The sequence below is a fragment of the Gopherus flavomarginatus genome, chromosome 4 (assembly GCF_025201925.1).
Source record: "Gopherus flavomarginatus isolate rGopFla2 chromosome 4, rGopFla2.mat.asm, whole genome shotgun sequence".
NCBI classification, from domain to species: domain Eukaryota; kingdom Metazoa; phylum Chordata; order Testudines; family Testudinidae; genus Gopherus; species Gopherus flavomarginatus.
Genome location: NC_066620.1, coordinates 46689864 through 46810301, shown reverse-complemented (window position 1 = coordinate 46810301; position 120438 = coordinate 46689864). Strand labels below are relative to the sequence as shown.

At 43.7% G+C, this 120438-nt stretch overlaps 1 protein-coding gene across 1 annotated transcript; it reads right to left on the bottom strand.

Moving 5' to 3' along the window:
* Positions 1 to 1180: 1180 nt before the first annotated feature.
* Positions 1181 to 110415, bottom strand: PPP2R5A (protein phosphatase 2 regulatory subunit B'alpha). The gene is made up of 13 exons (XM_050951896.1): positions 110025 to 110415; positions 62869 to 63065; positions 38116 to 38217; positions 28850 to 28942; positions 26601 to 26731; positions 26189 to 26248; positions 24714 to 24822; positions 17935 to 17988; positions 8073 to 8123; positions 6790 to 6909; positions 6565 to 6692; positions 3052 to 3153; positions 1181 to 2482 (listed from the first exon to the last, which is right to left on the bottom strand). The coding sequence occupies exons 1-13, from the start codon at positions 110173 to 110175 to the stop codon at positions 2347 to 2349; spliced, it is 1434 nt and encodes a 477-aa protein (XP_050807853.1). The 5' UTR covers positions 110176 to 110415; the 3' UTR covers positions 1181 to 2346.
* Between the last annotated feature and the right edge of the window lie 10023 nt (positions 110416 to 120438).

Sequence of the window (120438 nt, the reverse complement as noted above, 5' to 3'; positions counted from 1 at the left end):
TCTCGTGGGGGTGTTTTTTTTTTTTAAACCTGCTGCCACAACTACACAGCCACGGCAGCGCTTTAATGTTGCTAGTGAAGACATACCCTTAAGTCAGAACTACATTGCTATGCTCTGCCTCAGTGTAGTCCTGGTTCCCAAGGAAAACACTACTCACATATTTTTGAACTTCAAGTCCACCAAATCAGCAGTCATTCTAAGGGAACCCAGACAGTGCACAAACGCTTATCCAGAACCAGGCTGTTCAAGGAGAGCATTCTTTGGTAGATCCTGCATCCCACTGAGTCCTTCCCCATGCAATTAGAGGTGACGGTCATGTCAGTCAGTTTTAGACATCTTGAAGCTGCTGCACAGGCCCATTTCCTTTCTGAAATACAACAATCCAAGACAAAGAAAGGAGTTAGGAAAAAAAGTGTTTCTCTACAGAAAAGCAGCACTCCTAATTCAAATATTGTACAGACTTGCCCACTGAAGCCTGCATGCACCTTCTTCTTTCTTCTTCAAACTGGAACTTGCAAGCAGCAAAGAAATCTCTTTAGAACTAATCAAGGAAAACAAGTCATTATCTTCTCTAGATAGCAAGCAGTTCTCACACCTAAGCAGATACATTCCTAAAAGTATCTGCCTCATTTATGTATCACCTGCTGATGAGGTAGTTCAGCAGCTAAGAATAGGGCATTGAATGTTTAATACTTGATCAACTGCAGGGCCTGGACACAAATGAGCTGTAGAAACGTACCATTGGTCAACAACCTTTATGCTTTGTCAGCCAAGATTTAACTCTACTCCAGAACTGGAGTTTAAATAGCTGAAGGCACATCTTCACTGCCAATGTTAGAGCACTGCTGCGGCAGCGCTTTAACATGGCTTGTGTAGTCACGTTACAGTGCTGGGAGAGAGCTCTCCCAGCATCCTAAAAAAAATCCCACCCCCACGAGGGCGTAGCTCCCAGCACTGGTGCATTGTCTGTACTGGCACGTTACAGCGCTGAAACTTGCAGCACTCAAGGGTGTGTTTTTTCACACCCAAGAGAGAAAGTTATAGTGCTGTAAAGTGGCAGTGTAGACAAGGCCTTAAGCTTTTCATTCAGGCTGAATATTGCACACATTTCTGCATAACTCACTTAACATAAGCCTTCTGGTCATCATGGAGAGACACAAAAAGAAGGTGATATACAGCATTAAATACAAACAAAGACTTTATTGAATGCTGCTCAATCCCCTAGTGAAGATTATTACAAAAGTTTTCACACAACTGCAATTTAAGAGATTGGAATGGTACGTCTGATAAAAGATGTGAGCAAGACTTGATTAAGTAAAACAAACAACTTCTATAGTCAGCTTTTTTCATATTTAAGCAGCATACTGCATTTTCACTAAATAAAACAAGGCATTTGTGGTTAGTGCTCTGCACTGCCATAGAGAAACCTTGTTTGGAATGCCAGATTTTGTCTCACTCTCCAGGCCAGCAGAAGCTGAAAGTGCTGCAGAAACAGCTCAATCAGCCTCTGAAGGAGGGAACTGCATTGTTCCACAGAGATTCCTTGGGTTGACATAAGAGCTTCATTGATGGGCTGTAAAGGAAGCTCCATCCTCAGCTGCAGGATACGAAAAACTTAAACAGACCCAGCAGAGAGAAGCATGGAGGGGGCAGTGAACAGCAAGGCATTTATCAAAGTGGAAGGTCAGACACAAGATATACAGTTATCTGTTCAAACTAGAGTTTTATTTTTTGTTTTCATACTTCATCTTATTTCTAACTTGTGCTTTTCATAATTAAAAATTTAAACCCACTGCATAGGCATCTTCACTCAGTGGAATTCTATACAACAGTATCTTTGAGATCTCTAACAATAAAGGGCACACACAGTATCTCATCAAGTTACAGGTAAAAAATAATGTACCTTAGTTTTATTTGAGAAAATACAGCAGAACGAGAAGCCTTTTCTAGAATCTCAACCAAGGTTTGCAGCAATGTAAAAAGCATGTATAAAACAAAGGAAAAATGTACATAGACTACACCACCTATGTGCAACACAATCAAAAAGAAAATTCAAGTCATAAGTCTCACCACTCCCATAATTCTCACTCATATTATGAATAAAATTCATTTTTGTGAAACTTCAGAAGTGACGTATCAATGATTAGACAAATTTACAATATGCTATGGTAATGATATCATTCAACTCTTGTATTTAAAGTCATAGATCTTTTTTTCTCCATTTACATTTTGTCAGAAAATAAGTTGGCCATTTCTACTATATTGATGAAGTTTCTGTTTTGCAATTTTTACATATTCCAAAAATGTGTACAAAAGTATGTCTATCAAGCAGAGGTCATCGTTTCTTTATTTGGCACTTGTACTGTTGTGTGCATTTAGCACGTTGTGAGTACTATTTTGCTTTTCAACCAGAGTCTTCTTTAGCTTTAGCTCTTCTAACTTTCTCCACAACTCTTCACGTTCCAATTCCTTCTTTTTTTCTCTACAGAACAAGTAAAAGATTAGACATGTCTAGGTTTCATATACAATGTGCATTATAATTACTTTGATGAAACAGCATATGCTATTCTTATTTACAGACGCTCCCCGAGTTGCATAAACCTAATGTATGCAAATCCAAGCATATGGAAAAAGTTCCGTAAGCTAGAAATAGGAGTTGTTTTGGGGTTGTTGTGGTTTTTTTTTTGCATAATGGTCGGAGATACGTTTCTGACTTATGCAAAATTTGAGTTACGCACTGGGAGTGTCTGTATAATAAATTCCTCTTGGAAATTTTTTTTTTTACCACTTTTTTTACTCCTATAAGGAGTCAGGATTTTCCCCATGCCAAATATCAAAGCTCAACTTATTGATTCTCAGTGGCAGAATATGACATCTTTTTTAGAGATTATACCATCCTTTGACAAACCATATCAGTCAACTGCAAGTCTTCTATGAGCAACTAATTTCATTATAAATACTGCAGTTTTATTCACATTAATAAATTCAGTACATAATATTTTGTGTTTCAGAAATACATTACCTAAAAAAACAACCTAAGAAAATGATTACCTTTGTCTTTCTGCTTTGTATGAGCTTGTAAGTTCATCAAATAGCTTGCCATTCATTTCCATCAGTGTTTTCAGCACATTATACACCAGTGCTACAATGGTCCTAAAACAAAAGGAAGGCACTGTAAATTATTGGATATAAGATTTGTTTACTAGCATCTGTTTTAAGTGTTTGACTTCCTCTTCCTGTTCCAGCCCTACTGCATTTAGACAGTATTGTAACTAAGTTTTAAATGCAGATGATGTTTACTCTAGTCTCCTGTATGCATGAATGTGAGGATTTATTAAACATGCATTTAGTACATTTGGTTCATTGCCTTAGTTTATAAAACATTAACGCTTGAAGGCTTCACATAAACCAGCCATAGTGAATGATTTTTTAAATGTTAATATCGCCAAGGCTGAAAGGCTGGAATCTGATTAAGGTAACAGTCACAGCGTTTTAATAGAATAGTATTATGTTACCCATTTTACTTTTTAATGTAATTTAATGTCCCAAAAGAGAAAGATGGCATAGATAAAATCCTCAAACTATAGACTGATGAGCCTCAAGCAAGGGAAAGGGTTTGACACAGCTGCTGATTACACTACAGAAAATGCTTCCTGGAGAGGGGAAGTTATTTTGGGGTGATCTGTGCCACTCTCTCTGTTAGAAAATTGTTCTAATGTATAATCATGGCACCAAGACACCAGCTTCATGTCTGATTTTGTAGGTAACAAGGTAAAAAACAGAGCTCAGAGATGTGGGTTTAGGCTTTTCATTTATTTTCTTGTATGTCTATCAATAATCCGTTTTAGGATTATGCTCCTCTACCAGTACCAGGGAGAAAGATGCTATTCAGATATATTAAGACCCATCTCCCTTAATTCTCCTTCAGCAAGTTTAAAGTAAGTACTACACTTGAGAGTTAACTAATAATCCTTCAAAAGAAATACTGAAACATTTTCAGGGTAGAATCAGATATATTTTAATTTATGGTACATATATTACTAATTCAAGCAGCTTTATAACCCTTATCCTGCCCCTTTCACTTTCTCCACTAACATTCATCTTTGCTTGTCAAGTTACGTCTCAATTTAAACTACAACCAAATAATAGTCCCAGCTTTGAAGAGCTTAGAGTGTTATATACACTTATGACACTGTATATACAATTAAATAATTTCAAATATTTACAAATTAGTTTCAAAGGAAATAAAAAGGTATGACAGGTTTTCTGTTTTCATCACATTATGTCTAGTTATCCTTCACCGTTAGAAAGTGCAAACAGCAAGTGTATCATACTAAACAGACAGGAAGCCAAAATTCACCGTATTTCGCTTGCTTACCCCTGACCCTCCCAAAGTACCAGAATGGAAACGTGTCCCAAACACAACACCAGCAGAAACTTTAAAATCCAATATAAATACTTAGTATGTTTACTGACTGCATCCCCACAAAAGTTTCCTCACAGCATAAACTTTCTCCTTCAAGATCACATTAAAGCTGAGTAAGCTCTTATTTTCTGTTAACAGAAAAAATCATTTTGAAGTATATAATTCTGAAACATCTGTATCCAGGCATATCAGGGAAAGGTTTCCATTTTATCTGTATTAGCTGGATGGAAACAGAATAAAAGAAACCCTTCTGAAACTTACTAGTCCTCTAAGTATACTTTAGGTATTTGACATCTAGTTTATGGAATAATTTATGAGAAAAATTGAGGCAAAATAGTGACTTCTCCTGTGACTGATGAAAAGGGGGATTCACTTCAGGTCTGAATTTTGATGCGGTCCCAAGAAACACAAAGGACATAGAACTAGTCTTCTGTCTAACACTGATAATTCAGTCTCACAAGCTGATGTGCTTGCAGCTAGAGATACAGTCCTAATAAAACGTGGAAAGATCCATTTCATAAGCTCAAATATTGGTCTCAATAGCCCATATAGTCTGGTTCAAAGTTTATACTGGGCATCTGTGATGATTTAAAATGTTGTCTACCCGCACAGACTTTGTATTATGTGGGTGAACTAATACATTCATCAACTCCTCATACTGCTCACTTGTACCTTTGACATACCAATGCAGAAGCCCAAAAAGTAAATTAGTTTCTTCTATAAAATTAATTTCACCTCAGTGTTAGAAAAGGGACCTATCAGTTTTGAGTAAAATGGATCCTCCAACTCACACACTATTAGAACTAGATATACTTTTGTTTCTCTTTAATACCAGAGTATGTTGGGTAGCTCCAGTTTTTACTATCTGCTTGAATATGTGTAGGTGAAGACACATTCTCCTTGAAGCATTAATGGTTCAATCCATTAGCTCTGATTTAGTAATTCTGTTTTTCATATTAAATCAAACTAAAGCTATAACTTTTCAAGTGAGTTCTTTGTAACTCCTGCATCTCTAGCAATAAAGTTTCTGCATTTAGAACTTAACAGTTCTGGCTTATGCTTAATCAATAGAACAGAATTCAGCTCATTCTCCTACAATTGTACAATTCTGTAGTGGCCAACAGAATAAAGATATATACAACCAACCCTCTGAGCAGCTTCCTGTGTTTATTTGGTGTCAGTTGCTTATGCTATGATTAAAATAAAGGTTTTACTAGTCAACACTGAGGGGAGGGTATCACTTAAAGACAGTAGTATACTGAAAAGCCCCAAATCTGTTATTTCTAAGTCATCTAATATGTAATCTTCTCATTCTTTCATTCCAAAACTTTTCACTAACTGGAAAAAAAACCCAACCCTTTGGTATCTTAACACTTATGTGCATTAGTGATTTTACTTTTTAAGTGAAACTTCACACAATAGGCCTCATTGTTTAACATTTAGGAGTTATATATTAATGACAGCATTCAGCAGTCATTTCTCTCACCTCCTTTTGTATAACCAGATGGTGGGCATCATTTTATATGCAAAATATCTCCCCTCGCCCCCCCCACTTAGAGTTTAAAATTTTCCTTCATTACCCTGGACGACAATAAACTTATTGATATAGATGTTGCATCTACATCACCGCTTCATGGTCCTTTCTTTGGATCTTGATGCATCAGAAGTTTCCTAATGTGCTATATGTTACTATATGTCATGTTACAAATGATACACAAAGTCAAATCTGTGTAACTTCCACACCACCATACAATTTCCTTGGACATTTTTTCATTAAATTCCAACTTTTCACCATAAAGGTACAAATCAATGAAAGATGTAGACATGAATGAAATCCAATATCTTAATTCAAATTATGGGAAAACATCTTACTTCAGCTAAGTAATCATTTCTATCTATGGTAACTGGGAGAACATAAATTCCTCTAGACATGATATCTCAAAGTATGCTTATTAATATAAAGGCCATTCTTTTAGCACTTCATCTCATTTTGAAGTCAATGGGATTACTCACCTCTGTCAAGTTAAACATCTGCATAAGTGTCTGCATGATCACAGTCTAAGACGGGAACGAAGGCTAATACAATTTATTTCTGGTAATACTTTTTAAAAAATGACATCAGAATAAGCAATACATACGGATTCCAGTGTTCTTTGGAGATCTTGTATAAACTACCAAACATAATTGGTAGAATTTTGTTAATGTTCTCCTCAATCAGACTAAGAATGTACTCATTATTCCAGAAATACAAAGCCCTTTCTGCAACCTGAAATACACATTTCAGAATCAGAACCACAAAACATGATAGTACTAATTAATGTAGAAGTCAAATGTGCAACACTATTGAAAATACTATTTAATACCTGAAAATGGGAACTTGACACACACTTGGATATCTGCTTAAATAGAGGTTCTTCTATTTTTTTGAACTGGGTTGGTTCTATTACATCTAAGATTTCTTCAATTTCACCTAAAAACATCACCTGTTTTATAAAGAAAAGTTTGTATATTTATGCATGCCATTCAGAAGGTATACAGAAAGTTTATATAATCTATCACATAGCTAGACTGAGGATACCAACTGAATAATCAGTAAAATAGGGTACACACTGACAAATATGCTCCAAGAAACATGGCACATTACTGCTGTTGCACATTATCACCTTGTGCCAGATTCCTTATTGCAATTTACTATTTTTCTTTTTAATTTTTGTAAGGGGGCTTACTTGTTGGTTTCAGTTACCAGAATATAACCACCATCTTTTATTACCTCTTCTTGCTTGCTTGCTTTTAAAATCATTTGATTTTAAATGATGCTTTGAAGAAAACCAGAAGAAATTTTATTTCTTCAGCTTTGGCTGCAGAGACTTATTCTTCTCCATTCTGGATTATTTTTACAAATGCTTCATTTCAGTTTTAAAATGCCAGGAGTATAACAGTATGTAGGTAACCCAGAAAATTGAAGAAATCTGATGCATACAAGAGTCTTAAAGGACGCTGCTTTCATATAGAATTAAGAGGTTTCTTTGACAAATGAAGCCACCAAGCTGCCAACTACTTACTTTTAATGACACGGGACAGAGCCAATCAGAAAAATGGATTTCACGAGACCATTTAAAAAGTACATTTTAAGAATTAGACATATTGTACCAACACATGAAATTACAATGTATAACATTTTTTGTAATAAAGTAATGAACGTTTTATTTAATGCTTTAGCCATTGACAAAGACCTGGTCAAACTTTCATAGTCGGCACTCACTGCAGATGGACTGCACTCACTGTAACTACTAAAATGCTTTTTTAAAAAAGCTTTAACGTTTCTTTCGAAAAATCATACTAATGCCTACCAAAGAACAGGGGGCTTAACTAGAACATTCCTCTCAATGATAATACATTATCCTAGGAATCTTTAGTGCTGAACATATATACGAGCATTTACTATTAGTAGTGCTGTCAGATTTAAAATAAAGTAGTAAGTTTGCACAATTTCTACAAAGAACTTCAGTGCCCTACGAAATCGAGAACCACAAAATGAATCATGCAAGATCCCAGAAACAGCGCAACAGGTGTAAAACACTTCTGAGCCTGCAGCACTTTTTTATATCAGTTACAAGAGAATAATTTATTAAAACATAAGACCAACCTCTTTCTGACTGCAAGTTTTTGGCCAAAATTTGAGCAATCCTCTGATAACCTATTATAAAAATAAAAATAATAAAAAATTAAAATCAGAATAAGTTTCCAGTATGTATTCAACTAGATTTTTAATATTAACAACATTAAAATATCAGAATAATATTAATATTATATGACTTATCCAAAACTGTAGTTCAAAGGGGATTGAACCATTTTGGGTCATCTCACGTGTTTTGCCTTGTGTTCAGAATACTTCAACGACTTTACTCTCAAATTCACACTGCTTCAAAAAGTTTCTTGAGCATCCAAACAGCCCCAATACTGCATGTAGCTAGATCTCCCTCTAAAGATCCATTCTTTGGGGAGCACTTGCCCCAGCAACTCAAGACCTGGAACCATTTAAAAAGTTGCAGCTGTGGGTCATGCATGCTCTCTCAGCTCCAAACAGTCTTATAAGGCTAGATAGAGGAATCCGAGCCCCAAACACCTTTGATTCCTTTCTATTATCTGAGATGCAAAAGACCAGGGCCGGTGCAAGGATGTTTTGCGCCCTAGGCGAAACTTCCACCTTGCGCCTCCCACCCCTCGCGCCCCCTCCGAGGCAGCTCCCCCCCTCCACCATGAGGTGCCCCCCTTGCAGCAGCTCCACCCTGAGGCACACCCCCCCGGCTCCAGCTCACCCCTGCTCCGCGCATGAGTACCCCGAGCATGCCGTCGCTGCTTCACCTCTCCCGCCTCCCAGGCTTGTGGCACCTAAGCTGATTGGCGCTGCAAGCCTGGGAGGTGGGAGAAGTGAAGCAGCTCACCCCTGCCCCCAGCATGCACGGGGAGGAGGTGGGACAGGGGTGAGTTGGGGTGGAGGGTTCCCCTGCATGCCGCCCTCTCCTTACTTGCTGCAGGCGGCCTGCCCCGCACTACCCTGCCCCAGCTCCCTCCGCCTAAATGCCGGTGGCAACTGGGGCGGCGGAAGATCCGGCCACCACGGTCGCTGCCGAAGAAAATGGCGCCCCCCCAAATCCCAGTGCCCTAGGAGACCGCCTAGATCGCCTAAATGGTTGCACTGGCCCTGCAAAAGACCCAAACTGGAAAAGGATAACTATGTAGAGAAAATATATTCAGATAACTCTATTGGGACTTACCGTTCTGAGATTGGTAGAGACCCTAGGAAGACTTAATTAGAAGTTACATCCTGTTTCAGATGGTTGAACAATAAATTAAAAATTGAAGGCCTACTCTCTGAAAACAAACATCTGACTTTGCCTCTTAATTGAGAAAGTAGTGATGACTAAAAAAGTGTAAACAGGAGTTCCATGTGGCAATTTTACATATTTCAGAGATGGAGACGTATCAGGCATGACAGACTCTGACCTCAAGGAAAGGGCCCCCCAATCTTCTGCTATGGTCAGACCAGGTTGATCAAAACATGACTGAAATGAGAGCTTGATCTACTTGGACAATCTTTGAACAGAGACTGATTTCCCCCACTGGATTTATCCTCAGTAGCAGCCAGCTTGGAGGCTTCATGATTTTTTTGTTTTGTTTTACTTAGATAATAGCGCAAATCTTTTGTAATCTACTATATTGTCCGTATCTTGGGTTCTCCAAGTAAACTGAGTTTTAGAAAAGACTGATGAACTGTTTGAAATAGAAATTCAGAGAATATCTTCTTAGGAGGCGTAATTCTTCCTGAGGTCGTCTATGGGCACATTATTTTATTTTTAATAGAACACTGAGGATTTTCCATTAGCAGATTAACCTCACCTTCCTTCTCAATGCAATGCTCATGCAGAGGTAGTACAGAGAAAACTGTCCTATGGGCTCAATGGGAAAGTTAGTAATTTTAAGTCCCTAAAATAGACAGTACCACAGAAAACAGATGTGGACCAGATCAGTGAGAAATAAGTATTTTGGGTAAATACAAGCAGAGGTTTTTGCATGGAAGGATAAGTTGCAGCAGCAGCAAGAGCTAGTTTAGATTGTAACATATAAAGAAAAACAAGCATTCCAAGATGTGTGAAAAGGGACTAACGGAGACAGATGTAAGAGGCCTTAAACCCAGTGCTCTGGTCTGGCCAAACTAAGGGGCTTTTGTGGCAGAGGGATTGTCAGAGCACGGGATGTTCCACAGCACGTTCCTTCTTCTCTTCTCATAAGGGAAGAGGATGGCATATAACTAAAAAGGCTAACTTCCAAGTTATCTTGGAAAAATGTCAGATTCGGCAACCACTCAGGCTGTAGGACCTTGTTGGAGATGAAACAGGGCATGTCACATCTCTTAGAACTATTCAGGTAGTCTGGTGTGTATCACTGCACTGGTTCATATTTTCAACATTACCATAGTCTCCAACTTTGAAGGTCTATTAAAGTCCTCATTCTAGAAGAGAAGCACCTGCTGCTGTTGCAGAACTGAGTATCACTTCAATGAAAAGTGAATAGAGTGAACATGATCACAGTATCAACCAGGAAAGTCCCAAGCTCAGATTCATGAAAAGGAAGCAAGTTATATGCAGAGAACAACAGTTCCCTTGTGAAGACCAGTCTTCATGGGAAGCTTAGGGAATGGGGGTGGGCTTCAGAACCTGAGCTCCACCCCAACCTGCAACTTCAACGCACTGTCTATCTAAAAGCTATTTTTAGAGCACTAGCACAAGCCCTGCCAGCCCAAGTCTATCAACCCAGGCTAGGAGGCTCACTTCTGTGGGCTGTGTAAACTTACCCAATAAGTCAGATATCTAGAAAGGGCAAACATGGACAACATGACTCCTGAAACAAGCTGTCACCACTGTTGGATACTTGGTAAAAAAGGTAAGGATAGCTCAGTGGTTTGAGCCTTGCCCCCCCTAAACCCAGGGTTGTGAGTTCAATCCTTGAGGAGGGCCATTTAGGGATCTGGGGCAAAAATCTGTCTGGGGATGGGTTGTGCTTTAAGCAGGAGGCTGGACTAGATGACTTCCTGAGGTCTGTTTCCGATTGTATGAAAAGAGGGTCTTAGCCAAACCAAATGGGGTTACAATCTTGCAACCTGAAATGAACTAAGGGCTATCTTGCAAGGTACTAGTCCAAATAGCATTACTTTTTAGAGGCTTCTGAGCTCATCCACTACTTTTCCAGAGTCGGAACAGTAAAGACAATACCAAAAAAAAAGGAGGGGGGCACGGGGGATTTAAACTCTTACATTTTACTGAGACTAACCTCTGTTTTTCCTTCACACAGATCTTTATTGGTTACCATTTATCTGCTTCCCCACCACACTCGAGGTGTGGAAAGTGAGTCACTCTTATTTAAATTAGCTGTCCTAGTTTTGCTGGATTTACAATGTTAAGCAGTTTATTTACATAAATACATTTTTCAATGAAATCTTGGTAATTTTTCTGTTGCTTAATTAGCTTACAGCTTAATTACTTAATTATGCTGAGACTTTGGTTCCTTGGTTACATAACAGAAAATTTACAAGCCTAATAGCTTATTCTCTTGCCTGCCTGCCTCCCCAGGCACAAAACAACCTGAGCAATGCAAGAGAAAAACAGATAATACACTTCTACCCCACTATAACGCGACCCAATATAACACAAGTTTGCGTATAGCGTGGTAGCAGCAGGGCTCCGGCGGCACTTTAACGGGCCTGGGGCTCCCCGCAGTGGCTGGAACCTGGAGCTCTTTAAATCACCGCCGGAGCCCTGCCGCCCCTACTTCGATATAACGGGGTTTCAGCTATACTGCGGTAGGGACTTTTGGCTCCCCACAACCGCTTTATAGTGGGGTAGAGGTGTATTTTCAGACAGTTAACATTTGCCATACAAAACAGAATAGGGAGAAATTACTATGTACACCTCTACTTGGAGTATGAATTCTTTATGCTCAAGTCCTCACATGCATGAAACTAAGGGTTAACTAAAAAGTCTAAAGTTTTCATCATTTCCTGGAGTCAAAATGTCCAGGACACTTAATTGTGTCATTTAGTATCTTTAAATGTCTTCTTTCTCAGCTGGAATGAGTAAATATGTCATGCCTAGGCTTAAGAAGTTAGGTGTGTCCCTATGGGGATATTACTTTCAGAGAAAGCTGCATAAAAAAATAGCTTTTTTTATTTTTCAAGTATGCATCAGCTAGATACCCATGCCTGGAAATTACAATGCTAAGGAAGCCTACAAAGAACAGGGATCAGGTACTTAACATATACTGAATATTTTAAAGGGCTGCTTAAGCATTACTGTTTAAGTGTTTTCTCCAAAACATACTAAAACCCCAAAAGTCTATTTACTAAGGCTAGCATACAAACATTTGCCTAGTGCTCATGTTAGACAAACCATTTATAAAATTTGGATACTCCAATCTTAACAGCTGCTTTTGGCTGCTTTAGACTTCACAGGGGTTCAACTACAGTCATATGTACCTGTTGGACAATCCCCATTATTTACAGGAATTGTGTATCAAGCTTGCTGCTCACAGAAGCAAACATTCCTGAAGTGTCAAGACTACAGTGCAGTGACACTCAAAGTGTCTCCTATGACTCTTTGAAGCACATGATATGAAAACACTGTGATTTAATTAACAACCAATCAGGGTGCTTTTACTATACTAAGTTCCCTCTAAATTCCCTCGCTGCAGTGCCCTTCCCCGCTGGCCCCAGCACAGATCTGCCCCGGACTTGCTACAGCCAGGAGAGAGGAGCCCCTCCCACGGCCTGGAGCTGCTGCGATGAGAGAGGCCTGGGGGAGAGTCCTCTGTCCCCACCGCAGCCCCAGGGCAGCCTGCACCCCACAACCCCTCATCCCTTGCCCCACCACAGAGCCTGCACCCCCATCCAGAGCTCTCAAACCCCCACACTTCCCAAACTTCTGCCCCAGCCCTGAGCCCCTTCTCACACTAGAACTTTAACCACATTTGAGGAGCTGACCTGGGGAGCAAGCTGGAATAAAAGGTTTAATTTATAAGAAAACTACAATTTTGATTGCAAAAAAGATATTGCTAGGAAAACAATCCAGATGAAAAGATCTAGATGAGTGGGTCTCTGCATGGGAAAGGGGACATGCATCTTCAATTTGTGTAGCTCACAAAGAAAATATTTATAAATTACTGTATAGATGGCATTTGACTCCAGTTAGCCCCATCATATTTTTGCTACTCAGGACATACTCTGTTGGAGGGGATGCACAGAAAAGGGAGCATACTTGCACATGTGGCAGTTGTATTAAAGTAAAGACAGTTTTGGGTTGAAATTATTAGAGATTCATTTTATAAGAAAAATTCCAGCTTCCTAGACATCCCCTGAACTGCGTACAAAATGGTCCAGTAAAAGAGCTTCACTTCAAACAAAATGACTAATTTTTTTTTTTTTATGGTTAGCAGTAAGATTTTGTATTGCATATTACTGGAAAAATGTGATTTCACCTATGATTTGTGGTATAGTAAAATATTGACTGTCTTTGTAATGAAAAAAGTTTCACACCAAGTACGTACACATGAGAAGCACCAAACAGAGGATAGGTATTTCGAAATTTAGTCACCTTTTTAGTGTACTCAGGAGAGGAAGGGGCCCCAGCCAGCAAGCCAGAATCTTCAGCTAGGTGCTTTGAATATTAACTTGATCATAAGTAATAACTAACGTATGACGCAGTATGTTAATGGAGAAGGATAGCATAGTGGTTTAAGCATCGGCCAGCTAAACCTAGGGTTGAGAGCTCAATCCTTGAGGGATTTATGGATCTGGGGCAAAAATCTGTCTGGGGATTAATCCTGCTTTGAGCAGGGGTTGGACTAGATGACCTCCTGAGGTCCCTTCCAACCCTGATATTCTATGAATGTTTTATTATAACTTTGCCTTAATTGTTTTTTGGGTTTTTTTTGTTTTTTTTAAAAGAAAATGACAGTACTTTGTTTAGGAAAGTAGAAGTTGTGCATATGCAGTTATTTAATTTAAAATACAGTTTTATGCAAAAATAGGGTCTTCTCACTTAATGTATCTGTTCCACATGTTCAGTCAAAATCATATTTGTGTATTTAAAACAGTAAATTTTTACTACATTTTATTCTTGCTAACAGATTGAGCTGGATTCTGTTCAGACTCGCACATCTTTAAAGTCAAGTTAAAATTCTTTTGATCACTGGATTAAATTCTGCCCTATGTTACACATGTGCACATTCTTTGACAATGGCAGGACATGAATTGAAAACAACAGTATAACATGATGGAAGTTACAGGGTTTTTGTGCTGCTTTATCTACTGTGGAGCTTTGTAATCTTTTGAAGTTGCTTTACATTTCTGATCTCTTTCTCCTTTAAGCTGTTGCACAATTCTGTCATCTACATCTGGGACTTTGTGATCCCACTTCTTAAAAACTGTACTCCAGAATCTCAGCCTTTTTAAAAAAAAATATATTATATATATATATATATATATAGTCCTTATGGCTGCAAAAGTGTAAGCCAATGTTGTCTCGTCAAAAATACAAAAAACATGAAATAAATATTCAAAAGGAATAAAATGCTCCATTTATCTCACAGTATTTCTACACTGAAATTCAACAGTGGCCTATGTCAGCTGACTCAGGCTCATGGGGCTATCTGATTGTGGAATAGATACTCAGGCTGGACTGCTCCAAGCCCAAACATCACCAAGTGTTGAATTCCAGTGTAGACATACACTCAGAGCTCTGTGGATTGTCTGGCCACGGAATTTAACATTTTTGCCACTGAAATTTGACATTATGTTGAAGCCAGGTGCCTGATACTTCATTTTCAATCTCTTTGTCCTGCTTGCTTCTTCTTGCTTTAAAACTTTTCCCACAATGGGGAGTTAATTGGATTATAGTGCATGTTCTCTGCACTGTTCTGTGGAGACAGACAGAAGAGAGTTGGGGAACCAGAACTGGAATGTGGCTTGCACCTGTGGCATCTGGCTAGCAGGGCTATCTGGAGCCTATGGCTGCAGTCAGGGCCTGCTGCAAGCCCTCTCTTCCATGACATATATGGGACAGGGATGAGGGGACTCTGAGCCATGGTAAGGACCTGCTTCAAGAACATAAAAATCCCATTTTCAGAAAATAATCTGACAAATTTTGTGTTAAGAGTAAACAATTATAAATCATAATTGTGTGTTTCTGTAGGGGTGAAGAGGATTGGAATTAAGTTTATTTCAAAGAGACAGAATAAGTTAACACTGCAGCACAATTTGGTGTTCTTGTTTGATAATTTAGCTCGATTGTGTTGTGTCCCCCTCACTGAACATAACATACTGCTACCGGGACCTAAAATCTGTGACAAGATCACTAAGTAAATTCTGCAGCACACTGCTAAAGCAGGGTTGAAATTTTACAGTTGTTTCATTTATCCCTTTAAAAACAACTTTTTAAATATTTTAAAAATACAATCAGCATAGTATCCTATTTTTATATTAAATATTATGCTGTCTCCACATTTTTAGTCTCTTTGTTTTGATGATGTATAATCGCAATGTTGAAGTTGTTAAGGACCGGTTGGAAGATTTAACAGTTGAGGGAAGGGACATTTGGGGCTCTTGACACTTGGGACAGTGTCAGAGGCAGCCTGTGGTTATGGAAAATTTGCTGAATGTTTCTGCAAAAACGATCAGTGAAATAATTAGCGTTGATATTTAAATTCATCTTTAAAATTTCAGACTTAATCCATTGATCTGAATAAGGCAGTTCACACCTCTTCTTGAGTTACTGTTTCAGACTAACTGAAGTCTCAGGAAGACAACACTGCATTGATTTGCAATCTGTTCATTTTTTCAAGGTTTTCTTCAACCATAAGATCAGACAACTGTTTTTTAAAAGTATGGATTCTGGATTACAGTTTGTGTCCATAGATTCTTATATGCCGAGAAGCTCTAACTTTTGTCATTTGCTCCAACTTTAAGTACCTACACAACTATATCTAAAAAATATTTGCTGTGCACATATCAATATTACTGTCTAAACACGATTCATTTTTCTTTTATTGAGAAGAAGCAAGCCTAACTGACCAAGTGAACAACAATCCTGCACTGTAAATAGAGCTTGTCAGTAATTTTCTGCTTTAAAAAACATGTGGTTTCAACAACATTCACATTTTTTTGTTGGAAAATTTCAGTTTTATACAAAAAAAAATATCAATTTTCCATTGGGGAAAAACAAGATGAAAATTTTGTTTTGGATCAGATCATCCCAAATTGAAACATTTCAGAGTGTTGGCTGACCTGCTGCTGTGCATCATGGGAGAGGGAGTCTGGCCAGGCCCATAGAGGAGAATGGGGGCCCAAGGCACCTGAACTACAGCTCTCATGAGGTACTCTGGCAGCTCAGAAAGTTAAATGTTGAACTGACTTCAAAACAAAACATTTTGATTTTGGAATAGGAGAGGGTACTAGCCCCTTGGGGACCGCCCGTAAGATGGAATATTTTTGCTCCCCCCCCCAGTACTAAAATAGGCAAGTTCTAATCACCTTTTATTATAAGGGGACCCTCTTGAGGTGCTCAAGGCACTATGCAATTGCTTTGTTTATGCCTAGTGCCTGCTCTATTGAGAATGTCTCAAGATAGGGTTGCCAACTTAGTTGCACAAAACTGAGCACCCTTGCCCCGTCCCACCCTTCCTCTAAGGCCACGACCTTTCTCACACCATGCCCCCCTCCCTCTGATCCCTTGCTCTCCCCACCCTCCCTCACTCACTCATTTTCACTGGGCTGGCTGAGGGGGCTGCAGTGGGGGTGTGAGTTCCAGGATTGGGCCAGAAATGAGGGGTTCAGGGTGCGGGAGGGAGCTCTGAGCTGGGATGCAGGGTGGGAGTGGGTGAGGGGTCTGGCTGGGGGTGCAGACTTTGGGGTGGGGCTGAGGCGCTTGGGGTATGGAAGGGTACTCCAGCCTGGGACTGAGGGCAGGAGAGGGATCAGGGCTGGGGCAGGTTGGGGCACAGGGCAGGGGAGTGGGGGGGGAAGAAGAGGAGTGAGGGCTCCGGGCAGTGCTTACCTCAAGCAGCTCCCGGAAGCAGTCACCATGTTCCCCCTCCAGCTCTTACACAGAGGCACGGCCAGGCAGCACTTCCCCATTCGCAGGCGACACCCCCGCAGCTCCCACTGGCAGTGGTTCCTGGCCAATGGGAGCTGCAAGGGCAGCACTTGGGGCAGGGGCAGGGTGCAGAGCCCCTGGGCTGCCCCATGCATAGGAGCTGGAGGGGGGACATGCCAGCTGCTTCCCAGGAGCCGCATGATGCAGAGGCTAGCAGGGAGCCTGCCAGCCCCGCTGTGTGGCACTGCCAACTGGACAGTCAACGACCCGGTCACAGGTGCTGACTGCAGCCACCAGGATCTCTTTTTAACCGGGTGTTGTGGTCAAAAAAAAATCAGACACCTGGTCACCCTATCACCGGATTTCATTTTGCTGAAATAAAGATGTCAACATTTTGCGTATCAAAGTTTTTCAGGATCTTTCATTGCATGAAACATTTCAATATTTTGACTTTGTCCCAGTTAAGGATGAAAACAAATGTTAAAATATCAGAATTTCCAGTTGGACAGAAAAATCCAATTTCTGATAAACTAACTGGGAAGGCATGGCCAAGAACACTGAGGATCTTTTCCCTATACTGAGATCAGACACATGATCTCAGCAATTTAACTATTTTCTAGTCTATATTCCCATTTTTGTCACAAGTTATTACCAATAGATATAGCTGTGCTTTCAAAATCAAAAAATATTTCTCTTTTTTGGCACGTGTCCTGGATTTACAAACCCTAATTTTTCCCAGAACTGACTACAGTTAATTACTCAAAATAGTATTGGCAAATAACTCTATCACTGATGAGAGAGTTGCATTGACATTAATTCAGATGAGAAATACAAAAATAAAATACTCAGTTGAAAAACACTTACTGGTTCTGTTAATGTTGTATCTTTTTCCAGGAACTGTACAACACAATAGGCCAGCTAAAATGTAAGTAATACAGTTATTGAACTATTTTAAATTAACACTGACTATTAAGACAACACAACATAACTAAATATCACAAATGATAATGGGAACACTTTAATCAGCAAAATATCTTAGCCTTATCAGATGTAGGTCTTTTTAATTTTTCTTCCTAAGAGAAGGATAAAGCTCAGGGGTAGGCAACCAATGGCATGAGTGCCCAAGGCAGCACGCAAGCTGATTTTCAGTGGCACTCAGACTGCCCGGGTCCTGGCTACCGGTCCGGGGGGCTCTGCATTTTAAATTTACTTTTAAATAAAGCTTCTTAAGCATTTCAAAACCTTATTTACTTTACATACAACAATAGTTTTGTTATATATTAAAGACTTATAGAAAGAGACTTCCTAAAAACGTTAAAATGTATTACTGGCATGCGAAACCTTAAATTAGAGTGAATAAATGATGATTTGGCACACCACTTCTGAAAGGTTGCTGACCCCTGATATAGCTAAATTTAACTAGAAAAAAGCTAAATATATTTTAGACTATTGTATCTTTTAAAAGCCTTCAGTATGTCTGGATGCTTAGTTTCTTACCCTAGAAAAGGCTTCATTTTTTATTAACTAGGAGATTCGATTGCTGTAATGCAGATCCAGCATTTAGACAAAGTCTTTTCTAGACATCAGCTCCTCAATTAGGAAGTATGTACCAATAAGCTGCGTTTCAACGTCATGCACATTCAAAACTATTGCTAGCCCAAAAGCTATGTTAACACTGAGTTCAGGTTGGGAATATAGATCACCAATTTAAAGGCAAAATCTAGGAAACTGGAAATCTAGGAAATGGGATGGGTGAGGTAATATCTTTTAACAGACAAACTTCTGTTGGTGAGAAAGACAAGTTTTTGAGCTTAATACACAGAGCTCTTTTTCAGTTCTGGGAAAAGAACTCAACTTCACAGCTAAATACAAGGTGGAACAGATTGTTTAACATAAGTAGTTAACACATATTTCAAGGGACCATTCAAGTTGAAGTGGCCCATTAACACCATTCAGAGCAGCGGTGGGGAGGTAGCTGGGCAGGAGGGGGAAGGAGGTTGTTAATTATAGATTGTTGTAATAAACCGTCAATCCAGTGTGTCTACTCAGTCCATGTGGTGTACCTCATCTAGTGCACTAAATGCCCCAACAACAACTACGTGGGTGAAACCAGACAGACAATCACTATGCACTTGAATGAACTCACACAGGAAAATTACAAAAGACTACAACACCACATCACCTATGAGTGAACACTTTTCACAAAGCGAACATGCTATATCTGACCTATCAGTCCTCATCAGGAAACCTGCAGCATACTTTCAAAAGATGAGCCTGTGAACTTAACTTCATAACTTCGCTAGAAACTAAAAAATCATGCACTGAATAAAGACTCTGGATTTTTGTCTTATTACAACAATCTGTAACCCTCTAACGCCCCACTCCCAGCTATTTGCTCCTCCCCCACATCTTTCCTTTGAGGGAGACCCAATTTCATGGTCCATGACGTGTTTTTCATGGCTGTGAATTTGGTACGCCCCTAAACACAAGGCAGCCAGAGTGCACTAGGTAGTTAACCCAGATCTGCAGCTACTTTGCATTTCCAGAACAGTACAAAGCAGCCAAAGTGTACTGGTGAATCTGCCCCTTAATTTGCAAGTGATTTATTGGTTTAGAGGGTTATATTACAAAGACTGGGACTATATGAAAGGACAGACAGGAGAGCCCAGTCTGAGAGTCCCAATGTCCCTGTACTTTTAAGAGCTTTGCCTATGCTCCTGCCTCACTTCCCCAGCAGTGCTACTTCAGTGTGCATCACAGCTGAGGCACTAGTACCACAGAGAGTCTTTAAGGCACTGATGTCCAAATAGCTGGCAGCCATAGAACCTTTAAAAATAGGGACAGTTTGGCACAGTAGTCTACTATCTTGACATGTATCTTGTCCCCCTCCTTACAACCAACAGAACTGTTGCATGCCAATCAGCTATTGAGGAATGGTGATTGGTTAAATTACTTCTGATGCCACAATGACCCAATTAAAGGGTTACTTTAGCGGTTGAGCTGCCCTTACCTGTAGCCTGAATAAACAATCTGATTCAACAACTATTAACAATTTAGCTTAATTACAACCTAAGGTCTTCAGGTATAATCTAAGCCCAAGATTTCAGGAAATTAAATAATAGGAACTTCAAATTTCCTGTGTATTTTCATATCATTCAGGACAAAGGAAAGACTAACAGATACTAACTTAAAGGAGCCAGTTTTTTAATAGTTATAAACTAATTATTAGATTTATTTGTAAATTCACAAAGTGCTATAAGTTTCGGGAAGATAACCTCTTTGTTATATTTGAAAAATACAGTGTGAATCCCTACAAAAACAGAACTCAACCTTAACTATGCAATTGAAACTGGTACTCCTTAATTAACATTAGAACTACATAACTTGTAACAGAACCAAAAAGCTATTATTATATATCACTGCTTTAATATATTTTTAAAATGTACAATATTCACTAGGCAGAGTAGAGCAGCTTTATCTTAATTGTTTAAGCCCATACAAAAAACAGGGTTACTCACTTTCTTGTAACTGTTGTTCTTCGAGATGTGTTGTTCATGTCCATTCCAATCAGGTGTGTGTACATGCACGTGCACAGAAGTCAGAAGATTTTTCCCGTAGCAGCATCCATGGGGTCAGTCTGGGTGCCCCCTGGAGTTGTGGCGCCCAATAAAGGGCCTTGCAGACCCGCCACCCACTCAGTTCCTTCTTGCCGGCTACTCCAACAGAGGGGTAGGAGTGTGGGTATGGAATGGACATGAACAACACATCTCGAAGAACAATAGTTACAATAAGGTGAGTAACTGTTTTTTCTTCTTCGAGTGCTTGTTCACATCAATTCCAATCAGGCGACTCATAAGTCCAAGTTCAGAAGGTGAGGTCAGAGTTGTCCACTGATTAGAGCACTGCTCGTCCGAAGGCCGCATCGTCTCTGGCCTGCTGGGTAATCACATAGTGCATGGTGAAAGTATGAATGGAGGACCACATTGCCACTCTGCAGATTTCCTTAGTGGGAACCTGAGTCAGGAACACTGTTGATGAAGCCTGCACCCTGGTGGAGTGCGCAGTGATTGGAGGTGCAGGAACCCCTGCCAAGATGTAGCATTCACAATACAGGACATGATCCACGACGAAATGCATTGCGACGACACAGGCAGACCTTTCATTCTGTCCACCACTGCCACGAGTAACTGGACCAATTTTCTGAATGGCTTCATTCTCTCAATGTAAAAGGCTAGCGCCCTATGGACATCCAGTGAGTGAAGTCTCTGCTCCCTGCTGCTAGAATGCAGCTTAGGGTAGAATACTAGGAGAAAGATGTCCTAGTTAATGTGAAACTGTGATACAACCTTCGGTAGGAAAGCAGGATGAGGTATGAGCTGAACATGGTGTAAAGGGGCTCTGATGTTAAGGCCTTAAGTTCAGACACCCTCCTGGCCGAGCTTATCGCTACCAGGAACATGACCTTGTAAGAGTGGTAGGGCAGGGAGCACGATGCCAAGGGTTCAAAGGGTGGTCCCATGAGTCTAGAAAGAACCAGATTGAGGTCCCAAGCCGAGACAGGATGCCGGACATGAGGGTATAGGTTGTCAAGACTTTTTGCTAACCTGACGGTCAGCCAGTTTCTAAAGACAGAGCAGCCCTCCACGTCTGAGTGGAAGGCTAAGATGGCCAAGTGAACCCTTACTGATGACAATGAAAACCCCTGCTGCTTCAGATGGAAGAGGTAGTCCAAAATAAGTGGCACTGAGGCTAGCATTGGGAACGAATGGTGCTGTGCTGACCAGATCGAAAATCTCTTCCACTTGGCAAGGTAGGTAGCTCTCGTAGAGGGTTTCCTGCTGCAAAGGAGGACTTCTCTAACCTAGTCTGAACAGGAAACCTCCACCAGGTTCAACCATGGAGCTTCCATGCCGTGAGGTGCAGCAATCCAAGGTTTGTACATTGGAGACGACCGTGATCTTGTGTCATAAGGTCCGAGAAGAGCAGCAGGGAGACTGGAGCTTCCACAGACATAGCTAGGAGAAATGTGTACCAGTGCTAGTAGGGCCAGGTTGGAGCTATCAATTTGACCTAAGCTCGTTCCCTCCGAATCTTGAGGAGTATCTTATGAATGAGTAGTATGGGCAGAAAGGCTTATCGAAGACAACCTGCCTATGGGAGGAGGAACGCATCAGCGCTAGAGCTCGGGCTGTGATTTTGGAAGGAGCAGAACTGCTGGCACTTCCTGTTGTGTCATGTGGCGAATAAGTCTATGTGGGGAAATCCTCACCTCTGGAAGATTGAATTCATGACATCTGGGCGAAGGGATGACTTGTGACCATGAAAGGACCTGCTGAGGTGGTCCGCCAGCTCATTCTGTACCCTGGGAAAATATGACGCTTGTAGGTGTATTGAATGTTCTATATAGAACTCTGACAGCATGAGGGCTTCTGACACAGGGGAGAAGACTGTGCACCCGTTTGTTGATACAGAACGTTGCCATGGTGTTGTCCAACATAACTGATACACATTGTCCAGTTAAGTATGCCCGGAAGGTCTGGCATGCCAGGTATACTGCTCTCAGCATTCTGACGTTGATCCACCAGATCCACCTGAGACCAGACACCCTGAGTCCTGAGGTCTTCTAGATGTGCTCCCCAGCCCAACTCTGACGTGTCCGTCACTAGCGAAAGAGATGGCTGTGGATTGGTGAAGGGGACCCCATAGCACATCTCCTGAGAGTCGAGCCACCACAGAAGGGAATCAAGGACCGGACAAGGCAGAGTCACAATCCTGTCCAAGCTGTCCTGGGCTGGTCGATACACTGATGCTAACCATGACTGGAGCAGTCGGAGCCTGAGTCTGGCATGCTGCATCACGTAGGTACAGACAGCCATGTGTCCTAGAAACTTTAGGCATTTTCTTGCTGTGGTGATGGGAAACTGTCTGAGACCACAAATGATACCAGCTAGGGTCGGAAATTCGCTTCCAGCAGGTATGCCCTGGCTTGGGTCAAGTCCAGTACTGCCACTATAAACTCTATTCTCTGAACAGGGGACAAAGTCAATTTTGCTTCCTTTAGAAGGAGACCCAGGTTGTCGAAGGTGGCCCTGATGAATTTGATTTGAGCTTCCACTTGGGTCCTGGAGTGGCCCTTGATCAGCCTGTCATTGAGGTACAGAAACACCAATAACTGGTGCCTGCACAGGAACACAGCGATGACTGCTATGCACTTGGTGAAGACTCAAGGTGCTGCCAACAGGCCAAATGGAAGAACTGTAAATTGGTAGAGGGTATTGTTCACCACAAACCTGAGGCATTTCCTATGGGGCTGAGTGATTGCAATATGAAAGTAAGCGTCCTTCAAGTCGAGGGCGGCATACCAGTCTACTAGATCCAGCGAGGGGATGATGGAGGCCAACGAGACCATGTGGAACTTGAGTTTCTTCACAAACTTGCTGAGTTCTCGCAAGTCCAGGATGAGCCTCGGAGCCATGGCCCAACTGAGGTGCCACTGACAGCTGGTCCCTGGACCTTACCAAGGAGGATTGGCCTCTTTCTGTCTTCTTCTTCTGCACCAGCGACTGGGACTGGTGCCAAAGGCTGGAGTGCTCTCAAGAGGCTTCATGACAGTGCCAAGCCTCCTTGGCAGCATCTTTCTTCAACGCTGGACCTCTCAAAGACGGCACTGGAGTGCTCTGCACCAAAGATGACGTACTGGGACCGGGATCCTCAGTGCCTGGGTCCAACTGAGGTTGGAGATCTGCCTCCATGAGGATTTTAAGCCACTGCTCCCTCTCTAAGAATTCTCGGTCAGAATCTGCAACAGATCTAGCAGTTGTTTTTTTGGTGACCCTCGCCCAGGTGTGGGGGTCACTTTTAGGCATGTGCTTTGTGCAGTCTTGGCAAGTTTTGAAGCCCAGGGATCATGGCATGCCCTGGTATCAAATAAGGGGAGAAGAAAAATGAGGGGGGAGGACTCCCCCATAACTGAAACTTTTAAGTGAACTAACTATGCTATATTATCCAACTAGAACTAACTACCTACAGCAAAAACCTAAAGTACTGCTAAGCTGCTTGCCAAAGCAAGAGCAAGGGTAAATTCCAGCTACTGTCACTGGCGGTAAAATGGAACTGTGGGGGTGGTAGGTCGGTAGGCCCTTCATTGGGCGCCAGGAAGGTGCGACTCTAGGGGGCGCCCAGGTTGACCCCACAGATGCTGCTAGGGGAAAAATCTTCCAGCTACTGTGCACGAGCGAACACACACACCTGATTGGAACTGACATGAAGAAGCACTCGAAGAAGAAAAAAATATACTTCTCAAAGAAAGACATTCAAGATTCCTCTATTCTTTTGTAAACAGTATTTGTAACAGTATTTGTTTACATGAAGATGACAATATAAAAACGTACCAAGCTTAAATCAATGTCTGAGTTGTGATAAACCAGTAAAAACCATGAAGTTTTCAAATGCAGGCCATGACTAAGCCACATTGTTGTGCTCTTCTACTCTTAACAGCGTATGTTAAACAACTTTATGTCAAAGAACATTTAAAACTTCTCAATTTCTTTTTCTCTCTCAAGTATGGAAAAAATTGTAAAGTTTATATATACTTATATATTAATAAAATATATTCTGTTCCAATAATTTTTCAAAAAACCTACCTGTGCATGAAACAAAGCTAATCCCTTAGCAGTATGCATAGGAATCAACACCTTCATAAGAAACTGTTTGTGTTCTGCTTTCAATGGCAGTGCAAAACCATTAATAATGCTGAAAAACATGAATAAGCACAATTATTTCATCTTTAAAAAATGGGGGAAACTTTCACTTTTTCTTGGTAGACTGAGAACTACTGTATTCAAAGCTGACTATTTTTTATATGTGCCTATTACTTTAGGGACTGGGAAGTGGGCAGGAAGCCCATCCTCCGCTATTATCAATAGGTATAAGGCCGTACCTCAATGTCTGTAGTAGACAAGTTCAGTCCTTTTGTGATCTCTGATGATAATCTAGACTCAACTTTCTAAGATTTTTCCATCTTGAAATCACTGTAAAGCTTAGCGAGGCACATTAACCATAGAGCTTAGTGAGGATAACACACTGTCCACCCACAATAATTAAAAGGTGACCTTGAAAGAGAAGAGATAGACTTGTGTCCTATTTTACTACTATGACACATAAATACGGCCTGAAAGTTTATTTGTTTTGGTGGCTTTTTTTAAAATGGGGGCTGGAGAGGAGGTAGTAGTATGCTTTTTACCTTACAAATTCAGGTCCTGCTTCTTAAGGGTAGACGACATTGCCATGTGTACACCAGTGAAATTTACCAAAAAATCCTCAATGACACAGCTAATCCTGTATATGGGAGCCCTACTGTAGACATGCTCTTGCAGGAAGAATCAGTGTTTTAGTTAAACCTGCTAAAAGGCAAGTCTAATTGAAGCAGTAATAAAAATGTTTCTGATCATTGAAGTTCAGTCTCCCTCCAGCTCTCATTAACTTTAACAAGTATTCAGCTGAACCGGTAGGAATTTTTTTGGTAAATTTCACCAATTCAGAATAGATCTATGTCAACTGTGGAGTACTATCACAAAAATCTCAGAGGGGGAAATATGAGCAACTGTGAGGGGAAAGGATATTCAGTCAGACTGTTCTAACACCTACAAAGCTTTAATGACTAACATGATAGAGAAGGAAAAACCTGTTAAAGATTTAATATCTTCAGTTTAGGTGTAAGAGCTAACAATACACTCCTCTGAAACACACAACTAGTCTCTTAGCAAAGCCAAGATTGAGAAATGTCGATATTTTAAAGATAAAGCATAAGCAAGGGAAAACAAAGCCCTTTCTAAGGAGAAAGCTACCTTTCATTCTTTTCATGCATCATGCCAAAGCCAAAAAGAGACGCCCAATTTAAAAAGAAATCTTTTGCAGATCATCTTTAAGATTTACAGAAAAGTACACTTTTCTAATTCTATATTTGCATAGCAACACGGAAATATAAAAATATATCAATGACCTCAGTTCATCACTATAAGCATCAGAACAATTCTTTCACCCCACCCCCGAAATAATTGGATAGGAACACAAAAAACAATGTTCAACTGTTCATTTTATATTATTGAACCAAACTTACCTTCCCAATATCTCAAGCAGTTCAGCAACACCATTAAAATGTTCTGTTTCATATATAAACCTGTTAAAAATAAGATGTAATAGCAATCAATACACTAATAAAATGAAACTAAGAGGAGAGAAATAATTTCTAAATGTGAAACTCCTTATCAAATGTATTTTATTTTATTTCTAACATTTGTTTTTCTTCAAAGTCAGTTGGCTCTTTTGGGGTTTATGGTATGTCTTCACAGCAAAAGCTAGGCTAGCCTACCCAAGCTAGTTTGAATCCAGCTAGTGTGGGTACCAACAGCAGTGAAGTCAGAATGAACTAGCAAGCCGAATACCTACCCAGCATCTGTGCCAGGCTTGTAATATCCACACTGAATCCCGCATCATGCTAGGCTATATAAAGAACTAAATCTATAATGTACCTGAGGAAAATGTTGTTAATTTGTTTTCTGATGAATGCCCTTAATCCAAGGAATTTTCCATAAATTCGATGAAGGACTGTCTTTAGGAAATCACGCTCTCGTGGGTCTTCACTATCAAAAAGCTCCAACAGCTTTAAAAAAAAAAATCTGAGATATTACCTTTTAAAAAGAATTAATCTATCATGGTTAATTCTAATTCACAAATCATTAAAGTATTATTAGAAGCAAACATTGTTACTTACAATTCTGTTCAAATATTCAATATTAAATAAATTAATGTAACTTGATAACTCAGAAGTTTTATTTTACTGTCCCTTGGCATTTAATCTTCTAAAAATTACACCCAAACCCAACATGAAGCTTCTTATACAACTCACTTCAGTTAAGTCATTTCAACTAGGATTAAATGTCCTTAGATAAATCATTCTGATTACAGTTTTGTATAGTTTTATCTAATAACTCAACATTTAGAAAGTATTGCACTTTATAGCTTCAAAAATGTGTAAACAAGTCTCACAAATGGTGGTGAGGTATTTATTTAAGGCTCCTATCCTCAAAGACATACACATGCTTAAATAGGCACAAGTAGCCTGCTGATTTCAACAAAACTATTCATGTGTTTAAAGTTAAGCACATATATATGTGTTTGCAGGATCAGGGCCTACATTCTGTAAAATGAAAAGATAATCATGTACATTTTCTCAGGAGAAAGGAAAGAGTGAGGTTCTGACAGAATTATGGTGCTTTTATAAAGAAAGCTGTAGAACAAAAAAAAGCTCACTGCCATCACAACTACAAGTACTTTCTGTCTGGATTGGATATTGGTAGGTAACAGAAAATATACCTAAATGATTTTGTTTATACTAACTGGTTTCTTGTTCATAACTTGTCAAGATTCATAATCCTGTGAGATGCAAGTACAGGTAATATTTAGAGAATAATGTATTTATACTGGAAGTATGCTTTAGGGACTTGGGAGTAAACGTTAGTCAAACGGGGATTACACACATCTCAGTGATGGCCCACTCAATCAAGCAAGCAAGAGTTGTCACCCTGTGTTGGTTAGCCAGTGAGGGAATGCAAGGCTCAACTGTCCAGCCTTGCTCCATTCCAAGACTTTCAATGGAAAACCATCAGAGACAACTGCAAGTAATCGAAGCCACTTGAAGGTAAAAAAGGAACATTACAACAAACAGAGAATCACCCTGCCTATGAATAAAGACAAAAGACTGTTTTCAACATAACGCAGTGAGGAAAGGCACTTTGGATCTTTTTACTGAGGAGACATCGTGAGGAGCAGGGGTATTCTCATGAAAAACTGGATCCTAGTTCCTGTGAAGGCAGCCAGCTCTGCAACAGACTGAACTTTGGGAGGAAAACCTATTTTTAGATAGGAAAGATAAATATAAAGAGTTGACCCAGGTTTGAGTTTTATTATTTTGTTATGTACTATAACTATGTGTTTCCATCACTGCCTCTTGTTTGCAGCATAATTCTCTCCTTTCTTAAATAAAGCTTCTGTTTTATTATGAGTGCTGTGTGTTATACAGGAGTGGTGCTTTAAGGTAAAACTAGTAAACTTGGGGTACTTTTGAGGCAGAGGACCTGGGATTTCTGTGACTAACTGGTGTCAGGGCTGGATATCACAACAGAATGTTTCAAAAGGGACTTGGGGACTGGGATGCATCTATTGTTAATATGCAACGCAAAGACAAGGCTGGCAGAGCGCAGAAGAGTGCTTCAGTGGCTGAAAGGCTGGTAGTGTTACGGAGCAGACAACCAGCTAGGCACAGACAAGTCCCCCTCATGCTGGGGGTAATTTACAGTCCTGGGTGCCCTGAGAACCATCACAAAAATATTAGCTTATATAGTGAGAGTCACAAAGCTATTACAATAGCACAGCACTGAGGATTATCTGTTTCATGGGAAAACAGTACAGTATATATCACTAAGAAACTTCAATTTGTTCCACAAATTGAAACTATTGTATGTTAAGAAAAAAAATTCTCAGATTACATGTAGTCCATATAGATGTTCCTCTGCTAACATAATAGTTGGCAAACAAAGGATTCTCATGTTACAATACAAAAAAATTCCATTTTAATAAAGCTGGTTATTTTATGACCTACACAAGTGAAATTATGCTGTATTATTTAGATATTCAGCTGTGCAATACAAACGAACACCACAACAGCATCCCTTTCAGTTAAGAGTTGATTGACTATTAAATATAAAAATGTTACACTCACCTGCTGTACAAATTTCTGATCAATGTATCGCTTTGCAATACTAGGCTGGAAATCTGGGCTCTCCAAAAATCTCAGGAAAAATTCATACACCAACTAGAAACAAACATTAAAATGAAAACTTTGTAGAAGTTACCACTACTCTTTACTAAACTAGTAAAGGTCCAAACTACCAAATATATTCTTATTTCTAGTTATTTTAAACAGGGAAATAGGATATTGAACATATTATAGCATCAAGAAGGGTACAATTAAGAGCCTGTATAACTTAAGAGGTGAGGACTCAAATATGAATACAAACAGACCTGAGTGCATCATTAGAATACATTTTTTAAAAAAGGGAAGTAATGAAAGTTTGCTTCCCAGAGATAGATATAAACTATAATTTTTAAAAATTAATCCGTATTTAAAAAACCTGGACAAATGCACTGAAGTTTAATCTTTACTATGAATTAGGCTTCTCTATGCCTGATACCCCAATCCAAAGAGCAGAGTTTTGTTGCAGACTTCAGACCCAACATGATACAGCGTATATAGAGTTTTACCCCTAAAGTGTTCAGAAGTGCTGGTCCCCTTCCCATGGGCCTTGGCAGATCCACAGGAAAGAAGGAACTGAGGGGAGCAAAAGACTTGTAACAGACCAGAAAGGTATTGAGGGTCCAGAGTTCATGCCTCACCCTTGAGATCCTTAGAAGCTCAATATAGAAAACAGCACGCTTCAAGTCATAGTAGAAGGGGAGGGAAATGCAGGGTGCCAACTACTATCTGTTTCTCCTCTCCCAACCCACTAGATGCACAAGAGTGGGGACTCTTTATGCAGTGAGAGCTGGAGGTGGAAATGTGTTTCATAGAGGTAGAGTGTGGCACACAAATTTAGGTATACGGTATCATCAGAGATATGAGGCCTTGGTTGTAACCAACTACCATTTTAGTGCTGCTGTGTGTATTAAAACCTTGTTGAAATGCTATTGTATGGCCACTATTGAGTGGGCCTTAGAAACCTATGAGGAGTAATACTTCTATTCACATATTTAAACTACAGCCCTTAGAACATCTGGTGATACATGGATGGAATTCTACTGAAGGCTAGTCAAATCCTTTTAAAGAACCAATACCTAAAAAATTAACTAGACTTCCTAAATAAAGAACAAATAAGGTAGTAGAAAAATGCTTGTGATGCACCATCATGAAACACACGATAAATGCATAAGTGTCTGTATCTGTGTTTGTGATTATCATAGCAATTCTCAATTAAGGGGTTTTGAATCAATTAGTGCACCTGATAGGCCCAAGAAAGGAAATTTGTAGTATTTCTCCCAATATTTCTCCTCTTTCCCCCCCCACAACAAATTCCTAGATTCCGACAAAAGGAATTTAGCAGTAGCCATTTACGAGGGATTTGAAACTATATACATTACATAAAACAAAATTATATTAAAAAAAGAGAAAAACATTGCAAAATCAAGCATGCAAAAGTTAGGAAATGCCAGAATAAAGTTTGCCCATGCAATTCTAATTCTACTCCCCTGTGTATATGCATTATGAGACAGTTATTACATGGTCACATAATATTTTTGTGATGGAGGCTCTAGAGCTGCTCAAAGAACCTTACAACAAATTTGTCAACATGGTTAGAAGAATATAATTTTCCCTAACATTCTCGTAAACAGCTGAATTATTTTTGCTGAAATTCCCACCCATCCTTCACCTTAAAAAAAAAAAAAGCCCCAGGCAGATACCTAGCATGAAAAATTCCAGTCAGAACTGTTCAAGTGTGACAAAGTTATATGGTTTTGCAATGGATAGTAGTAGGCAACCTGAACTATAGGTGTCATTACATGTGCTGCCCATAAAACAAGACTGATGCCAATGGAAGATTCCTGATGCGCTACAGCATGGCACACCCCTCTGCATGTCTGACTTCTACTAATTGCATCAATGACCATGTGGCTGCTTTACATATTTCCTCATATACTACACAGTTCTGGACCCAACGTTACTGCTATTGTTCTCAAGGAATGCACTTTTCAAAGTGAAAAAACTATTTCAGCATTCCAAAAATCAGACTTCTGATATATGCCAGATGAGAATCCTGAACACTTGAAGAGAATTTAGGTAGCTCTGCTGGCTCTTCTTCTGATATCTAGGCAGACTTACCATTTGCTGTTTCTGGGACACAAAACTGGTAACTTGAGCTTTCTAGAATGCTTTCTTTGGAAGCCCTTGGAAGAGGATTATTCTGTAGAAATTCTAGAGATCTACTGCTTTTGTGCCTTTATGTTTTTTCCTGGGAGACCACTATTATATTGCCATTGTGCTTTTATGCAAATAACTCCACTGTTAGCAAGTCCCACAATTTCGTATATTGAGAAATAGTTATTGGTGTCATCTTAAACCTTCTTGGTCTAGATCCTAGCAGTTCAACCAAACTATCTCAGAATTGCTTTTGACTTGTTGCACTATTTTAACAGCTGTGCCACATCTGGGGCAATTGTGTCTTTAATACTGATTATTTTATTTAAAGATTACAGCCCTTTGGACTGTGTGCTAGCAGACTGGTGGTACAAATTATTACACCATTACTGCATTGCTCTGTAGATAACTGCAAACAGGCACAATAAAATGACAACTTGGGACAGGTTGCTGTGGCTCACACAGAAGAATCGGTGAGGAGACAAGAAAAATTCAGGCTTCCTTTTTTTCTGCAGAGCCCAGCTATTTGAAATGTCTGCTGGTAGAGAAACTGCAACTATGGACTAGAACTCTGCTATATTGTTGAAGGAAGCCAGTCATGGGTGGGGACAGGATGCACTGACACAAAAAACACAAGAAACCAGATCCTCAGGCTATTCTACAAGCAACAACAGGTTCCAATTACTGAAAATCCAATTCATTTGATTCTCTTAGCAGTCAGAGTTTCTTCGACTTGAAAGCACTCAATTTTAAAGAACAGCAATCCTAAAACTGCGCTCTCGATGAAAGGCAGTTTAAACTGGTGTTAGGGCTCAGAGCTGCTGCAGTCCAGCCATAGACATCTGAACTGCTTCCATTATGGTGGAATGAACAATTCTAACGAAAAAGCAGCATCCAAATCTAATTAATGACCATGTACAGGAAAAATAATGAATCAATAATTAAGTTGCCTGGCCAAAACCTGTTCATCAGGATGCGTAACTCAGTATAAGGGTGAAGAGCTGGCAACAATTTCAAACAGTATCTGTGGAATTCAGACTTTTCGACTGATTCCTACTAGACAAATATACAGCACAGAAGGAGAAGTTACTCACCTAGTAACTTGAGATTTTTTTTAGATGTTTTGTCCCTGTGGGTGCATCATCATAGCATGCATGCATGTCTGTGTGCTCTCAACTAGAGAATGCAAAGCAGTATCTGCAGGCCTATGCAGATCAGCACCTCATGCTTCCAACCTTGGGAGTATAAGCAGATGTGGAACCATCACCACTCAGTTCCTGTTTGACTACAGCCAAGGGGAAAGGAGGGTGGGAAGTGGAGCACTCATAGAGACAAAACATTTCAGAGAACTCAAGTTACTGTAAGTAACCTCTCCATGTTTTTCGAGTATGTGTCCCTATCAATGCTACATTGTAGGAGACTCCCAAGCAGTAAACTCAGTGAGAAGGTGGGTGCTGAGAAGGGAAGTCCAAGGTGGTTAGGAGGACTGTGTCACCAAAGGTGATATCTCTGGAAACAGGTAAGTTGGTGTAATGCTTGGCAAAAGTGCGAATGGAAGACCAAGTTGCAGTCCTATAGATTTCTGCTACAGGAACATCTTTCAGTAGAGATCCAGGTGTAGACTGAGCCTTAGTGAAGTGTGCTATCAACTCTGAGGGGGCTACGTCCCAGTAGATTCACAACAGGTTAAAATTAGGGCTGTCAATTAATCATGATTAACTCATGCGATTAACTCAAAAAATTTAATCGCGATTAACTCAAAAAATTTAATCGCGATTAATCGTACTGTTAACAATAGAATACCAATTGAAATGTATTAAATATTTTTGGAAATTTTTGTACATTTTCAAATATATTGATTTCTATTACAACAGAATAGGAAATGTACAGCACTCACTTAATATTTTTTATTACAAATATTTGCCCTGTAAAAATGATATACAAAAGAAACAGTATTTTTCAATTCACCTCATACAAGTACTGTAGTGCAATCTCCATTGTGAAAGTGTAACTTAAAAATGTAGATTCTTGTTACATATTTGCACTCAAAACCAAAACAATGTAAAACTTTAGAGCTAACAAGTCCACTCACTCCTACTTCTTGTTCAGCCAATAGCTAAGACAAACAAGTTGGTTTACCTTTACAGGAGATATTGCTGCCTGCTTCTTATTTACAATGTCACCTGAATGTGAGAACAGGCATACGCATGGCACTTTTGTAGCAGGAACTGCAAGATATTTACATGCCAGATCTGCTAAAGATTCATATGTCCCTTCATGTTTCAACCATCATTCCAGAGAACATGCTTCCAAGCTGATGGCGCTCATTAAAAAAAATAATGCGTTAATTAAATTTGGGACTGAACTCGTTGGGGAAGAATTGTCTGTCCTCTGCTCGGTTTTACCCGCATTCTGCCATATATTTCAAGTTATAGCAGTCTCAGATGATGACCCAGCACATGTTGTTCATTTTCAGAACACTTTCACTGCAGATTTGACAAAAACACAAAAGGTACCAATGTGAGATTTCTAAAAACAGCTACAGCATTTGACCCAAGGTTAAGAATCTGAAGTGCCTTCCAAAATCTGAGAGGGACGAGGTGTGGAGCATGCTTTCAGAAGTCTTAAAACAGCAACACTCAGGTGCAAAAACTACAGAACATGAACCATCAAAAAAGAAAATCAACCTTCTGCTGGTGGCATCTGGCTCAGATGATGTAAACGAACATGCGTTGGTCCACTCTGCTTTGGATCATTATCAAGCAGAACCCATCATCAGCATGGATGCATGTTTCTGGAATGGTGGTTGAAACATGAGGGGACATAACGAATCTTTAGCAGATCTGGAATGTAAATATCTTGTGATGCCGGCTACAACAGTGCCATGCGAACACTTGTTCTCACTTTCAGGTGACATTGTAAACAAGAAGCGGGCAGCATTCTCTCCTGCAAACTGTAACCAAACGCGTTTGTCTGAGTGACTGACTGAAGTAGGACTGAGTGGATTTGTAGGGTTTAAAGTTTCACATTGTTTTATTTTTGAATGCAGTTTTTTTTTTTTACATAATTCTACTTTTGTAAGTTCAACTTTCATGATAAAGAGATTGCACTACAGTACTTGTATTTGAATTGAAAAAATACTATTTCTTTTGTATTTTACAGTGCAAATATTTGTATTAAAAAATAAATATAAAGTGAGCACTGTATACTTTGTATTCTGTGTTGTAATCGAAATCAATATATTTGAAAATGTAGAAAACATCACAAAATATTTAAATAAATGGCTTTCTATTATTGTTTAACAGCATGATTAATCGCAATTATTTTTAATCATGCTATTAATCCTAATTAATTTTTTTAATTGCTTGACAGCCCTAGTTAAAATGCATCCTGAAACCCACTTCGACAGTCTGCGTGGAAATAGGCTGTCCTTTCACCATCTCTGCAAATCATACAAATAATCTGGATGTCCTGAATATCGTAGTCCTGTCAAGGTAGAAGGCAGGAGTCCTTCTGACATCTAGGTATGTAGGTTAGTTTCCTCTCTGGAGGCATGAGGCTCTGGGTAGAATGCTGGTATATTGATTTCTTGATTAATATGGTATTTCAAAGAGACCTCAGGGAGGAAATAAGGATGCACACATAGTATAACTATCTTTATTGAAGGTAGTAAATGGTGGGTCTGCCATGTGAGCACCAAGCTTTTCCATTTGTCTAGTCAAAATGATAGCTATAAGGAATAAGATTGTGAGAGAGAGAGCGGTGAAGGAGGGAACAGGTAGCCACTGGTAAAAGGGGGGTTTCCTCAGAGTACTGAGAACCAAATTAAGGTCCCACTGGTGGGCCGGGTTCTGTACAGAGAGAAGCAAGTTATACATGCCCTTGAGGAATCTGGCTGTAGTACTGTGGGCAAAAATTGAGAAGCCCTCAATGAGTGAGTGGAAGGCTATTATAGCAACCAAATGTGCTCTGACAGAGCTCACTGATCAACCTTGAATCTTTAAATCAAACAGGTAATCTAGGATTTTAGACAGCGGAACTTCTGATGCTTAAGAAAAGTGAAGAGAACACCGGGAATGGATGTGTAAGGTAAGTTTGGCAAAACTAAAGTTTCCTGCTAGATAGGAGAACTGACTGGACTTATCTTAACAGCTTAGCCCCAGGCTCAAGAACCATCCTCTCAGGTTCAGGGAGGAGGAGTTTAGATGGATATGGGTCACGGAATTCCATGACAAGAGATCCTTCCGGAGAGAGGAAGACAGAGAGGCACTGCTACAGACAGACGAAGGAGGTTAGAGTACCACTCTTGTCTTGAATAGGGCAGCGCTATGAGGATAGCTCTTGCTCTTTCCTGTTGCAGTTTGAGTAATGTCTTGAGAATGAGGGGTAGCGATGGGTAAGCATACAGCAGGATACGGGACCATATTATTCTCAGGAGATCTCCCAATGAATTGCAGCCATGTGCTCCCTAGGAGCAGAAAAGGTGACATTTCATGTTCTTTGGGGTGACCAAAAGGTCTGCTTCTGGGAGATCCCAGGTCTGGCATCTGCTGTGGAAGACAGAATAATTGAACTCCCATTCATGGTCGTGAAGGAATTTTCTGCTCAGGAAATCTGCAATTGTATTCTGTAGGCCTGAAAGATAAAATGCTGAGATTTCCATCTGATGGAAAATGCACCAGTTCCACAGTTTTAGTGAATCTGCAAGTAAGGACTTGGCTTTTGGCTTCACCCTGGTGGTTGCTATATTATACTGCTTCCTTGTTGTCCAGCATTATTCTGATGAACTAGCCCTGTATGGTGAGTAGGAAGTGTTGATAAGCATACTGAACAGGATACTGGGGTGGCATGAGACCTCTGATGTAGACCACTTGCCATGGGCTGTGGCTTCTTGGAGGTGAGCTCCTCCTGCATCTCAAAAGAGAAGAGATATTTAGTTATTGGGAGGATTTTTGAGGGTGGGGGGGGGGTCTGATGAAGGGGTTCCTATGGAGACCTTCAGTGGGTCCTTCCACTACCTGAGAGAGACCAAAACTTTGAGGTACTGTGATGAGTTTGGAGTCACTGTTTGGGATGTACACAGTGTTAAGTCACATGAAGGCACCTGAAGTGCAATCTCATTTGAGGCGTGACGAACGTGGAGGCCAACATGTGATCCGAGTTGTAGGCAGGTTCTTGCAGTTTGCAGGCTGTGCTGTATTGCTGAGAGAAGACTAGACAGAGTAGAAAATCTCTTTGGGGAAATAGGCAGTAAGGAAGTCTACAGTGGCTCTGAAAAAGTCTACTCTTTGGACTGGGGTCAATGCAGACTTATGCTGATTGATACAAAGGCCCAGAGACTGAAATAGGGTTAAAGCCTCAGAAGTTGCCAACTGGACCACTAGAGCTGATTGACCCCTGAGGAGCCAAATGTCCAGGTACGGGAATACTGCTAAGCCCCACTGATGTAAATGAGCCCCCTTCTAAACAGAACAGGAGTGAAGAAATAAAATAACTGAACTAAAGGAAAAAAAAAAGAAAATGTCTATGGTTAAGAAAAGTGGGAAGCCGAGAACAGTGGACATGCAACTGCTCTATCTCAAGCCAGAGGTGGTTGAGAAGGTGGTGAGTGGCCGCAGCTTCGTGACTGTTTATATGTCCTTATTTGGAAGCACGAGGTGCTGCTCTGCACAGACCCACAGACACTGCTTTGCAGGCTCTGGCAGAGAGCACACAGGCGCGCGTACACATACACACAAATCATAGGGTGGAGCACACACAGAAATATATACTCTAAGAAGAGCTGAGCATGTCAAGAGAACCATATCACTTCTACAGGGAGAGGTAGATGTCTGTCTTATGCCTGCAAGTGAACTTCAAAAGGCATTTCTCAGTTCTTACTCCTGATCGACCAAAGTCCTTTGATATAGCTGATCTATGTGTTGACTGTACATAGGAGCAATCTGCTCTAATCTCCTTCCTTTCATCAAACCTCTAACCGATTGCAATTATAGCTATTTCTCATGCAGGTAAAATTCAGTCAAAGACATTTTCTTTTCCTCCAGGGGGTTAATCGCTGTTAGGAACTAAGGCTGAATGGTCAGGCTTCAGGGAAATTTGTATCTTTAACTTGACTAAGCGTCCAAATACTGCCTTGAACAGGTACTTTTTGTAGGGAATATTCATGGCACCATTTTCTTTTATTTAACTAATGTAGCACAATTGTTGGATTATATAGTCAAAAAGTGGCATTTGAAATCACCAAATGATACGTAGTGTTGTGCACCAAGTAGTATAATTATCTGCTCCCTATTGATTTACTGCAAGAGGATACCTCCCACAAACCCAGGCTTTAAATACTAGATACTTTATTGCTGAAGCTACTGTATGGTCACTACATGCGATCAAAACCCTTCTGACTACAACCTATGTTTGCTTGTTCAAATGAACAGTTATGTGAAAGAAAACGGTACCACAAATCAATCCTGATAAATAGAGCACTGCTACAAAGTCACGAGGTTGGTACAGGAGTGAAACAATGAAATAACTTGCCAACTGTTATCCAGCTACAATGCCTGTATTGTAGGGTTTTGGGCGGTGGGGGTGAAAAGAAGAAGAAAATTTTTCTTTTGAGCAAGACAAGTGAATCTATTGCTCCTTTTCCTTTACTGTCAAAAGGAAAACTAATTTGTTGATATACATCTGTACCTTAGTTAAACTATACAGAAAACCCGCTATTAGGTATACAGAATGTGCAACGTTTGAGTATGATTGTGATAAAAGTGAAGCCAAAATACTGCTATACTGTATTTACATGAAACACATGCGCCAGGTTTTCAGCTATGACAGGATAATAAAAATATAGGGGCTTGGTTTCAAGAATCAAAAGACACCTAACTCCTTTCTGAGGGGCTCATGTGTGCAAGTGTGGCAGAAAGATGCATTTAAACTTTTTCAAAAAATAATCCAAACGTTTCTAAATTTAGAAGGGAAAATGATAAAAAGATGCAATAAATTGTACTTTCCAAGAAATATCCATAGGAATACAGCACCATTTAGTTTCTATATTTCAAATGGTTGAAAAAGTAATCCCATACCTGTATGTGAGGCCAGGAGGCTTCAAGAGTAGGTTCATCTTCTTCTGGATCAAAATCTGGATTATCACTTGGTGGAAGTGTTCTGAAAATATTAGAACTAATCTGCAAAGAAAAAAAAGTTCATTACTTGTAGTGTTGCTCATCAAATTTCAAAAGCCCAAACTAAACAATTGCCTTTATCTATCATCAAGATGAACTGAAACAAGAATGTTTTTAAACAACTGTTTTGCCCTTTTCTTTTCATCTTTGCATTATTATCAGTCCCAAATATTCAAAAGTCATGAGTCAGGCCCCAGAAAATCACAAGACTTTTTAAAAATTAGGTTAATTTTGTCTTCAGGTTTTCAGTTTTCTGGGCATTTAGGCTGCATTTTCAAGCTGTTATTTGCAAACACGAGGTCTAGAAACTTTTCTTCTTAATGAAAAGCTGAAATTTTCACATAATTACATGACTGCAAGAACCTGAGCTTTCAGTAAAACACCAAACATACATGACTTGCAATAAAAATTGTGAGTTAGCAGCACTACATTTGAATGTAAGGGAGACCCTTCCACAAATATTTCTATTTGTTATTACATTAGAAATATCAGATCCTCACTGTCTCTTTGCTTGAAGATCTTACGAAGTTTGAAGAATGCCAAAAATTAGGTTACACATAGCTGTAAGTCTTAGTTTTAGGACAGACTACAATTTAGAAAAATTAAAAATGCAGTTTTACAAGCACATTTTCAGATCTAAGCCAGTCATCTTACAGAAGGGATAGTGCAAGAACCTTTCCAGAAATGCAAGGAGTCTTGAAATTTTCTCAAGCCCATTGAAGTTTAGACAAGAGAACAAAAATGTTTTGGTGGTCAAAAAGGAAACAGATATCTTTGTTTTCCTGAGGGAATCTGCTTCACACTGTTCATGTTAAATAGTACTTTTGAAAATCTGCTAGAGAATCCCCAAATTGATTTTGTATTTTGCTCTTTCCATTATTGCTTCAAAAAACATTTGGCTCAATTTTTCCAGGTATAACTTTCAAATTTCTTTAGCCTATTGGTTCCACGAAAAGAGAGATTTTCAAAACGGACAAATGGCAGTCAGGCACCAAAAGCTGCCACTTGTGCCTTTGAAGCCCAGAGTACCTTTGTGCCCAGAGTGATCAGACAGATTAATCTCTACAGTTGAACACCATGCCAAAATCAAATTCTCCCTCTTTTCAGTGACCCTTCTTTCAAGACATGACTGTGGAACAAGCAAATCCCCTTTTAGAAATTGGAGTTATACAACTCATTACAGAGTCTTACCCAGAAAAAAGATTTATAATACATTGAGAATTAAAAAAAAATTGCAGAAAGTTGGAGGAAAATGATGTCCAAATTTGATTTCACTGCTTTTAAAGCTGAAAAAAATCTCAAAGATTAGTTAGTACATGAGAAGTACTCTTAGGCATATTATACGAACCCTAAATTCTCATGCTTGGTTCAGGGTCCACAATAGCATTTAACTTCAAAAAGGGGAACTACATAAAAATGAGGAAGATAACTGAACAGAAATTACAAGGAACAGTCACAGGAGTGAAATGCCTGCAAGCTGCATGGAAACTATTTAAAAACACCATAAGAAAGGCTCAAACTAAACGTATACCCCAAATTTAAAAAAACAAAACAAAACAGAGAACCAAAAATGTGCCACCATAACATAATCTGCCAGTAGAATATATTTTCCTTGTCTGCAAAGTGGAGAGCTGTAAGATAAGTTTGCTATACTATGCACCTTTCCCACAGTTTCTTTGTATCCTCACCTAAGTACGTTCATGTAAAATACTGCTGCGACGTTATTGATAGCTACCTGAAACACTCTCCATGTCGAGGGTGAAAGGACTTGAGATATCAATATATTGGTCTTAATTCTAGAACACGGATATGGATTTTTCCTCCCAGAAATTCCACTGACCATGAATGATCAAATTCTTGTAATGAGTTCTCCAGCCAAAATTGGAAACATCCAAGATGACTGTGGCCAATGGAGCCAGGGAGTTAATGCTGAAATGTCTTAAAATAAATTGCATTCAAATCCATCATGTCTTGCTAGCCAGTATTGTAGAGGCCTCACCTTCAGATATGCATATGCAGATATGTACATCAAGGTCATAAGGCCCATCAGCTTGAGGAACATCACTGTTTAAAATGAGTTCTCCTGAGTATTACTATTACTCTAAACATCTTTCCTCTGGAAGAAAAAAAAAAGCTGCCCCAATAAAATTAACATTTGGGTTATAGCTGTGTATGACATCTTCCAATATATCTTGAACTCTGGTGTTTGGAAATGTGTTGTCTGTATCATAGTTTTTGCTTGATTCTCCTAGGAGAACCCCTCAGTCAATCATCCAAATAAAGGTAGACATGAATACTTTGACATCTCCTATGTGCTGCTGCAAGGTACTTTATGAATACTCAAGATGCTTTAGATAGGCAAAAGGGAAGCCACTTTGTAATGATCTCCTCTATCTTAGTCACAACAGTAATTAACCTTTTCAATAAGAAAGTCTGAGATGTGAAAATATGTATCCTGCTATTCAAATGCCTCAAACCAGTGCTCTGTAGATATGACAGATATGAGAGAGACTAGGGTAAGCATGTGGAATGTGAGCTGATGAGTAAATTGAGCTTCTCTGAAGGTCCAGAATGGGTAGGAAGCCTCTATCTCAGGGGACAGAAATTATCTGAAAAAAATTCATTCCGCTGAAATTCCTCAGGACATTTCTTCTATGGCACTTGACTCAAGCAGCAAAACTTTTGATCATAGTAAATTCTCATGAAGAGGATCCCTGAAGAGAGATAAGGAATGAACAAGGGGTGATGGAGAAAAAGATGGTGTTTAACTGAATGGAGCAGCACTATTGATGATCTCCAAGATCACTGGATGTGGTGATAGTCATCTAAGAAAGTTTCCAGATTTTAAGGGGAGACAGACAAGTTTAAAACTGGTCTGGGATTCTCATTCATATTGTCAAACCTGAGGCTAGTGCAGAGGAAGATTACACAGCAAATCTCTTTAGCTTGTTGTTTGTAGGGTCTGCATGTCTGCTGATGCTGAACATGAGCATCTTACAATTGTTTCTTTTTAAATGAACAGGTAATAGAGAGACAGTTATCTCAAATCTTTTCCTAGTCAACTGAGAAATCCTATAGATCTTGCAAATAGGCCGGATGTCTTTCTCAGTTTCTCTAGAACTTCATCTGATCTACAGCTGAACAGTTAGACACCATTAAATGCTGTCAAGTATCACAGGGGTAGCCGTGTTAGTCTGGATCTCCAAAAACATCTGAAGAAGTGGTTTTTTACCCATGAAGGCTTATGCCCAAATAAATCTGTTACTCTTTAAGGTGCCACCTGACTCCTCATTTTTACCATTAAATGGAGATCTATTTGAGGTTCTTGTTTTTGGAGCAACTGCAGGAGTATTCACAAACATGGCAAGGAGAAGCCCCTCAAAGTAATTGTGAATGGTGCATCAAACGCACAGAAGGATGCTCTGAATATGTGCTAAGCAAGTAATTGACCTTTGATGATAAGGGCTTTGGCCAGTTTTCTCTGGTCTTCCAGCAATGACTTCCAGCAAAACAGTACTATTTCCTCCTATTGGTAATACTGATATCTGGACACTACCGCTTCATAGTTTGCCACTCTAATGGTGCCTGGTGTGGCACAGAACACTTTTCTACACAGAGTATCTACCACCTTCTTACTCTGTCTGAAAGGGTACAGTGGACCCAGCTCCCTTTTGCTCTTAGAATGGCAGTTGCCACTACCAAGTAATTTGAAGCTGAGTAGGTCTGGAAGAACAAGAAGCCCTGAAGATGGAAATGTGTCTGATTTCTTAGATGATGGATTTAACCAGGTTTATTTAGGTATACTTTGTGTCAAGAAGCAGTAAGGTATCTTACTTCTGGAAGGCGAACCCAGAATATCCAGAACCAGGTGTGTCATTTTCTCTGATGTTACTGAAGGGATCTTTAAGATACTAGTTATCATTTCTAAGCTTTCCAGGAAAGGGAGATGATGCACCCCCACACATTTGAATATGTTTTTATCATCAAGATCTGTATCGATGTACAGATGTTTGACAGACACCTCTAGTTCTTTAGATAGAGTACCTGGGACAAGTAAAAGGAGAGACTGTTTTCTTGGTACGAGCAAGAGTGACTGATCTGGGCAGGACGATTCTGGGGAGGGCCATTTTCCTTGAAGCACTTTTGGGAGAAGGCTCCCTTTCTTCAGATCTTCTAAATTCAGGGGAACACACAGGGAAAGGCCAATATGGCCACAATAGCTATGACGATATCTCCTCAGACTTGCCAGTATTCAGAAGGGAATTCCTTAATATACTCCACATAGGAAGGAGGGTAATCTCAGTCAGAACATAGTACCTCGATAACACTCATAACACCATCTAGGTTCCCTGATCTACTCCCTGGAAAGGGAACAGTACCTACTACCCTGCTTTAACTACTAGTTCACTCTCCTTCCTACAATGCCGTGCATATTAATAAAGATGTTGAAAGTGAGGGGCGTAAGAGAGAAGCTCAAATGGACAGTCAATTCATCTATCAAGAAAAAGTTTCTATAGCATCATTAATATCTTTATGAGGCAGTGGGGGAAAAAAAAGAGAAAGCTCATTTACTAGCAATATACGGTTCAAACAAAATGAAACTATGAACAATTTTAAATAGCCTCCAAAATCCACTTGTCCATTGCAATCTTTTTCCATTATTAAATAAAGTATTGAAGACTTCTTTCTCAAACTGAGTTCTTCAGGCAGGCAAGCTGTAACTTATTATTGCAGGAAGAGAAAATACGGCTTGTTGGCATTTTCCCGCTGAATATTCTCTCTACCAAATCCATTGCCATTCCCTTTTTTTGTGTTTACTCCCCCTTGTAAGGTCTCAGAGCTTGGGCTCCAGTCTGAGCCTAAATATCTACACTGCAATTTTACAGCCATGCAGCCTGAGCCCCATGAACCCAAGTTAGCTGACCTGGCCCGAAGCAGGTGTTTAATTCCTGTGTAGACATACCTTAAGGGAGCACTTAACAAAAGAGGACATTACTCACCTGGTGCAGCAACAGTGGTTCTTTGAGAGGTTTGTCCCTGAGGGTGCTCCACTGTAGATATATCTGTATCCCTGCGTCTCTAATCAGAGATTTTTGGTAGCAGCGTCCATTGAGCCCACACATGTGCTTTCCCTCACTTGTGGTCTGCTTCAAAGCTATCTAGCACTGCGTGGGCGAACTCCCCTCAATTCCTTCTCTACTACAGACCCCTTATGGAGAACTCTGAAGAAGAGGAGAGGCGGGGAGGTTGTGGAACACCCATAGGGAGACACATCTTAAAGAACCATTGTTACTGCACAAAGTGTGCAACTTCATCTTCTTCTTTGAGTATGTATCCCTATGTGTGCTCCACTGTAGGTGACTCCCGAGCAGTACCCACCACTGGAGGTTGGGACTTTGGAATGAAGTCTGTTACTGCAGGGAGTACTGTGGAGCCAAAGATGGCATCAGAGGCTGAATTTCCAGGGATTGCATAATGTTCTGCGAAAGTGTGGGCAGAGGCCCAAGTTGCTGCTCTGCAGATTTCCAAGATAGGGACATCTTAAAGGAATGTGATCAAGGTAGAAATTGACCTTGTGGAGTGTGTGAGGACTCTGGATGGAAGCAGCAAGTTTCACTCGATAACAGCAATTAAAGCAACCAGACACCCATTTGGATAGTCTAGGAGCCGATATTGTGGAGCATCTGGATTTTTCCACGAGCGAAAGGAATAGTTATGGGGACTTAGATATGTCCAAGTAGAATGCTGGCGCTCTTCTAACATCTAGAATATGCAGAATCGCCTCCCTGATGTTACAATGTGGATTCAGGGAAAAAATAGGAAGATGGATCTATTGATACATATGAAAAGCAGAGGCAACTTTAGGGAGAAACTTGGGATGCAGCCTCAGAGTACTGTCTCTTCAAAAAAGACTGTGCATGTTGGGTGTGCCATCACGACTGTTATTTCTCTTATGTGCCTAGGTGAGGTGATGGCAATTTGAAATGGACAGGTGTAGGAGAGGGCAAGTTGCCATGGGCTCAAAGGGAGGTCTAGTAAAAACTCTGAGGACTAGGTTAAGATCCCAGGCTGGAGCAGGTGGTCTCACATGCGGGAAGAGATGCTGAATACCCTTAAGGTGACCACACACAGAATATCCATCTAACTGGCAGTGGAAAGCTGTTTTCGGCACAAGATGTACCTTAAGGGAACTGAGTGAGAGTTTTGATCTCTTGCGGTCTAAAATGTAGTGTAAAATCAGAGGGAGGGAAGATGAAGTTGGGTCTGTGCACTTAGAATGACAACAAATTTGGAATGGTTTCCATTTTGTGAATAAGTAAACTGAGTGGTCAACTTTTGGCTGTGTAGCAACACATCTTTCACCTTGTCAGGGCATTCTGCCTCTAAGCCTTGGAACCAAGAAGGAGCTACACCTGGAGGCGGAGGACCTGGGGTGAAGGATCAGCCCGTTGTTTTGAGAGAGCAGGTGACGAATGGGCCGAAGAGAAACCAGAGGACATACTGCCATCTGTGTCAGGTAAGGGAATCAGACTTGTCTTGGCCAGGAGGTAGCAATCAGAATAACTCTCGCTTTGTCTTGCTGAATTTTCAACATGACCTTGGATAGAAGAGGAAAGGCATACAAGAGGTCCCAGTCCCACGGGAGGATGAGGACATCTCGCAGTGAATGTTTCTCCAGGCAAGCCCTGGAGCTGTAATGAGGACATTTCTTATTCTGGTAAGTAGCGAAGAGATCTGTACTCAGGGTTCCTCAAAGGGTGAATATATCAAAGAGTTAAGTTCCCATTCATGGTCATGAGAAAAATTCCGACAGACTATCAGCTGTCATAATCTGTATCCCTGGCAGACAGATAACTGAGATAAGCACATTGTGACAGATGCACCAATTCCAAAGTTTGAGTGCTGCTGTGCAGCAGGAGGAAAATCTGGCACCGCCCTGACGATTTGTGTAAAACATAAAGGTCATATTGTCTGTCATGACCTTTGTGTGGATGTTCTTGCTGAAAGGCAGAAAGTGTGCACAGGCGTTCTTGACAGCCCTTAGCTCCAAAAGATTGACATAGAGGGCCATTTCTGTGGAAGGCCACTTGCACAGAACCTTGTGGTTGTGTCAGTGAGCTCCCCAGCCTGTTAAGGAGGCATCCGTCCCCTTTGAGGAGAAAGGCATCTGTTAGGGTCAGTGTCAGTGTCAGATACATGAATGGAACACCTGCTTGGACACTGGATAGCTCTTTTCACCAATCCAGGAAGTGCTTCACTGTGAAGGGCAGCGATAGCAGTTTGGTTAGTCTGTCCCTATTCAGGGAATACATAGAAGTAAGCCGCATTTGAAGACACCTCATGAACATCCAGGCATTTGGGGTGACAAAGGTGTATGATGCCATATGACCTAGCAGCTGCAGGAAATTCCTGGCCCCCGTTTGGGGCTGGTCTGAATTGTCTCTAGGAGACTTGTAAGGGTGGTGAATCTGTGTAGTGGGAGGAACGCTCTCACTTGTATTGCATCGAGGTTGGCGCTGATAAACTCCAGTCACTGTACCAGGGTTAGTGCACTGCTATGATGGAGAGAACCTCGGAGAATACCCTGGATGAAGCAGCCTGTACTGATAATGGTCCTGTACAAAGGTAAACCAGAGTAATTTCTGGTATGACAGTTGTATCAAGATATGGAAGAAGGTATCTTGTAGGTTGAGGCCTGGAAATCAATCTCCTCGCTCTAGAGCTGGAATAATGGCTATTAGCATGACCATCTTGAACTTCTGCACCTTCTCATATTTGTTTAATGCCCTTAGATCTGGAATGGGCCTCCAATCTCCCTTCACCTTGGAGATCAGGAAATAATACAGTAACTCCTCGCTTAACGTTGTAGTTATGTTCCTGAAAAATGCTACTTTAAGCGAAATGATGTTATGCGAATCCAATTTCCCCATAAGAATTAATATAAATAGGGGAGGTTAGGTTCCAGGGAATTTTTTTTCCACCAAACAAGACAGACAGACCGACACACACACACATACGTATATATAAAACACACACAGTATAAGTTTTAAACAACTTAATACTGCAGACTGTAATGACGATTGTGAAGCTTGGTTGTGGTGGCGGAATCAGAGGGTGGGATATTTCCCAGGGAATGCCTTACTGCTAAATGATGAACTAGCACTCAGCTGAGCCCTCATGGGTTAACATATTGTTAATGTAGCCTCACACTCTACAAGGCAGCACAAATGGAGGGAGGAGACACAGCATGGCAGAGAGAGAGAGAGAGAGAGAGAGACAGACAGACAGACAGACACCATGTGTATGAGTGTGAGAGAGAGAGAGACAGACAGACAGACACCATGTGTATGAGTGTGAGAGAGAGAGAGAGAGAGACCCATGCATTGCCCCTTTTAAAAGTACACTGCCTCAAGTTGAGAGAGCAGATGCTGCCAGCAAGCTCCCTCCATCCTGAGCCCTGTCGTGTCCCCGCCACACTCTGTGGTGATGGGGTGCAGGAGTAGCAGGAGAGGGACACCCTGACATTAGCACTCCTCTCCCCCACCACTCTTGCACAGCAAGCAGGAGGCTCCCAGGAGCAGCTCCAAGGCAGAGGGCAGGAGCAGCACACGACAGTTTAGGGAGGGACAGCTGAACTGCCCGGCAACTGATAGCCTGCTGGGCAGCTGCTGCACAGGAAACTTAGGGGAGCTGCGGGTCCACTGTGGTTCCAAGCCCACACCAGCTAGCTTCAATGGGCTACTCTTTCTGTAAGCAATGGACAAAGCAGGCAGCTGCCAAACAATGTTATAAGGGAGCAATGCGCAACTATAAATGAGCATGTTCTCTAATTGATCAACAATGTAACAACAAAACGAGATGACGTTAAGTGCAGAGTTACTGTAGGAGTAAAACCTGTTGCTCCTGAGTTGTGCTGGGACTGGTTCTATGCCCCTAGGCACAACAAATTATCCATTTTCTGATGAAGTAGGTTTTCATGAGAAGGGTCCGGAAGAGGGACAGGAAGGAGGGTAAGGATGGGGGATGTACATGAATTAAATGACGTAACCCTTTGAAATAAGCTGTCAGAGGTGATATTCTCCCAACTGCCGTGAAAGAGGGCCAGGCGACTGCTGAAGGGGCATGACAAGCGTGTACATGGCAGCTGATGTTGCAAGGTATAATTATTCAGGCCCTCAACCAACCTGCCAAAAGTGCTTAGAGGATGCGATCTGAGAGGTCATTGATTGGAGTGCTGACTGCTTCTGCTTTTGAGCCCTGGTCCTCTTACGCTTCGGCTCATAACAGCACTGGGATGGTGCGTATTAAGGAGGTTGTGATCTGTGCTGTGGTTGAAAGCTATATATCTTCTCTTCTGTCCCATAGTGTAGATTCCCAGGGAGCCTAATGTGGCCCAGGAATCCTTCAAGGTGTAGCGAGAAGAATCTGTATTCTCCACAAAGAGCTTGGGCCCTTCAAACTGAAGATCTTCTGAAGTTTTTGGGAAACCCAGAAAGGTGTAGCCAAGAAGCCTGCCCAGTTACCACTATCATGGAGACCAGGTGGGCCACTGAATTGGCTACGTCTAGTGCCATCTGTAGCACCATTCTGGCGATTAACTGACCCTCTCTGACACTGGCCTGAAAACTTCTCCTTCTGCATCTTCAGTAAATGTTCCAGAAATGCATTGAGTTTCCCATAATTAATAAAGTCTTATTTGGCCACGACAGCTTGGTAATTCAAGACTTTAAACAGTAACATCACCGACATATATGCCATCCTCTCAATCCCAATTGTATGGAGTCAACTTTGTTTGATGCTGCTTGCCTTGTGCATTAACTGTATCCACTACAATAGAGCTGGATTGCAGATGTTGAAACAAGAAGTCTGCCTCTGGGAGGGATGTAGTATTTTTTGTTGGCTCTCTTGCTGGTTGGTGCAATGGAGGCTGGTGTCTGCTAGATGACTTTGGCAGGAACTGGAATCGCCTTATTAATTGGGAGGGCAATTCTGGATGATGACGAGGTGTGCAGAATATCCACCAGGCTGTGATGTGTATCTGCCACCTCTTGTACGAGAATCTGCAGATCATCTGCCACCCTCTTGATAAGATCCAGAAAGCTCTTAAAATTATCACCTAGTGACGGGTGTGAGGGGCATTATAGCCTCATCTGGTGGAGATGAGAAGTTTGCTTGAAGGGTAGCTTCCCCTTCAAGACCTTCTTCCTGTAGGTGGCTTCCACTCCTATTGCATCACTTAAGCAGCGCAATGGTGAGCAAGACTGAGCAACATAACATAAGAATGGCCATATGGGGTCAGGCCAATAGTCCACCTAGCCCAATATCCTGTCTTCTGTCAGTGACCAATGCCAGATGCTTCAGAGGGAATGAACAGAACACGCAATCATCAAGCAATCCATCCCCTGTCGTCCACTCCCAGCTTCTGGCAAACAGAGGGAAGGAAAACTTAGAACATGGGGTTGCATCCCTGACCATCTTGGCTAAAAGCCACTGATGCACCTAGGCTACATGAACTTACCTAGTTTTTTTGAACCCTGTGATAGTTTTGGCCTTCACAACATCACCTGGCAAAAAGTTCCATAGATTGACTGTGCGTTGTGTGTTTTTTGTTCTAAACCTGCCGCCTCTTAATTTCATTGGGTGACCCCAGTATTCCCTCTAACTTTTTATGTCCATGTGCAGAATGAATTTTGTTATGTGCTCCGATATGGAGACGATGTGTGGCGGGGGTAGGGTCGAGGGGTTTGGAGTATGGGAGGGGGCTCAAGACTGGGGCAGGGGGTCAGGGAGTGCTGGGGGTGAAGGCTCTGGGGATGAGGGGTTTGGGGTGCAGGAGAGGGCTCAGGGCCAGGGCAGAGGATTGGGGTGCCGGGGGTGAGTGCTCAGCTGGGATGAAGGCTTGCAGGTGGGGCGGGGATGAGGAGTTTGGGGTACAGGCTGCCCTGGGGCTGCGGCTGAGAGAGGGGTCTCCCCGAAGCCCCTTCTCGCCACAGCAGCTAAGGGCCGAGGGAGGGGTACCTCATCCCAGCCGTGGAAGCTCTGGCGGGGCTGGGCCAACACAGCGACACTCTCCCCGCTTGTGCCACCCTTGATAGCCTGCTGCGTGGCCGTGCAGCTTAGAGGAACTTAGGTGACCCCTGTTTTTTTGGGTTATGTGAAAGAGTAAATAACACTTCTTTATTCACTTTCTCCACACCAGTGAAGATATCATACACCTCTATCATATCTGCTCTTAGTTGTCTCTTTTCCAAGCTGAAAAGTCTGTATGAGGAGATATTAAAAAGACTGGGATGCTATTCTATACCTCTAATTATTTTTGTTGCCCTTCTCTGCACCTTTTCCAATTCTAATATATATTTTTTGAGATTGGGTGACCAGAACTGCACACAGTATTCAAGTATTTCTGTGTATTATCAATTTATACAGAAGTATTATGACAGTCTGTCTTTTTATCTATCCCTTTCCTAATGCTTCCTAACATTGGTAGCATTTTTTTTTTTTTTTTTGGGACTGCTGCTGCACATTGAGTGGATGTTTTCAGAGAACTATTCACAATGACTCCAAGAGCTCTTTTTTGAGTGGTAACAGCTAATTTAGACCCCATAATTTTGAAAGTATAGTTGGCCATGTAATTACTTTGCATTTATCAGCACTGAATTTCATCTGCCATTTTGTTGCCCAGTCACCCAGTATTATGAGATCCTTTTGTTACTCTTGCAGTCTCCTTTGGAATTATCTTGAGAAAAAGATTGAGCATCTGCCACCAAAAGTACTGACCTTGGCCCCTGAACCTCTCAATCACTGTGGACATTACCACCATCCTGCTTGTCATTCAGGCCTATAACATGTGCATCATCTTCAACTCAGGCTTCTCGCTAGATCCTCACATCCAAGCTATGTCTAAATCTTGCTGATTCTTTCTGAACTGCTCAAAAATAAGATCTCTCTCATCCATCCAGTTAAAACTCATCCAAGCTCTCATCTTGTGTCTTGATGACTGTAGCTTCCTTGTTTCTGGCCTTGACAAATGCAACCTTGCCCCACTCATATCCATTCAGAGTGCTGCTGCAAACATCATTTTCTTAGTCTGTTTTAATCATTTCACCTCTTTCTGTGATTTCTTACACTGGCTCCTGCATTTCTATCATATCAAACATAAGCTGCTTGTATTCACTCTATAGTCAATCCCCACCCTACTTGTCATCTCTTATTCACTATTGAGCTGTGGATGCTTACCTCTGATCGGCCCATGATACCAGCCTCTATCATTCACTTGTTAAATTTTCCAACAACCAAGCATCTTTGTGCTTTCTCACATGATTTGCCACGTGCATGGAGGTGCTCCCTGTAAACAGCTGCAAAGCTACCTCATTAACCAAATTCAGAACCTTCCTCAAAAACACTCCTTTGTCTACAAAAATACTTGATAAAGGTTAGGCTGTTGGTCTGCAGAGCCCACTGCCTCTATTACTGGCCAATTTTGCCTCATTGTTCACTTGTACTCCTCCATGTGTGTCTATTGATTAAATATAAAGCAAGAGACAGTCAACTGACCAGTCAAATAATGTCAACAGACCACTTATTATTTGATCACAGTCAAATATTTCAGCAACAATGCTGATGCAAGCCATGGCCTGCCATTTTGACTGCATCATGGTGCTATCTGTTGCTAGCTGACCTAAACATCTTGATCACTCATTTTATTACATGCTAGTGCTACCTGTATTGAAAATAATTGAACATCTTGATTGACTGCAATCTTCTACAATAAGCACCATATATATGTATATCTTTATTTGTATACCAGGCCATTAATGTACATAGTGGTTTACAAAGCTCATTAAACACGTTAAAAGACATGGTTCCTATCCTGAAGAGCATAGGATCTAAAATGACTAGATAAACATGTTGTAATTAACTCAGAAAGGAATGGGGGAGGGAGAAGAGGGTTCAGTTATTAAGCCTCCTTCCTCTAACACATAACAAAAAGATGAAAAGCCATTAAGCTGTCTGTAGAGCTGGCCTGCTGCCTACCTCATACAAATACATTTTAAAATTACTTTTCTTTAATACTTCCTCTGTGCTTAGTTTATTTCTGTTTAATTTAATTTTATTTTTGTAACTGTTCAGTCTTGAATAATGTTAACACTTAAATGACAACCTAACATTGCTAAAAAAAGTAGCAATTATTTGTTCATTTTTAGAACATAATTTCATTGTGTTTCGCAGTTTTCTGAGTTTACAAAAACTAAATTACTTACCTTAGTTATTTTATTAGGCTAAGGCTAAGCCTACTGGAGATCATAAAGTCTTACTCTTTGTTACTATTCTAATAAATTAGTGCTTTAAAATAGTTGACTGTTTTCAACATTCAACAATATCTGACCAATGTCTGACTTGCCAACTGACTGATTATTTTTGGACCAGTCAAATGCCCAACCTACACTGAGTACACTTAGATGGTTAAATTACTAGTAGCCACCTGAAATCTCATCTACACAAACATTGCTATTGTTTACTGCAACCAGCGAGACTGAAATGGCAGTGGTAACAGTAGGACGTTATTGGCACAAAAGCCTAATGCATAAACACTCCTGATATCACTAAATGTTAAGGTCACTGGAATACAATACACTCCCAGCTCTTTCTGCTGACAAAAAACAAACAGTACAGATAATGCCAGCCAACGACATATACTGTGAATTCAGTCTTCTGTCTGAAGCTTCATCTGGACTATTTACATCAGGTTTTATCAAACTATGTGGCAATTCTCACTGATGGGACATGATGGATAATAAAATCTAATACAGTTAGAAGTTCATTTACACAACCTTTAGGAGGAAATGGCTTTTGACTCTTAATACTATCTGCAAAGGCTACAGACAGCGTTATGGGAGCTTCTGAATGATTTCGTCTTGTCCAGGTAGCATGAAAAGCCCTAACTACAACAACTGTGTTTGCCCCTTGTTTCGGTGGGGCTTGGGGAAGAAAACTGTGAAATTAATCAACTGATTAAAATGAAAATCTGACACCGTCATCAGCAGGAACTTGAGTGAGACTTAAGAGTCACCTTACCTTTATGGAACACTGTAAAATGGAGCTGCCATAAGGGTGTGAATTTCCCCTACCCTGTAACAGATGTCAGTTATGGATACTAAAAAGTCAGTGTTCACAGACCAATGGAGAGAAGGAGAGGGGAATAAAAGCAGTTTGCTAAGGGTTCAAAACAGGTCTCCATTAAGCCAGATAACAGTATGTTAAGGTTTTAGGAAAGAACAGGCTCTCAGATTGAAGGAAAAACAAAATCATAGAAATGTACGGCTAGAAGGGACCTCAGAAGGTCATCTAGTCCAGACTTCTGTGCTGAGGCAGGACCATATATACCTTGGCCATTCCCTACAGCTGTTTGTCTAACTTGTTCTTAAAAACCTCCAGTGACAGGGATTCCACAACATCCTTAGGAAGCCTATTCTAGTGCTTAACTATCCCTAAAGTTAGAAAGTTTTTCCTAATATCTAACCTACACTCTCTTACTACAGATTAAGACTATTACTCCTTGTCCTACCCTCCAGTGGACATGGAAAATGAATTATCACAGTACTCTTTAGAACTGCCCTTAGCATATTTCAAGATTTAGCAGGTTCTCCTCTCAGTTTTCTTTTCTCAGATTAAACTTGCCTCGTGTTTTTAACTCTTCCTCATGAATTGGATTTTCTAAATCTTATCACATTTATTGCTCTCCCCTGGACTCTACAATTTTCCCACATCTAAAAGTGTGGCATCCAAAACTGGACAATACTCCAGCTGAGGCCTCACCAGTGCCAGGAGGAGTGGGAAAACTACCTCCTGTACCAGGGGTCAGCAACCTTTCAGAAGTGATATGCCAAGTCTTCATTTATTCACGCTAATTTAAGGTTTCACGTGCTGGTAATACATTTTAACATTTTTAGAAGGTCTCTTTCTATAAGTCTATGTTATATAACTAAATTATTGTTTATGTAAAGTAAACAAGGTTTTCAAAATGTTTAAGAAGCTACATTTAAAATTAAATTAAAATGCTGATCTTAAGCAGCCAGCCTGCTCAGCTCGCTGCCAGCCTGGGGCTCTGTTCACCTAGGCCGGCAGCGGGCTGAGAGGGGTCTGCAACCGGGACTCCAGATCTTGGGGGGAGGTTCAGGGGTCAAGGCAGAGGGGGTGGGGAGTGCAGGGCAGAAGGCTGGGTGTGTGGGAGGGTTCAGGGAAGAGGGCTGGGGGGTGCAGGGCAGAAGGCTGGGTGTTTGGGGGCTCAAGGGTCAGGGCAGAGGGCTGAGTGTGTGTGTGGGAGGGTCAAGACAGAGGGCTGGGGTGCTTGGCTTGTAGGGGTGCTCCCAGCCCATGCCCTGTTCCACCCTTTTCCCCAAGGCCCTGTCCCTACATCTTCTCTGTTTCCTCTATGGAGCCACGAGCACGCTGCCACTCTTTCCCCTCCCCATCGCTAGGGCCATCAGCTGACTGGCGCAGGGAAGAAGAGGGGGAGGAGCAGGAAAACATCACGCTGGGGGAAGAAGGGGGGGGGGAAGCTTGGCTGCCGCAGGACCAAGCTTCTGCCTCCTGCCCCCGCAGGGGAGAGCGGGGGGGGGGGGGTGCTGAGTGGAGCTGGGGGCCGGGACCGTGGCAGCGTGCCACTCAAAATCAGCTTGCGTGCCGTGTTTGGCAAGTGTGCCGTAGGTTGCCAACCGTCGTCCTATACCTTATATACAACACTCGTGTTAATATACCCCAAAATACTATCCGTTTTTGCCACTGTGACATTGTTGGCTCATATTCAATTTGTGATCCACTATAACTCCCAGATCCTTTTCTGCAGTACTAGTGCCTATCCTGTTATTCTCCATTTTGCACAAGTGCATTTGCTTTGCCTTCTTAAGTTCACTACTTTGCACTTGTCTTCATTGAATTTCATCTTGTTAATTTCAGACCAATTCTCCAAAATGCTTCCAGTCCCTCCCAGTTGGTGTCATTCGCAAATTTTACAATCAGACTCTCCACTCCACTTTCCAAGTCATTATTGAAAATGTCTGTCCTGGGTCTAGCCATTGACTCTGGACCTACTAAATATGTCCTCCCAGTTAGACTGTAAATCACTGATAACTACTCTGATTATGATCTTTCAACCAGTTATGTACCCTCCTTCGAATAATTTCATCTAGACCACATTTCTGTAGTTTATGAGATTTCATGTGGGACTGTGTCAAAAGCCTTACTAAAATAAAATCTATCAAATTTACTGCTCTCCCCCATCAACTAGACCAGTAACCCTGTCAAAGAAGAATATTAGGTTGGTTGGAATAATTTGTTCCTGACAAATCCATGTTGGCTATTACGTTATCTTATGTTATCTCTAGGTGCTTACAAATTGATTGCTAAATGATATATTTCAGTCTCTTTCTGAGTATCAAAGATAGGGTGACTGACTTATCATTCCACAGTTCTTTTTTCCCCCCTTTGCTAGATATATGTACTATGTTTGCCCTTTTCCAGTCCTCCGGGACCTCACCAGTCCTCCATGAGTTCTCAAAGATAATTGCTAACAGTTCCAAGAGTTCTTCAGCTAGTTCCTAAGTACCCTAGGTTGATTCCATTACGCCCTGTGCCAACTTGAATATATCTAACTTATCTAAATATTATTTAACCTGTTCTTTCCTTGTTTTCGCTTGTATTCTTTCCCCCTTGTTAATATTAACTGTGTTAAGCATCTAGTCACAATTAATCTTTTTAGTGAAGAGTGAAGCAAAACAGGCATTAAACACCTCTGCCTTCCTGATTTCATTATTAGCTCTCCTTCCCACTAAGTAGTGGACTACACTTTCCTTCATCTTTCTCTTGCTTCTAGCATATTTAAGAACTTCTTACTGCTTTTTATGTCTCTTGCTACATGTAAAAGACGGTTACTCACCGTTGTAACTGTTGTTCTTCGAGATGTGTTGCTCATATCCATTCCAGGTAGGTGTGCGCGCCGCGCGTGCACGTTTGCCAGAAACTTTTTACCCTAGCAACTCCAGTGGGCCGGCAGGTTGCCCCCTAGAGTGGCGCCACTATGGCACTAGATATATACCCCTGCCGGCCCGCCCACTCCTCAGTTCCTTCTTGCCGGCTACTCCGACAGTGGGGAAGGAGGGCGGGTGTGGAATGGATATCAGCAACACAACTCGAAGAACAACAGTTACAACGGTGAGTAACCGTCTTTTCTTCTTCGAGTGATTGCTCATATCCATTCCAGGTAGGTGAATCCCAAGCCTTACCTAGGCGGTGGGGTCGGAGTGAGAAGTCGCGGCCTGGAGCACTGCAGAGCCAAAGGCCGCATCACCTCTGGACTGCTGAACCAGGGCGTAACAGGAAGCGAATGTGTGGACCAATGACCAGGTCGCCGCCCTACAAATCTCTTGGATTGGCACGCGGGCAAGGAAAGCCAGTGATGATGCCTGTGTTCTGGTGGAGTGAGCAGTCACACGGCCCGTCGGAACGTGGGCCAGGTCATAACAGGTCCTGATACAGGAGGTAACCCAGGAAGATATCCTCTGCGAGGAAATCGGTAGCCCCTTGACTCGGTCCGCTACCGCCACGAATAACTGGGGGGACTTGTGGAACGGTTTGGTTCTGTCCACATAAAATGCTAGCGCCCTACGGACATCTAGCGAGTGGAGCTGTTGCTCCCTGCGGGACAAATGGGGCTTTGGGAAGAAGACGGGGACGAAGATCTCCTGGTTAATGTGGAAAGCTGAGACCACCTTGGGAAGGAAGGCCGGGTGTAGTCTCAGCTGCACCTTGTCTTTATGGAAGACCGTATACAGGGGAATCTACTGTGAGGGCCCGTAGTTCTGACACCCGTCTAGCTGAGGTGATGGCCACTAGGAAGGCGGTCTTCCATGAGAGATAGAGCAGGGAGCAAGTAGCTAACGGCTCGAATGGAGGACCCATGAGCCGAGTTAGGACCAGGCTGAGATCCCATGAAGGGGCAGGAGGGCGGATCTGTGGATAGAGACGCTCCAGTCCCTTCAGGAATCTCACCACCATGGGGTGGGAGAAGACGGAACACCCGTCCACTCCAGGATGAAACGCGGAGATAGCCGCTAGGTGGACCGGGAGGGACGACAACGCCAGACCCTGGGCCTTGAGGGACCAGATGTAGTCTAGAATAGTGGTGATGGGAATCTCCATAGGGAGAAGACCTTTCTCCGAATACCAACAGGAGAAACGCTTCCACTTAGCCGAGTAAGTAGCCCTGGTGGAAGGCTTTCTACTGCCCAGGAGAACCTCTCGAACTGGGGTAGAGCAGCGTAACTCTGAGCCTGTTAACCATGCAGGAGCCATGCCGTAAGGTGCAGAGACGGAAGGTCCGGGTGACAGAGCCTGCCATAGTCCAGGGTGATCAGGTCTGGATGCAGGGGCAGGGCAACTGGGTTGGCTACTGAGAGGTCCAGCAACATGGGGTACCAATGTTGTCTGGCCCAAGCTGGGGCTATGAGAATCACCCGAGCTCTGTCTCTGCACACCTTGAGGAGAACCCTGTGTATCAGCAGAACGGGAGGGAACGCGTAAAACAGGTGGGTCGTCCATGGGATCAGGAAGGCATCCGCTATAGACCCGGGCTCCCGACCCTGAAAGGAGCAGAATGCTCGACATTTCCTGTTCTCCCTGGACGCGAAGAGGTCCATCCGGGGACGACCCCACCTCTGGAAGAGTGAGAGAGCGACGTCTGGACGGAGGGACCACTCGTGCGAGCGGAAGGACCTGCTCAGTCGATCCGCTAGAGTGTTTCATACTCCCGGGAAATAGGATGCGGAAAGGTGAACGGCATGGGCTATGCAAAACTCCCAGAGACGCATCGCCTCGAGACATAGGGGAGAGGACCTGGTGCTGCCCTGCTTGTTGATGTAGAACATGGTCGTCGTGTTGTCGGTGAACACCGCGACACAACGACCTTGAAGGTGATGGACGAATGCTTGACAAGCAAGACAGACCGCTCTCAACTCCCGTATATTGATGTGGAGGTCCAGCTCCTGAGGGGTCCGCAAGCCCTGAGTTCTTTGGGCGCCACACTGCGCCCCCCAACCCAGATCTGAGGCGTCCGTAGTCAGGGATGCCGAGGGCTGGGGCGGATGAAACGGGAGCCCCGCACAGACTACGGACTGGTCCAGCCACCACCGAAGGGAGTCCAGTACCCTTTGGGGAACGGTGACAACAGTGTCCAATGAATGTCTGGCCGGCCGGTACTGCGCGATGAGCCAAGATTGAAGAGGCCTCATGCGGAGTCGGGCATACGCTGTCACGAACGTACAGGCCGCCATATGGCCCAGGAGGGCCAGACATGTTCTTAGAGAGGTCAGCGGGGCCGTCTGCAAGTGCAGAATGATGGCCGACAGCGACTGGAACCTGGGCAAGGGTAGCAAGGCCCTGGCTAGGGTAGAGTCCAGAATGGCCCCGATGAACTCTATTCTCTGCGTGGGGAGCAGAGTAGACTTGTCCACGTTGATCACGAGGCCGAGGGCAGCAAAGAGGCTGCTGATCCTGCGGACGTGGTCGCGGACCTGCAGCTCCGATGTGCCCCGGATCAGCCAGTCGTCGAGGTAGGGGAACACGTGAATGCAGCAGCGCCGAAGGTGTGCGACGACGACTGCCATGCATTTCGTGAACACCCTCGGGGCCGTAGAGAGGCCAAACGGGAGGACCGCAAATTGGTAATGCTGGCGGTCAACCACAAAGCGGAGGAAACGCCTGTGCTGGGGGAATATGGCGACATGGAAGTAAGCGTCCTGCATGTCGAGGGCGGCGTACCAGTCTCCGGGATCCAGGGATGGGATGATGGTTCCAGGGGATACCATACGGAACTTCAACTTCACCATATACTTGTTGAGTCCCTGCAGGTTGAGGATAGGCCTGAGGCCCCCCCTTGGACTTGGGGATTAGAAAGTAGCGGGAATAAAACCCCTTGCCCTTCTCGCTCTCTGGAACCTCCTCTATGGCTCCCTTGACGAGGAGCGTGTGCACCTCCTGACGGAGGAATTGCTCGTGAGAGGGGTCCCCGAAGAGGGACGAGGATGGTGGGTGGGGCGATGAAAACTGCAGGCGATAACCGGCCTGCACAGTATGCAAGACCCAACGGTCCGATGTTATTTGGGTCCATGCCGGGAGGAAAAATGAAAGACGGTTGGAAAACTGCGGGGAAGGATCCGGAGGGAAACTGGTACTGCGCCCTCGGGCGCATCTTCAAAATGAAGGCTTGGGTCCCGGAGGGGCCTTGGCGGAGCCTTGGTTTTGCCCCGTTTGGCCACCCACCTGTCTGCGTCGGTTGTTCCTACCGCGGCGCCTAGTGAGGTCCTGCCGCGGACGGAACTGAGGATACGGTCGACGCTGCTGTTGTTGGTTCTGCTGCCGGAATGGCCTGCGCTGTGTCGCAGGCATATGCATCCCCAAAGACCGTATTATGACCCTATTGTCTTTAAGGTCCTTTAGTCTGGGGTCTGTTTTAGCGGAAAACAGGCCCTGGCCTTCGAAGGGGAGGTCCTGGATCGTATGCTGGAGCTCTGGCGGAAGGCCAGAGACCTGAAGCCAGGAAATTCGGCGCATCGTAAGCCCTGAGGCAAGGGTCCGAGCGGCCGAGTCCGCAGCATCTAAGGAGGCCTGTAGCGAGGTCCTCGCTACCCTTTTGCCCTCATCCAGGATGGTGGTAAACTCCTGGCGGGCGTCCTGTGGTAACAGCTCTGCAAATTTTCCTGCCGCTACCCAAGAGTTAAAGGAGTAGCGGCTAAGGAGGGCCTGCTGGTTCGAGACCCTGAGCTGTAGCGCCCCCGCTGAATAGACCTTGCGGCCCAGGAGGTCCATCCGTCTCGCCTCCTTCGACTTGGGCGCCGGGGCCTCTTGACCGTGGCGCTCCCTGTCGTTCACCGACTGGACCACAAGGGAGCAGGGTGTCAGGTGAACGTGCAGGTATTCATAGCCCTTCGAGGGGGCCATGTACTTCCTTTCCACTCCTCGAGCGGTCGGAGGGATGGAGGCCGGTGACTGCCAGAGAGTAGCGGCGTTGGCCTGAATAGTCTTGATAAAAGGCAGGGCCACTCTGGTGGGCGCATCGGTTGAGAGGATGCTCACCACCGGGTCCTCGATTTCAGAGACCTCCTCTGCTTGAATGTCCAGGTTTTGTGCCACTCGTCGGAGGAGGTCCTGGTGTGCCCTAAGATCTAGAGGGAGAGGGCTGGAGGATGAGGTACCCGCCACTGCCTCATCCGGGGAAGATGACGAGGAAACCCCCGGCAACAGAGTGTCCATGGGGGGTTCTGTCTGGGGCTGCACCTCCGTCACTGGAGGGAGCTCCGGGTCCTGGTGGCTGGACTTGTCTTCTGCTTCTGGGGAGGGAGGGGGTCTAGACACCGTTGCCTCTGGTGGCCTGCATTCCGCCGCAGGGCGGGGAGTAATATGTTGTGGACCCTGGGCTTGGCGGTACGCCCATGGGGTCCAAAACCCCCACTGGTGAGGCCCTCGTTCCTGAGGTGGAGGGTCCTAAAACAGGGCCGAGTGTCTGTCCTGGCCCAACGCATAGGCGCTCTCTGCCTGAGAGGACACGGATGGTTCCCTTGAAGGCCACAGAGGTGCTGAGCCAGTTTGATAGACCTCTCTATATGCCGACTCCGACGCTCTCCTCGGTGCCGAGGATCGGTGCCGCGACCCGTATCAGTGCCGGGATCGGGACCGGGACCGGTGTGGTAGTCGGTGCCGGGATCCGGATCAGGATCTGCCTCGAGGCCGGTGCCGAGAGCGGGACCGCGACCTTTGATCAGCGCGGTGCTGGGATGGCAGTGGGGACCGGGACCTGCCACTGACGTGGTGCCGGGAGATCGACCGGGATCGGGACCTACCACCGGCTCGGTGCCAGGAGGTCGACCGAGGAGCTGAATGCCGAGGCGAACGGCTCCTAGAGTCTCGGTGCCGGTGGTAAGAGGAGCCAGACCGGGACCGTGCAGATGCTGATCGGCGCTGCGAGTGCGACCGGTACCGCCGGGGAGAATGGTGCCGGGACTGCGAGCGGCGCCCCGAGCGCGAGCGTTCACGTCTCCGGGGCGATCAGTGCCGGGACTCCGGAGACAGCGCTCTCAGCATCGGTTTGCCTCTGGAGGTTACCCGTCCTGGGGGTGCCGTGGTCTGAGGCTGCGATGGCTCCGTGAGCGCTATCAAGTCCCGTGCCGAGGCAAAGGTCTCCGGCTTAGATGGGACTAACAGCTCGACCCCTGATCTCAAGGGGGAGCTAGGAGGGGCTGGACTCGACGGACCTTCCGGACCCGGAGTCAACAGCAGCCCTGCAGGCGGTGCCGCAGCCAAGATAGATGCCGGGCGTTCCACTCGAGCCTGCCGAGATGGTGTTGCAGACGTCGAGGGTCTTGGATCTGCTCCCGGTGCCGGGGATGGACGATGCCGGGGAGTCTTGCCAGTGCCGGCGCGGTCCGGTGCCGGAGTAGAAGTGGCCGGTTGCTCCGCCGGTGCCGGAGTCAGTGCCGCTTCCATTAGGAGAGCGCGGAGTCTTTGATCCTTCTTCTTTGTGCGAGGCTTAAAGGCCTTGCATATACGACACTTCTCACTGATGTGTGATTCCCCTAGGCACTTGAGGCACGCGTCGTGGGGATCGCTAGTCGGCATCGGCTTCTTGCATGCCGAGCACTGCTTGAAGCCCGGCGAACCAGGCATGAGCCCGGTGCCGGGCACCGGCCCACCCGCGAACAAGCTAAACAACTATATATAAACAACTAACTAATACACTACTTCAAACTATGTATAAAACTATTTACAACTACGACTACGAACAGAGTACAGGAGAGCTAGGTACGTGGAGGACAGCAAGCCGCACTCCACAGTTCCAGCAACCGACACAGCGGTAAGAAGGAACTGAGGAGCGGGCGGGCCGGCAGGGGTATATATCTAGTGCCATAGTGGCGCCACTATAGGGGGCGACATGCCGGCCCACTGGAGTTGCTAGGGTAAAAAGTTTCTGGCAAACGTGCACGCGCAGCGCGCACACCTACCTGGAATGGATATGAGCAATCACTCGAAGAAGAACTCATTTTATGCCTTAGCCTTTCTGATTTTGTCCCTACATGCTTGTGCTATTCTTCTGCATTCAAAAAACATTTTTTTGAGGAAGGTTTCCTATCTGGTTGTCCCCAAGGAGCCCAAAAAGGCCAAGACAGTATGTTTTAAGGATAAGTGGCTAGGGGCTATATCGGTGGAAACCAGGGTAGATGTTTCTCATGAGATCCAAAAAGGGTGGAGGAGATACTCTATTGAAGATGCTTCTTGTTGTATTTCTGGGTGACTCTCCCAGATCATATCTTCAGTAGATCTCCAGGAGTTTGATTCATCATGCTATCTTCTGTCTCAACTTTCTGAGCTCAATACCTTTTTCCCTTTGACTACTTTTCAATCAACTTTTCATTCCATTCCCCTATATGCCTGTCCTCCATCCAGTCTTCCTAATGGCCTCTTCACTATACTTGACCCTCTTCTACTGCCTAATGTCAGTTTTCTTCACCTTAAACACCCAGCTAGAATCTCTCAAACATTGAGGAGAGAAAGGAAAATTTAGCTAGTTTTACAACAGGAAAGTGGAAAAAAATAGGTTCAACAAGGTATGGGGAAGAATTATTCTAAAACTAGACAGTAGACCATACTTATGAAGTTGTCAATCCATCAGAATTACTACTACATTTCAAGTCACAATGACAGACTGAGGTTTTACAGATCCCTGTATTTGAGAGAGCGCTAAGAACAAATTTTTTTCTCCTATATTAAAAGTATTCAAACTGTTGCTTAGAAGACTATAGATTGATAAATTAAAAGAGCTATCAGTCAATCAAGATTTAAATACATGGAATATATATGTCAAAAACTGAATGAGACACACAGATTGCTTTGAAACACAAACATCTCTCGCTTACATAAGAGAAGAACATCAAATAGAAAAAACAGAGACGTTACTGTGGATAACAATTGTAAATAATTCCTTGTTTGTTCTATAACCACAGTAATTTACAGAAAGAGCTCTGCAGTACTCATCAGTTTATGCTGACTCTAGACTATACAGTTACACCTAAATGATTTAAGGTAGTTGTAAGTGCATTTACTCTCAGTAGGACAAGTTCCTTCCTCCTTGTAGAGAAACTTCCTTTCTATTGATTCTAACTTCAATGAGAATCTCTCCCGGAGTTTTAGCTCCGATACTCACCCTTAAGAGTCCAAACACCTATTGCAATTCTCAAGTGAGGAAGCACTGGCAGAACAACTCAGAATGTTCTAATTTTCTCAACCTTGTGGGATAATTTTTCAGTTTATCCAGAAGCTACCTTTCTTCATATGTCACATCTAAAAATGCAGCTATACTACATTTACTGTGCTATATCAAATAAAGCAACTTCTCAGATTTGACAAATTCAAAGCTTTCTAAATAATTTTTTTGGCTGTTTGAGTTGATTACTAATGAACTATACTAAATTTACAGGCAGTGTCAGCCACAGCAATGCTCTACAACTACTGTAACACTATAAACTCAGACAGAAGCTAATGATCACTAAGAAATATTTTGTTTAAAATATATCAAATAAATACTGTTCAACTTCAGTTTTTACTTACCATTTTCACTATGTCAGCATATGCTGACTCAATAATCACCCCACGAGTTGTTGAAACGTATTCAACCAGTTCATTCAATGTGGCTCTCTTAATTTCTTTGCTCTTCAGGTCTGAAACAGAGTCCATGAAGTCAAACAGTATACAACATTGCTGCAACTTCTGACAAAAGAGATCTTGCTGTTCATTTGAGGTGGCATCTATAAACAGAGAAAAGAAAAAAGCCACTTAAGATTTTAGAAACTGAAGCATTGATTTCTAAATATCATATCAGCCATAACTCAGTATTAATAAGGAAGATTAGTTTTGAGTGGCAAGCACGAGAGATCAATGTTCAATACTGTTACATCTTAAATCAAAATTGTTTGTGCCACTAACATGAAAGTTAACTGAGGTTTTGGTAATATATCCACAATGAGTAAGAGATTTTAAAGGGGAAATATATAAAATGTAATTAATGAATAGAGAAATTATACTTTTTAAAAAACTAATGTATTCTACACAAAAAACTTAAAACAAGTACCAACACCTCCCACCACTATCATGAAACTAACCACTAACCATGGATTTGTTGCATTCCATCCACTAATTCTTTATTATATTGTTGATTTAAAAATTAAAAAATCTGCAGAGCAGATACATATGTCTTAAAAAAAAACAAGGTAAAGCTCTTGCCATCACAGGATCAATGTGTCAGTGGAGAATTGACCCTGGTATTTCACAGAAACTATTTTATCCTGGATTTTCACATCTTAGACTAGAGAAATTTAATGAATTAATTTATTTTACTATTTAAATTCTACAGTTTGAACAATTTGTGATCACTTAAGACCATATGTTTGTCATGACTATGATAGCATTTTCATAAAGCATCACTCTTTGCACATCCTCCCAGCCTGCTACTGAGCAAAATTCTTCCATTAATGCTACAATTTGGATCTGTGGCAGAGTGATTTTAATAGTTTCAGAGTACCAGTTACTTACTAAACCATATTAAACTTACTGGAAAATAAATATTTTTTGCTCAAAATATTGTGACCCTCTGACTTTTGCATACAAAGTCACAACAAAAGCAGGCAGAGTTGTTATGGTTAATGACAAATCAATTCAATTTCACACCACTTAACTGAATTCAAGCCTGGGGGGGGGGGGGGGGGTCAGGTCCCTTTTCTCACTAATTGTTGTTTGTATTCTGGCAGCACCAGTATGGAAGAGTCCCCTCACCTGTCAGTCTTTTAAAATACTATGTGCCACGCTGCAGAATTTTCACTCCCATTTCTCTCTCTGGGCACACAGGCAGGCTTACCCAATTGAGAGTTTTCAGAAATGAAAAGCAGCTGAAGTTAGCCTACACTACCTTGACTATCTGATCAATATTGGCATTCCCGTGGAGTGTCCAAATTGGTATTGCCATATCATAAAATATAAGCAAATCAAGAGAAGGAAAAACTACTTTAGTAACTGCTTCGCTGAAGATATACAGAATTCTTACTCTTGTGACACATGCTACCAGAGTGGGCCATGCAGGAAACTCCCCTTGCTCTTAAGATTTTTGGCCCTCTACAGTTAAGCCAGCTGAAGGGCTTTGGTGTATGCTCAGAAGGAAGAGTTTAGATATCTCAAAAGCCCCAAAATATTTCCTTCTTTTTTAAAAGGGAGAAATAAGAGTTCTCAAACTCCAGTTACACACAAATAAGTTTGTACAGACACCATCATTGCAAAATTCACTCTTGAAAAGTAAACAGTGATATCCCAATAATGTGAAATAATAAAAGCTGTAGAGTGAAAATACTTAAATCCAGTGAGGGACAAGAGTGCAAACAACTTGTTCCCCACCCTACCCCCACACTCGGCTCAGTTCAGTAGGAGTCATCCTGAAAGATAACCCCTGAAGGTGGCAGAAGAAGAATTCAAGCTCCACATTCTTCAGAAATAGATTCTATCAGAAGAAAATGAAGTGGGATTCCTTCCTACAGGTCATGTCTGAATAAAAATGGTTGAAAATGTATTTAGCACGGATAATGTGGCTGACTGAAATCTTCTTGTGACAAGGAATCGGAGCTCTCCTGTTTAGGATTACCATTGACCTCCAGACCCAGACCCAACTATATCAGATCGGGGGAGTGGGGGGGAGAAATCAACCTAAGATACGCAACTTCAGCTACAAGAATAGTGTAGCTGAAGTTGATGCATCTTAGGTTGACTTACCTCGCGTCTTCACGGCATGGGGTCGACTGCTGCCACTCCCCCATCGACTCCGCTTCTGACTCTCGCCACAGTGGAGTACAGGAGTCAACGGTAGAGCAATCGGGGATTGATTTATCGCATCTAGCTGGTAGTGTAGATGTACCCTGGGGATACCATATCTACTGTTCTGTACCCTATTTGGAATTAATTGCATTCATGCACTGAGACAGAGTGAAGCACTCTAATTGTCCAAAGCAACATTCTCAGGATATCAGGACGGGACTCTGCCATTCTAAGGAGAATCATCCATCTGGGACTCTAGAATAATAAAATCATGCCCCACGACCTTGACCAAGACTTTGATACCAGAAGTACAGGTGAATTGCCACACATGCCTTCTTTCCCTGTGGATGGCGAAAGCATCCCTCACTAGCAGAGTTTTCCCTCAAAGAGAAACAAAGATCAGTGATGGTGTCTTTTTATGTGAGTGGCAAGCCTCTAGTCACTAAGACCAAGAAACCATCAGCACGGGTCTACCACAGATCTACTCATTCTGTGAGATTTCTTGTCCATCTTGCTGAGTAAGTACTCACCAGAAGAGTTTTGTGAGAGAGTCCATTCTCACTCCTGAGGGTAATCTACATAGGTGGACAGACCAGTATCTTTGAATGATATAGAAGACAGAAGTCTAATGACTCAATGATTCTCTTGTTTTGTGATAAAACATATCCCCTTTGTGTATTCCCGGCTGCCTCATTTTCAGAGCCTTGATGTACAGTTACAGTTTCTGGAAACCCCAGGTGACTCCAGAAAAAAGAAAATCCTTTCTGTCTGAGCCTCCCTCCTCAATTGAATGCATATAAGGTAAAATAGTCTGAATGAATGGGTATGAAAGTGCACATGATATACTGTGGTAAAAGCACTGGTGGCCATCTGAACCTGTCTAAATTAGTATTTCCACCACTGCCACCACATATTAAATCATGGGGAGAATTTTTTCAGAAAAGACAACGCCTTACATAAAAAGGGAAAAACAGATCAATATTTATTTTAAGGTAGAGACTGCCAACCAAAAAAAAATTTCAATTTAAATGTGGGGGTTAAAAAATTGAAATACAGTAATTGGGGAAGATGCTTCTAAAAAGTGAAAGAAAAGCAAAAAGTAAAACACACCACATTGCTGCACTCTATTTTTACTGTCAAATTATTTTGGTAGTAGACTACAAATATCTGTTTACTTCAATGTATTTTGTATGATAGCAAGATACTAAAATGATATGAGCTTCCTAAATATTTTCAATACACAGAAGAATTAAATTACTTTACTCACTATTAAAATAATTTGTATTTACAGTGGGTTTTAAGGGTTTTTAAAGTAAAAATTCACTATACAAACTTTTCACCTGACTTATTTCCTGATATGAGGCTAAAGTAACTAGCTAGTTTAAATAAAAAGCTTACATTAGTTTTTAAAGCCTTTCCTTTCTAGAAGAGTATTTACCAAATCAGACCTATAATTTTTATTATTTGCCCAGAGCTTCTGTTTAAATATGTTTTCAGGCAGGTAATTAAAAGTTCGCTCTGCTGCAGAAGTAATGGAGTAACCACCCATTAGCTTCAGTTAACAGTTGATCCATAAAGGTAGACTGACTGGAAGTATTACACTAGGCAAGTACAGTGTAAGCTACCCTGCATGTTTGAAAGATAAGGTTGACAAGCCTCCTGGTTTTGCCAGGAGTCTCCCAGAATCAGGCTATCTCCATCTCCCAGAGGCTACTGAAGCCAAACCGGGAGATTTTAAGCGCTAAAAGTCCGGCGGCACAGCGGTGCTAAAGCAGACTCCCTGCCACTCCCAGAAGCACCTGGCACGTCCCTGGGAGTCTCCCCGCACTGGCCCCACCCCAAGTCTCCAACTCCACAGCACCCATTGGCCAGGAACTGCCTAGGAGCCATTGCCAGAGGGATATGCTGGTTGCTTTCAGGAACTGCCTGAGATAAGCGCTGCCTGCCTGGAGCCTGCACACTTCATCCCCTCCCACACCCCTGTCACAGTCCAGAGAACACACCCCACATCCTCTCTTGCACTCAAACTCCCTCCCAGAGCCTGCACGCAACCCTCTGCCCTAGTCCAGAGTGGGCACCCTCTCCCACACCCAAACTCCCTCCCACACCCCCTCCCACAGCCTGCATCCAACCCCCTGCCACTGCCTGGTGAAAGTGAGTGAGGGTGGGGGATGGAATGAGCGTGGTGCAGGGCCTCAGAGAAGGGGTGGGGCAGGGGCGTTTCAGTTTGTGCCATTAGACAGTTGGCAACTATATTGAGAGAGGATGACTTAACATCTTGAACACTACTGTGCACAAGAAAAAAATTCTTCTTAGATCTTTACTGAAGATCACAGTTCAAACAAAACTATCACTCAATCTGAAAACCTCAACAGTTCTCAGAATAAGAGGCAATTCTGAGAGTAATTAGAATGCGTTTTTCATAGCATATGCATTAAAATGAGAGTCAAAACGAAAGTTTATTATTTCTATTATCGAGTTGCAAAATATTATAAACTCAATTTTTCAATAATGCCCAAGTCACTGTTAAATTTATCTGCAAGCAAAATGCAAATCTGATTTTAAGTCACACATCTTAAAATATGTAGAACATTTATTTTTAGTTCTAGAATAGCACAAAGTCTGTCCACCCTTATGGTTTTCGTGATTTCCCACATCTTCCAATAGAATGTTTCTATTGATAGAAAGCTTCTATACATAATATTTGAACAATTTATCAGACATGTATTAGCTAGATGCAGATACAAAAAGATTTGGGGGCATGGGGAGCCACCACCAAGACCTAGAAACAGGGTCTTGGAGAAGGCTAGTTTAGTCCTTCTCCAGGTGCTGGAAAGGGAAAAGGGCTGGCATCTTACCAAGAATCCTGGAATCTCCGCTTGGGAGTTAAATCTTTCTATCAGACTCTGGCAAAACTACATATAATAAAGCTGAATTACAAATCTAATCTGCTTCTTAAAAACAGTGAAATGAACAAACCCACTCATGATTTGTCAGCCACATGACAGTGGAAAAATGTATAATAGATTTAGAAAATTAGATTACAATTTGCTTCAGAAATAAACAGAATTTGTACAGAGAAAAGATGACTACAGGGAATAACTGCATTTCGTCTTCCGAGTCTTCAAGTAAAGAAATGGAAAGTGAAAGTTACTGAATTTTAGAAAATGAGAGTTATGATTAGTTTATGATGTACTTGGATTCTATAGTGATAATGCTGTACAACTGCCTGTAAGTAAAAAACAGGCATGTGCCCTTTCAAGCTTTTGACTCTCCTTGCTACCATGTCCCTCATACCATTATTGATTTAATGTATTTGTCATTCACAGAATCTCTTATTTCTGTGTACACTCTATCACAAAATCCTCATTTCTATCCTTCTAATTTCTCACTCCTTCATTTTTACTTATTCACATTTCCTTTCCTATCCCACACCATGTGATATCGCTACCTCCAACACACTTGTGAATGCTCCAGAAAGAACCAGTAAGTAAATGGAATTTGTTCTCCTAAAGTAACAGACACTTTGAAAATCCTCCCCTAAAACCTTCAAGTTTTTTGTTGCTTCAACAACCTTGCAAAACTCTGAAAAAGACAAGTTTCAGAGAGATGGTGAATCAAATGCACAATTCTTAACTTTTCAAGAAACAGCTATTCACCTCTGCTTGTTCATAGACTGAAGTAATCTTGGTAGAAAAAATGTCAATGTTGACTTGGTGTTGCTGATTGGATCAGTCAAGCATAACTTGAATCTTGTATAGAAATTTTTGCCAAGCACAGCATAAGGTACAAAACCCCATAGTTAAATAAGAGTATTCAGTTGAGTAATCTGATATAAACTTGAAAAAAAATGGTAAATACCATTCCCTTCACTGTTTTGTTTTGTTCTAAAGTAACTTTCCAACTTCAATCGTTTTTAAAACAGCAACATGACGCCAACCGTTTGATATTAATTCAAAGAAGGAACGTGTTGCCTCTGTTAGAATGCTCTCTGTTACTATTTAAGCAAAAAGGATAAAATGCATACTAAGTTTGTGGACTGAAATGCCTCTGTTCTCTTTTTGCCATCTACCACACTTAAGACCTATTAATTCATCATAAGCAGCAGATTGCACTACAGTACTTGTATGAGGTGAACTGAAAAATACTTTATCATGTTTACAATGAAAATATTTGTAATAAAAAATATACACTTTGTATTCTGTGTTGTAATTGGAATATATATTAAAATATAGAAAAAACATTCAAAATATTTATCAATTTCAATTGGTATTCTATTGTTTAACAGTGCGATTAAAACTCCGATTAAATTGAGATAAAAAATGTAATCGCGATTAAAAAATTAGAGAGTTAATCGCGTGAGTTAACTGCGATTAATTGACAGCCCTAGTAATAAGAGATCCAGGCTTTGGCTTGGTATGTCACCCCAGGCACATCTTCAAAAGGCCTGCCGAGGGCCCAGGGGTTGTCTCAATGACCCTGACCCCCGGTTACTACGGGGTTGAGACTGGCAATGCTGATTCTGGTTTCTGCCCCTTTTCCTATTGTAATCCTGCGTAGAATTCCCTAGATACAGTTGGGACATAGGCTTGGACTTCAAAGTGTTTATGCTGGGTGTCTGGTGTATGCAGCCCCAGAGATTTCAGAGTGGCTCAGGAGATACTCAAGCTATTCAGCTTTGAGTCCCTTTTCTCTGAAAACAAAGTGGAGTCCTCGAAAGGGAGGTCCTGAATAGTTTGTTGAATCTCCCTCAGGAGGCCAGAGGCCTGCAGCTAGGAGCAATGGCGCATTGCAATCCCTGAGGACATGGTGCAGGTTGCTGAGTCCACCAAGTTCATTGTGGCCTGCAGTGAGGTCCTTGCCCTCATCCACCAAGGCTGAAAATTCGAACTTGGAGCCTGCTGGGACAAGCTCATAAATTTAGACATTGCATCCCAGGATTTAAAACTGTAGCAACTGAGAATCACCTGCTGGTTTGCAATACAAAGCTGAAGCCCTCTGGTGGAGTATACCTTCCTCCCAAAGAGATCCAGCTTCTTTGCGTCCTTTGCCCAGGGAGTGAGCCCCTGCTGCCCTTATGTCTCCCGCTCGTTGACCACACCGCTACCACTGAGTCTGGTGGGGAATGTGTAAAGAGATATTCGTACACTTTGGAAGGCACAAAATATTTCCTTTTGACCCCTTTCACTGCAGGGGTCAGAGAGGCCAGTGTTTGCCATAGGGTCTTAGTAGTTTCCTGAATGGTCTTAATCAGAGGAGCGCCACACCCTGGTGGGGCCCATGGGGGCTAAGATGTCCACCACAGGGTCCAATACCTCAGTGACCTCATCCATCTGGATACCTAGATTCTGTGTCCAAAGTTCCAGGTGGGCTGTACTGTCCAGTGAGGGAGGCCCCAAAAAGGTTCCTGCCACTGCCTCATCCAGCAAAGAAGATGAGGAGGCCTGGGCCAGAGTGGGACTTTTCTGCCCATCCAGCTCATTGAAACAGTCCCAGTCATCTGTGGCTATGCCCAACTTGATGCTGTATGCAGCGCCGGCTGTGCTGCTGACTGCAGTACTGGCCGTGATGCCTGCCATGGTGATGCACTACTGGCGGCACCGGCAGTGGTAGCCATGGCGGTGCCACGAGAGTGCTCCCTGGTCCTGGATGCAGCTCATCCATCAGATGTGGCTGAGAAGGATCACCTGGAAACGGACCCCTGGGTTTGATAGTATGCCCATGGGGTCCAGAAGGGCAACTGCACTGGCATGTGCCACTGCACTGGCCATGGCACGGGTGGAGAGGTCTGTACCATTTCCAGTCTCTGGGATTGTCACTGTTCCTGGTGCCAGCTCCTCCTTGACATGTAGGAGTCCGCCTCAGAGTCAGACGCCCAGGAGTTTGGGCGCGGCGACCAAGGCTGCATGGTGCCAAGCAGTGCTGGGGAGAGGATGAGCAATGTCGTGTCATTGCCTATTTACACCTGGATGACACCGGTGGTCTCTACAGTGCCAGAGGCTTCGGGGCTGATGATCTCTCATGCTGGTCAGGAGAGCATGGACCCATCAGGGCTATGAGGTCCCTGGCTACCTCAAAGGTCTCTGGTGTGGAGGGAAGGTTTAAGTCCTCCACTGGCGTTGGACTCGACCAACCCCTCTGTGGGCCCAGAGTCGACAGTGCCAGCTGCTTTACAGGCAAGCAGTGGACTGGTACAGGTCGCACTCCTTCAGCAAAGTCATGCTCAGGCACTCAAGCAGGGAAGCACCCCTGCCAGTCTTCCTGTGCTTCTTGCATGGCACCAGTGCTTGAGAACAGTGCCAAGATTCCAACTGCAAGGCAGTTTTTGGTTTCTGGGAGCATTGGTGCTGACAGTCTCTAACCCCCGAGTCCTTCCTTAGTGCCGCATCCATGATTGAGGCTGGTGTGCTGTGCACTGATGCTGAGGAGCCCACTGCCGGGTCCATGGGGTTTGACTCCAACTGTGGCTGTAGGGCTGCCTCCATCTGCAATATAAACACTGTGGTCCCTTTCCTTCCTGGTGTGGGGGCAGAATCCTCTAGAGATTTTACACCTGTCTGTTTGATGGGATTCCCCCAGGCACTTCAGGCAAGACGTGTGTGGGTCACCCCTTGGCATCTGTTTCTGGCAGATCCCACATGGTTTAAATCCCTGGGACCGAGGCATGCCCTGGCCCTAGGAGAGGGAAGGGAACGGGGGAGAAACCCACACTAACCAGGATTCAAACTACCACTTATAACTAACTAATGTATTTTAATTTTATAGATATTGAAGAAAATTACTACGGGAATCACTCGAAACGAGAGAGAAAGAGGAAACTCCAAGAACCATCACTGGTGGTAAGAAGGAACTGGAGAGGAGGTAGGTTGGCGGAGCCCTATATGCGGAGCCATGAAGGCACGACTCCAGAGAGTGCCTGGACCAACCCAACAGGTACTGCTAGGGGAAAAACCTTCTGGCAATTGTGCACGCAGCGCACACACTCCTCCTTTGAGTGCTTGCTCATGTCGATTCCAAGGAGGAGTATTTTTACAGATATTCCTAAATTAAAATGTTTGTAGTTAGGGTTAGGGTCTCCTCTATTATTCTACAATGGGTGGTTTGAGTAAGTATCCGATCATAGCAGCACAGCATTACCGTATCACAGTGACATGTTGAGGACGCAATCCAAAGAGGCTAATTTAGGAAACTGCCACAGCAGTACAGGACATGTAGCTTTTCTTGGCAAAGCTCCTAAAATGATAGCATTCCTCAAATGGAAATCTGTTTTCACTTGCGTAGTACCTACAACATAATGAAGCTCTTATAAAATAGTTTAGAAAGCACGTAAGAGCTGTAACTGTAATGCAGCTTACTCATTTGAACTTATCAATGAAGAAATTGAGTTTTAATTCTCAAACTGTAATTTAATTAGTAACAAAAAAGCAGATAAAGACATCTGAGCAGTCCCAGTGGTTTAACTGTCAAGACTAATTGTTACAGTGCACAAAAAGCCAACTTTAGAAGCAACTTTCAGAAAGTCACAAAAACAAATATTTGGTCATCTTCCCTAAAATACTGAAGAAAGCCTTGAAAACACATTGCACTAACATCTCTAACTCAGACAGTAATAAAAAAAAAAACGGGAGAGAGTTACTCACCTTTGAAACTGTTTTTTCAAGATGTGTTACTCATATCCATTTCAATTAGGTGTGCACGTGCTGCGTGCATGGCCGTCGGAAAGTCTTTCCCCTAGCAGCATCCGTTGGGTCGGCTGTAGAGCCCCCAGGAGTGGCTCCTGAATGGCGCTACATATATGACGACTGCCACCCGGCTCTCCTTCAGTTCTTTCTTGCCAATTACTCTGACAGAGGGGAAAGGGGGTGGGTTTGAAATGGATATGAGCAATACATCTCAAATAACAACAGTTACGAAGGTGAGAAACGTTTTTTTCTTCAAGTGCTTGCTAATATTGATTCCAATTAGGTGACTCCCAAGTCCTACCTAAGAGGTGGGGTCTAAGTGAAGGAATGTTGACTGCAGTACTGCTTTACTGAAAGCCGTGTCGTGTCTGGCATGCAGGATGATGGCATAGTGCGAGGTGAAAGTATGCACCAAGGACCAAGTTGCTGCCCTATAGATTTCTTGGATTCGTACCTGAGCCAGGAATGCCACTGATGAGGCCTGGGCCCTAGCAGAGTGTGCGGTGAGAGCTGGGGTCAGCATGTTGGCCAGCCGCAAAGCAAGCACAGATGCAGTACATGATCCAGGAGGAAATTTTTGAGAGGAGACCGGGAGGCCCTTCATCCAGTCCGGCACTTCATTGCAGTGGCGGGTCGATTTCCTGAACGGCTTAGTGCACTCGATATAGAAAGCTAGGGCCCTGCAGACATCGAGGGAATGTAGTCACTGTTCCCAGGTACCAGCATGAGGTTTAGGGTAAAAGACAGGCAGGAAAATATCCTGGCTGGTGTGCAAGGCCGACACCACCTTCGGGAGAAAAGGTCTGAGTTGTACCTTATCCTTGTGGAAGGCGGCTCTGAGGTTAGGGCCTTCAACTCAGTGACGCATCTCGCTGACGTAATGGTGACCAGGAAAGATGTCTTCCAGGAAAGTTACAGGAGGGAGCACGTGGCCCCCATGAGTCGTGAAAAGACCAGGCTAAGGTCCCATGCAGGTACAGACTGCTGGATCTGAGCACAGAGATGGCCCAAGCCATTGACAAAGCAACCAACCATCAGGTTGGCGCAGACAGAGCAGCCAGACACACCGGGTGGAAGGCCAAGATGGCTGTGAGGTGAACCCTCTCAGAGGACACCGCCAGGCCTTGCAAGAGGTACTCCAAAATGAGGGGCACCAGCACCTGGAGGGGGAGTGTGCGGTGCTGGTCACAACATGAAAACCGTTTCCACTTCACCAGATACGTGGTTTGAGTAGAGGACTTCCTGGTGCCTAACAGGACCTGCCTTACTGGGTCCGAACACAGAAGCTCCGTGGGGTTCAGCCATGCAGTTTCCAAGCCATGAGGTAGAGGGACCACAGGTTGAGATGACAGAGGCGACCGTGGTCCTGGGTGAGCAGGTTGAGAAGGAGAGGCAATGGGACTGGAACGTCCACCGACAGCTCTTACAGCGTGGTGTACCAGTGCTGGCGAGGCCATGCTGGAGCTATCACAATCACCTTTTCCCCGCCTCCCTGCAGATCTTGAGCAGGACCTTGTGCATGAAGGGGAACAGAGGAAAGACACAGAGCAGGCGACCCGTCCAGGGAAGCAGGAATATGTCAGTGAGGGAGCCCAGGCTGCGACTCTGGAAGGAGCAGAATGCTGGGCACTTCCTGTTGCTGCGGGTGGCAAACAGGCTGACCTGGAGAAAACCCCACCTTTGAAAGATGGGGTGGACGACATCTGGTCGGAGAGACCACTCATGCGAGTGGAAGGACCTGCTGAGGCGGTCTGCCAGCATGTTCTGGATCCCGGGAAGAAAGGACACAACCAAGTGAATGGAGTGGGCCATGAGGAATTCCCACAGCCAAATGGCTTCCTGGCAGAGAGGGGAGAAACATGGCCGTGGTGTTGTCAGTGAGAACCGCCACAGAATGACTCTACAGGTGCACCTGGAAGGCTTGACAAGCAAGGCGCATCGCCATTAGCTCCCTTACATTGATATGGAGGGATAGCTCGGACTGCGACCACAGGCTCTGAGTCCAAAGGTTCCCCAGATGAGCACCCCACCCCATAGCTGATACATCTGTGAACAGGGACAAGGAAGGCTGGGGGCTGTGAAAAGGGACTCCCTCACACACCACTTGGGAATTGAGCCACCAGAAGAGGGAGGCAAGAACCTGCTCCGGGACAGTGACCACCAAATTCATGCTGTTGCACCCCAGGCGGCAGACTGAGGCGAGCCATGCTTGTAACGGCCGGAGCCAGAGCCTGGCATGCTGGGTCAATTACGTACATGAAGCCATGTGGCCGAGAAGACTCAGGCATCCCCTTGCTGTTGAGGTCGGGAAGTGCTGAAGGCCTTGAATGATGCCCACGATAGCTTGGAAACGAGAGTCTGGTAGGAGGCCCGCGCCTGAACGGAGTCCAGGACTGCCCCGATGAACTCTATTCTCTGGGTCGGTTCTAGGGTCAACTTCACTACTTTGAGGAGGAGACCCAGCCATTCGAACATATACCTGACCAGGCGGAGATGGGACTGCACATGCTCTCTGGTGCAGCCCCGAAGCAACCAGTCATCGAGGTAGGGATACATTGCACCCGCCGTCAACAGAGGAAGGCAGCCACGACCAACATACACTTGGTGAACACTTGGGGGGGGGCTGTGGAAAGGCCAAATGGAAGGGTCGTAAACTGGTACACCTCTACCCCGCTATAACGCGACCTGATATAACACAAATTCGGATATAACATTGTAAAAGCAGTGCTCCAGGGGGGCGGGGCTGCGCACTCCAGCAGATCAAAGCAAGTTTGATATAACGCTGTTTCACCTATAATGCAGTAAGATTTTTTGGCTCCCGAGGACAGTGTTATATTGAGGTAGAGGTGTAATGTTTGCAGTTGACCACAAAGCACAGGAAGCGACTGTGTGCCGGATGAATTGCTATGTGGAAGTACGCATCCTTCATGTCAAGGGCAGTGTACCAGTCTCCAGGATCCAGGGAAGGGATAATGGTACCCAGGGAGACCACACGAAACATCAACTTGACCACAAATTTGTTGAGCGCACGCAGGTCCAGAATGGGCCGGAGGCCCCTTCTGGCCTTGTGGATTAGGAAATATCGGTAGTAAAACCCCTTGCCCCTTAGTTCCCGTGAAATTTCCTACCGCCCCCATGGCGAGGAATGCCTGAACCTCCTGAATAAGGAGTTGCTCATGAGAGGGGTCCCTGAAGAGGGACGAGGAAGGGGGGCGGGAGGGTGGGAAGGAACAAAAATTGGAGAGAGTATCCCACTTCCACTGTGCGAAGGACCCAGCAGTCCGAGGTTATTTGGGACTATGCATGGTGGAAGTGGGATAAACGATTAAAAAAGGATGGGGAAGGATCCGAGAATAAGTCCGGTACACCATCCTCAGGTGTCCCTTCAAAAGGCCTGCTTAGAACCTGACAATGATTTGGTAGGTCCCTGGCTTTACCAAAACAGGGGGTTGGATGGCTTCCTCCTGCCATTCCACCCCCCCAGCCTGTAAAAGTCCTGTCTTGGCCAAGGAGGTTAGGAGCACTGCTGCAGCTGTTGGGACTTGAAGTGCTTCCACTGGGTTGCTGCCACCTCCACTACTGCCACCAGGGCACTGCACACCGAAGAACTTAGTGCCAGGTCCTGCCATGCTGAAGGAGGCTAGGGACTAAATGCCACCTCCATAAGGAGCTGCTTCAGACAAAAGAGGAGGGAAAGGGATAGCTCAGTGGTTTGAGCACTGGCCTGCTAAACCCAGGGTTGTGAGTTCAATCCTCGAGGGGGCCATTTAGGGAACTGAGGTAAAAATTTGTCTGAGGATTGGTCCTGCTTTGAGCAGGGGGTTGGACTAGATGACCTCCTGAGGTCTCTTCCAACCCTAATATTTTATAATTCCTTTTTAGTCCGAGGACAAAATCCCTTGTAGATCCTGCACTTCTTGGCTTGGTGAGCCTCCCCCAGACAAGAGTCACAGGGGGTCACCCGATGGCATGAGCTTGGAGCAGGACTCCGAGGGCTTGAAGCCAGGGGACTTGGGCATGAAGCCACAAAGAAAAATAGTCAGGGTGGACCCCCAACCCAACTGCCATTAACTACAACAAAAAACAAACAAAAACTATCTACCAAAGCTAGGGAAATATGAAGAACTTGCAGAGCAAGATGCCACATTTCCAATGACTGTCACGGGTGGTAAGAAAGAACCAAGGGGGCACTGGGTCGGCAGGGTCATATATTGAACACCATGCAAGCGCCACTCCACGGGGCTCCACAGCCAACCCAACGGATGCTGCTAGGGGAAAGACTTTGACGGCCGTGCACACAGCGCGCGCACAACTAACTGGAATCGATATGAGCAACCACTTGAAAAGAACCCAGCACTTGACAGTTTGAAATGACCATTATCTGTCCTCACCACCTCTCTAGAGATCTAATATGCCTCTCACACGTTCTCTTAAGAGAAATTCTTCCTCGTATCACACTGAATTCTTCAGTGTTGCCATCAATCTTATACAGTGATGCCACTAACACCAGTAGGAATATTTTCCTTTATATATTTCCTATACACACATTAAAAAAAATCATTTAAAAATTTTTTTCCCCAACTGTTAGAATTTTTTTTAAACTGCAATCACTGTAAGTAAAATGCTCTTGTGAAGCTAGTACTGCCAAGTCAGCATGCTACCTGCTCCATGACAAGGCCTTTATGCACAATAAATTCCCATTTGGCGGAGGGTCAGGCACATTTATCTTGGGTTGCTATGAGAGGACACCATGGTAGTCACCAAATGGAATTTCAGGAGTCATTTTAGACAGTGGGCTTAACTGTATATAAGGCCTTGCCTATACTTTTTGTAGCTTTAATTATGCCATTATAAAGGGTTTTTAGGGAGGAGATGGTATTACGTTATGCGGGTTTGCAGAGAACTGAGGACAAGTAAAGGATGCTATGTGGTTTATAGACGGCCCTCCTCACCAGCCCAGCTCTCTGTCCCCAATACACTTTGTTATAGTCAAATGGTGACAGTATTCATGCTACAGAATTTTTGAGTGTGCAGAAGTTGATAGGGTAGGAAGAGAGCATAGGTTGTTTCACAACAGTCTTAAAGTTTTATTCTATGTGGTTAGAGAAACTCTAAGCACAAGGAAGACCAACACAGCTACAGCACCACCCTGAACAACATTAGCTACCCTAACAAAAGCACTATTCAGTCACTTTACTTGGGTCTACACCAAGGTATTGCTGGCAGAGCTATATTGACTAGGAGAGGTGATTTTCCCCCCCATACTTCTAGCCAACATGGCTAGGCTGGTAAAAATTTTCAGTTTAGACCAATCCTAAATTACCATAATGTAAAAGTTGCACTTTTAGCAGTGAAGACAAAGCCTGAAAGGCCTAAGAAAACAAAAATGACACCAAGGACTGGGTGTCTGACACCCTAAAGGGTTGGATTCAGAAATCACTTTATCATGTGATTAAGTCCATCTCTATTTAGCGAAGTACTTAAGTACAGGCTTAATTTCAAGCATATGCATAAATCCATGTACTTCATGCATAAATATTTTGCTGAATCATGGCCTAAGTGAACTGCTTCTTCCTTTGCACCATTTAAGCTTGAAAGAGGGAACTCTTTACACCATCTGAATACATTCTCTCCATTAAGAAGTGAACTGTAAAACTCCAGTTTGGCTGAAATCATAGCACATTTCATAAGGATACTCGTGTTGCCAATGAAACATGCCATAAACGGACCTTTCCAAGTTAAAAGTTGCTTCTGAAAGCCTATATAAACAAACAATAACTGTCCCCACAGTCTAAGAATATAATTAACCTTTTAAGTAAGAAGCAGGAGCAAATGAAACACAGGAAAATACAAGTCAAGGTCACAATTACTTTGTTTCTATAGTATTGGAAAATTTAAAAAACAAACAACTAAGTGAAGAAATGCTCCTATACTCTTTTTTCACAAGGCAAAAAGAAAAAACGGTTACCCACCTTTTATTAACTGTTGTTCTTCGAGATGTGTTGTTCATGTCCATTCAAAGTAGGATGGCGCGCGCACGCCAGCCAAAAGATTTTCCCCTAGCAGAGTCCGTAGGATCGGCCCTGGCGTCCCCTGGAGTGGCACCACTACAGAGCCCTATAAAGGGGCCCGCTGACCCTCCACTCCCTCAGTTCCTTCTTGCTGGCACTCTGACAGAGGGGCAGAAGGATGGGTACTGGAATGGACATGAACACCACATCTCGAAGAACAGTTACTAAAACGTAGGTAACCGTTTTTTCTTCGAGTGGTTGTTCATGTCCATTCAAAGTAGGTGACTCACAAGCCTAATCTCAGGTGGCAGGGTCAGAGATCACTGCTGACTGGAGTACTGCATGACCGAAGGCTGCATCATCTCAAGCCTGGTGCGTGATGGCGTAGCGTGATGAGAACGTGGGGATGGAGGACCGTGTGGCTGCTCTACAAATCTCCTGAGTCAGGATCTGAGCCAGGAACACCACAGAAGAGGCCTGAGCCCTAGTAGAGTGGGCCGTGACTGGAGGGATAGGGGTCTTAGCTATGCGGTAGCATTTCCGGATGCAGGTCGTGATCCACGAAGAGATTCGCTGAAAGGAGACCGGGAGCCCCTTCATCCTATCCACCACTGCAGTGAAGAGCTGAGTCAAGAGTCGTTCGTTGAACAGCTTGGTATGCTCTATGTAAAAAGCCAAGGCCCTGCGAACATCCAGGGAATATAACCTCCGCTCCTCACTGGAACCTCCTCATTGGAGGTTATATTCCCTGGAACATCCAGGGAATATAACCTCCGCTCCTCAGTGTGGTTTCGGATAAAACTCCGGGAGAAAAATATCTTGACCGATGTGGAACTGTGAGACGACCTTGGGTAGGAAAGCTGAGTGAGGTCTAAGTTGGACCTTGTCCTTACAGAACACAGCATACGGGGGCTCGGATGTTAACGCTCTGAGCTCCGACACCCTCCTGGCTGAGGTGATCGCCATGAGGAAGGCGGTCTTATACGACAAGTACAACAGGGAGCACGAAGCCAGAGGCTCAAAGGGAGGTCCCAAGAGGGCGGAGAGGACCAGATTCAGGTCCCAAGCAGGGGCCGGCTGACAAACATGCGGAAATAGCCTGTCCATACCTTTGAGGAAACGCCCGACCAGCGGGTTCGCAAACACCAAGGTACCCCCCTCTCCCGGATGGAAAGCCAAGATGGCCGCCAAGTGAACACAAATAGAGAGACGGAGAGGCCCAGTTGTCTGAGGTGGAGCAAATAGTCTAGGACAATGGGGATTGGGATCCCCAGCGGATTGTGACCTCACTGACCCAACCATATGGAGAAGCGCTTCAATTTGGCCAGGTAGGTGGCCCTAGTTGACGGTTTCCTACTACCGAGCAGCACTTGTCTGACCTGCTGGGAGCACTCATCTCCATCGGGTTCAGCCATGGAGCACCCATGCTGTGAGGTGAAGGGACTCCAGGTTCGGGTGGCGGAGGGAGCCCCGGTCCTGCGTGATCAGGTCCGGGAGCAGGGGCAGTGTCAGGGGCGCCTGAATGGACATGTGCAGGAGTGACGTGTACCAATGTTGGCGCGGCCATGCCAGAGCTATCAGGATTACCCATGCGTGGTCCCTGAGAATCTTCAAAATCACCCTGTGTATTGGGGGATCGGAGGAAAGGCGTAGAGCAGACCGACCCCCCAAGACTGTAGGAAGGCGTCAGACAGAGACCCCTGACTGCGGCCCAGGAGGGAGCAGAACCGTCGGCACTTTCTGTTTTCCCTCGAGGCGAACAGGTCTAACCGGGGAAAGTCCCAGAGCTGGAAAATTGAGCATACCACGTCCCATCGGAGGGACCACTCGTGATCCCAGAACAAGCGGCTGAGGGTGTCCTCCAAACAGCTCTGCTCCCCCTGAAGGTAGAATGCTGTCAGGTGGGTAGGATTGTGGATGCAGAAATCCCACAGCGCAAGGGCTTCCCTGCACAGGAGAGAGGAGTGTGCACCCTCGTTTGTTGATATAAAAGACTGCCGACGTGTTGTCTGAGAGGATTGAAACACATCTGCATGCCAGGTGGGACCAGAAGGTCAAACAAGCCAGGCGAACCGCTCTCAGCTCCCTGACATTGATATGCAACTCAAGGTCCTCCGGCGACCACAAGCCCTGCGTCCTGAGGTGTCCCAAGTGCGCTCCCCAACCCTGATCCGAGGCATCCATTACCAGGGAGAGGGAGGGTTGAGGGGCAGTGAAGGGGACACCCATGCACACTTTCTGCGGGTCGAGCCACCACTGCAGCAAGCTTAGCACCAAGTGAGGAATGGACACCACTGAGTCCAAGGGGTCCCTGGCCGGGCAATATACTGTCGCTAACCAGGACTGTAGCGGGCGAAGCCGGAGTCTGGCATGGTTTACCACATAGGTGCACACCACCATGTGACCCAACAGCCAGAGGCAAACTCGCGCCGTGGTAATTGGGGCGCGGTGCAGTCCAAGGATGAGCTCGGAAATTGCACGGAACCTGGATTCCAGCAGGTACGCTCTGGCGTGGGTGGAGTCCAGAACTGCTCCTATGAACTCTATTTGTTGCGTCAGAGACAGGGTGGACTTGGCTTCGTTCAAGAGGAGGCAGAGATTGAGAAAGGTCCGCCTGATGAATGACATCTGGGTCTCCACCTGCTCCTTGGAGCGGCCCTTTATGAGCCAGTCGTCCAGGTACGGGAATACCTGGATGCCCCGCCTGCGCAGGAAGGCCACCACGATTGCCATGCACTTCGTGAAGACCCTTGGAGCAGCTGACAGGCCAAATGGGAGCACCGTGAACTGCAGATGGGCGTCGGCCACGACAAACCTGAGGTACCGACGGTGTTGGGGAATTATGGCAATGTGGAAATAAGCGTCCTTTAAGTCGAGGGCGGCATACCAGTCTCCTGGATCCAGGGAGGGAATAACTGAGGACAGGGAGACCATGAGGAACTTGAGCTTTTGTACAAATTTGTTCAGCCGCCGCAAGTCTAGTATGGGTCTTAGGCCCCCTTTCGCCTTCGGCATTAGGAAATACTGGGAGTAGAAGCCTTTGCCCCTGAGCTCCCGAGGGACTTCCTCCACTGCCCCTGCCTCCATGAGGGACTTCACTTCTTGACTTAGAAGTTGCTCATGAGATGGGTCCCTGAAGAGGGACGGGGAGGGGGGCTGGTGGCGCGGGAGGGAGGAGGACTGGATAGAATATCCCCTCTCTACTGTGCAGAGCACCCAGCTGTCCAACATGATTCAGGACCAGGCACGGTACAAGGGGGACAGAAGTGACCCAAAAGGTAGGGGTAGAAGGATCCAGAGTCTCGATAGGTAGGTCGCCCTCGACCATACCATAAAATAGAGGGTCTAGGCCCCGATGGTGGTCTCGATTGACCGGACGCCTGGCCAGAGGGGTGGCATTGGTGACGCCTCCTGCCATTTCTGCCCTGCCTGCGCCCCAGCTCCTGGCAAGTCTGAGGCTGGTAGGGGCGTCGGGTTGTCTGCGGCCTAAACTGCCTGTGCTGGATCACAGGGGTATGCAAGCCTAGTGAGCGAAGCGTGGCCCGCGAGTCCTTTAGGCTATGCAGACGCTTGTCCATCTTTTCTGAAACCAACATCTGCCCCTCGAAGGGGAGGTCTTGAATGGTCTGCTGGACCTCATAGGGCAGGCCCAAGACCTGAAGCCAGGCTCCCCGCCGCATGACCAGGCCCATGGCCAGAGTGCATGAGGCTGAGTCCGCTGCATCCATGGCAGCCTGGAGAGAGGCTCGGGAGATCAGCTTCCCCTCCTCCACCAGGGCTGAAAACTCTGACCTTGAGTCCTGGGGAAGGAGCTCCGTAAACTTCGACATGGCTGAACACGTGTTATGACCATATTGGCTTACAATTGCCTGTTGGCTGGCAATGCAATGCAGAGTTGTAGGCCTGCCGTGGAGAACACTTTTCTACCAAAGAGGTCGAGTCTTTTAGCGTCCCTGTTCTTTAGTGTTGACACCTGAAACCCTTGATGCTCCCGTTGGTTGGCCGCATCCACCACCAGGGAGTCCAGGGGGGCGGGGGGGAAGACAAGTGTTCGTGCCCTTTAGAGGGAACAAAATAGCGCTGCTCCGTTCTCTTGGCAAAAGGGGCCAGTGAGGCTGGCATTTGCCATAAGGTGCGAGACATATCCGCTATAGTCTTTATCAGCGGGAGAGCCAATCTGGATGGCCCTGAGGGAGCCAGGATGTCTACTACAGGGTCCCCATCCACCTTGATTTCCTCAGCTTGGATTCCGAGGCTCTGAGCTGCTTGCCGGAGCAGTTGTTGGAGGATTCGAGTGTCCTCCAGGGCCGGTGCCGCAGCCGTGCCCGAGACCGCTTCGTCCGGGGAGGAAGACAAGGGAATTATATGGATCGACCCTTCCTCCGATGTATGCAGTCCTTCGGGGTCCTGTGGCACATGGTACCGTCGTTGCGGGGCCAGTTTCGATTCTAAATGCGACACCACGACCGATACCGGGGTCGCTAGTGAGCGGCTTGGCGTATCAGGCGATGCCTGCTGTGCCCGAACTATAGTCACTGCTGGTGCCGCTGCTCGGCTAGGGGGTGCTGAACTTGGACATGGCACACCCCTGCCCAGCGACGGTGCCAGTGGAGGAGGCAGCTGCGCCGGGGTCACCAACGCCGAGGAAACCGAGGCTGACCTTGATCGAGGACCAAACGCCTGGCCTACCGACTGGTGGTAGGCCCGGGGGTCCAAAACGGCCACTGCAAGGGCGGATGCCATTGCTGCTGCCACTGTGGGTAAAGCTGGTGACTCGCCCCCAAAACCGATCTGCTCCGCAACCGGCTGGAGCGGTAGGAGTCTGCCTATGAGTCTGAAGTCTCCGAGTATGAGGACCTGGGAGGAAGTAGCACCTGGTGCCGTTGGAGAGCAGTGCTGAGGCGCTGGTCCGGTGTCGCCTTAGCGGCGCATGCGGGAACGGATGGAGACAACAGCACGGCCTGCTTGCCCCTCGATTGTACTGGGGGATGGGCCGCGGTAGGCAACTCCCTACGGTGCGGGGAGGCCGGCGCTGGGAGTCCCATCAAGTCTAAGGCTGCCTCGAACGCCTCCGGTGTCAAAGGGAGGCACAAGTCTCTGCTGAGGTCCAGGGATCTAGGTTGGTCTGGACTAGACTGCCTTCTCTGCAGTGCCGGAGTCGACGGAGCAGCCGAGGGCTGTAGCCCAGCCTGTCCACTTGCACCCGCGAACGGTGTCAGCCTCGAGTCCTGGTGGGGTGACCGTTTCCTTACCGGCTTTCCCTTCTTAGCGGGCACCGGCAACGGTGAGCGGTGCCGCACTGAGGCCAACTGCCTATGACCCGACTCCGTCTGGTGCCGGGTTTTAGACGACTTGGGCTGGGTCCTAAGTCCTGATGCCGGTGCCGGGGCGCTCCGCACAGAGGAAGATGTGCTGGGCACCGCCTCGGCCGGTTCCGGGTCCGAGCGTGGCCGCAGGGCAGCCTCCATCAGGAGGACTTTAAGTCTTTGAGCTCTGTCTTTGAGAGTTCTCGGGCGGAAGCCTCTGCAGACAGAGCACCGGTCCTTTTGGAGGCTCTCTCTGAGGCACCTCAAACAAGCAGAGTGCAGGTCACTCTTGGGCACGAATTTCCCGCAGTCCTTGCAGAATTTAAACCCAAGGGACCCAGGCATGCTCCAGCGGGCGACGAAAACTTGGGAGGGGACGCCCCCCAACTACCAAGAACTATATACAATGACTTAAGTAAACTAACTATAATGTAACTATATACATGGTCTATACACAAGGATAGGACACTGCTAACTTGCTATGCGGAAGAGAAGTTCCAGCTAGCCGTCAGCGGCGGTAAGAAAGAACTGAGGGGGTGGAAGGTCGGCGGGCCCCTTTATAGGGTGCCGTAGTGGCGCCACTGCAGGGGCGCCAGGGCCGACCCTACGGACGCTGCTAGGGGAGAATCTTCCAGCTGGCGTGCACACATCTACTTTGAATGGACATGAACAACCACTCAAAGAAGAACCTTTTCTTTTGCAAGGGAGGAGTAGAAATAGTGACAGCTCACAGTAGTACAGGAAGATAGCAAAATATACCACACAAATCTTTAACTCACAGGTACTCTACAAGGATAATTCTGCAATGTGAGGAAGACAGCACGTCACTAACATCACTGCTAGCTCTTCTTCTGCTTGCACCTGTGAGCCCCTTCCCTGCCAGACAGGCAGGCTGACCCTGGAGGCTTCACCCATGCCCTGGTCTTGATTTCCTGTGAATGTGGCCTGCATGTTCCCACCGAAGAAAGCCAGGCAGGGGGAAATCACCCCTTTTGAGAGAGGTTTCCTAAGGTACTTCACCAACAGAAGCAGGTAAGAGAGCTGCAGGAGAAGGTGGCTTCTCGGTGAAGCCTCCAGGAGTATGAGAACTTCATCGACAGGATATTAGCTAAATAGCGATAACTATAGCAGCACTAGAGGAGGAAGGGGAATCGGCTGCTCTATAGGGAGGAGACTGGCTGCTGGCCACCTCAAGCAGTAGACAGTGCTCCACCCCCTACCCAGGTCCTCCATCCATCAAGGTGAAGTACTGGTATGCTGTACTGGCAACAGGAGGTAAAGAGCAGACCTGAATGGCTGAGGAGGAGCCATCTACCCCCCAAGGCTGGGAGGATCACAGCCACCACATCCACGAGGAGGCAGAGTAGTGTGTTGGTGGTTGGAGACCCCTTCTGAGGTGGAATAGAGGCATCCATCTGCCAATCTGATATGATGTCCTGGAAGGCATGCTGTCTACCTGGAGCCCATTTTCCAGACATTACAGAAAGGCTGCAGAGGTTCATCCGTCCAAAATATGGGGGTTAGCATGAAAACCTCCAAGCTTAGTTACCAGCTTGGACCTGGTACCTGCTGCCACCACCCAAAAAATTAGAGTGTTTTGGGGCACTCTGGTCCCCCTGAAAAACCTTCCCTGGGAACCCCAAGACCCAAATCCCTTGAGTCTCACAACAAAGGGAAATAATCCTTTTTCCCTTCCCCCCTCCAGGTGCTCCTGGAGAGATACACAGACACAAGCTCTGTGAATCCAAACAGAGTGAATCTCCCTCTCTGTTCCCAATCCTGGAAACAAAAAGTACTTTCCTATTCCCCCAGAGGGAATGCAAAATCAGGCTAGCAATCCAACACACAGATCTCCCCTTGATTTCTTCCTCCCACCAATTCCCTGGTGAGTACAGACTCAATTTCCCTGAAGTAAAGAAAAACTCCAACAGGTCTTAAAAGAAAGCTTTATATAAAAAGAAAGAAAAATACATACAAATGTTCTCTCTGTATTAAGATGATACAACACAGGGTCAATTGCTTAAAAGAATATTGAATAAACAGCCTTATTCAAAAAGAATACAAATCAAAGCACTCCAGCACTTATATTCATGCAAATACCAAAGAAAAGAAACCATAGAACTTACTATCTGATCTCTTTGTCCTTACACTTAGAAACAGAAGACTAGAAAGTAGAAACTGCTTCTCCAAAGCTCAGAGAAAGCAGGCAGGCAGAAAACAAAGACTCAGACACAAACTTCCCTCCACCCAGAGTTGAAAAAAATCCGGTTTCCTGATTGGTCCTCTGGTCAGGTGCTTCAGGTGAAAGAGACATTAACCCTTAGCTATCTGTTTATGACACGCCCCCCAAATTGCAGACAGTGGGGAAGCTCACTGGCGGCGATTTCCTTCTAGAACTTGAAAATAAACAGATTACTACAACACATGCACCTTTACATATACTCCTAAGTATATAACTAACAGACTTCTACATTTTAAGAACACTTTTTAACTACTGAATTCTGGGAAACTTTCACGGGAGAGTGCATCAGCAACTTTGTTAGAAGCTCCTGTGATGTGTTGAATTTCAAAATCAAAATCTTGGAGAGCTAAACTCCAACGAAGAAGTTTCTTGTTGTTCCCCTTGGCAGTATGAAGCCACTTTAGTGCAGCATGGTCAGTTTGTAGTTGGAACCGCCGTCCCCAAACATATGGGCGTAGCTTTTCCAGGGCGTACACAATGGCATAGCATTCCTTTTCACTGACTGACCAGTGACTTTCCCTCTCAGACAGTTTCTTGCTGAGAAACACAACAGGATGGAAGTTGTGATCTGTTGCTTCCTGCATGAGCACTGCTCCTATACCACGCTCAGATGCATCTGTGGTTACTAGGAATGGCTTGTCAAAGTCCGGGGCCCTGAGCACAGGGTCAGACATGAGCGTCGCCTTAAGCTGGGTAAAGGCCTTTTGACACTCATCAGTCCACTTAACGGCATTTGGCTGGGTCTTTTTGGTCAGGTCGGTCAATGGGGCAGTGATTTGGCTGTAGTGTGGTACAAATTGCCTGTAGTATCCGGCCAAGCCTAAGAAGGATTGGACCTGCTTCTTTGACCGTGGGACAGGCCACTTTTGGATAGCATCCACCTTGGCCTGTAGGGGGTTTATGGTTCCTCGACCCACCTGGTGCCCCAGGTAAGTCACTCTGTTTTGGCCTATTTGACACTTTTTGGCCTTAACAGTTAGTCCTGCCTGCCTGATGCGCTCAAAGACCTTTTCCAGGTGTAGTAGGTGTTCGGGCCAGGAGTCTGAAAAAATGGCCACATCATCGAGGTAGGCAACTGCAAATTCTCCCAGTCCAGCTAGTAGACCATCTACCAGCCTCTGGAAGGTGGCGGGTGCATTTCGAAGGCCGAAAGGAAGGACATTGAATTCATACACCCCCGCATGGGTGACGAATGCTGACCTCTCCTTGGCAGGTTCATCTAGCGGTACTTGCCAGTACCCCTTGGTTAAGTCTATTGTAGAGATGAACTGGGCACGTCCCAACTTCTCCAATAGCTCATCGGTGCGTGGCATTGGATAGTTGTCCAGACGAGTTACCGCATTTAGCTTACGGTAGTCCACGCAAAAGCGTATTTCCCCATCTGGTTTGGGTACCAGAACCACTGGAGATGCCCATGCACTGGTAGATGGGCGGATTATACCCATCTGTAGCATGTTCTGGATCTCCCGTTCTATAGCAGCTTGGGCATGAGGAGACACTCGGTAGGGTGGGGTTCTGATTGGGTGAGCATTACCTGTATCAATGGAGTGGTATGCCCGTTCAATCCGTCCTCGGGTGGCTGAGAACAATGGGGCGAAGCTAGTGCACAGCTCCTTGATTTGTTGCCGCTGCAGACGTTCCAGGGTGGTTGAGAGGTTCACCTCTTCCACGCCACCGTCTTTTTTCCCGTCGTAGTAGACACCGTCAGGCCACTCAGCATCATCTCCCTGGACTGTAAACTGACAAACCTGTAAGTCTCTGGAATAGAAAGGCTTGAGAGAATTAACATGGTACACTTTAGGCTTTAGTGAGGAATTGGGAAATGCTATGAGGTAGTTTACAGCTCCCAGGCGCTCTTGGACCGTGAAGGGCCCTTCCCATGATGCTTCCATCTTATGGGCCTGTTGCGCCTTCAAGACCATAACCTGGTCTCCTACCTTGAAGGAACGTTCTCTGGCATGTCTGTCATACCAGGCCTTTTGCTCTTCTTGAGCATCCTTTAGGTTCTCTCTAGCAAGGGCTAAAGAGTGTCGGAGGGTGCTTTGTAGGTTGCTTACAAAGTCCAGAATGTTAGTTCCTGGAGAAGGCGTAAACCCCTCCCATTGCTGCTTCACCAACTGTAATGGCCCCTTAACCTCGTGACCATACACAAGTTCAAATGGTGAAAACCCTAAACTGGGATGTGGTACAGCCCTGTAGGCAAACAGCAACTGCTGCAACACTAGGTCCCAATTATTGGAGAATTCGTTGATGAATTTTCGTATCATGGCCCCCAAAGTTCCATTGAACCTTTCCACCAGGCCATTGGTTTGATGGTGGTATGGGGTGGCAACCAAGTGATTCACCCCATGAGTTTCCCACAGTTTTTCCATGGTCCCTGCCAGGAAATTAGACCCTGAATCTGTAAGGATGTCGCAGGGCCAACCTACCCTGGCAAAGATGTCTGTTAAGGCCAGGCAGACAGTGTTAGCCCTGGTGTTGCCTAGAGCTACTGCTTCTGGCCATCCGGTAGCAAAGTCCACTAAAGTCAGTACGTACTGCTTTCCTCTGGGCGTCTTTTTTGGGAAAGGGCCCAGAATATCCACAGCTACTCGCTGAAATGGGACCTCAATTATGGGGAGTGGCTGGAGAGGGGCCTTGACCTGGTCTTGAGGCTTTCCCACTCTTTGGCATACCTCACAAGACCGGACATACTTGGCAACATCCTTGCCCATCCCCTCCCAGTGGAAGGACTTCCCCAACCGGTCCTTGGTTCTGTTCACCCCAGCATGGCCACTGGGATGATCATGGGCTAAGCTTAAGAGCTTCCCCCGGTACTTAGTTGGAACCACCAACTGTTTTTGCGACTGCCATTCTTCCCGGTGTCCACCAGAAAGAATTTCCTTGTATAAAAGTCCTTGGTCTATAACAAACCGGGATCGATTAGAAGAGCTGAGAGGCGGTGGGGTGCTCCGTGCCGCCGCCCACGCTTTCTGAAGGCTGTCATCTGCTTCCTGCTCAGTCTGGAACTGTTCCCTCGAGGCTGGGGTCACCAGTTCTTCCTCAGACTGTGGACTTGGGCTTGGCCCCTCTGGAAGCGATGTAGGTGATGGGGTTGTTTCCGCTGCTGGTGAACCGCTCTCCGCTGGTGCACCTGAGGGTATTTCAGGCTCTGGCTGAGCCTTTTGGGTATGGCTGTCTTTTGCTTCTGCCAGTTCTGGCTCGCTGGCGCCCTCTGGCGTTGAGTTTGAAGATGTGGTTGCACTTGCTGGTGCTGGTTGCTGTTCCAGTTCCGGGCCTGGGACTGGAGATGCTGTGGCTGTTTCAGTGGTAGGCATGGAATCCGGGTCCACTACCTCTGTTTGGGTCTCTGGTAACACAGACGGGGCCTCTGTGGACGGTTCAGGAACAGGAATGGGTCTGGAAGCTTGCCTGGTTTGGCTACGTGTAACCATTCCCACTCTCTTGGCCCGCCTCACCTGGTTGGCCAAGTCTTCCCCCAGTAGCATGGGGATAGGATAATTGTCATAGACTGCAAAAGTCCACATTCCTGACCAGCCTTTGTACTGGACAGGCAGTTGAGCTGCAGGCAAGTCTACAGCTCGTGACATGAAGGGGTAAATTGTAACTTTGGCCTTTGGGTTGATGAATTTGGGGTCAACGAAGGATTGGTGGATAGCTGACACTTGTGCCCCCGTGTCTCTCCACGCAGTAACCTTCTTTCCGCCCACTCTCAAATTTTCCCTTCGCTCCAAGGGTATTTGAGAGGCATCCGGGCCTGGGGATCTTTGGTGTGATGGTGGTGTAATGAATTGCACTCGCATGGTGTTCTTGGGACAGTTGGCCTTGATATGTCCCAGTTCATTACACTTAAAGCATCTTCCATCTGATGGGTCACTGGGCCGAGGTGAGTTACTGGAGACTGGTGAGGTTGAAGGGTAGGGTATGTAGGGTCTTTGGCTGTCCTCGGTTGTAGGGTTTATGGTCTGTGTGCCCCCTGGGGTAATCGTTCCCCTTGACAGTAGCTTTCTTGCTTTCTGCCAGTTCCATCCATTTGGCTTCAATCTCCCCCGCCTCAGCGATATCTTTGGGATTTCCATCTTGTATGTACCGTGTGATGTCTTCAGGAACACCATCCAAGAACTGCTCCATTTGTATGAGGAGGTGCAGTTCTTCCAAGGTTTGAATGTTGTTTCCTGTTATCCAGGCCTCATAGTTTTTTGCAATGTAGTAGGCGTGTTTGGGAAATGACACCTCTGGTTTCCACTTTTGGGTTCTGAAACGCCGACGGGCATGATCTGGGGTTATCCCCATTCTGTATCTGGCCTTGGTTTGAAAAAGTTTATAGTCATTCATTTGGTGCTTAGGCATTTCAGCTGCCACCTCTGCTAAAGGTCCACTGAGCTGTGACCTCAATTCTACCATGTACTGGTCTTCGGGAATGCTGTACCCAAGACAGGCTCTTTCAAAATTTTCCAAGAAGGCCTCGGTGTCATCACCTGCCTTGTAGGTGGGAAATTTCCTGTGCTGTGGAGCAATAATTGGCGCCGGGTTGTTAGGGTTGGCTGGCACATGCAGCCCAGCTTTTGCCAACTCCAGTTCATGTTTTCTCTGTTTTTCCTTCTCTTCATTCTCTTTTTGTTGTTTTTCCATTTCTTTTTGGTGTTTTTTCATTTCTTTTTGGTGTTTTTCCATGTCTCGGCGGTGGGCCGCCTCTTCTTCTGCTTGTTTCCTTCGGTAGGCCACCTCTTCTTCTTCTAGTTTTCTTTTGTGTGCTGCCTCTTGGGCTGCCTGTTCTCTTTGGAAGGCTGCCTGTTCTCTTTGGTAGGCTGCCTCTTTGATCTGTTCTTCTCTTTCTTTCATCTCCATCTCTTTTTGTTTTATTTCCAGTTGTCGCCTGTGTTCAGATTCTCTGATTTGTTCTTCGGCCTCAATTTTTGCCTTAGAAGTCATGGTTCCTGTTTTCTTGTGTTGGGGTGCCCTCCGGTGTTTATCTTCTGAACTGCAGGTTCTCTGTTGCCTCCTGAAGTCTGCCTAGCAACAGTGCCTTTAGCTAATCTTCAATGTTAAGTAAACCTGAAAAACCACTTTATTTGCATGTGTATATAGTGCTGGTAATGACTCTCAATGGGAGTGCTATTGCATGACAAAAGACCCTTAACAGTCTGGTAATGGCTTCTTGCTTAACATGCAAGCCACAAACTGCCAGAGAGAGCAGAAAAAAAATTTCTCTCTGGTTCTCTTTTAAAACCAAACTGTTTCCCTCTGCTAAAAAGCCCCTAGCAGAGAAAAGAAAAATAAAATATTTCCACTGGCTTCTGGATTCTGTCTATCCCACCACTGCACACCATATCATAACCTTAGTCCCAGATTTGGACCTTAGCGTCCAAAATATGGGGGTTAGCATGAAAACCTCCAAGCTTAGTTACCAGCTTGGACCTGGTACCTGCTGCCACCACCCAAAAAATTAGAGTGTTTTGGGGCACTCTGGTCCCCCTGAAAAACCTTCCCTGGGAACCCCAAGACCCAAATCCCTTGAGTCTCACAACAAAGGGAAATAATCCTTTTTCCCTTCCCCCCTCCAGGTGCTCCTGGAGAGATACACAGACACAAGCTCTGTGAATCCAAACAGAGTGAATCTTCCTCTCTGTTCCCAATCCTGGAAACAAAAAGTACTTTCCTATTCCCCCAGAGGGAATGCAAAATCAGGCTAGCAATCCAACACACAGATCTCCCCTTGATTTCTTCCTCCCACCAATTCCCTGGTGAGTACAGACTCAATTTCCCTGAAGTAAAGAAAAACTCCAACAGGTCTTAAAAGAAAGCTTTATATAAAAAGAAAAAAAAATACATACAAATGTTCTCTCTGTATTAAGATGATACAACACAGGGTCAATTGCTTAAAAGAATATTGAATAAACAGCCTTATTCAAAAAGAATACAAATCAAAGCACTCCAGCACTTATATTCATGCAAATACCAAAGAAAAGAAACCATAGAACTTACTATCTGATCTCTTTGTCCTTACACTTAGAAACAGAAGACTAGAAAGTAGAAACTGCTTCTCCAAAGCTCAGAGAAAGCAGGCAGGCAGAAAACAAAGACTCAGACACAAACTTCCCTCCACCCAGAGTTGAAAAAAATCCGGTTTCCTGATTGGTCCTCTGGTCAGGTGCTTCAGGTGAAAGAGACATTAACCCTTAGCTATCTGTTTATGACAGTTCCCGACTGCTACTCTACGCTGCTCATCCATGTGGGCACTAGTCATACTGCCAGGTATGACCCTGGGCAGATCAGCAGTGATTTCAAGGCTCTGGGAGCAAGAATGAAGGAATCAGAGGTCCAGGTTGTGTTCTCATCCATCCTCCCAGGTGAAGGTAAGGGCTGAGGCAGAGACATGCACATCCTGCAGATGAATGCATGGTTGTGCAGATAGTGTCAATGGGAAAGCTTTGGTTTCCTCAACCACAGGATGATGTTCCAAGAAGGTGATCTACTGGGAAGAGTCTGGGTTCACCTGACCAAGAAAGGGAAGAGCATCTTCCTACACCAACTCACCAACCTAGTGAGGAAGGCTTTAAACTAGGTTCAAAGGGGGCAGGTGACAAAACCTCACAGGTAAGTAAAGAGGGCTAGATGTTGGGAGCGGAAGGACGTGGAAAATTACAATAGAGTCATAGGAGCAACAAGAGGGAAATCCGTGGAGAACTCTGCTCAACATCTTAGACGTTGTCCTGCCTCAGTGCAGGGGACTGGATGACCTATCAAGGTCCCTTCCTGTGCTAAATTTCTATGATTCTACGTCTATACATAAATGCAAGTACATAAACTAAATTATGACTTAATTGGCATCACAGAGACTTAGTGAGATAAGTATCATGTCCGGAATATCGGTATAGAGGGGTATACCTTGTTCAGGGAGGACAGGCAGGATAAAAAGATGCTGTTGCATTATACATCATCAATATACACACTTCTTCTGAGATTCAGAAGGTGAGAGGCAGACCAATTGAAAGTCTCCAGGTAAAGATAAAAGGGGTAAAAAAAATAGGGGTGATGTTATGGTAGGGTCTATTATAGATGATCAAATCAGGATAAGGAGGTGAATGATGCATTTCCAGAATATCTAAACCTCAAGACCTGGTAGTAATGGGGGAGTTCAACTACCCAGATATCTGCTGGAAAAGTAATATGGCAAAACACAAAATTTCCTGTAAGTTCTTGGAATGTATTGGGGACAACTTTTTGTTTCAGAAATTGAGGAAACATGGGAGACTGCCATTTCAGATTTCATTCCAAACAGTGAGGAAGTGGTAACGAATCTGAAGGTGGAAGACAATCTGGGTGAAAGTAATCATGAAAGATTTCATGATTCTAAGGAAAGAAAGGAGTCAGAGCAGCAGTATAAGGACAATGGACTTCAGATTTTAAACTCAGACAACCAGTAGGTAAGGTCCTCTGGGAAGAAAATATAAGGGGAAAGAGGAGTTCAGGAGAGCTGGTAGTTTGTCAAGGAGACAATATTAAAGGCAGAGCTGCAAACTATCCTGATGCAAAGGAAAGGCTGGAAGAAGAGCAACAGGTCAATATGGTCCCATGAGGAGCTCTTTACTGACCTGGAAATATGAAAGGAATCCTACAAAAACTGGAAACATGAACAAATTGCTAAGGAGGCACACAAATGAACAGCACAAGAATATAAGGACAAAATCTAAAAGGCTAAGGCACAGAATGAGTTACACTGGGCAAGGGACATAAAAGGCAACAACATCTCAGCCTTCTTGATATTATCAATTAGCAGTCCTGCCCAGCTGAGTAGAGGGCCTACACTTCAACTTTCTCTTGCCCCTAGAGTATTTTATGTCTATTTTGTTCCAATCTTCACTAAAATAGTGAATGGTGACCAGATAAGTAACCCAATTAATATTAACAAGGGAGAAGGAAAGCAAGCCAAAATAGAGAAAGAACAGGTTAAAGAATATTTAGATAAATTAGGTGTAATCAAGTCAGCAAGGCATGATGAAATTCATCCTAGGGTACTTAAGGAGCTAGCTGAAGCAATCTCAGAATTGTTAGCCATTATCTTTGAGAACTCAGGGAGAATGGGTATGGTCCCATAAGAAAAGGACAAACATAGTACCTGTCTTTAAAAACGGGAATAAAGGGGAATTGGGGAATTACAATCTGGACCAAATTATTAAACAATCAATTTGTAAGCATCCAGAGGATAACATGGTTATAAGGAATAGCCAGCATGGATTTGTCAAGAACAAATTATGCCAAACCAATCTAATTACCTTCTTTGAAAGGGTTACTGGCTTAGTGGATAGGGGGAAGCAATAGCTATGTGTTGATTTTAGTAAGGATACTAACAGTCCCACATGACATTCTCAAAAGCAAATGTGGTCTAAATAAAATTACTATAAGGTGGGTGCACAACTGGTTGAAAGACCGTACTCCAAGTATCATTACCAATGGTTTGCTGTTATACTCTGAAGACATATCTATTGGGATCACACAGGGATCAGTTTTGAGTCTGGTACTATTCAATATTTTAATTAATGCCTTGTATAATGGAGTGGAGAGTATTTTTACAGAATACACAGAGGACATCAAACTGGAAGAAGCTGCAACCAATTTGGAGGACATGATTAAAATTCTAAAGACCTTAACAAATTGGAGAATTGATCTGAATTCAACCAGATAAAATTCAATAAAGACAAGTGCAAAGTACCATACTTGGCACTGGTGAGGCCTCAGCTGCAGTACTGTGTACAGGTCAGAGCGCCACACTTTAAGGGCATGGCTACACTGGAAACTTCAAAGCGCTGCCACGAGAATGCTCCCACAGCAGCGCTTTGAAGTACGAGTGTGGTCACGCATGAGCACTGGGATAGAGCTCTCCCAATGCTTCTGGTAATCCGCCTCCAAGAGGGGATTAGCTCCGAGCGCTGCTCAGAGCCTGTTTACACTAGCACTTTAAAGCGCTCACACTTGCTGTGCTCAGAGGGCGATTTTTCACACCCTTGAGCCAGCAAGTTAGAATGCTATAAAATTCAAGTGCAGATAAGCCCTAAGAAAGATTGGAAAGAGAACAAAGGAGAGCAAGAAAAATAATAAAGGGTCTAGAAAACCTGACCTATGAAGAAAAGTTAAAAAAACTGGGCATGTTTTGTCTTCAGAAAAGAAAACTGAGGGTGGGATCTGACGAAAGTCTTTGAATATGTTAAAGGCTGTTATAAAGAGGACAGTGATCTATTGTTCTCCATGTCTAGTGAGAGTAGGACAAGTAGTAATGGGCTTAATCTACAGCAAAGGAGATTTAGGTTAAATAGTAGAAAAAACTAACTATTGTATAAGAGAGTATTTAAGCTCCGGAATATGCTTCCAAAGGAAGTTGGGGAATCCCCATAACAGGAGGTACTTAAGAACAGGTTGGACAAACACCTGCCAGAGATGGTCTAGATTTACCTGTTCCTGCCTAAGCGTAAGGGTTGAACTTGGTGACTTCAAGGTCCCTTCTAGGGCCTATATTTCTAGGATTCTATTTAAGTTAGCAGATGTACTTAAAAATCAACATGGAAGAGGAAGCATGTAGTCTAATCTAGCAGAAACATTTTGCTAATAGAGGAAAGATCCAGTTTTCCTGAGCTGTTTTGCAAAACTGTCCTTCTCCCCCACCCCACTCCGCTACATATGAATCTTAATATGGAGAAAATAGACTTTTTGGATCAATTTTAGAAAATAGCCAAATATAATTATTTTCAAAATATTTCCAAGACAAAAAAAGAGAGAATAATTCATTATAGTAGACAAGAATTTTGAGATTAGAATTTCACCTCAGGTATCAATCTAGCTTCCAGTGACAAAACTCCCTCTGACTTCAGTGGGGACAAGTTTTCATCCCTGGTCATTAATGAGGGATCCTTTAGCAGATAAATACGCACAGATAAATATGCACAATCTTTTTAAATCAGTGTAGGACCTCATTACAAATGGGGCTGAAATTAAGCATCCAGTCCTACAAGAGATTATGTTTGAACTAGTTTTCATCAGCACTGAAGTCCACCTTTCCCCTCCCCACACTCACAATGGTTCTTCAGAGTTCAGTAGTGATGGATACTGCACGTAAATAAGATTCAAATTTGTAAGGGTGGCTTGCAAAGGATTTTTTTTTTTAATTGGGCCTGTGATCATTATGATGTCACATAAAGATGACATCTTAGAATTTTTTTTCTTAAAGTTATTTTCCCTTATTTTTTATCTTAAATATTAGCATCAAATCTGATCCTCCCACCTTTTGTTAGCAGACCTGCTGGATGTGTCTGTGCATCTTTATTGTAGACCCTCATATATTAACTGAGAGCACGGTGGTGAATCTTTGACAAAGCCATCCTTTAATCAGCATTTATAAAAAGATGAAATTGACTAAAAATTCCTTCTCTATTTCAATTACTCAGCTTTCACTTTTGATTTTTGTGATATCTAGTTCTTCTATCATCAAGAGGTTTTAGGTCAGCTAAACCGTAAAGTACAAAACAGGCAGAAAAAAAAATCTTTGAACAATAATCTTCAAGGCAGCTTGTACACATCATAGAAAGCAAAAAAGGCATTCTCTCCCCACCCCCACCCCCACCCCCAGCAGTAACACCATATTCCATATTTTTATTATTTTAAGGTGCCTCATTATTGGTTCATTCCTTTATACTATAGAAACCTGGAACCTTTTTAGTTTTTCAAATTATGTAAGTTATCCAAAGCACAAAGTTTAGCTATTGACAACCTTAACTCCATCTCAACTATCCCGTTATTAAAGGGAAAACCCCTAGAGAATAATACAGTCTCAAAAAACACACTTGAAAGGCTGTAAGTTCAAAGCTACAGTAACAAAAAAAGTTAAGAGTACAGAAATACCCAGTTTTGTAAGTTACAAAAACAACCTGAACTTTGCCCTCTCTTCATTCTCTCCAGTGGCCTTTCTCTGAAATCCACATGAAAATGCGGACATGGACACATTTTGGTAAGGATGTTCTGACAAGGACATCTTAATTCTATTTTATTTGTGGTTTGCCTGTGGACTCAAGCAACCTTGAAGTATGTTACAGCTTTGGTTTTATACAATCATAAAAGTAATTCCCCACCACTGTGTCTCTCACACATAAGCAACCTAATTTTTGATCCAATCTTCCTGAGTTTTTTAACTCCAAATACAGTAGAGATGTGCCTATGCCAAATCTTACATAAGCAGAAGGTTTTTTTATTTGAAACCCCACATACTTTGCGGGAACTAACAGCTATCCTGAACGTAATAAATTCTAGTAAAGAGATTTAAAAGCCTTCCCCCCTTCCCCAATAAAGCTTTAAAGAAGGCAGGAGTAGTTGTCATGAAAGATGCACTTCAGTTTAAATGTAGCAATGTGATATATTAACAGCAAGAATAAAGTAGCCCAGTTAGATCACATCTCAATTTTCAATCACTTATGTAATAATGTGAAACTGTTTGAAGATAGGCATATCCCCTGGTTTTCAGTTGTTCTGTGCGCTGTTAGGGGTAAGGGCAAAACTGACCCCTCTTCCTTCTTAGACTAACTGCTGTGGCATTACTTTCCTCTTCAGACAAGCTTTCCCATCCCATGCAACACCTATTCTCCTCTGGACCCACCCAACTGCATCCTCCATCCCTCCCCTTTTCTCTCACATGTGTTTACACACACACTTCTAAGCATATCCATAATTTTCTGTTCTACTGCTCTTCCCATCATGAAGTTTATAAATGCCTCATCAGGGCCCACTACTCATGAGGAAATTTTTTTTAGTCAACGTTCAACACTCACTCATGAACAACAGAAAACTTTTACCAATAACTGAAGGAATAACTCAAATGTAATTTTAAATTCTTCAGAAAATACATTAATTAAAAAACTTTCCAAATATTAACGGATGCAGTGCTGTCTTCTGAAATCTGCAGTCAGCTCTAGTACTTATGCTTGGTACAGATTTTCCTTTCAGCAACAAAGCAAAATGTACATTTTTATTCAATGTGAGGTGAGAGGACTCAAGACAGAGGCTGAAGAGTGAAGCCCCTTTCTTGCTAGAAGCCAGTAGACACAGAATAATTCAACTCTTAATCCTCTGTTCCCCCCACTTCCTGCATTCATAACAGCATTATGCCCCACTTTTTAGCAGATAGAAGGATCCCCTACAATTCTCATCATGCTATTGCCCTGGTCATCACTGGTATTGGCCCCTCTCATGTCCCTTCTTTAATTTGACAGTGACCTCTGGTTAGTAGTGACAATATGTAGCTGACTAGGATCTGGCATGTTGGATCTAACTTTCCATCAACCTTCCTCCTTTCTCCACTCTTCTTCACTCACAAACACACTGCACCAGTTCTCACTAAAACAAACAGATGAAACCAAATCTGGTGCTCTGAAACCATGAGGTTTCTAAGTTATGATTAAACAAAGAGTTAGAACAATGCTAAGTAAAATTCATTCATTTTATGAAGCCTTGTATCTCCAAACACCTTGTCTGATTTGTTTTTAAAGATTTACAGAAAAATCGTACAGCGGCATAAGAAAAATGCCTGTGAAATTTCAGACAGATTGGTTGAGCTTTATTAAAAGTTATGGGAAGTTCAAAATCAGACTCATAATGGAAAACTATGCAGAGTCTAACAAAGAGGGATATGAGAACCACTTTGCCAGAAGGTTTAACTGCTAACTTCTGACAGCAGAGAAATGCTGAAACTCTCAATCCTTGGTCTTATTTCAGGTTCTTGAGGGGAGTATGGGCTAGTAGTGGTAAGACCCTTCTGTCCTTCTCTTCCTCATGCCTGTCTCCCTCTGCTGCTATCATCCCAGCCTGCCTGATTCCCAAACACACTCTCCTCTAGCATTTAAGTCAAGCTATTTCCTCCTATTCCTGAGCTCCAGCAGCAATCAGCAATAAGAGCTCTGTTCCAGTGCATGACCTGTCAGAAGTTGAGAGAAGCAACTGCAGCACGCCTGAAGGGGGGATGACACATGCTCAGTACAGATGGAATCTTCAGATAATTTTGTTGCTAATCTCCAAGAAGCTTCTACATAGCAGAGTTGTATAATTTGGCCAAATTTGGATTGATTTTCATGGAGCACCTCAAATCCCCTGCCCTCAAAGTACGGCAGTGCTAGAGCTTCACAACAAAAACAGTTGTAAGTTTTCCAATACTTTTTTTTTTTTTTTTAAGTATTGGAATCATTATCAATACAGTGGAGAATTAAAATATCATATAGGAAGAACTGGAAGACCGGAGTAATAGAAATGGGACTAATAAGAGTCTCTGCCATAAGCAGAGGGTTCATCAATGGAAAGCAACAGAGGAGGAAAGAGACCTGGGTGTATGGGCCAATCATTGCCATCCCATGAGCCACCTACATGATGCAACTGTGAAAAACTGTGATCTTAGGATATATCAGAAGCGGTATTTCCAGCAGCAATAGAGAAGTATTAATACCATTGCACACGGAACTAGTAAGACCTCTTTTGGAATATTGTATACAATTCTGGCCACCCATGTTCAAAAATGATTAATTCCAACTGGAACAGGTGCAGAGAAGGGCTCAAAGGACAATCTGGGGAATGGAGCACCTGTCTTATGAGAGGAGACTAAAGAGGTTCGTTTGTTTAGCCTAGCAAAATGGAGCGAGAGGAGATCTGATTGCACTCTATAAATCTATCAGGGGGTAAATACCATGGAGGAAGAAGAGCTTTTTTGCTGGAAAAAACACAAATGGGTATGAACTGGCCATGAATAAATTCAGGCTGGAAATCAGAAAGTTTCTAACAAGAGAGTAAGGCTCTAGAACAGCCTCCCAATAGGATCTGTGGGATAAACCTTAAATTTGTCAAGCTCTAAAGGTAATTATAGTCAGATTGTATGACAGCATTGCCTAAGGCGGTGGGGCACAGGGCTCAGCATCCCAAGAGGAGATAGGGGGTCTCCTCTGGTTCATGTCTTATGTCCTAAAAATCTCACGATTGAGAACTTCAGCCAGCCACTTATAGGTATCAGGAAGGGAATTTTTCACCCATAATGTATTTTGGGTTGGGGGGATTTTTGGTCTCCTTCCTTTGAAGGATTGGAGATGGCCATGGCCAGAGATGAGACACTGGATGGGGTGGAACGGTGCTCTGAGGTGGTAGTGAGAATTCTCTCAGGTGCTTGGCTGGCTCTTGCTCACATGCTCAGGGTCTAACTAACTGCCATAAGTGACGCCTGGAATGGAATCTTCTCCCAGGTCAGACTGGCAGGGATCTTGGGGAAGGGTGGAGGAGCGGTTGCCTTTCTCTGCAGTGTGGAAGCAGGTCACTTGTTAGAATCTCGGTCTCTCTCAAATAATCAATTCCCTGTCATCGCAGAGGCCTTGGGCATTGACACACCATAATCCTTTCTATTCTCTACCTGTGGCACGTAACAGTTTAGTTTCCTCCAAGATAGTTCCAAGTGGGCTTGGTGGCTGGATGGTGTTAGTGGCCTAATATATAAGAGGTCAGACTAGATTGTCTCGTAGACCCTTCTAGCCTTAAACTCTATGACTCTAACTATACCTCATTCCTAGAAACAGCTGAACTGTTTCTGTTGAAACTTAGGCTATGTCTACACTACAAAGATAAGTTGACCTACGTTAGGTCGACTTACAGCCACCGCATTAATTACTACAGTAGCTGATATCCACACTACCATTCTTCTGTCAGTGGTACATGTCCTCACCAGGAGTACTTCCACCAACTCAAGAAGAGAAGCAGGGGGAACTGAGAGACAACCCTCTCAGCTCCACACAGCTCCCCACTGGGAGCCCAGCTGCCTCCCTGGGTTTCTCACCTCCACCCTCTCAGCTGAGAAGGGGGTGGGGGAAGGGGTATGCACAGCAGGCTCCCAGTGGGGAGCCCAGGCAGTAGCCTGGCTTGGCACAGAGACTAGGCAGCAGTTAGGAGCCAGCTTTCTTGTCAATTTCACAGCTCCAGCAGAGACCTGAAATTGATAAGAACAGCAGTCATTGTAAAGAACTCAGTGTCTACACTGCATCACCCTAACTACACCAACACAAGCCCTACACCTCTTGCTAAGGTGGTTTTATGATGTTGGCATAGCAGGGGAGTTACATCGGCACTGGTGGGAGGAGCATGTCAGTGTGTACACGTCCACTATTTTGTTGACAAAAGCGGACTTAACAAAATTGTGTAGTGCAGAAAAGGCCTAAAAAAATTAACCGGAGGCATGGTTCAAAAAGTTTTCCATACTTGGCATGGAAAACTTCAGTCCAAACAGTTATAGCAAAGTTATAAGCAACTGAAAACTAGAACCTTGTAAAAGAAAGTGTTACAAAACTCTACCATAGACAGTCCTGCTTGATCTGCATATAGTAAGTCAAGAGGTATTCCACTAGCAATATCCTTAAGACATATAAACTTCCATGAACATGAAAGCAGCAAAACTGAAGGAAAAGCAATAGCCCAGTTACACAGTGACCAATATTATTAATTTGCCTATGAAAAATAAGCTGCTGGGTTCAGTCCAATTCCTAGCAGTTTTTCTCACACCACCACAGAGAAAATTGGCATTATTTAATATTTATTGTCCCAATAAAGCAATGGCCCCACCCTCTTCTCCAAGTCCCTTTTCAAAATTCACTTCCTGCCATCAGGCCTGCAACCTTAGCATTATCTCCCAGTCAAGATAACCGTGTCAAGATTACATGGGCACAAAAGAGGAGCTACATCATCCCTCAATGGCCATTAGGCCCTTTCAAGTCCAGGTTAGAAGAATATTGGTGAGGAATCTTGAAAAGTTGCTGTGCATCCTACACCTGTTGGGAGACCATTTTTGTTTATCCACAAGAGCTGTTAATGTGGCACTGTTTAAAAGCACAGAATTCACTTAAAATTTATTAGAGAGTTCCACATATCCTTCCCACATGTAATGTTCTTTTGATCAGATAAATGCAGCATGCCTTGAATAAATATTACAATTAGCTTTCTTGATTGGACAGCTAAATTACTTTAAACCTAGCACCTGTAAACCCAATATCTGACTAAAACTATAAAGCAATGAATATGGAAAGAAATCTGATACTAAGTTGGCACATAGAAGATGCAAAAGATTTAAATAGAAAAGTTCTTCATGTGAAGACTGTCATTAGGCTCTACATTTAGGAATTACACTTGATGGAAGTATATTCTAAAAATTAAAAAATCCAAGCCTAAGGACAAGAAAGGTTACTTCTTGTAAGAATTAGAGCCCAGATGTTCCACTTGATAAACTAGTAATAGTTTCTTAACTTGGAAGAAATTCAGTTGCTCAGTTTTTTTGTACAGCACTCCATACCAATCCAAAAAAAGAATTCTGCATCGAGTGCTAAAGAACTGTTCTTGGTTCTCTTTCAAAATTATGAATTTCTTGCTAGACTGAAGAGCAATTTTTGCTACATCTGTGTGTATTGTAAATATATTTGTAACATTTATATTAAAAAAATCTCACAGATCCTCCACTCAATTAAGAGTTTACTCCCCTCAAAGGAAATCTTATCCACCATGATAAAAGATATAAAATAGAGAAATAATAGGGTGAATCCTCAGGAAGGTAAGGAAACAATTCACCAAACCTATGAAAGAGCTACCATACAGAGACATTTCCTTAATGTACAATGGACAGATTTTTATTAAGTTGACATTACAGTGGACCAGGCCAGCGTTTTTGATGGATGCTTTCTTTGGGGAAGCACAAGACAACACAACATTACTCAAAAACTTGTGACAGGCTCACCAGCCCTTTAAGGAGAGTTGGGCTCAGCCTTACCTGTAATGGATCAGTTATCCCTCACATACACACATACCCAACTGATCCTAGTTAGATGTGGATCAGATGGCTTGGTTAAGTTATCAGACCCAGCTGGAAAGCATCAATTGATGCCCATAAAAGGCTGGGAGACCTCAGCTGGGGAGGTTGTCTCCTGTGATTGGCCCTGAAGGGAGAGGATGACAAGAGAAGGAGATTCCTACAGCAAGCACTGGAGCAGGCTAAAGTCCAGGCCAATAGCCTGAGGTAGACTGTGAATAAGACTCCAGCCTGTGGAGAACCAGATTGGGGAAGGACTCCAGGAACAAAGCCCTGAGGGTCAATGGCTCAGGCAGGAGCTGGACCTCCAAGGATAGTCTGGACGGTCAGAATTCTATTTAAAAAAAAATTGGGTTGGAAGACCTGCTATGTTATGTTTCTGTTAGTACTATTGTTTTAAGTTTGTTTTCCTGGCCCTGCCTGATGATGCTGAGACAGATGGTGAGCCACAATGGGGTGCTGTGGAGGCTGACCCCACTACACAACTTCTATAGCTATCTTTTTTAATGGAACTATTTGTTACTCTGAAACACAATGGATTACGGATATCCAAAACATAAATTTAAGGTTGTCTGATCTTGATGGATTTAAGTTGTGTACAAGTTCAACTTTAATGTAAGTTCTACATATTTACATTTTTGTAACGTAGCCATTAAAGCTTAGCTGAGATGCAGCATCTGGTTTTCAATGAAGTCTAAACTACCTCCCTGGAGGGTTGAGGAGTAAATACTATTGTTACTAATTTTTAGTTCCCATATTTGGATGTTCAAGTTTTTTTTATACTGGAAAAATCTTATTGAGTCTCTAATTACAGATTCTCTTCCCCCAACTGTCATCATCCCTAGCACAGAGATCCTATTGCCTTTCCCAAGCCTTGCAGCTGATGGATTCTTTGACCCGCTTCCAATTCTTCCACTGTAACAGCCAATCCGTTTTCCACCAGAAGCTAGGCTCATTTGTAAACAAACTTAAGTAAACAAACGTTAGATTTTACTATTTTAATTATTCTTTTATTTCCATCATGCAGTGTTTGAAAATGTTTTTTCTAGATTTACAGTTTGAGAAGATTACAAAAAGCCATCAGGAAATTCTTATTCTTTATAAATACAGTACAAAGGGAGAGTGTTGTATAGGAAATATGTACATCTACTTTACTGCCTGTACTTAATCTTAAATAATTTTGCTCTCCAGAAGCAATGAGTTGCTTGCTTTGCAAAAAGGCTTGTCTCATTGCTTCTGATGTTTCACCACTTTTTTTAAAATCAGTAAAAAAAAGTTTTCTTGCTTCAATTCATAAACACAAGCCAATACACTACTTTCAAAACTGCTCGTAGCAGATTTTGATGTAAAATTACAATAATTCTTTCTAAAGAAAAGTTTAAGAATTCAATGATTGTATGTTGCTAAACTGCAGTATGTGTTTTAAATATATCAAATACATGTATTTACATAATACATGTTTAACAATACACGTGTTTAACCTTAACACTATGAGAGATCATACTTAGTTTTGAAAGTGGGTGTTATCCAACACTGTATTTTAGAATAAGTACATAATACAAATTCCTCATTTGTCTAAAGTTTCACAAAAATCCAAGTGAAAAGGAACAGGAAGACTGTTTTAATGTAAATTTTTTAAGTCTGCCACAGTTTTAACTATTTTTAAAGCCTTACCCAGGAACAGTTGGCTTCTTGAGATTAAATAATATCACAAAGTGGACTCTGCCTGCATCATGTATGTACAAGGAAAACATAAGACAATCTGACTAAAGGAGAGCATAATTCTATTTTTTTTATACTCTGCCACTAGTAAGGTCTTGCTGACCTCTTGTCTAAAATGAGGCAAAACTGGTTTATTCCAACACACAATCACAACCTGAAAGAACATCCAGAATGAAACCATTCATAAAAAAAATCAAGTTAACAGCTATTTCACATAGGATGTCTTTGTTATACCGGTAACTAGCAGATTACTTACTACCTGAGCAGATTTCTCCCACTCTTGTGACACACATCTGAATTAACAGATTTTGGTACTGCCCAGCCATAGTAATGTGTTTAACCTCAATATATATTACTCCTGAGGGCATTCTGCACCTAAAAACTATGCATACAATATTTTAAAATTCTGCAAGTTTTATTTGTTAAATAAATGCAGAGGCTCCAGCATGACAGTGGGGAGCAAATGCTACTGGTTACATGAAGGTGGAGATCACCCTGCAGCCCCCGCTCTCTCTCCCGGACACATGGACTCAGTGGTGAGGCTGTACCCAACCCTGACCCAGCACAAGCCTGGGCCTGCCCCAGAAACACCCTGGGGCCCTGCCCCTCTGCTCCAGGAGCACCAGATATAGGACAGGCAGGCTCAACCAGGCAGGATCCAAGTGGGGGGGGGATCCAGGTGTAGGGAGAGAGGACTCTGTGTGGGACAATCTGGGTGCATGCAGCCCAGTGGGGGTTCTAGGCATGGGGGGATCTGGATGCTCGTTGCTTCAGGAGGTTCCAGGTGCAGGGGCTTCCAGGTGAAAGTGGTTGGGGCTCAGCAGATAGGTCTGGGTGTGGGGAGCTTACCGGGGTGGGGATCTGAGTGCAGCTAACTGGAGGTCAGTCTGCATGTGATGGCTCAGGTTGATGCAGGGGGATGGGGCTAGTCAGAGTGGAGGTTTGAGTGCAGGGAGCTCAGTGGGGTTGGTCTGGGTGCAGAGGTGGGGCTCCGGAGGCAAGGGCTGAGGTTCAATGGGGTGGAGTTTGGGTTTGGAGGGGGGGCCTGGGTGTACAAGGTGAGGCTTGGCAGGAGTGACTGGGTATGGGAGGTCTAGATGCACGAGGGTCAGGTGAGCAGCTCCCTATACAGCGACCCTGCCCCCCACAGCTGGGGAGCAATGGGGACAGGAAGGAGGGGAGGAAGCTGAGCTTCCTGCAGTCGGGGGAAGGTTTCTGGGGGTGTCTCTGATCCAGCTCTAGCCACTCCTTGCAGGGGAAGAGGAAGTCCCATCCTCTCCTGCCTCCAACCAAACTGGGACTAGCACCTGATCCGAGTAGGAGCCACTGGCTGGGGCATCCCTAGCTCTGCGGTGACTTACCTCTGTGCCGGCTGGTCCAGCAAAGTACCTGCACTGCAAGGGAGTGCTGCCAGACTGCTCTTGCAGCTTCTCTTTGCTTCCCTGCCAGTCTCTTTTGGGGGGGGGCTGAGAAGCAAAGAAATCTGCAGGAGATATGAATTCTGCACATGCACAGTGGTGCAGAATTCCCCCAGGAGTAAATATAAAAAATGTCTACAGGTTTTCAAACAGTACTACATATATCCTTGTGGAAACGTACAAGACAATTTTTGATAAGGAGGTTCACATTCCAGTCACCCACCAACATTTCCTAGATTAGTTTCTTTTTAAATTATTTTAGCCAAACAGACATTTATAATGATAGCCTGATTGGTTTTGGTGCATGAGCATTCTAGACCAGTCTGGCAGAAACTTACAGGCTGTTTTGGAATTTTTATTATGATCGCATTTTCTGTAAAATGATGTAGTAGTTGTGACTAAACTAGGTTAACTATATATTTGGTATAAAGAAGAGTACAGTAGTCAAGTGTCACTTTATTTACCTAATACTTCCTCCTAACACAGCAGGTTTTAACTTTTCTTTAAAAACATAACCTGTCTGGGAAAACAAAAATGTACCTAATTTCAGAAGTGTGCACTTAATGCCCCTAGGCAACCAACATAATGCCATTTTTCTTTTTTAGCCCCTTCCACGGACCTCTGCTGTATGCAATGACCCAGGATGTACTACAGTCTTAGCATCACACCTACCACAGAACTCTGTTTGGAACTGGTCTTAGAGTGAGGTCAAACTATTTGGGGGGGGGGGGGGAGCGCAGAATGCATGATTGGGAACAAAAGTTCTATGAAACCATGCGTTTTTGGAGGCCCAGCGTATTTCAGGGGGGACGGGGAGAGAAGTGTGCTGTTATTAGTACAGTGTATGCTTCAGGAGAATCACATGGAGCAGGAGCCAGTGATTTGCAGTTTAGACAAATTTCCTAAGAAATGGGGGTGGGTGGGAATATGCAAGCTTTATGTTACTAGTGTGCCACCTGCCTCTCAGATTGGTTATTTGGGGCACTTAGCATAGAGCAATAGTTTGCAGTTTTGAAAAAATAGTTTAATGACAGGGTCTTTTTAAAAAGAAACTACATTTTGGTCAATTATGTTTTGAAGCAGCTGAGATTAATTTTAATCCACAGAAACACGTATAAACTGGGAGCACAAATAAATACAATTTCACACCCTTAATTTAGGTCCCTTCAAACCCAATCATAAAGCTCTTTGCAGGTGTTTGCCCGTGCAGATTCAGTTTACAGGTTTAAGGCTTTATAGACTTCTGGCCCAATTCTGGCACTTTTCAGGGATTGAGATGGTTAAGTGACCTAAACTGCAAGTACAAGTAATTGTGGACACAAAACTGCACACACAAAATTGAAAGCTTCACTAGACTGAACAGTTGGCATTAAAGCCTCAATTCAGCAGAGATTTCAAGCATGTATGTAGTTTCACAGACTTCAATGGGACTACACATGCAAGTTAAGCATGTGCTTGAGTCTTTGCAGGATGAGGGCCTAAGATTTGTGTAAAATGTCACCATATTGCTGAAAGAGCCACCCATACGTGATCTCTAATGCAAGGGCTCTGATATCAGCTATTGAGAGTTTTTAATATGGTTTACTAGAGATATAGAAATCAGAAACCATTGGAGCAAAACGTATCAAGTATTGACTATTAAAGCACAATGGAGTTTAGACTTATGAACTGTAGGAACTTAGTTCATGTTTCAAACAATTTTTCCAGGTTTTTTACTATCTTGCCTGCAAATTATACTAGTTAGCAAAAATTGCATAATATAGTGAACAGGAAAAAGTCACTGATCTGTCAAATACTCAACTGTTTGAACATATTTTTCCCTCTCCTGTTGTCTTATGAGCTGTAATGACTTTAACAGATGTGGGGAAAAAAAATCCCCCACTCTGTTTATTTGCATTTAGCAGCACTTGGATCGTTTGTTTCACTCTTTTCCCCTACAGTCAGTCACTTTCCTCTAAGTGGGTCTGTTAAACATTTCTCTCATTGTGTTTTCTTAAAATATACAACTGTGACTGCAAAAAAATTAAATAGGGAGATTCAGGGAAAATCAAGTAACTGAAACTTTTATGTTAACTGTGTTATACTGAACCTTGCAGCAAGTCTAATCCTGATAATAGTGGGATTTTTCACAAGAGCTTTTTCATAGAATATCAGGGTTAGAAGAGACCTCAGCAGGTCATCTAATCCAACCCCCTGCTCAAAGCAAGACCAATCCCCAGACAGTGGTTTTGTTTGTTTTGTTTTGTTTTTTACCCCAGTTCCCTAAATGGCCCCTTCAAGGACTGAACTCACAACCCTGGGTTTAGCAAGCCAATGCTCAAGCCACTGAGCCTCCCTCTCCCCTCTTTACTAGTCTGCTTACAAGACAAGCATGATGCTCTTTTGAAGCTATCAATAAACTGCATAACTTTTAAAATACAACTCATCTTTACCTCTAAGGTTCTTTTGAATTTTGTCAATCACTGTCTTAATCAAATCTGTATTCACCATCTAATAACATTTTTGTATGATTGTGGCTTTAAAGACCACGCATAACTTTAATTTTCTATTTAAAATATGTGCAAGACTATGGAGATTTAGGTTTGTTTTCGTAAGAAACTAGAGTCTGTCCTGCAATAGCCTCATGAAACTAATTTCCATGTAACATTTAAATGTGAGGGAAGGATAGCTCAGTGGTTTGAGCAATGGCCTGCTAAACTCATGGTTGTGAGTTTAATCCTTGAGGGGGCCACTTAGGGATCTAGGGCAAAAACTGGTCCTGCTAGTGAAGGCAGGGGGCTAGACTCAATGACCTTTCAAGGTCCCTTCCAGTTCTAGGAGATTGGTATATCTCCAATTATTACCTTAAAAGATAACATACAAATACTTTGTAATTTGGCCAATTTAACGTTGGTGAACTATGTGAGACTGTACCAGTAGAAGAGCTTTTAATGGTAATTTGTGAAGAATTAAACTGAAACAAGAGAAATGGTTCACTCAAAATCCTCTAACACTGGTGGGCAGGAGCAATTAGGCCAAAACAAGTGACACAGATCTAGAACACATTTTCTTGGATAAATTAGAATACTATAAATACAGTGTTTGCCAGTGTAAAATCTCACAGGAAGAGGAAACTCCATTCACACCACGATTTTTAAAACAGTCAGTTTCCTTCCCCCCCCCCCCCAGCACAACTTGCAGTCACGAAAGGAGGATTTGGAATTTCACTGATTTGCCGGGTCAAAGCCAAGCATTTAATCTCAATTACTCAGAAAAGGGGTTGCAAGTAATCTTGAACCACTAGCTGAGTTAATCCTTCAACGGGCAGCAAATTGTAACAGAGCTGCTGGACGTTTGTTTACATACGACGAATATGGACCCCCGGCGAGACAAGCTCTGGGTCTGGAAGTATTTGTGGGAGGGTTACACCTCCTGACAGTCACTACTTGAACAATACAGGGAGAAAAGCGCAAGGAGAACGGTCAAGGAGGACTAAAGGGGACAGCAGAAGGCGAGCTCGGGGCTTGGAGATCCAGGAGAGGAAAAGGAGGGAAGATAAGCCTGAGCTGGGGACTGGAGCGGGGAGAAGCCCAGAGACGGAGAAAGGGGGAGGCTAGAACGAGCTCGGAATTGGAAAGGTGGTTAGCAGTGCAGCACCTGTAGCCCAGGGCTGGCGAGTGTCGGGCCGTACCTTTGAGCTGGGGCAGAGGCGAGAGCTCCACCTGGCTGCTCTGACTCCGGAACTGCGAAGAGCCCTGCGAGCGCTTCTGCCTCTGAGCCTTGCGCACCGATTTCCGCGTGAAGCCATCCACCTTCTCCGAGGCAGAGATGGCCGCCGACATGGCTGGGCGGTGAAGAGGGGGGCGCCGCTCCCCAGAAGCATATATCAAAGCGGTGGGGAAAGAGAGGCGGGAAAAGGAGCCAAGATCCCCCCCAAAAAACGGAGGGGATCCCGACGGCGAGCGGCCCAATCCCGGCCGGGCTCGCTGACGAAGCCTACTTTATCCAAGCGCTGGGAGACTCCTCAGTCCGAGCCGCGTCGTTCCCAAGCTCCTGCTTCGCGTGTAACTTCCTCCTTGCGGAGCCGGCTCCCGAAACTTTCCCTAGTGGAGCCGCGGGGCGGGCACGGCCGTCACACGCTAAACTTTCCGGGGGACGGGACGGGAGCGATCCGCGCGGCTCACGCTCTCCCCGCAGCGAGCGCCACCCGAGCCGCCAGAGATAGCGCGAGAGCTGGGTTCGCCTATGTCCTCCTCGCCTCCGCCGGGCTCGCCTGTGCCAGTGCGCGCGGAGCTCGCTGTCACGGGCCGAGCTCGCCTGAGAGGCACGTTCCCCCCGCCCGCCCCTCAGCCACCGCCGGGAGCCCCCCGCGCCTCCGCTGTCATCGTGCTCCCACGTGGCCCGGTCAGCTCAGACCGCGGGTTCCCGAGTATCTCCGTGTCTCCCCAGGGCCGCGGTAGCACCGACCCCGTCGCGCCGTGAAACCCCCAGGGCCGGCGAGCTAGAGCGCCCGCTGAACTTGCCAGAGGTGGGAGGGGAAAGAGGCGGGGCATAGATTGGCGGGAGGAGGAGTGGTTGGGGTGGCAGTTGCTGCATGCGCGTGAATGATTGACGGGAGAAGAGCAACCAATTAAAAGACCGAGATGGCGGTGGGGGCGCCGATGCCGCGCGACCTCCGGCCTTAGTGATCGACAACAGGGTTGGCCAACAGAAGGTGGCAATGTGGGCGGCAGGTCTTGTGGTGAGCCGGAGCGTGATAGGATCCCAGTAATAAGGCGGGGTGTGCGGGAGCCAATCCAGAGTGGGGAACTCTTCGAAGCGAGACTTTGTGTTCATATGGTTCGGTCCCTCTTGGCGGGGCGAGTCTGTCAAACTTGTCAGGGAGGGAGGGAGCCGGAGGAGGCTGCTCTCCTCAGGGAGCGGTGAGGCGTGTCAGCAGCGCTGTGCGCCCGGGTGTCAGGCACCTGCCCCGCGCCAGCTGCAGGGATCGTGGCCAGCATATCCGAGGCCTCAGGTTGGATCTATGCCAAGCACCTCTCAGGGGTGTGCTGAGCACGTCGCTCAGTGCTGAGCGAGGCAGAGCTAATGGCTGCGGTATGTTGCGAGGTGTCACAAACGGCAGTGCACGCAGTGAAATCACACGTCACTTATAATCATCCTAGAAGGAATCCAGGGCCTCCAGCATCAACTGCAGGGGCTGCTCATACATTGAGTGACCAAGAAGAGTGTACACGGTTAGTTATGGTAGAAGGGATGGACTGACTTGTGTGTATGTTACTGTTGTCCTCGACTAGCCCCATATCCGATGTCTTCAGGTGTTTCTCAGTTCTCTCCACTACCAGTAACTGGCCTACTGGAGCTACTCCTGTAGCTCACTATTCTTGGGCTGTACTTTTTTTGTCTTTATCCCTACATACTGACTGTGACTTTCGTTGATGACTGCAGTGACTTAGGCAGTGTGAGTTATTAGTTTGTATTACAGTAGTCCTTAGAGCCCCATGATGTTAATTGCTGTACACACATACTTGACACTGCAAAGTGCTCAGCAGCACTTTAGCCTGAGTCCAGCAAAGCACATGCTTAACTTTAAGGACATGAATAGTCTGCTGGTGTCAGTGGAACTACTGACATGCTTGAATGCTTTGCTGGGCCAAAGTGCTCAGCATCTTGCAGGCTTGAGCCCACATGTAGTAAGAGACAGTGCCTGGCCTGAACGGCTTACAGTCTATAGATAAGACAGACAAAGGGTGGAGGAAAGGAAGCATTATTCTCCCTTTACAGGTGGAGAACTGAGGATAAGAGATTAAGTGACTTGCCCAATGTCACACAGGAAGTCAATGACAAGCTAGAAACTGAATCCCTGTCATGTCTTAAACACAAAATCTACACTTCTCTCAAAAAGTAGAAATCCTGTGTAATTCACTTTCTGGGAGTTGAACTTGGGCTTTCTAGGTGAAAAACAGCAATCCTAACTGCTAGACTACATGGAAAGTGTGTTTGTGTACAGTAATGTGTACACCCACATTAAAATTTGATTCCACTCCTCCCCATACACACATTGCCCCACTTTTGAGACAGACATTTGAATGTCTTAGTTCATGGTCATGTAAATACAGATGATGGACTGGCTATATATGCATACGTTTTTCTTATTTTTTACAGTTTTGGCTCTGATTCAGCAAAGAACTTAAGCATCTGCTTAACTTTAAGCATGTGCTGAAGTGCCAGTGATTTCAATGGGACTTACATACTTAATGTTTGATGTGTTTAAGTGCTTTGCTGAGTTTAATTGTTTTCATACATACACAATCCATAACAGCAAAAAAGTAAATAAGAAAGTGTTATTTACTCCTTCTCATAACTCAAGAACTAGGGGGGTCACCAAATGAAATTAATAGGCATCAGGTTTAAAACGAACAAAAGGAAGTATTTTTTTACACAGTGCACAGTCAGTCTGTGGAGCTCTTTGCCAGAGGATGTTGTGAAGGCCAAGACTATAACAGGGTTCAAAAAAAGAACCAGATAAATTCATGGAGGATAGGTCCATCATTGGCTATTAGCTAGGATGGGCAGGGATGGTGTCCCTAGCCTCTGTTTTCCAGAAGCTGGGAATGGGCAAGAGGGGATGGATCACTTGATGATTACCTGTTCTATTCATTTACTCTGGGGCACATGGCACTGGCTGCTGTCGGAACAGGATACTGGGTTAGATGGACCTTTGGTCTGACCCAGTATGGTCACTCGTATGTTCTTATCAAAAAGCTTACCAATTGGAATTCTGTCTGCCTCTCAGCAGGTTCCTGACATGAGTTAATGCTTGTTAGAAATAAACTCTGATCAGAAAACTTAGTGATTGTGGCAGCCAATATAAAGCAAAAAATGGCCAGGACAAATAAAATAGATATATAGGCCATAACAAAGAGAAACAAACTAGAAGAATGGATATGCTTAGTAAATCCCATGGTGGGATGCCAGATGTTCAGTATACACAGGTTTCAAACACTTTCATAATTTAGATCATGTCTTAATGTAGATTTTTTTTGTGGACCACCTCCTATTCCATAGTCTGCTTAAGGATATTTTTGAAACTTTTCTACAGAATCATAAAAACAAGAAGCAGTATTGCCAGTCCCCAGCATTAAAAAATCGTGAGTCCAGGCCAAAAAAATCATGACGTTTTAAAAAATAAATTTGGATTCCTTTGATTTGCCCTCTAGTTTCTGAGCCTTTAGCATGCACTTGCTTCATGTTTTCAAGTTTTCCTCCACAATAGTGAGCTAGAAACTTTTTTTTTTTAAAGACAGTTGAGATTCTCAACAATATGAGTCAAGAAGCTGGGTCCTAAACTAAAAATATTGTGACACTCAGGATAAAATCATGAGAGTTGGCAACACTTAACAATAGCAATCAAAGTTCTGAGGGATGTCTTTTTGCCTGTTTGGTAAGGCTAGGCCAAGTGGATAGAACACTGGACTGAGATTCATGAGACCTGAGTTCTGTTTGTGGCTTGGCCCTAGGCTACTGGGTGATTTTGGGCAAGTCACTTCACTCTCTGTTACTCAGTTTACCCATCTGTAAAATAGGGATTATGATACCTCTTTTGTAAAGTGCTTTGAGATCAATGGATGAAAAGCGCTTATTAAGAGGCAAGTGATATTAATTACAATCTGTCTGTTTGGTTTCTCCTTCATACCATCCATAACACATTATTTGCAGCAAGTTAAGTAAACATTATTCTTGAAGTTATGGGAGAATGTACATTCATGTTAGGGCTGGTCTACACAAGGAAATACGCCTGTATAAGTATAGCAGTATAACTATGCTGGTATAGTAACCCAGGGGCCTAGTCTACACTGCGGGGGGAGGCGTCGATGTAAGAGACGCACCTTCAGCCACGAGAATAGCGTAGCTGAAGTAGGTATATCTTATTTCGACTTGCCTCCCATCCTCATGGGTGGGATCGACAGCTGCTGCTCTCCTGTCAAGTCCGCTTCCGCATCTTGACCTGGTGGAGTTCCGGAGTCGATGGGAGCACGTTTGGGGATTGATTTATCGCAGCAAGACAAGATGCGATAAATTGATGCCTGATAGATCGATCATTACCCGCCGATCCGGCGGGTAGTGTGGACATACTCTGGTAAATTTCCCTGTGTAGAGGCGGCCTTAGTCATGGTGGTAAAAGCAGCAGTGCTTGTTTCGGCCACACTGAAATGTAACAGCAAAGACTGCCTCCTATGTGGCACTTAATCTGCAGAAGAACCCCAGCATTTCCATCTTGCTGTATGGGGATGGAGTACCTAAAGTGACATGATCCACTCTCTTTCCAACAGACCTGACACCCCAGTCACTAAGCACAGAGCATTCAGCAAGCTCTCTTAATCCTTCCCAGTGAACACATGAGCCACAGTTTGTGTTTCAGTCTGTAAATTATTATTTTTTGTTTTGCAGGCTTTACTGAACACAATTCATGTGACTTTGCTATTTATGGAGGAGTAAATATTGCCTGGGGTCTGTTTAAAAAGGCCAATGACCTGGATTTTTTTCCATTTGAATTATCTCCACAAGTCAGACATATTTAACCACTGGTTTTTTTCCCGTGTTGCTGCAGACTGCAGTCATTTTTAACATCTTGGAACAATATTAACTAAAAAAATCAACATCCAAGCGGAAAAAAGCCTCATATTGTAAATGGCTAATTAGATAGTGTGCCACCTTTTCAATTCTGGACGCAATTAAATCTAATCCCGAATCACCAATGAACGTATCTATGTAGTATGAATTTTACCTCCAAATATAATTCACTCACAGCTTTCACAATGTCCCTGTAATTTAGGTTCATAATTCTGGTTTTGTTATTTATTATTTATTATTATTTTTACAAACCCTAATATTTATAAAAACGTTTTAATGAATTAAAAAGTAATTACATTTAAACAGATGCTTCGAGGGGACAGAGACTTAAACATTCTCCTTGCTCTGCTTGCAGTCTGAACAACAGTATTGCGTTAATGCATAAGAACTTGAGCGTGAAACTGCCTGGAAAATATATCCGTCTAGTTTCACTGTCCAGAATGAGTGATGGCAAAATAAACAGGGAGCATAAGTGGAGGGAATATTTAGCACATCTTTATGTATTCTTAAAAGATGTGCCCATCACATCTGTGGAATAAATAACATTCTTAAAACTATAAAATTAGTTGATCAAACTCAAACTAAATATAATAGATTCAAACCTGAAAGTTATGCTGTAAATATACTCTATCACCATGTCTGCAAAAGACTGAGAGAAGGTGATGTTTGTGTCCTGAAGGACGACAGATCTGTGCTCTGTCAGACCAACAAGGAAATTAATTCCAGAGTCAAGGGCCTTCTTTCACTGAAAACAACATAACCCTAAGTGTTCATATCTAAAGCCTGTCTATGCACAAGTTATAGTGATAGAGCGTATATGGAGCTAAGTAAACCAGTGTAACCACACCAATTGAAAGATCTCACTGCTGCATGTACATTATTTTAAGCTACTTCACCTTGGAAGCCTTGTATCCCCACGGCACAGCATTGTGTTAAAAGATTGCATAGATATCTGTTCATAAATTACGAGCTGCAGAGTTGATTGAAACAAAGGGATATATTCTGCTTTTTGCTTGAGTTGGTTAATTTTTTTTTAATGGAATTTCAGCACAAATCAGAAACAAAAATCTTTGCAACATTTATCCTTCCATTTTCTACAGCAGCTCTACTTTTGATCTATAAGCAACTTCTATTGATATCAATAGCAATATATGGCCCAAAGGTTATACATTATGGCCCAATCTTAGCTTTAAGCATGCATGTAAGATTTTGCAAAATTGGGGCCTACATTTATATGCTTTAAAGCCTTAAATGTGCAAGCTAATCTGTGTATGAGACTCCATGCAGGCATAATACTCCACCCATAAGAATCAACTTGAAAGGTTTTAGGGCAGTGGTCCCCAACCTTTTTGTGGCCAGTAGCACATTCATGTTTTCAGAAGAGTGTGGTGGATGCCAACAATTTTTCAAGGTTTATTTTGTATTTGTACATTAAATAATATGAAAAACATCATATTTAATATACATAATATATGAATCCATAATATAAAAAGGGTAATTTTACATGTAAAAGGTATTAATTGAATTATTCGGCAATTACTCTTTCACCTTACCATGTGAATTTGCTCTTTTTTATGTACCTGTGAGAAAAATTAAGGCGTTTTTACAAAATAAATATCAAACTGTTTTCATCTTATTTATTTTTAAAAAGTTAAACATTGTTGAACTGCTGGTCCAAATACATTTTATTTATTATTCTTACTTTAACATAGAATGAAGCCTGCAGCCCTGGAGTTCTCTGTCCCCGGCAGGCACAGGGCCGCGGCTTCTCTCACCTGCTGGGCAGTAGGTAGGTGCACATAAATGCCCCGGTGGGCACCATGGCGCCTGCGGGCACTGCATTTTAGGGGGTCTGCCTAAAGATCTTAGAGTCAAATGCAGGATCAGAATGTAGGGTAGTACATAAGTAGTCTAGCTTCTATGCCAATATATATCCTCTCTTTGGCAGTCAAGTGACAGGATATAATTAAACAAATTAAGAATATACTTTCAATAGATTCTTCATTGTTGCTGTGCTGCTGGTAAATCAGAAGAAGATTTTATTAGAACTGTATAGGACTTATTGTCTAATAATCCATTTTTGGTGGTAGAGGGCTTATCTTTAACCAATGTTTCTTTTTTCTTAATTACTAAATTCACACATTATATTCATGAGGAACAGACAACACTGACTTGCGTTAGACTTAGTGCAGACACTGGAGAATGAGCAAGTTTCCCCCCACACAGCTCTGCCACTATTCCTTAGTTTTCCAAGACAAAACCAGAGAACAGTGGCAGAACTATGCCTGGAGAAGCTTTCTTTTCCATTCATCAGTATCTCCTTAGCAGAGGCAGCCAGTTAGAGTTGTTGGGAGAGATATTCTGCACCACTAATGAAAGTAATGAAATGCATGTTTTTACTGTATCAGACAAAATAAATTTATTTTCCCCATAAATCAACGAGATTTGCACATGTCCCTCCTAGTTAGAATTTCTCCATACTTTTCACCCCTTTTGAGGCTTATTAGCTCATCAGTGGGCTATTCCACACTTATGGTGATAGTTTGCCCTGAGTCAGAATTGTTACTGCAATATCTTCAACTGTCAGCAGCCATCAGTGCCACCTGCAGCCTCCATTAATGTTATTTAAAGAAGTGTTGTTTTATGTCATTTGTGGACTAACACATGTTTTTTAATTCTAATTTATATTCCTAATCAAGGGTTTGCATGTTACCACTGAGAGAATTTTTCAAAATTCAATTAAGTGAAGCCTTCATTGGCATTTAGTTGATCGTAACAGATTGCAATGACTCTATACATACTGCTCCTGTCTCCCTCTTCCTAGTAGAGCTACCAACTTTCAATAAGAGGCCACAGGGAAGACTTCTTGGACTTTTTCTTTCTGTAATATACTTGAGATTTGTTTGAGGGGAAGCAGAAGGGTTATAGTGCAGCTCACCAGGACTCCTTGGTATGTCCTCCCTTGATTCTTTCTCAAACTTCCTCTGCTGATTAACCAGTTAAAGCACAAATCAGACCTGAAAAGAGTAAGGCAAAAATATTCCCAGCTGTTTGTTTAGGGATGTCTTGGCTACTTCTTCCCACTATTCCCTGCTCTAAAGGTAAGAGACCTGATTCTCCTCTCATGTTGGTGTAAATCAGAAGTAATTCCACTGAGGTCAAGAGAGTTACATTGATATAAAATTAATTTTAAATAAGAGGAGAATTATGCCACTGAGGACCAACTTCTCTAATGTGAAAGAGGCCACCCTTTATAATAATAAATATAAATATGTACTGAGTACCCCAACTTGCAGTTTCTGAGCTTAAAAACAATTCTCTGTTTAAAAACTGTAATGATTTTTAGTTCTCATGAAAAGTGTTGGCTTGCCAGCCCTGGAGAATATAGTCATCTATTTATCCACAGAACAGGTAGGCAACAGTAGCACCATTTTCCACATTGCTGGGTCCTATATGCTTCAATGCTCTTCTGAAAAGATCCATTCTAGAGTGACTTAGTCTCTGTGCCCATTCAATCCATGGCCTTTCTGCCAGCAGGTTGCCAATTACAGCCAAATGTGGTGTGGTGGTGGTTTTTTATGTGTACACTTGTCCAGTAGGGTTGAAGCTGGATTGAGGCAATGAATGTATTTCATGTAGGCCACCAAACATTAATCATCTGGTAACAACTATTGTTCACTGCTGGCTTGGGTTGGAATTGAACCGGAAATGTAGATATAGCAGGCCTCATAGACCAATACCACTTTCATTAGCTATCAAGTTAGAAGCATGTAAGTGCTTACATTGCCCCATCATAGTGTCTGATTTTACCAGCATAGCTCAATCTTTGTTCTTTTATTTTAATTTTACACTGTATGTTGACCTTCATTATCCTACTATGATTCAGTTGAGTTTTAGCCAGCTCCTCAATTATATGGCATAGAATGAAATAGCATAGCATAGCATAAAGAAAACAACTTTTATATTACAGAGCATGTGCTGATTACTTTCAAAGCTTGGTGCTAGGTATCCCAGATGTATAGGACCCTTGAAATAATACCATAAGACTCAATATAAGGCAAGAAAACCTGGCAGATTTATTCAATACATCTATTATGGGTGAACACATACTTACAGTTAATTAAATGGTCACTGAGTATACTCTCCCATCATGGACTGGGTGGCTTATAAAGTATGATGTGGATTTTACAGTGGGTGGGTCTACTTGGTTGTCCTAAAATACTCAAAGGACTAGTCCCATTACATCTCCATGATACACCATTGCAATCTTGGCAAGATAGAAAATCATCTTCCTCCGAAGTACCAGGTGTTAACAAGGAGGCAGACTGTCTGTCCAGAAGGGCCAGTGGTATTCTCAGATATAGCATTTCTAATGTTCCTTGATTCAGGGTTCAGTTGTATCTTTAAGGCACAGCCCCACATGGATGGTAGCATAGTCACATCATGTGAACAGCCTACTCTGCTGGCCAAGAATAACCCCCATCTCCTTCTCATTGCTTTTGGGATGCTATGTTCCAGGAAACATCTGGAGGACCTCTTGGAGCACAGGGCCTCCAACTGCATCTCACTGTTGCACAATAATGCAAGAGGAGAGTCTCTTTATGCCCTCCCTTATGCAACTGTGAAGTAGCAGGGCACAACCTGGCCTATAAAGTGTTGGGAAGTATGTTTGGTATTTTTCATTCTGGTATCAAGGAAAGAATGTGATTGTTTTGTAATTGGATACACCCTTAATGATGTATATTAAATTCATTTTTGCATATAGGCTCCAATCCGTATCACTATAGAAATATCAGTGCATCTGAGCTAGCATTTGGTATATGGTAGGTGAAAAATAATGCAGAAAGAGGTCATACATTCTTTAAAAATGTACCCTAACATAGCAGGACCTCCATCAATTCTTGAGATAGTCAGATCTGTCAGTGATTTCAACAGTGTAGCTCCCCCAGAATAGACTTTGTTAGTCAGATCTATCAGTGACTTCAACAGTATAGCCCCCAAGAATAGACTTTGTTGCATAGGGATCTTATTGTCTTTCCTCATACAAATATAGATTAATCTCCCTTCTGAATCTGTGTTCCACTACTGAGTCTGTTTATTGAGAACAGTATTTTGATAGGTATTACCACCTTGCCCTGCATTTATTTGTGTAGTATTTATTCATCCTGCCAACGCTGACAGTTCTACGTGGTCATTTCTCAGATCTCATATTGTGTAATCTTTGCAAACTGACAGGATTCAAAAATAAGAAGACTGAGTCTATTTAAAAGGCTGTCTCCTATTTTATACATACACACACACACACACACACAGAGGCTTGATTGTTCTGTAGACTGCTCTATGGGATACAAAGATGGGAGTATATCTTATGGAATCTTTTGTTTATATTCTCTGCACTTCCAATATACCATTAAGAAACTTTATACACCCTACTTGCTCTCTCTGGTTAGAAATTACATTGGGATATTGATATG

Excerpts from the sequence above, each read along its gene's own strand:
- PPP2R5A (XM_050951896.1), bottom strand. The coding sequence starts at position 110,175 with ATGTCGGCGGCCATCTCTGCCTCGGAGAAGGTGGATGGCTTCACGCGG. Across the intron at positions 8,124-17,934 it reads ATACAACATTAACAGAACCA|GTTATCAGAGGATTGCTCAA; the intron begins GTAAGTGTTTTT and ends TTTTTATAATAG. Across the intron at positions 2,483-3,051 it reads TACAAAGCAGAAAGACAAAG|AGAAAAAAAGAAGGAATTGG; the intron begins GTAATCATTTTC and ends CTTGTTCTGTAG.